This window comes from Apteryx rowi, unplaced genomic scaffold (assembly GCF_003343035.1).
Source record: "Apteryx rowi isolate R43461 unplaced genomic scaffold, aptRow1 scaffold_607, whole genome shotgun sequence".
Classification (NCBI taxonomy): domain Eukaryota; kingdom Metazoa; phylum Chordata; class Aves; order Apterygiformes; family Apterygidae; genus Apteryx; species Apteryx rowi.
Genome location: NW_020450880.1, coordinates 4,969 through 149,147, shown reverse-complemented (window position 1 = coordinate 149,147; position 144,179 = coordinate 4,969). Strand labels below are relative to the sequence as shown.

At 36.9% G+C, this 144,179-nt stretch overlaps 1 pseudogene; it reads right to left on the bottom strand.

Moving 5' to 3' along the window:
- Positions 1-114,480: 114,480 nt before the first annotated feature.
- LOC112974507 lies at positions 114,481-115,845 on the bottom strand (annotated as a pseudogene).
- Between the last annotated feature and the right edge of the window lie 28,334 nt (positions 115,846-144,179).

Genomic DNA, 144,179 nt, shown 5'->3' with positions numbered 1-144,179 from the left:
TTGAAACTTTCAGACATAGGTGATAGCTGGAACCATCTCCCCACCCCCCCCCTTTTTTTCAGTCTTCATAATTACAGCACACAACAGCATCACATTAATGATCAGCTATAACATGATTCATTATGTCTACCTACCATGTCATTTATATGTTTTCATCTCCAAATGATCAAATTATTGAAGAAGTTAACTATATCAGAACATATTATATTAGCCTCACATGAATTGCAAGATAGTATTATTATCCTTATTTTACAAATGAACTCACAGATCTTCAACAGGAGATCTGGTCCAAATGATTTGTGTAAGACCACAGGATATTTTCTGTGGAAAAATAGTTCATTTCACAGCCTAAATGATTGCTAGTCACCGGTCATCTGTTTTGGGAATGGAAAAATTGAAACAGTTATATGAAGCTGATTCAATGCTCCTTCCCTCACTTTTTGTATTTGGCATGTAGTAAATAACAGCAATAATGTGTTATAAAGCTAAAGGTACTAAATTTCCCACATGATTTTATGAAAACGTATGAAGCTCCTTTCACAGACTGTTAATGTCTTATAACACACAGGAAGCACAGGAGACACAGTTAAGAATCAAAATCTCGGGACACTTGAGTGAAACTTCTCTGTCATACATAGACACTAGGTCAGGCAATATCTTTGTTTTTCTCCCCCATGCAAGACACCATTCTCTGAAAGACACCAGCTCATCCAGGAATGCTATGACATAGCAGTTAGAGCTTGTTAACTCTGGGAAGAAGAGTATGTTACACCTGAAATATTCATCAAATCTGAGATATCTGCCACCTCTGAAGGAAGATTTCCATGGAAACCTCAATCAGTTCCTACATTTGCTATCCTGCCTGATGAGCAGAAACCCCATCCTTTTGATGGGGTGACCTGTGACATACCTGCTTGGCAGCCGACTATGGATCCCATATATCTTGCCTTGAAAACAGCCCACTATCCCTGTGTTTTCAGAGATGTGCACTCAGGGATCCCAAAGAACTCCCCAGTTAAACTGAAAAACATGTTGATTTCACGGAGCAGTAATATGGTCTGGAGAACTTATTTTACTGGGATCTAATATTTCCAAAAATATTCTTGTTCATAATTTTCATAATTGTTTTGTGTGGTAAGTTTAGAAAACTTTTATTCCCATTCACACAAAAACCATTCTAATAGATCATAAATTTGAAATAGGTTGTTCATGAATTTTCAGCTCAATGAAAGCAATCTATAGACTCCCATTCAGATCAGTAAAAATTACACACACGTATTAGTGTACAGTTGCTCATAAGCAACATTAGAAAATCATGTTTGTAGCCAAGGAATAACTTTACAAAAGATCTGACAGAGTCTAGCACAGATGTTAATTGTTTGTTGGTGCTAAATTTAAATGAGCAATTAAAACTTTATGTATATTGTTATCATATGCCCACCTAATTGGCAGAATACTGTTTATCTTCTATCTGTGTGCATTGTTTTTACATAATGCTTTATTACAGTAATAAAATAGCATTCAAATATCCTTTAGAAGGACACTATAATAAAAATTCTTGAATAGCTTACTAAAATCTTAATGCATAAATCTAAACCAATAATCTTAAATAATATGTATTACAGCTAACATCACTGTTTTGTACATTTTCTATAATGCATGCTACATACTTTGTATAACAAATGGGTTAATGTCTACATTTGTTTATGATCAGCTTCTTTGTAATCAAGTTTTCTTTGAGTGACACAGTACTGCTAACAAGAGGACTTATAATTACAGATAGGTTAGTTTCAGAGGAGCTGAATAATAACTTTCTTGAAAAACCTTGCTTTAGTCATCACAAGACTGTGAATTTGGTTAGTGTTTACCGAATAGTTTTTATCAGAAAAAAAGTTTCCCAAGACTGGAAAGGTTTTCTCCCTTTTCTTCTGATAGTTTAGTTTACAGAAGTACCCATACAGGAGACAGAAAATCTACATTCAATTCTCTCTACTTTGCAAGAGTACTTGAACACCAGTCTAGAACTCTCATGAAAGTAAAAGTCATATTGGATATCCTGGAGCAGATGCAGATGGAGTCTCTTCTCTTGACCATGTTACATTATGTTTAAATAATTAGGTATTACCTTAAGCACGTACTACATACTTGCCAGTAACCAGACTGTAGGATCATTCCTTCTCTCATCTGTTTTGCCTAAAGTATTTAATTCAGAACAGAATAGTTGCCAAAAGAAAGAATGAGAGAAAGACTTGGCAGAACTCTTTACTGCTCAGCTGTTGACTTTACTGACACCTGGGGGGAAAATATCCACAAATATAAAACTAAATTCATCCTATGAACAATTGTGCAAACCAGAAAGAAAACAAAGTCCTCTGAAGAGCCTTTGCTAAGTTTTTCTAAATTTGATTTGTTGAGCATATGGCATAGAGCTTAGTAGTTACAGATAGTTACACAATCACGAAACAACAGTGTATTTGACTTCACAGTTCTACCTTGCTGTTCACAATAATTTTTGAAGACTGAAGTTTTAGAAGCCATTCTAGAAGACATTCACTACTGACCCTTCGAACCATTTCGTGTTTTCATTCTACCTTAAAATCTGTTAAGATCTTTTTGTTATCAACAGGAAAAGAGGAACAAGATTTTTTTTTCTGATTCATTTTGAAGAAAGCAGAACGTTCAGCAGCCCAGCACCACGCCACCAGCGGTGCCTGCCCTGCACAGCTGCTGCATCCTGGGATCATCGCTGTTATCTCTGAATCCACTCTTCCATGCAGTAGGCACATGCACCAAATGTTTCTAAACTGCCTGATGAACTCCCCATAGACCCTACATAGGCTACATGGGAGAGACATGATATGAGATAGGCTGTATCTACTGATGTGAAGCACATTGGTCTCACCAGTGAAAAGAAACAAGAACTTCCAGTAAGAGGTTCATACCGTCCTAAGAATTATGAGTAAAAATCACTAATGGAAAAATTAGCAGGAAGAATGTATGAAGCTAGACTTTTTAATATTTATCTTTACATGGACAAAGGCAAGTAGTTTATGCATTTTTGATACTTATTTCCTTGAATATATATCTGTCTTATGATTCATGCTTTCCAACCTACTGCAGCACAAACTTTGTCTTTTCACACTGGTGCAGTCAAGTGTTTTTCCTTATATGTAGAGCTTTCTCTCCTTTTAGATCAGGTTTAGTTGCAACTATAATTAACATTGATCTGTGAAAGCGAGCTGTAACTGTTGCCTGGATATCACCTGACAAATAGGGCATAACGAAGAAAATGGGGAAATTACAAAAGAATTTAAGAGGGCAGAGAACTTTACTTTCAAGGTGTTCTTCAGATAGGCAGCAGTTCTTTAGCAGTGGGAATATGGGGAGAACCTTAATTACCAGGATGAGATGACCTGCTGTTATTTTATTTTATTGCTAAAAGGAAGTTTCTTCAAAAAACATCACTTTGCCCATACTAGCATGTGGCTACAGCTAGAACCCAGCAGTTTAAATGCACAGAACATTACCCACTAATAAGGAAAGCAGGCTTCTATTTAATGCTGCACCCAGCTGAGCCCACAGGAAAAATATTAGCTAGGAAGACCATCTTTTCCCAGATTAAAATTTTGGGAAAATGACTGGATTAAATTCTCCAATTATTGTGGAGTCTGTGAATGCAAAAAAAGAGGGAGATGAATAAACAAAAGTAAGATATGCATATCGGTCACCAGTTAGATCTCACCTAAAGGGAATGAACTGATGACAACAACTGCATCCCATTGTACAATATACAAATTCCTTGTCTTAACATTTTCGGAACTCCTAGCTTTTGGTTAGGTTTCCTATTTACATGATGTCCAGAATCAATCCTGTATGGTTCCTATCTGGCAGTATGATAGCAGAATAGCAGAACTGCATGCATTTTCAGTAATTCTGTTTTTAGACACTTTGTTTAAAATATTTAATATAGTATATTTATACTACACTGTACAATGAGTTACTTTAATCTTTAGGTTAAAAATCAAATTATATATTAATTAGATTATGGACAACCATAATAAACCCAATGGACTCAGAATGGCCTAACAGACTCAAACAAATTATGTGACTGATTAGATACCAGCCATAACACTGACAGTAGGTGATCATTCTGCAACATTTCCATCATTGTGTAGGATTTATGACTGCATTACCATTAAATCCTCAGAATTGTTGTTAATGCCAATAATACACACCAAATCAGGTATTATTTTGCTGTGAGCTATTGTGACAATAATTCATTCTGAAGCTAACTACATCCTCACAGTGAAGTTACTTGCACAGTGGTAATTTTCCCAGTAAGATCATGTTCTTTCTACACACCCAAGCTCTATGCAGTAAAAGCAGCTTTAATGTTTTCATGGTGTATTATTCTCACTGAAGGGGTGTGATACTTCAGACAGCATTCCACGCTCCCACAGCCTCAGCATTATTTGCAACATTAACCGAATTTCTGCACTTATGTACCTCCCTCCCCTCCATCTCTATTCCCTAACTGGGAAAAAATAGACTCAGCCACAGAAACAGTGATGCAACAGCCAGTACATTTCAAAGAGCAAAAATGAAATCCAATTGTGTCATGGGAATGAAGCTACTCTTTCTTGATTATAGCCTGCCTGTAACATCTCACCCCTGGCCTCTCCATCTTCTGGGAATAATGTTTATGTATTTATCATGTATATCTAAATTATCTGTTGAGATGGGACTCAAAGGAAAGGCAAGGAAAAATCAGCTGTCTGATAATAATGAACTTGTTTTATAACATTAGACTCCAAAAATTACTGTTTTTATACCATGCAACACTGAGGAACACTAATAAGACTGAAGACTCCTAAAGCACAAAAAAGCTTCCTGACAAGCTATGCTTACTCTGGAAGCAGTTCTAACACAGGGACTTCCCAAGTGACCATGGTCTTCTAGATTGAAAATCACCATGACAAAGCTTGGAGCAGCCTCACCATAACAAGGCTTTTGATTTCCACAGAATGGGGGGCTTTTAAGCTTAAGAACTAGAGGTGGTATCCAGGTGCGTAGCAAGGAACCCACAGACTTAAGAAGTTCCCTTCAAGGCTCTAGCTTTGAACTTCAAGGTTCTGCCTGGTTTTCTCTTCAGCAGTGCAGGCATGTAAGAAACACTACCAGGCATATCCTGTATATTAGGTTTCACTGGAGTTACAGACCCTGACAGCCTCAGCGGCCACATGAAACTAGTAGGAAAAAATGATTCTGTAGTTTCACATTATGCTTTTTTTTTCTCTCCTGCCCAGCAATGATGGTGCTCTTTCATTCATATGAGAAGTTCTTGTGAACTCTAATCTAAGGAACACAAACTGTACTGTATTTTGTAAAAAGTCACAAGGATTCACATTCACAAGGGCTTCTCAAAATGGAAATACATTTTTGTGACAGAATTATTTTTGTCTTTTTTTTAATCACACCAGGTGACTACTCGGTGTATGTTAATTCTACTTTTTTTTTTTTCCCTTTATGGATAACTACTTTGGACTGAGAATAGCTTAATTCAAAAATGCAACAACATGAAGTTTCTTATTTTAAATGGAAGCTAGAGCTAAAACTGTGAAACAAAGTCAAATACTCTTAGAAGTGAAGGTGCAGTAAAATAAACAATACTGCTAATTCCTCACTACATGCTAAACACTGTAAATCATTTAAGATATTTTTCCCCTAATGGAAACATTTAATTCAAAATAGTATTTTCAGATGACTGATAATCTTCTGTAGAATTTAATATAATTCTGTAGAACAGAGAAATTACAAAAGGGATTTAATTTTCTAATTGTAGAGGTTTATGCAATCATTTATTTGGAAAACTATTAGCTTATTCTTACCATATGCTCTAGGATTCTTTCACAGTGGATCTCTTTCTAAGTCACTTCTTTGTCTGAAATTCTTTTTAAGACCTGTTTGTGACATACATGCTTAAAGTTCACTGTGTAAAAGCAAACAATGATTTAAGGAACATGCTGGTATATCAACTGAGCTGAAGACAAACAAAGAATTCAGACATCTAACCTAAATTTCAGTGCATATATGCCTTTATATTGTACTTCTTGTATGGTTAAAGTTATATAAATTTACTCTTTATTTTAGCTTAGAAATGCATTGTTAAACCACATCAAAGCCCCACATGGACATTATGATTCAATATAAATCTAGCTCATATCAATGTGATTTAGTTTGATTTCAGTAAAATCAATATTGTAAATCTGTCTTAAATATAGCAGGGCTTTGCAAATGTTTAACAAAATTCTTTTAAAATAACTTCCCGTCAAGCTAACATGACTTCTGAATACAGTCAAGGCTAAGTAAAGATGTTTGGAACTACTAAGGGTAATTCACAGGGTTTTAATGAGAGCTGTGAGAAGAAAATCTAGTCAGATTCAAGATTTGCAGCCACAGGCAATAAAAAAGCAAAGGAGAAATAACTGATGGCATAATAGCATCAGCTCTGATACCAGTGTGTGCTTCTTTCTGTGTGCAGTGATTCAGCATATGACTTAGGGAGAGCAGGCTTAGCAAAGGAGCCTATGCAAAGGGAGAATCACCTCTAGTTATCCTTGCACTGAAATGTCAGAATCCACCTTCTGCTACTCCCTCCCCCCCACATCACAGGAGGGGAAAGAAAATCAAAAGCACACAAAAAGCTAGGCTAATACATTCACTGAGATATTGGGAAGATCTGAAAAGCTTTTATCTGTTCAGAACCATCATTGAGAAAATCCATATGGCTCCATTTGAGGAAGGGCAGGGAGAACAAACTATATGCAGTAGTTACAGTGATATTTATAAAAAAAAAGTGGTTCTACAACTGTTCAAGAGGAAAGTAATGCAGCATGTCTAAGCCATTCAGGCACAGCATATTCTACTGGAGTATCAAGAATAAACATTAGCAGCTGCTCAGCTGGGATGCCTGGTCTGGGAGTAGTGTAGTGTCCAAAGTGGTTAAGCCACAAAGTCTAGCAGTAATTGAACTGTAACATGATTGTTACTTGTGCTTAGAGCTGAGGGCAGAGTGGAAAATACAGAAACAAGTTCTGTCTCTGTGATTCTGCACCATTTAGAGCTCTTATTCAGTAGCTTCAATCATGAACCATTTTTCAGCAGAAGATTGACAGATTCCCCATTGCCAAGAAGGGTGGAGAAACAGCTGCAGCAACTCAATCCCCCTTCCACCACCATCTCTCCCAGGCCTGGAGGCACCAATGGTGAGTTTGCATTTTGTCAGGGATCTTCTCTGCCAACAGTTTGTAGTTGTATCACACCCACTTTATGACCATCTGAGTGGCACAGAGAGACCATATCGAGGTCACAGAATATGGCCCACAATCTCTAAATTTTTCCAGGTTGTCAGCTGGTTTGACTTGATAAAGCTCCACTGATACATTTTAAACTGCTACAAAAACACTGTCTTTGCTAGTTCACAGTTTCAGAATTGTTCATAAAGAACTGACTCTTTCCAAAATCTGGTTCTTCAGTTCTGCTGCACAACACTTTTAATAACTCTGGGGAGACTTCTTTGAAAGCTTGACTTTATACTGGTGTTTCTGATGCGACAACTCTTGACTTAAGTCAGGATTCCTTTTGCACCTAATATTTATTATACAATAATTCATCCACTAATACTCTGTGATTAGAGATATATGAATATCTACAACTCTTTGCCATGAGTTCCAACACAGAACTTTAAAAAGATAAATGTATAAGTTAAATTACCCAAAATTTAGCTGAACAGTCCCACTAAAAGAAAAGCTAAAGGTGTAATCATGTAAAAGATGTAAACCTGTAAATCATGCTACAAAATACAGTCTTTTAAAGAGTGATATACTGTACTATCCTAAGTTTTAGGTATTTGGAATCTTTTTTAACTTTCACAACCTTCAAAAAAGACACATTCATTCACACAAATTAATAGGTCTTATTGTTCTCTTTCTCAGACTATCCTGAATATACCTCAGTCCATAGTGCACATAATTTCCCATGAAGAGATCTCACCATAGCTCACTGTAGCTCATTTACTGTTAATCATTAGTTTCTAGAGTAACAGTATATTAATAACAAAGTACACATAAATAGTATGTTTTCCTTCCAGGAAATTAAAATTACATTCTGCATTATATAGGACATGCAAGTTTAAAATTGTAATTTCTACATGCAGTAAATTTGTTTGGGGTTTGTTTGTTTGTTTGTTTGTTTTACTGTTTTTCTAATAAGCTTCTTTCCCAGGCAGATCAAATCGATGAGGCATGTTTTTCTCAGTACGGTATAAGATTTCCTTTTCCATTTTGGAATTCAACTAACGGAGGAACTGTGACCATGTGAGATTTTTTCATCCAATAGCGTTACATTTCTTCAACAAAACACATTTAAGGTGTGACTAGAAGGAGCTGCACTTTGATAGAATGGAAGCAGTCTATGTGGAATTTTAGGTGTCTGTTGCTGGCCCAGATGTCCATCTTCTGGTAGTCACACCAAGACGTTACATATGGGAATCTTTCTTTAAACAGACCTCTCACACTGTTCTGCAAATCCTTTGTCTGAACACTTGGAGAAATGATTTTACAAAAGATACCACATGTAGTTCAGATTTAGAAAAGCTATTAGAGACTTGGAATATAAAGTCTCATAGTAAAGTGCCTACCCAGAAGGAAACATTGTTCCTATATAAAGAAAAAGATTGACTGTACCTTTACAAAAATATATGCTCACACAAAACGACAGTATAAGGAAAAGGAGATTTAAAGCCAGTTTTTTCCTGTGTTGCTGAAAGGCTGAGCAGCACCTTTTTAAATACTTCATGGTTTGGTTTGGTTTGGTTCCTTGCATGACATTTTACAAGCATTTTCATGAACCCCTAGCATGTAAGTAGTATAAAAAAATTCCTAACATATTCGGTATTTAAAATTTCCTCCGTAATTAGCCAGCAAATCATATGTTACTTGACTGGACCTTAACCTTTACATACAAGAGAATTAGTGCCCAAAACAAGCACTGGGATTAAATTATCTAAAAAAGATAATAGTGCCTCTTTGAGGTCATAACAATGATCAGCTGTAATTTACAGCCTCCCAGCTGAGCTCTAGTTAGCTTCTAGCTCAAAACAAGTCAAACAACTGAACTTAGCCTAACTTTAACTATGGCTGTAGATGTCTCAATCTAATCATTTTGGTTTCACACTAAAACAGATTAAGAGCAATCATTTCATCAGTAATAGCTGAGCACCTCTTTAGGAAATAAACATCTTTCACCAAGAGTGTTTCAGAATTAGAGTAACAGGATACAGTGTAATCAGTGGGTTTAGTGAGCTTTTGGTTTCACTGAATGACAAGTGGCTTTGACAAATGCAAATACACTACTATTTACATCAGAATAATTAAATTAGGTTGGAGCCATCCTAAGAATTTCTGACCCTGTAAACTCCTATACTGAGTATAAAGATGTGTGAGTTAGCAAAGTTATGATTATTTGATTGCTAACTAGTTTGTTGTTGAACCAGCGAAACAGAAAAGCCAAAGCAAGGATACTTAAAGTCCATGTGAAATTGCTGCAAAATCTGCTATCAAATGTTTTTAGTTGGTTTACTGTTGGTATAATTAACATTGAAGTTTTTCATATAAGGAGATCTTTTCAAGATACTGTAATGTAGTTTGGATTCTTTGTTCCTTGCAATAATTATAAAATTGCCAGGACAGAAAATAGCATTCCCCACTCAACCTCTTCTCCATGCCTCAGGACCATAAAACAAACAAAAAACCAAAACAACGTACTAGCTGAAATGCACAGTAACCAGACAGTGCTCTCCACTATATGCAAGTTCTGTGGAGGAATCCAAAGATTGTCAGGTAAGCCTAACCAGAAATTTAAATATTTTATTTCAACTGCCTTTGTCTGCAAAGATTGGCTGGAAATCTCAGAAAAGCAACTCTACACAGCAGAAAGCAATAATACCTAAAGATTTTGAGTAATTTCTCTCTGTTATGGCCCCTTACCACTAATGGAAGTAGTTAGGACAGCATGGAATAAGTACTGGCAAACAGGACCTCTGTCCCATAATTCCTAGTGGAGGCAATCTGGAGGACAGCAAGAAGAAAAGTGCTAGCAGAAAAGTGCACCAGGGGAGGCAAAATTCTTTCCGCTGCTGTTATATATTAAAGGTACAGAAAAGTGGTCAGTGAATAAGGAGAGCAACTTAATTGTGCCACCACCCGAAGTGGCAAATTTTAGCAACAATTCTCAAATGTAGCAATATCTAAACAAAAATCTCTGCATACTATGAAAATGTTAATGATGGGACACTTAGTAGAGGTAATTATATTTTTATGACAGCACCTGCCTAGTCTRGATATTAATATATGTTTGCATTACCCCAAATTTCATTTCATTAAAGAAATTTCATTTCATTTCATAAAGAAATTAGTACAAGTACAACTTTATCAATTATCTAAGTGTACCATCAACTGAATATCTTCATATTTTTCTTTTCAATACTTTCACATTAGATGTTACACTTTCTTAATAGAGTTTATGTATACTTCAGACATCAACATTCATCTCCAACTTTTCATCAAATTAAAATTGCACACCATTCTGCTTTTCGTCAGTCTTTTAATTGGCAAAGGTTGTCAGCTTTCACATAGTAATAGATTTGAGTACATGCCAAATGCATATGATACATTCACTGACTTGGCAGGAACAGCGTTGCATTTCTTGAAGCCCAGACCAGTTTTTGGAGTTGATAATTGAGTCTTGGATACCAATGCCTAAATTTTCTTTAGTGTCTGTTATTCAACAATAAATTTACAGGACTGAGCACAACAGGTTCATACTGCATGAATGTTCTCAAAATTGCTGGTTGGGAATTTGCATGGCTGGTGCATGGCAGAGTCCTTGCATGGCTGAGGCTGGCTGGAGTCAATTTCGTCCTTTGGCTCATAGATGAGTTGAAAARTTAATTCATTGATATCATCTCTTCCTTTTTTACAAGTATACAGATGACATGAACTTCAATAATCATTTAGAATAGCTCTGGCAAAAGCTCCCACCTTTTCGGAAAAGAAGTCTGTTGGTATGCAAAGAGAGTACAGTCAAGTTCTCATCTTTCTCTAACCTGAAAAAATCTCAAGTGTCACACACTAAAATCATACACAGGCTATCAGTCCTATAGGGATTGTCCTATTTTACTAAGATGATGAAACCGATCTGAATTTGTATTTCAGATATACTGGGCAAAATACCCCATTGTGAACCTGAATTCAATCACACAGCTATCAGCATCTTCAGCAAGCTTTGTGATTGTTTTGTATCTACTATTTGAGGCATGAAAAATATTCAAAAACAACATACCTTTTTCTCCTTATGAGACAATTTGACAAGCTAAATTTCCTCATAGCAGATTAGCTTACTATCTAATTACTAACTTCTGAAATTTTCAGTTCCTTCTCCTCCATTCTTTGTGCAAGAATTTTCAGGCTTGACTTCACAGATGACTTCACAGAAATGTTCTCCTTTCTTCATTTCAAAAATATAGCTGCATATTCTGTCCCACACCATTTAGCACTATCTCTTGGTAACAAGCACTACAAAAATATCTAAAATTGCCTGCACCTTTGGGTTGTATAAGACTGGAGTTAGGCAGTTGTATAAAAACTGAAGGACATGATACATTTGTTTTAGGTCTGTTTTCAATATCCACTGACAACATGATTGAAGTTAAATCCCATTGTAACTTTTGAAATCCAAGAGTCTTTAGCCCATAAGTGCAACTTTTTCCCCCCCTCATTTCTGCAGGGGTTTGGTTGCCTGGGCACAGGGCTAGATTTTGGTGTAGCTGAATGGCCTCAAGTCAGACAGCTGTGTGAAGAAGAGCTGAGTGAGGAAGAGCTGTGAAAGGTGGGACCTGGCCCCCCTCTGCTTCAGCCCCTTGGCCTGGGCCTCAGCTGTGCTACTGCAATGCCTGAGCCTTGCAGGTCCAAACTGGACCCTGAGCTGCTGGCTTGCCTCCCTGGATTGACCAGCCTCRCGACGACAGACTTGTGCGCTGACCATGGGTATGCCAGACCTGCTCCACTCGCTGTGCCCAGGTGCTGTGGGGCCCGAACTGCCCGGCGGTCACATTGCCAGCCCTGCCTGTCTCATTGTCACCCTCAGCTCCTGTCTCCTCCTCCTCTCCGGAGCAGCCCGCCGTTGCTGTGCCTGGACACTTGTTGGCTGTTTCCTCAGCCGTCAACCTACTAGGATTGAATCCATACCACTCTTAGATGAATCCTCAAGGAAGAGAGCTCCATCTTTCAGATGAGTGCGGTTTCTGCTCAAGGCAGAAAGGAATTCAGGAAAACACTGTTGAATTTATACAGTTCATCTGATTCCCTTTCTGGGAGGTACATACTTATCCCAAAAAAAAGGGCCACTAGCACAAGAAATCCAAACTGCGGTTAGGTAGTTTTAGCTATTAACTCTTCAGTAACAAGAGGTACACTACAAAAAATGCCCAACTTATTAAAAAAAGCAAAGGTCTTGGCAGACATTAACTGACACATTACTGATGCACTTCAATACCTCTCCCAAATGGGCAACATCAGCAGCATAGTTATCCTGTAACCAAATATCCTTTCTGTCTACAAAATATCTCCTATGATTTTGTTGAACCAAACTGATTAGTGGTTATGCTGAAGATTCAAACTGAGAAACCATCTTGGAAAAGCTATGCATGTGCAAAAGTTCTCACACAAGAACTATCCAAAGCAGTGCTGGTAACATTACCTACATTAAACTCCAATGCAGAGTGGGAACTGGTAACTTAAATATACCTTAGGGTCACCACTCTTCATTGCTCTACGTTTCCTGAGAGCTAATACACAGAACACAGCTTTTACTTTAGTTCCTGTAAAATGTCCATGAGCAGGGTGATTTGGATGCTCTCTTTCATTGAAGAGCTACTGAAATATGGTTTGCCAACTACAGACTGTACTATTAAAAAAAAACACTGAAAGAAGTCAGTAATTATCTGCAATATGAGGCTAAAAAAGAAAAGAGATGTATTTCTATAGAAAAATAACAGGTCACCCAGAAGTTTTTGTATTTATTAAAAGTTATTTCCAAGGTTTAATTCTTTAATGAAGTCTTAAACTCTGACAAGTGGTGAAGTAGAACTTTGCAACCATTTCAAACACAGTACCTCCTGAAATAAGTTACCTTCAAATAGAATATCTAGTAAAAAACTATGTGTTTTATTACTGCTGCTGTGGCTGGTAAGTGACTTACTGGAGAGTGGAAAATGACAGTACCCCACAGAAGTAGAATATGCATAAAATTGATGGCACTGAAACATTTCATGGGCCCATTTTCTATAATGTAGAGATTTAGATGTAAAGTCAAAATACAAATTACCTCCTCCAGTGAAGTTGCAGAGAGAAGACACTATGAGAGAATCATTGCTAAAGGAGGAAAACATGGGGTTCATTAGTGCAGAATTCAAAATATGCTTTAAAAAGTGACAGATTTTTTTTCTGCTTCTTTTTTTAATACAGACAATTCAGATGTCTTCAAATGCGAGGGACTGATTTTTCCCTCTCCACTGAGCTTACTAAACTCCACTAAACTAAACTACCTATAGGGGTAGTTTTCACTCAGTATGTGAATTCCCATTAAAGTTTACAAGAGTTACGCACATGCATCAAGGACAGAAGAGATTTCTTTGATCTTATGTCTATACATTCCCACCAGAGAGACTGCAAGACCAGGTGGGGATAAACTTTTCATCTTCTGTAGTTTTTTCTCTGAATCCTAAGTGTAGCAAATGCAAAGATACTTACATGAAGGAAAGAAGAAACCGCTGATAAATGAAAGCAAGAAAGTTCAATGTCTTGCTAGTAAGGCTGAGTTAATAATAGATTTCTTTTAGATTAATAATAGACTAACAATCTAGTTACAAAATGTTTGGTATTTTTTTCCTGAGAAATAAAGCCTTCCAAAATATTTTTGTTTCTGACATTTTTCAGCAACATTTTTCATCATGGGTTTATTTAATTGTTTTGGTCAAACTGAAACTGTATTCCTTGAAGAATAAAATGCTCAACCACAAATTCTGCACTGCTTCATTTATTGACAAAATGTATACACAAAATAAAATAAAACACAGTGCACTGAAATACAGCAAAGCTGCGTTCAAGGAACTTTGATAATTTAGAACAAAAAATAGTATAATATATGGCTGCTTTGCATTGTTTTAACTACTTTATTGTTGTTAAGAAAAAAAATGATGCTGGTGGATTACCAGCCAAAAAAATCAGAGACTATAAACCAAAAACCTCGAAGAGACAAATAACTCTGTATGTGTGTATATGTACAATCTAGCCCAAATGAGCCGAGTATCAGTTATGTTAGCTGCATATATAGCAATATGAGGAAGTGAGGGGGATTTAAGATGAAATCCAATAACAAAGAGGGTACAGAGAAACAATGTCCCCACTTTTCCCCTCGAACTGGGCAATTCTAAAACATGACTGTGCCAAGACAGTTCTGCCAGGATTATGTCTGCTACTTTCTATCATTACAGGGAATGTGATCACCTTTTCTCCAAAGACTGAAAGAGGTATCTTGCATGTATGTTTGCTTTTCTAAACCAGACTGGAGGAGACAGTCCTCTTTCAAAGGAAAAACCAAGCAAGAAAAACATGAGTCGTGAAGAACAAGGGTATWGCATCAGGTACCACCTTTATGGTAGGAGAACAATAAGAAGTGACAAAGTGAAAGACTGTCATAAAGAACGTGTGGGATTTACATTAGTGTGAGGACATGCACCATACCATGGGCTTTCATTTAGCATTACTACTTAAAGATCCAGCTCAGCCTCTCACTAATTTGAATTTAGAAATTAGAATAGGACTGTAAAGGACTTTTGGGGCAAACTGCCTCAAAACAAAGTTGTTCAGAGGTATCAATCTTGCACAAGAATTTCTGATGTCATGCTATCATCTTGAAAATCAAGATGAGTAAAAATAAGGTAAGATAAGCAATAATATCAGAGTCCAATCCTTCTAAAAAAAAAAAAGAATATATATATATATATGAACAAATGAACAAATGTTCAAAACATTGTAAACTTCATTAAAAGCTCATTTAAATTATTTTGCAAGTAGTAATACATTACCTAACACCTGAGGTACTGGACAAGCAATTTTATTATGCTGGTGTCAGGACAGAGAAGCAGAAAGGAATTTAAAAATTACCAATGCATACCAATCCGTCTGCTCTGTTTCTTGGATTTGAACTTCTGGGGGTGCTGCTATATGCTATTTTCAGCTGACATTCCAGCATTCACATTATGTACATGACAGCCAGGACTGAGGCCTTTCACCTGCCATTTCTTTAAGACATAGGTGTTACAAGTTTTTGCCAGGTAAGCAACAGAACATAAAATACATTACATGCTTAATGCATTTACATAGTTTATTACTCGAGGGTTTACTGTTTACCTTGATTGATTAAGCCACGATGAGTTAACAGTGTATTTACTTTTATAATTTTCCTGTCTGAGACTAAGCAAATGACTGTTGTGACTGCTTTGCCTCAGCAGAAGAGTCCAAGCTTTTAATTTCTGATGAGTTAAGAAGGGTCTGCTCAAACATAAAAAAAAAAAAAGAAAAAAAAATTGAAACACTAAGTTTCCCTTTATCATAGTGTTAGTTTGGCAGTTTTCTGCTTTGTTAACTGCATATGAATCTACATGTAACACCAGTTTCTCAACTGGTATTACACCAACTGGGARGAGGTATGGGTTTTTTTCCTGCATATGAGTGACAGCTCTTGCAATTCAGTCAGAAGGTGACAGAATATCCTAAATTAATGATTGTAGGATATTGTATTTAAAAAAGTAAGACTCCAGACATGCTATGCACTGCTCTCCTCTCTTCTTGAGCAACATTTTACAAAAGCCATGGAGTTGGCTGATCTTGGAAGCTGTCAAATTCAATAGTAAATGTTATCAAATCAAAGTTGATGGCTGAAGAAAGTGAGACACACAATATAGTAATGCTCAGCCTTTAGAGTGAGCTGTATGAGATGGAAAAGTTATCTGGACAGCTACATTGTGACTCTCAAATGATTAAAAGGTGATCATCTTCAGTTTTGTCAGAAACAGTAATGCATTTATGTCCTCCTCTTTAGGCTCTTCTTCCCCTACTATTCACCAGTCCCTCTTTCTACTCGAGTACAGCCTTTTTGATGCAACAAAATTGTTTTGCCTATGTGATTTGCATGAGATCCCCAAACTACTCTAGCAGATTTGGATTGTGACCAACAGTTTATTAAAGGACAAAAGTATGTAACTAACTAACACAAAATCAGAAAGTTTTGCTTCATTACGTGCATAGAGGAAATTCATAAAAACAAAATTTATTTGAAAATAAATTCTTTTGCTTTTTAAAATGTTTTTCTAAACTGCTTTTTACTGTCAACACAAGGAGCCCGATTACAATCAGCAAGAATGTTATTTACATTCTTGTAAATCAACATTAATGGAACTACTTCCGTGCACTGCTGAAAATAGGAGCTGCTAACTTGCTGGTTCTTGTAAATTCCTTCACTTATTCCTGCTATAGTTTTTTCTAAAAGTAGATTAAGGAAATGAACAATTTTTGCACAGACTTTTAAGCTCATCTATTCATTCTCATAATTACTGATCAACACAACAGAAAATGAAAATCCAGGTTACAGAGTAGCCTTTGTTGAAAGCAGGTTTCTAACTTTAGCCAAACATATTTTAATACAAAAAAAAAAAAGGAAGCAGTAGTATGTCAGTGGTGGTTTATGTAATAATCAAGATAAGTGTTGCTTTCTGTGAAGGACAACCGGCTTAAGGAAAGATTGTCAGGACTACATTACTTCTTAGCAACCTCAGTGAGAGAAGGGTTAGGTTGCAGATTTTATTCCAATTCAGGGTACTTAACCAAAACCTTCCAGAGAAGTAGCAGGTATATCAAATGGATAATCTTCTGTAGAAAACACAAACAACTTTAAAACATTATTTAGCAAGTTTTAACTACGAAGCAAACACAGAGAAAAAAGAATTGGTGTTCTTAATATTTCTGAATATGTGATATAATGGACACATAAAGAGGTCAAAGATAGAAGTTTTATGTGAAACTTGGGACGTATCTTATAAAACAACAGCAAAACTTTAGATTTGCTAGATTATTCTCTTGTCTCTGGTTCAGTATAGAGACTCTTATGTTCAGTACTCACTGAGATAAGAACATGGCATTTTCTGTCATTGTGCAGTTCCTCAAAAATATACTGCTACACTTTCTTTTACAAAAATATTAGTTATTTTTAGAAGTAGTAGCATACTGATTTGTTGAATTAAATACTGAAAAGTAATGCAATAACTTATTTTTAATCAAAAAGAATTATTTTATTTGTATTATTTTTATACTTAATAAAACATTTTAAAGATTTATTTTTGTATTGRTCTACAATAATCTACTGGTAGAGAGTTCAACTCCAGGAACTGACACTGGAAAGAAACTGCGAAAGAGAAGCTATTGCTTTCTTCCCCCCCCMAAAAAAAAACCTTACTGACTGAAACACATTCAATTCTACTTAATTTTACTAAAATAGGGAGCAAAGTTTCTTTCCAAATATCCTATTGAAACATGATCTTGTGCTTGTTATTTTATTTACTTACAAATTAGTAGGAGATGTTTACTTTGAGAGTAGCTTCCAGTCACTTAATTCTCCTCAGAATTATTTATTTGAATTATTATTATTTATTGCATTAAAATCATATTTTGGAGATTCATTCACTTAGAAGGATGAGGAATAAAGAGAAGGTCTAAGCTGAATATGATTTTGAAACTTTGAAAATATGGGTATGACTTACAATCCTCTTTTCTGTGTGTCACCCAAAGCAGGGATGATTATGTAGAAAGGCACACTAAAGTGGCTAATGTGCCTGGAATTCCAAACCACTAGGGAAAAAATTCCTACATTTGAATTATTGTTAGTTTATGGTGATTCAGATTGGGATCAGTGACAACTAAGGGTTCCCATTTAGTTATAGTTAAAATATTTGTTTAAATTAAAATACAATCACATAATGTGAAAAAAATTCTATTTCCAAAGATTCTGTAGTCATCTCTGTTTTCTCCAGCAAGGTTTTACTGTAGATAAATTAAGAGAAGAAAAGGGGAAAGACTGTCAGGCCATTTTACAACACTAGATTAATATTAAGAGGCTCAAATGGATATCGCCGTCTTCTTCAGCAAAACTCATAAGAGTCACAGAAAATCATGCATTGTGTCAAATCTTCAAACASTGGCAGAAGTAGAAGCAGGAATAGACATAAATTAATCATACCAAGAATCTCCTCTTACTGTAAAAACATTATGAAAAGGATTTGACTCTCATCTAAAATAAATTGATAATTTGTATAAAGTGTTAAAAAGCACCATCCTTCAAAAAAAATCTCTAACTGCATTTGGTATAAATACTAACAACATTTGATACAAATTACATTAACATATATGTTTCCCTTCAAGACTTGACTATACTGAAGATAATAAAGGAGATGGCAGGGAAGTGAAATTTAAATTAGAATTTTTCTACAGTTTCACAGTATAAGTATATATGTATATATACTTATATATACATATAAGTATATATAATAGTATGTATATAGTTATATGTATTTAAATATCATGTATATAATGTATATATTATGTATATAATAGTATGTGTATATACTTATATACATACATACATATACATATACATACATACACACACACATATAAGTATATAAGTATATATAATAAGTATTGCACCCACAGACTTCTGGTCCTTTCAGCAGTTTGTTACATTTCTCTTCAGTTAGCTGTAAATTTGAGATGCAGAATTCAGAAGGATAATCATGTCCAGGCAAAATATTCCAATAAYGATTTAAAAAAATCACCAGTTCATAACTTTAATCTTGTGACAAACAATAACAATTTTACTAGTTTGTTCAGGACCATGTTATGTTGCGTAGGTGGTGTGGGTGGACAGCCTGCTTCCTGCACCCTGTATCAAACAGCACCCCCCACAGAGCAGAAGACAAGAGCTACGTTCTTCCTGCCATGCTCAGTTACTCCTTAGGGGGAAAGCAGAGCATGACATGAATTAAAAAAGCAGGAAGTAAAAACTCAGGAAGGAAGAAGCTCACATATATAGCAAAGAAGCAGACAGAAAGAAAGAGGTCATTGGGACATAAGGAATTGGAGTCTGCCACAACTCAAAAGTCAGTAAGATTGAGCATATACCTGTGAGAAGGAATGGGTACAAGGACATAGCTAGGAGAKATTTACTTACAAAGTCTTTATATTGCTGTTTGGTCTCACCTTGAGTTCTCTTTCTAGAAGTACTTTAAAAGTGAACTTTTTTAGAAGTATTACTCATTCTTGCTTCTGTTCTAAGAAAACCTCGCTTTTGTGGGTAAGAGCCCTTTTGTGCTCTTTTCAGTACTAATTGGTTAAAAAAAAAAAAGGCTAAGCTATCCAATTGGCTTTTTGCAAATATCACCCCAAAACTTAACAGTATCCAGAATGTGTGTTTTATCTGGGTTTCCTTGTCCCCAAGATTCCTTTGTTTCTTCTGTTTTTTAATTATAGAGGGAAGAAATACAATCTTTAATACTAAGACAAATGTTATGTTTCTGCCAAAACTACCTTGACACATTTTACTCCAGACTCCAGAAAGCCAGAAGAGAAGGAAATATTTTATAGAAAAATAATCTCATCTCTTTTCAATCTTAAGTCAAATATCATTTGATCAACTTTTAGATATTTACATATAAAAGCAAACATGATTTTTTAATATATTCAAGCAAATGTACTATAAAGGTCAAAGTCAAGAATACTCTGGCTAAGAAGTCATTTATTTTAGTTACATAAATGTTTACCTGACTCACTTTCCATATCTATCAGACTGTAGGCAAGACAGACCTATATTGATCAGGAGAATTTCTTACGGAGAAGAATGATGGAAGTGAAGTTATCATTAATCTCCTTTGTGCTAAGGACGTAATTTACAAGTGTGTTAATTTTTCTGAGAAATTTGTGTGTGAATGTAAAAAAGACGGTGAGGATTTATGGCAGTTACGTTGGACTGCCTGAATTGCCTCTAAAGGCAGTACATTAGAAGATGTAAACAAAAGATTACTATAGCAGAGCTATTTCTTTTTTGCTGGAAGCCCAGGAGAATTAAGTTTCTTAAGAAAAGAGATAAAATTAGTAATTAAGCCTTCAATTAACTGATCTATTATTTTAATTAAATATTGGATAGTCAGTCCAGGCAGAGTTGGATGAATGATTTCTAAAGTTTTTGTAGAGTCAATGAAAGGACAAAAAAGGGTTTCCATATTATAAGATTAGAGTTGTCTGGCCTCATTAGAACTTCAGGTATTGCCAGGACTGTTTCAAACCATCTCTGGTTATGTCTACAATGACCTCATACTGCTGCATCAACACGGATGCTCTAGTATGCTCCTTGCCAGCTCCATTAAATCCATATTGTCATTTGGAGAGGCTGGCACAGAGTTATGCTGGCACAGAGTTATCTGTCCTGTGTTAACTTCAGAGAGATCATTAGTGATCATAGTGAAATAGCATTCTTGAAAACAATTGAGAAAGCAGTTTCATGCGACTCAGAACAAAGTATTGACATTCATAACCAGTAATTTTAATTCTCAGCATACAAGAGTAGTATCATAGTTTGATCAAACATCACAGCCTTCCACTAACTCAGCCAGACCCTTGGTCAGTTAGGGACTAGCTCCTAGTTCTGAGACTAAGTTTGTTCCTTGCAATTTTTTGCTTATGCATGCAGTAGGCAGAATTTAGGYAGCTATGGAGGTACAAAGATTTAAACTTTGGATCCAGTAATCCCTGAACATAAAGATACACAGGAATAAAGGAGCAGTAACCAAAAAAACAGAGCTTACTCTGTGTTCAGAAGGCACTGTATGTGTCTTGCTATGCTCTGTTATATACCACTATCTCTGTGTAGGAAAAAAAACATTCCTTGAAGGCACAGTGAACCTAAGTTAATGGTATTAATCATTCCCAAGACCAATCTTGAATTTTAAGTCATTTAAATAGAAATGGGACATTATCTTGCATCCAAGGACTTTATAAACAATATGCAGACAAGAGGTAAGATCTCCTACCCCGAAAGACTCCAGGACTAGAAGCTCTACCTCTAGCAGAAGCATCAGACTTGCAATGCTTGCCACATTTCACTATGGGAACTAGAGGTTCTCTGGCAAGAGAAAATGAGCGAAGCAACGTATTTTCAAAAGAGCCTACCACAAGACATGCAAATACATGGGAAATGAAACATCCAACAGAGCACAAGAACTTTAAAAAGTTCTTTCTTCAAACATACTTGCCACCAGGGCTGCCTGAGGAATAGGAGATCAGTGTAAACTTAGAGTCAAGGCTATGCAATTAGGAATCCATGATGGTAATATAGCACCTTTTTTTTTTAAGTATAGTTTAACAATTTCTATTTCTGGAATTCAAACACAGAGATTTCAGTCAGGAACAGCAATACATTGTAATGAGTCAGCATTTGTCTCTCTTATATCAAAGAAAAGATTCATTTAGAATATGAAGCTCTATGAAAATGTGATTAGAGGGGGGTTACCGTAACTCCTAGGTCTTCAGGAGGATGGAAAGCAAACCACAGTCTTTACTTGTATTAAGTACTTATAACCCAATAAAAGTTCTCAAGGACTCTGATTCATACTTAATTTTACAAAAGTTGCTATTCTTTTGTAATGAACTGTGGTTTAGGAGAGGATATTTCAATTACAGAATCACAGAATGGTTGAGGTTGAAAGGGACCTTTTAAAAATGATCTAGTCAAATACCTGGCTTAAGCAGCACACCTAGAGCACATTGCCCAGGATTGTGTCCAGGTGGCTTTTGAATATTGTCAAGGAAGGAGACTTCACAACCCCTCTGGGTAACCTGGTCCAGTGCTCGGTCACCCTCACAGGGAAGAAGTTTTTCCTCATATTCAGACAGAACTACCTGTGTTTCCATTTGTGCCCATTGCCTCTTGTCCTATCGCTGGGCACCATTGAAAAGAGTCTGGCCCCAGCCTCTTTACACCCTCCCTTCAGATATTTATATGCATTGAATAGATTCCCCCCAGAGACTTCTCTTCTCCRTGTTAAACAGTCCCAGCTCTCTCAGCCTCTCCACATATGACAGATGCTCCAGTCCCTTCATCATCTTAGTAGCCCTCCACTCGACTCGCTCCAGTAGCTCCATGTCTCTCTTGTACTGGGGAGCCCAGCACTGGACACAGTACTCTGGATGTGGCCTCACCAGGGCTGAGTAGAGAGGAAGGATCACCTGCTGGCAACACTTTTCCTAATGTAGCCCAGGAAACAACCGGCCTTCTTTGCCACAAGGGCATGTTGCTGCCTCAGTGTCAATGTGTTGTCCACCAGGACTCCCAGGTCCATCTCTGAACAGCTACTTTCCAGCAGGTCAGCCCTCAGCCTGTAATGGTGCTGCATGGGGTTATTCCTCCCCAGTGGCAGGACTTTGCACTTGCCTTTGTTGAACTTCAGGAGGTTCCTCTCTGCCCACCTCTCCAGCCTGTCCAGGTCCCTCTGAATGGCACCACAGCCCTCTGGGGTATCAGACACTTGTCCCAGTTTTGAATCATCAGCAGATTTGCTGAGGGTTCACTCTGTCCYTTCACCCATGTCATTGATGAATAAGTCAAACAAGACTGGACTGAGTATAGGCCTGTGGGGGACACCGCTAGCTACAGACCTCCAACTAGACTTTGTGCCACTGATCACAACCCTCTGAGCTCTGCCCTACAGCCAGTTCTCAGTCCACCTCACTGACTCATTCTGCCCATACTTCCTGAGCCTGCCTACAAGGATGTTATGGGAGACAGCGTCAAAATCCTTACTGAAGTCAAGGTAGGCAACATCCACTGCTCTTCCCTCATCTACCCAGCCAGTCATTACATCATAGAAGGCTATCAAGTTAAACATGATTTCTGCTTTGTGAATCCATGCTGACCACTCCTGATCCCCTTCGTGTTCCTCGTGTGCCTGAAAATTGCATTAAGGAGCTGCTCCATCACCTTTCCAGGGATGGAGGTGAGGCTGCCTGGCCTGTAGTTCCCTGGTTCCTCCTTCTTGCCTTTTTTGAAGGTTGGAGTGACATTTGCTTTCTTCCAGTTCCATAATGGATTTAATTTTTAAGGGACAAGTTCATAATATCCACAGGTGGGAGCCATTAAATATTTTGCCTGATTCAAAAGAGTGCTGAACAAATACTTCATGACCTCACATGCAGCTGGTGAATAAGCATCAGTCATGCTGAATGGAGAGAAGCTCTTAAACACATGGCCCTATGACATCTCTAATTTTAGGGGGTTTGCCAAGATGTATTGCTGTATGCACTGTGGATTGAGAGAGTAAAAAAAAAAAATTAATACAATTATTACCTGTAAATGTTCCTTATCCAGCTAAGTTGATATGTGTTTTGATCATGTCAGTCATGATCAGTACAGTTTGCCAAGGCAGAGTTAGARAGGGAAACAGCTTTGCGGATGTAAAAGAAGATAATACATTGTTTTTCGTAGTGGATCTAAAGAGGATGAATTGGAACTCAAATTCAACTGTAATTCATTTTATTGTCAAGAATGTTTTCACTTAATACAATGTATCCTTAACTTTTTGACAAATACATCAAAGAATTTTGAATGCACTAATCATAATGTTGTCTTGGACAAGACACAGAAGGCCAAATTCTGATCTTTTTCATTACTTAATGAATAAATCTTTCTACATATTCAAAAGTATTATGCGAATTGGGCATTTTAAATAAAAGATGATAATAGATTGTAAGATCTCATTTATATTTATCTGATCTATAATTAACTAAAAATCTGTAAGATGGTATATTTAAAGCTACACTTGTCAGCTGCATGCAAACTTCTTACTGTAATAATTTTAGCTGTCTAGATAATATCCCTCTTGTTCCACATTTAGATACAACAAGTAAGCAATGATAAGTGGAAGTACAAAAGAAGCTTGATCCAAGTGCACATATTTATCCTTACCTGTAAAAGTTCATCCTAGGTTATGCATAAAGTTACACACAGGAAAACTTAAGAGAACACTTAAGGTTGTTAAATGTACCACACAGAAAAAATATAGTCTTAAGCTCTTTCCTGTATACATAAGCATTACATTGCAGACTTTATTCCATAATTAGAATATATGGTTCAGTACACCAGACGGATAGTGCTCATTCAGTAGTGACTTTACTGCTTTTTCTCCTCATTGTTCATTTTGCAAGCCTCAGATCATATTATTCTCTATGTTACTAAATTATGCTCCAAAAAAAGAATTTGTTTCCTTCTAAGCTCTTCAACAATACTCATCACTATAATTAAGTGTTTTTGTGAGATGAGGTAAAATCTTATGTCCGTTTTGCAGATGGGACCAAAGGCACAGAAGGCACAGGCCTTTTAAAAAGAAAGAAGAAAGAACTTTTAAAAACAAGAAAATTAAGTGTTATATTTATTTCATTGTTTGCTGCCAAAATACGTTTAAGGATTTGGGCATGAGATATCAGGTCAGAATTCATTTGGAAGATCTGTATTTTAGAGCAGTGAATAGTGTATCAAAAATTAAGCACTGATTTTATTTGCACAGCTATAAGCATGCAGAATTTCCACAAATTTTATTCAAGCTAAGAAGCTGGGAACTGCAGAGAGCAGGTGATAACATACAGAAGACTTTTCCAGCATAGTATGCAGGTGTAGAATCTTATCCTTCGTGCTGGCACTCAAATAATTTTTTCCTTATCACTCTATGAGGGACCAGATCTTTTGTCCTTTCAAGCTTACTTCGTCTCAGGTAACTACATCCTGAATGTCTCTGAGTATAATGAGGGGCAGTAAATGTAGGGAAGCACTTACTCACCCAATACTATTGGACTGGAGCAYGAGTAGCATAGGTTGGAGTTTTTCCAAGTATACCTGTGAAACTCTAATCAGCATATACAACATGAAATTTCTTTCAGAGTCTTAGAACTGATCATTTTAACTGCAAGTCACTACACTGAACCTTGCTTGTTTCAAATCCTTGGTCCAAAGAGTCCCCTACAGCTTCCCAGTGAAGTGACTGGAGAATTGCAATATTTTCCTCAAATGATCAAGTTCGCAGAAGAAGCAGAAGCAYTTTTGGTGAAGCTTTCCCCAAAAACATTTAATGTAAAACCACCATCTTACATAAGATGTTTCGGCAAAATGTTTTTTTAAGCCRCTAGCGTCACAGACCTTAAGTGTATGCAAGAACACCAACTCTGTTCAGCATCATCACGGCTAGAAGGCAGACAAAACCCACATACTTTGATACTAAAGTACTAACTTCAAAAAGACTTATGCAAATATTCCTCAATAATCTAATTCAAAATCAAGAAGTTTGGAAAAGTGTTCTGAACGTGACAGTCTGGAAGAAACTGAGAAAGAAATACCCTGACTTTATACAGCGTCATTTCTTTCAGTGTGACAGCATGTGAAGATCACAGTGACAGATAATTTTATAGCCCACTGTTTAGGCACATAACGCATAATAATCCATATAAATTCCTGCCCTCCTTCACACAAATTCCGATTCAGTTCTTTGGTATTAACTTTACATCTCAGATGATTCAAGAAAATTGATATTTATTATTAAATGGCATTTACAGTTAATGCAGTTTGTCCTGTAGTCAATAAAGCAAGTTTTGGCTCAGAATTCAGGCACCTACTGCAATCGAGACACCCATCACTTAATTCTCATTTAAACAAATGAATATTGGACAAATAACTTAGAAGACATTTTCAAACTTGGAACATTGTGTTAGATATTAAAATTATTCCCACAGACCTTATCAAAAGTTTCAAGCTCACACAATCTCCGGAAGCCTTAAGTACAACTGGAGGTAGGAGGGGAATAAAAAAAGTCTTAAAAAAATAGCAGTACTTGTTGCCCAATAGATAAATTATTTAAAAAATATATTTGTAAAATGCTGTTGGCTCCAAATCAAATTTGTCAGTACCAACGCTGGCACTATTACTCCCAGATTACTATAAACAGATCACAGAATCACAGAATYACAGAATGGTTGAGGTTGGAAGGGACCTCTGGAGATCATCTAGTCCAACCCCCCTGCTCAAGCAGGGTCACCTAGAGCACATTGTACAGGATCACATCCAGGCGGGTTTTGAATATCTCCAGAGAAGGAGGCTCCACAACCTCTCTGGGCAACCTGTTCCAGTGCTCTGTCACCCTCACAGTGATGAAACTACCTTGTCTGAAGCACCCAATTTGGGAAGGTCAGTGTACACTAAAATATGCGTGTGTCTGTGTGAATGTATGTGTGAGTATAAATTTGCTGAACAGAAGGCATAAAGATCATCAAGAACTAATAATGTGATGTTCAATTTAAGTAGATCTCTCTAGGGGGTATTCTTGGTATATTCACATAAAACAAACATGACTACTCAGCTTTATTTTGATATATGATGACAAACACATTCTTTCTCTTTCCCCTTGTATGACAAATTTTTCATTCCCATGGTCATCTTAGCAAGTTTTTATTTGTCTTTTCCCCCAGCAATAGCATAATGGCAGCAGAAAGTTCTTGATTAATATACCTGTCTCTCTCTCTTTCAGCAATTAATCTCCCAGTTTACAGCAAGTTATTTTTATTATTCCCAAACAACCTGACCTAGCACCTTATACTAATAAACTTAATCCAATTTATCAAGGTCTCCCAGTCTAGATGGACAATGCTTATCAACTGCTACATTGAAGAGGAATGACACAACCTTGAACTAGGAAAAAACAGTTGGCCCTTCTGAAATATCTGGCTTAAGTTTCTCCTTTCATTCCCAAATCATTATTATTATTTCTTCTTCTTCCTCATTTTAACACAGATATATGAAAACAAGATGCACTTTTTAGGCTGCCTTATTTGGCCCACCTGATTTACTTCTTCAGACATAGTATTTTCTGGGCTTTCCTCTCTATCACAAATCCACTAAAGCTTTTGCATGAATCTGTGGTATTGTTAACCTCTCAGAAATGTCTAAGTTCTATCATTTAGTCCCTCTGTGTTGTTAAAGAATAACTATGATATTTGTTCTAAGTACATCAGAAAATGAACTAATATTTACTTTCATTTCAATTTGGGTCAGATAGGTCAGTGCATTCATAGCAAAGGACACTGCTTTGCCTATGAAACACTTCAGTTATGATAAATAGCCTGAAAAGGAGTGGGGGAGGAAAACACTTTAAAAACCATCTATTCATTTTTACTGCCACTTGATCAAAATATCTGAAGCTATAGTAAAAAGTAAGGAATGAAGTTGATAAGAGTTCTTTATAAGTCTATTTGAAAACAGAGGGAAAAAAAAGTACTTCCTTTTGTGAACACATATTAAATGGTTCAGAAAACATTTCTGTAGAAAAACTGAGCCAACAAATACAACTGCTTAGCTTTTGATAGAGCTAGAAGGGAACTACATTCTCAGCCCAAATCCCAGCTACTTTACACCTTATGTAATAGTTTCAAACTGTACAAAGAAGGCATAAAGCCATCAAATTAGATTAGTAGCCCTATAAACTTACTACAACCAATTATAAATATTTCCTTGAATCAACTCATTTCAACAGCAAACAAGTTCTATCCTCCGGTCATAGTAGATTCCTCTGCTTGTAAAAATCATGTTCCTGTCCTAACATGCTCTGTCATATTTTGGTTGTTTATAGAATAATAACACTGGAAGCAAACAGTACTGTTTCTTTTTCCTCTTTTCTTTTAAGCTCTTTCTGTGGGAATTTCCTAATGAACATTAAAAAGAATAAGTTTTAAAAGAAACAAAACCATAGCTCTACATTAGCAAGCTCAACYTTTCTATACCACAGGCTGCAGCTGCAGCACCTAGGTTATCTACATTCTATAAATAAATAAATGCAGGCACCACAACAAATAGGAATAACGGCCTTTATACCTAAATCCCTAATGCAGGAAAAATCAGTAGATTAAATTGTTCCCACATGCTATGTTAATAAGATTCGCCTGTTAAGCAAATCCAATTGATTAATACCTGCTGGTCTTGAATAAAACACAGCTTGAATGATTAGCACAACTAGATTTAATTTCTTAGAATTACCTTAAGTTAGCAATGTTGTAAGTCTTGAGGAGAGTGGGAAGCTTCTCAAAATGTGGTATGTACAGTCTATTCAATACAATTTGAATCAAAAGGGGAGGGTGAGAAACCCTTCTTATTTTTCTCTTCTTCACTGTATTTCATTACTGTGAAGAGTTTGAAAATACATTAGTTAATTCATTTGCCACACTGTTGGTTCCATCTAATTCATTTTTTTCTGTTATTTAACCATACACTAGGCATTGTAGACACAGTCCTTTGTCTCTAAGCCAGATATTTTGCTTTTCTTCAGCAGTGTTAGAAGAATTGGTTAGGAAGTTCTCCAAAAGGGAAAGCTAAGGGTACAGGTTGGCAGATGGATACAAGGCATGGAAAGACTGAAAGTACCTGCTGGATAATGTGGCCTTCCTTTTGCTCCTCAGCCTACACAGTATTCCAGCAGACTCAGGTGAAGGCACTTTGGAGTGTCAGATGGATGGATCAGTAAGAAGGGTAGGGACTGATGAGTAAGTGATAAACCTTGCTATCTGCTCAGCAGAGCAGAGGAATATGCTGCTACCACTAACAGGAAGTACCCTAATTACAGGCATATATTCTCCCAAAATGTGTATGTGCCTACATAAACATGTGTATACAGTTTCAGCATGCAATTTAGGACAATTTTTTATGATATACTATAAATATGTCAATATAACTTGAGTTTTGGATTCCCTAAAGAGAAGCTTCATTTTTTTCAAATATTATTCTGTGGAAGCACCTGTACAACATATTAGACTTGTATCAAAAGCTCTTTTATTTTGGAGGTAGTCCAAATTTACAATATTAAAAAAAACTTGAGTTACTGCAAACATTTGCCTAAAGGATACCTAAAGGAATTCAACTTATCTCTTACCTTACAGCAGCAGCTGTCTCACAGTTAACTCATACGGAAACTTAATTTAACTAATTTGTATACATTGATACACTCATTATGATGTACTTGGCTTTCTATCTATACTTTTTTTTTTCCATACATCAGGTCAGAGAGCTCCATATAGAACCACTGCCGTATGCTGACTTTTTTTTTTTTGTATCCAGAATCATCTTCTAACACAGCCTAGTGTTCCCAGCATTAAAAACAAATAAAGCAGCTTCTGTATATTCATTAGACTTCCTAAAATTTCCATCTATCATGCATTATCTGATGTTCAAGGGTCTATTACATCCACGGCAGGTACGGTTAACATGTACTGAAGGATAAGAAGAGGGAGTTTCTACGGGCTCCTGACTCAGGTTGCATTATTCTCCTATTATTTCTAGTCTCATAGTTAGATAGTAACCACTTCATGGCTGCATCGTGTTCATGGCTGAATCATGTTTTTATATTTATACAGTTAACACAAGTCATTCATTAGTCATTTGCATAAGATAAATGACTAAGTAGAAATAGTCAAAGGACCCCCTTTCCCTTTCTTATGCTGGTGGTCTGTTTTCTAATGTGTGTTCACTAATAAGTCATTTGGGGGAAAAACTGTAAAAAACACACCAGCCCCAGTTTTGGTTAATCAGGAAAACACAGATTCAAACAAATATATAGCAGATATATGCAAATATCTCATATTTATCTGTTCACAGAGAGTTCAGTTATTGACCTACATAAATAATAAGGTGTTTTGGAATGTATATTGTAAATGAAGAGAGATTTGGAGTGTTGAACAGACTGCTGAAAAGGGGCACAGAGAAGAAAAGACTTCTGCTTAGGGCACAGAGACCAAAACCTGCACCTGTTTGTAATAAAAGAAGAATTTTGATTAAGATAAGAGGACAACAGGAAAAAGTGAAGGAGGAAGCACCAGAGCATGGGGTTAAAAATAAGCTTTATTTTGAAGGTGGATAAATACTGTTCTTGTGACAAACAACTTGAAAAAAAATCCATTACAGCAATATTTCCATTAATTTCAGTACAGGAATATTTTAAGTTTTCCTATTCTACTATGTTGCATGGTCTTCCCCCTTGGCCTCTTTCACACAGTGATGGTTTAGCCTCACATTGGAGGCAGTTGTCATAAGTTGATTATAGTTTTTATGCTGTTGGTAAAAGTTGTAATTCTTCATTAATGATGACTTTTTGTTATTAGACTTAGTATTTATTGCAAATAGCTCACTGAAATAAAAGAAAATCCATGTCCACATTTAGAAAACTTTCACTGCAATTCCTGGTTAAAAGAAATCTTAAACTCTCATATGTTACTGAAGAGATATGATATGCTAATTGGCACTACATTTAGTAGACAGGGGCAATATTGGAATTTAAGGATTTTTTGTTTTTTTTTTTCCTTTGTGATCCTTTTTCCTTTGTGTGCCTGCAGAGTTCTGCTCCTTAGATGACATTGTCAGAAAATCTTTGAAATGATCTCTTGCTATAAAGTTGGACTATTGGATGATATCTCAGGGCTAYCTTACAGAGCGCTCTGAAGTGTCTGACATGGGAAAGCAAACTCATTCTTCAGATCTCACTCTTGAAGATAAACAACTGCTCTGCTTGAGGAACATAGTGGCATGTCTCAAAAGTTAATGCTTACAAGCCATTTTTATATCTATTTCTGTTCAAAGCTGCAACACATATTGCTTTACTGGCATCATTCCTTGCTCATTCGTCTCCTTAGGTGGAAATAGCCAATTTTAGAGCCCAAAGGTTTCTGAATGTCATGCAGTCATGACTAATTTATTCTTGTAGATAAGTAGACTTCTCCAGAGTAGAAATCATGACTGAAATTCTACAGGCACTTGGAAAAGTTTTCCACAATTTTAAGATTTCTAGCACAGTTTAATCAGAACAGAAAATCATTAGAAAAGCAGCTAAGTAAAATTATTGTGACAATTTAATAACTTTTGTTCACTAAATAATTACATTTAATCCTCTCATCTATCTATATATGATATATATGAATATATACACCCATCCACACATACACACACTATTTATCATATATATATACACATAGTTACATATACACACACATCTAATATATATAAAAGTATGTGTGTGTTTATATATAAACCATGCAGAAAACATTTTCTGCAGCTTTGTTTTGGGCTTGTTTTGGAGCTTACAGACTGAACAAAATATAGTTCAAGATAAGAGCTACCCGTCCTGTGTTGCTCCTCTGCCTCTTTCTTTTCCCTCCTTCTGTCAAATTCCTGATCTAAAGATAATCTAACTGGGGGGGAGAAAGCATCATCTCTCAAATTCCGGATCCTCAGATACGGGAAAGACTTTTTAGCAACAGATGATTAACTGAGTTGTTTAATACAAACAGCTAGGAATTTTTTTTTGTATGATGGTCTTATATAAAGAAGTCAGTATATCTCATTCTGAAATAGATTTCCAGATTTCCAATTTTAGAAAACCTCAGAAAAATCCCTTCAAATAACAAAAAGGATTTCAAGGACCTTAATGACTAACCACTTCCAAAGTTAGACACCATAACAAGTTATAACTAAAAATATTGATTGAAAGGAATAATCTCTACTTTATTCCAAAATGTAATAACTTATTCTACATGTCTGATGACTAGTTTTAAGCCATAAATGAAACATAAGCAAAACTTATGTTACATGGAATTAAAAATCAATTTTATGTGTTGCTGACATAAGGTCTTTAAAGGTATTGGAAAGCTGAAAGTGATTGCAGTTTTGTTTTTTGATAAATGGGAAGTGTGATTTGGGAGGTGGTTGATGAATGATAGGTAAAACATCCCATAACTGATTTCAATGGAAATATATACAGGAAACGGGCAGTCACATTCTAGAGACATAAATAAAAATTTGCTTGAAAAAACAATTTCTACAAAAATTTAAAAAAATAAAGTATTTTTTGGTTCCAGACCAGGCGCTTTTTTTCTTTCTCTTTTTTTTTTTTTTTTTTTGGGGGGGGGAAGAGATTACATTGAAGTAGCCAGGTAAATTTTTTATTAAAAACAAAACAGAAAAACACAAAACAAAATGAGAAGGGTTACATTTCAGCTCAATCAGAATATTTCACTTTGAAGATAATTTGTTCACTGCTTTACCTTTACTTCTTGAGAAAAGACTTCTCAAAAACTGAGTGTCATTGCTAGTTTCCTATTTCTGGAAAGGAAAAGATTGTACAATGCACTATTTGATCATCTCATTTTAGATCTGGTGTATATATATATGTTTAAATAATGAGTCCACCAGGGTTTTCTTCACCATGGAAAGGAAAGAGAAACAGAAACAGAAAGAAGAAAGGGAAGGGAAGTGGAAAGGGAAAAGAAGCGGAAGGAAAGGATACGTCAAAGTGAGATGGAAGGCAACAATCAATAGCAGCACTAAGAATTTTAAAAAAGAGAAAATAAAGGCATAACAAAATTACCTGTGTTTGAACTATAATCATATTTTAAATATAATACTTTTGATGAACACAGCACACTCACAAAATATGTTCCTCATATTGGTTAAGACAATTTTAGGCGTGCRTGCACACACAGTCTTCTCCAATATTCAGTACTGTTTGGGACCTGAGTGCTGACAAAACATGTTTTCTGTTTGCTCCAGAATAACTCCCAGATTTTCTTGGTAAATTTCCTCCCTAGCAGCATAATGTTCCAAGGCATCTATTGATTCAGCTTCCCAGTAACATTATTAGCCCAAACACATTGCATTTATTTTGGCTGATTATAGAAATTCACTCCTATTTCTTTAAATGAAAAAGTGCACATAGAGTTTTATGACCATATAAATATAATAAAAATGTAAGCAGCATGTAGTTTTCTGTAATTTTATTCTTAAGCTTTTTTTTCAAGTTGTTTTACAAATGAATATTTGAATTCTGCAGTGGTTAACTGTTACTGGTCAGATGGAACATATGCTTCTACTTTACTGTATGGATTTGGTAAATACTTAAAAGCTTTTGATACAAAATACCAAAACTCACTTGTTTATGCAGAAATACTATCTGCATGTTCTGGATTTTGGATAAAAGTGTCTGTGACATACTCCCTCTGATTTTCAGGGTTCAAGTTTCCTGTGATTTCCAATATCTTACAAGAGGCCAGAAAGCACTCTGGGGTGACAATAGGTGGGAGGTGATTGATGTGACAACTTAAGTATGCTGTAACAATATTAATCTGTGGAGAGAATTTCTACTGGTTGGAAATACGAACATAGTGGAAAAGAGAAAAATTAAGGAAATAACAAGTACCTATGCAGATTATGGCAGCTATCACATGTTGATTTACTTACAAAGATTGGTGGGACCTCAGGCTCCTTCTTAGAGTATGTAACACGTGCAGAAGCAATGCAGTGTATTGGTGTCACAAGGTAAGGGTAAGGCTGCAGCTCCCTTCTGCTCTGGCAACCTGGGCAGTGGAGGGGCAGGATGAAGGATTCAGGCTCCTAATTTAGCACACAAGGACCACTTCCCTCGTGTGTGTGTATTTACCTGCATAATAGCAATGCAAAATTATGGTCTTTACTCTAGTCAGCCCATGCAGAGCCAATATCCCTCTCTTGGTACACACAACCTACCAAAACAGATCAAAAGGAGCTGAACAGGTAAAATGCAAGGTATTCCACTAGAAAGTGGAGGAGGATAAATGCTCCCATCCTGCACTGAAACAAACAGCTTTTCTCTCAGGACTGATTGCCTTCTTCTTCTTTGAGAACAGTAGGATACTACACTGCACCCCAGTTGCATAATGTTCTTTTACATTTGTTCTTAGTTCTAGGCTATACACGGAATTACAGAATAATCAGTCTTGCTTCAGCAGAATAAACAGAAATGCAACGTTAAAGAACTTGCCTGCGTACAATTCAATCTCAAATCAAAAAATGAAAAGACTGGAATAGCTGCTGCCTGCACACTTCCTGCACTGTAAGACTTGTCAATATGATTGGTCTTGCTCATTTTGATTGCCATATAACATTAATACAGTCCAAGCTGTTTTTAACTCACTATTATGGATGAGTGAGCCAGGACACTGGTATCTTTGTCGTTATTTCGAGGAGAAGGAGTTCAAGGTAGGACTTTAAGGATTAGATGGGACTGGCATGAACTGGCACAATTAAAGAAAAAAAGGAAAGGTAGGGTCTGAAAAAATGTTAGAGAGGAAAGATCTGAGTGATTATTTGGCCGGAAGTGTGTCACATGATTTGAGAACCTACACATCTTGTCAGGAAATGTTTGGGGAGAAGAGCAGAGAACCAGTCACTTTAATTCCATCTTAAACCTAAATTTGCCAAGTCCTCATTCCACCCTCCTGATGTGGCACAGATGTTATAAGTACAAGAGGTTTAGAGTGCCGTGCAACTATATGGCAAATGTGCCCTTGTGGCAAAGAAGGCAAACAATATCCTGACCTGCCTTAGGAAGAGTATTGGAAGCAAGTCAAGAGAGGTGATCCTTCCCCTCTGCTCAGCCCTGGTGAGGCCACACCTGGAGTGCTGTGTCCAGTTCTGGACTCCCCAATACAACAGAGACATGGAGCTATCAAAGTGAGTCCAGCAAAGGGCTACTAAGATGATTAAGGGACAGAAGCATCTCTCACATGAGGAAAGACTGAGAGAGCTGGGACTGTTTAATATGGAGAAGAGAAGGCTCAGAGTGGATCTTATCAATGTGTATAAATATCTGAAGGGAGGATGTAAAGAGCCTGGGGCCAGACTCTTCTCAGTGGTGCCCAGGGACAGGACAAGAGGCAATGGACACAAACTGAATCACAGGAAGCTCCATCCAAACATGAGGAAAAACTTTCCTGTGAGGGTGACAGAGCCCTGAACCAGGTTATGCAGCAAGGTTGTGGAGTTTCCATCCTTGGAGATATTCAAAAGCCATCTGGACAAGGTTCRTGGCAACCTGCTCCAGGGGGTTGGACTAGATGATCTCTAAAGGTCCCTTCCAATCTCAACTGTTTTGTGATCTATGAAATGTTTCCCTGGTCAAGGAAGAGATGAAGAAGGACTGAGAGCGAAAATCTGGGTTCAGGTTTCCCTCTTACCTAACATGCCACATTGAAGAGCTGCAATATCTAAAAGATTTACAGGAGATRAGTCATCACTTCCACACCCAGAGCAAGCAAACATCATAAAAGCTATGTGTCTCCAACTTGCAAGTCCTTCCCCTGGTAGCAACACAACCATTATGCCTGTTCGCAAAACGTACAACCTGCTTTTAAGGTTTTTGGGCAAACTGGAATTTCAATGCTCTTTGAGTTAACAAAATGGATGTCTGTGTGGACTGAGAACAGCTTATGTTTTCATTAATAAGGAATTATAGCTATACTGTTACATGGGTGTTACATAGGTTACATAGGTATGGTGAAGACACCATAAGGCATCTATCTGCTGGAACAGCAATACAGGTAAGGTCTGTAAGAGAATATAAAGAACAGAGACCAAGATGATAGGAAGAATATGGCCAGAATGACTGTTCAGGGAATTTTCTGTAAGATTTACAGTCTAATATGTGACATAATTCAGAGAGTATTAAGAACAGGATAAACAGCATAACTGAAAATTCACAACAACTGGTTTTAATTACTTTTAGTTATTAGAAGACAATAAGTCATTTGTATCCGGCAATAATTTCATTCCATTGTAAAACTATTTACCTTATATCAAGTCTCCTTTTATCTATGCCACTTAGCACACTGACTAAGTACTCCTGACAGAGTATTCTGACATGGCTTAGGCCTATATATTTAATGTAAGGAACAAGCAAAGGACCAGCTAGAATGATCCTGGCACAACTGGCAACCCAATACTTATGGAAATTATGCTCACTGTACTCCAGACTAGATCATCCAAATATTGGTGGACCTGGACCTCTGATAAACAGGAGGAATCCCAAAATGTTAATGGAGTGAATCACACTTTTATATTAATTGTATACCTATAATCTTTTTCTCTGTGTGTCATCTCCAGTTATATCCTGTTTTGTTAAAATATTCTTAGCACTTGCAATTAAAAAAAAAAAAAAAAAGTCTAGCTCAAATTATAAATCTTTCTCATAGGTAGCAAGCATGAATAATATAATCTTCCTTTCAAAGAAATACTGATGACCTAAAAGATATGCATGGTTTTTAATACCTGAGGTGATTTAATTAGACTTTGCTATAAATAAAATCAGAATAGGAACAACAGAATCATAAATGTGCAAATTAATTATATGCAACTTTTGCAGCAATTAAGTCTGCAAAATAAGATCGTGTGGTTATCAAAAATGTGCATAGTGGTAATGTTTTAAAAGACAGTAAATGAGTATAAGAAACTATTATTTTAGCTTTAGTATTTATCAATATTTCTGGAATCTTTTTTGCCCATAAAACTATAATCTCACCAGTGATGAATGTTTCAAACATTCAAAAAAAGACATAAAGTTAACTTGTTAACATTACAATTAATCCTTCAGCAACATATTGCACTGGCACCTATTATATATATAGCTATAATACAGCAAATGCCTGTTAGCAGTGACTAATCCAGTAACTGCAACAAACTTTGCACTCCCATTATCCCTGCTATTAGAGAGGAAAATTAGTTTGTATGTGGAAAGCCTGTCCTTTTTGTCCCAAATAACATCTGTATGGTAATGAAATAGTATCAGAACCTTTCCATCTTTGCTCACTTTAGTGATTTTAATATACTATCATGAATATTTCAGGTAGTTTGAATAAGCAAATAATTGTACAGAACACATAGACAAACCATTTTTGGGTTTACATGGCTTATGTTATGAACATATCAAATTCCAACATCCCTCCCCTCCCCTATATTTTTTCCTTCCCAGTTGAACATTTATGTTTGCTTTTTTCTGTGTTTGTTTTTTTTCCCTACAGACATACTGAAAGCTCTTTAGCTTAGCTGGGCTCAGTTGACTTTTTAATTCATATGCCAAACCCATAAATACCCATTCTGTGGAAGTATCCTAAATGATGGTGCCTGTAATTTTGCTGTAAAATTACTTCTGGCCCACCAAAGCCTACCTTATTAGGTTAGCTCTTATCTGTTTGTTGTATTTTTCTGTGCAGTTGAGATTTTCCACAATTCAGTAATGATATATCTTTTACTGATTTCCTATGTGTTACATAATCTGAGGATGTCAAAAAAGCTTTTCCCTCCTAGGTGTATGATTCTCCAATACCGGCCACACAGAGATGGTCTCCTGTCTTTAATTCGTTATGTCAGTGATGTTCTTATTTCTTTGAAATATCCCTGCTCGTTGTACAAAGTCAACAAAAAATATTTCAAAGAATGTCTAAGTACTTCACAGCTTTGAACAGATTAAGAAAAGATTTCTGAAGAAATTCTCTTGAATAGAATAATATACTGTTGTTTTGACCAAATACTAATACATTAAAGCTTTTGCATCTCCATTTGGCAAACTGGTTCAGTATACCCTATTTTAAAGACTTTGTGAGATGGGAATAGTGATTAAGAGAAATGTGTTATAGATACTTTACAAAAAGAGCACAGGCATTTCTGCTCTACTTGTATTAGGGTAGTCATTTACCATCAGGGTTTAGTCACGATGTCCTTAAGACTCACAATCTCTGCCATTAATCTAATAGGTCTACTCTTAACATGAAAACTGCGGCTGAGTAAAATTGGAAAGCTTCTTGGCATCTTTGTCATCAATTTATGCCACTAATTATGAGTGTTTGTGTCAATATAATTGTTCTATTTCTTTTGGGAAGCACTGTACACATTTCAATGGGTCTTCAAAGTTGCCAGATAAAAGAGGTGACAGCAGCTGGAAGTTCTCCTTCAGTGAGAAGCCAAGGAAAAACTCCAATTATTTAGCCTCTTTTCCACACCAGAACAGACAAAGCATCAAGTTTGACTGTTGATGCCAAACGAGTGTGTGTTGCTTAACAGTAAGTTGAATACATTTCCAATGCTTGAAATTCTATAAAATGTAATTTGGGAGGTCAGGGGCAGAATTATCAAGTACATTCTACTACTGTTGTTGGGCTCCAAGGAGAGAAAGTGTCTAACAAAAAGACATTAATGGAAACTAAAATGGTGTTCCAGAAATAATAATCTTCCATTTAGTGCAGTTTTTCTGTAACAATCCTGAAAAAAACATTATGAAACTGTTCATGAACATTTTTAGTAATCACAMTATCATGAAAAACAACTCTTTTCCTAGCAGTAATAACTGCCAGCCTCTGGGTCGTAAAACATACATCTGAATCTCTAAATTAAATATCTGAGAAAAATATTACAAGTGGGTACTACCAGGTCTTTTTGATTGATCTATGTGAATATATAGTAATGTTAAGCTTTCCTGGTGGGAAGGATCATTGATGCAAATTGTGCTACTTTTATTGCGTTCACTTGTGGTTGCTCAACCTGAGCGAGTAGGAATGTTTTCAAGGGGTCTCGCTATCGGAGGTTTTTATGACTACTCCRTTTCATTTCAGAATCTGTCATCCATTGATGTTCCAATATCATATGCAGAAACTTCTATCAAACAACTTTTGGTGTGAAAGGATCGTCTCTGCTACCAAATATTTCACCAACACTTCCACTGAGGGTTAAGAGTAGTGTGCTCATAACTTAACAGGATGGTCCTTTTATTGTTGCTTCTTTCCCTTACAGTATTTCTGAAACCCATCATCCAGTCAAGATTTGCTATTTCATAGAGTTTTATTCACTAATAAAATAATTGGATATGTTTTAAGTCTTTTACCATTTATTTTAAGTTGCTAGGAGTAATAAAATTGCCATTCAGGTGTTGTGTGACGATGGACAGGCATCTCTACTGGGCCGGTGTTTTCTAATGCACGCAAACATTGTTAATAATATGAGTGATTTCTCCAGTGATACAGCTTCCTTGTCAATTACAGTGGGGCTACTAGGAATAACAGCTTCAGAATAATAACTGGAAATTTATATAATGAGAAATACCATGTTTTCATTACTGTACTATATATTTAAATCCAAAGTGCTTCATCAGGTACTGATTTCTCCTGAAAACACYATAAAACAAGACCAGATATACTATAAGCATGAGCAACTGCCTAACGGGTTTTCCTCCCGAAGCTCAATGAAATTTACATCTTCTGCTTTCCTGAGGTACAAGACAGTGATTGAAGATCCATGTTAAGTTTTGCCCCACTGATTTTTCTATTTAATGCAGCTGTCTACAGTGATTTAAATAAAATTTGAAAAAAGTATTATCTTCTCTTTGGTGAAAGTTATCTTGGATTGCCGCCCTTGCATTCACACCTTTTGCACAGCTCATTTTAGTTCAGAATGCCGATGCAAAAATCATTTTCCCGATCCATAACTTTGCTGACTATGCCAGTTCTTTTGTCTTCCTTCACTGATTTCTCCCTCTCTGTTACATCGGTGCTAGTCACTTAACTTCATTTGCAATGTTCTCAATGGTATGCCTCGTTTTATCCCGTATCTCTCATTCATTGTTGTGATGCTAACTCATGCTCTGTTTACCCCATGATGCCAATTTCATTGCCCAATTGTTAATTTTTTAAACAAGCTTTCTCCTGCTTTCCCCCTGTCTGCCTTTGGTTTGGGAAAAACATCAACTAAACTAGAATATTGTTATCTTTCAAAATCAGTTAAAACTTTCCCCCTTCTATGGTGCCTTCAAAAACTGGGAAGCATAAGCTAATAAAAATTGTCTCACTGCATTTAACCTTTCAATTATTTGTAAAGACTTTTTAAAGACTTTAATGTTTTCATTTAGTGTTGTTAAAATCAATACAATAGACTCCTAGATATAATCATAATTCATAAAATAAAAAACATTTATATTATTCAAGATTTTCAATATCAAGGATGAATTGAATGTAAGAACTGGACCTTTTGCATGATTACTGTTTTCTACTTTTTGCTCTTTACAACAGTAGATACTATTGAATCAACAGTTATATAAAAAGAGAAGATACTGAGAAATGAAGTGTTACTGGGGAAAGATATATTTGCTTTTAGAACTAATTTGGAAGCTATTGCTTATATTCTCAGCTCATTCTTACCAGGCATTGAAAAATGATAGCAGAAATGATATTAGCTTTGATTTATGGACCATCCTTTCTTTCTGGAAGCCTAAAATCACTAACAAATACATCCAGAAAGATGTTTAATGTTCTCAGGGTCTGAGTAACCATGAGACCTCAACACCAATTGCAGAGAGGTAAAAAACCTTGACATACTTATGCCTCACTTTATTTAAAACAAGACTACCTCTCACCAAATAATAAGTTTATGTGCAACAAAGGAAGTGGAAGGAAAACTACCACTGTGGTGTCTGTGATATCTCAAATGTTCTGCTTCTTGTTTTGTAGAATGCAGTAATTTATTATATTTTAACAAAAGCAGTTTTGCAGCTGTAACCAACCAATTAACCAAAAAACCTCCAAACTTTTAAACTTTTAAAACACTTTTGGAAACAGTCTTTGTGCTACCAAATACTAAAGAAYCTTTTCTGTGAGGTCATACTTGCTTCCAAGATTAGAGATAATCCAGTACAATGACTTTTATACTTTGTTTAAGCTAAGTACAGAATAAGGACATGTAGAAAAAAATGTATCTCTTTTGTCAGTGAAAGTGTGCTGAATGGCATTTTGCCAAAGGTATTACGAATAACACATTATTGATTTAAAAATCTTGCCATTTTTATCATAGTTATTATAAAAATTAATTAAGAATGCAATCTTAACTTGTGAAAAGAGAATGCCATGTCTACAGGAGAGAGAGATGTTATCATGACACAGATAAGTGCTGTATTTGTAAATCTAATAAGCAATGTACAGGCATTACAAGGATACTGTTTTTACTGATATGCTTTTTATATTTAGCATACATACATATATAATCAACAGCTTTTATACCTATGGTTCCTATGTGTAGGAATGTGTGTGTGTTACCAGCTCAGTAAACCTACCTCCTAATTATGAAATGATTTCATGTTTCTATGATCTATTCTGCTCTATGGGATTTCCAAATAATATAATGCAGGAAATTAATGCATAATTATAATATTTCATGGTATTTCTGTTTTGAATAAGACATCAGGTACACAGTGTCTGTGTACCTAAATACAGTGTAAAAGGCTTTAACTTTTTAAAGAAAAAGCTAACCGAATATAGTGCAGACRCAAACACTGTTAACAAGCAGGTAGAGACCTCAAAGAGGATGTGAAAATAAAAATTACAATAAGCTTTTTAAATGCTGCATAGGTTTTTCTAGGGGGGTAGGATTTTTTTTTTTAATTGGTTGGTTGGTTGGTTGGTTATAGCTGCAAAATTGCTTTCACTGAAACATAATAAATTACTGCATTCCACAAAACAAGAAGCAGAACATTTGAGATATCACAGGCACCACAACAATGATTTTCCTTCTATTTCCTTTGTTGCACATATTACAGTTAATTTGTGACTCAGGTAATAACCTAGACTACTGTCTAGTTTTTGCCAGTAACTGTTACCTGATTCACTATAAGAAATTTAGAGAAGAGTGTATCTTGGTAATTGTATAATGAAGTTGAACAAATACCTTACTGATCATGGGCAATCAGTTTATTAGCTGATGCAAGTTCAACTTTAATTGGCCATATCATTAGCTTACTGTAGCAAAGGTACTTACATATGCTATTTACGGTAGTATATTTATCACTAAAATTCAGACAGTGAGACTGAATACTGTCTGCTTGACACTGATATAAATAATTCCATGAAGCCAATAGAACAACTTCTCTATCAATGGAATATTATTACTRTTAGATGGAGATAAATGAGAAGAGATTTGAGCCTAAATTTGCCAAATACTATTGGGGTTATATCACTTAATATTGCATCCAGACTGAAAAGATATTCTATATATCTATATCGTTTGTACTATGAAACTTATAAAAGTTGTAACCCAGCTGATCAAAACTGAATTCAGGTATTGTCATGATATGGAAGAATTCACACTTCCTTCCCTTGAAACCACAGAAAAATTCAGTTAGACATAGGTCCCCCTCACAGTTGTGAGATACAGCCAAATTAGACTCATGATAGAGATGATTTTAGCATGATTCAGCAATTCATGGTAGATCCTATACTTCCTTTCAGCCATAATCATTACAGTAGAAGCAGAAATTATTTTGTTTTCACTAGGATTTAGGAACCAAAGACTGGAAGGSAACTAAGAGTTTGTATATTCTTTGTTGTTACAGGTACTCTCATTATTTAATCTACTTTACCTAATGCTATTTAACTTGAATTACCTTTTCTACTGAAAACAAGCCCCATATATAAATTTGACAGTTCTTTTAAAGCTGATGAGATTTAAAAGCCAGCATTTTTATGAATAAGTCCCTAGAAAAGGCAAGAAAAGAGAATTTCTGAAAACTTTTCTCCTCAAATAATTATCAATACTTTATCCAAAACCGTGGATATTTCTCCATTAAACATACAAATAATCTCTGATTCAAATAAATTCCAGAAAGGTGTAAGTAATAAATATAAATTAAAATTTTAGCARTGTTACTGATGAGTAAACGTTGCTCTGGTGTAATCAGGGAAATATGAACTCTGATTACTCTTCCGTGACTACACTGGAATTTTACAAAAGTGATAATGAAACTTAAATTATATTTTTTTCAAAATGACCTTTTAYATTTAGGATATAAAGTCATTTTAGGCCCTTTGGGAAACTGCCTAATATTTCCACACATACAGTGCAACAGTGTACTCTGCACAATTGAACAAGATGGCAACTAAAGGATTTGCCTGTGTTGCTGCTGCTATGAACTAGTAAGTAGCCTACAAAAGCAAAGCCATGCACTACTAAAGAAAGAAGAGTCTTTGCTGAGTCTATCATTACTTGGGGCATCATTAAGAACTTTTTCAAAAGGATGCAAACTACATTGAAGAGGAAAGAAAAGCCTGGCAATCAGCAAGACAGTACTCCTTATGTCCCCTCCACCAGCTCTTGTACAACACTCTTTCCCAGCTCCTCRCAATGATGATCAAAGAGTTAAAGGAGATTCACTCCTTTTGACAAGAAATGGCTGGGGAACACAAGGATGAAGAAATAGTGTCAGGAATAAAACACTGTGAAATCCCTTCAGACCAGGGTAAAGGAAACCAAGCAAGAGATAGTGTATCATGAAAAACATCATCTTAAGGAAAACACAAACAGATCAGACTACTCTATTTATTCTCTTCAGGGAGAAAGCAGTCAGTCTGCTATGTTAATGTTAAATTTGTTCCTCAGTGGGGGAAAAAAGTCACACTGGAGCCACTTTCTCATGGACCCAGATCTGACAAAGAGCACAACCTGTTCTCTGCCAGCTGAGAAGGTTAACAAAAATCCAGGATAAAGAAGGCTGCTGCATTATCAAAACTCCCAGGTTTCCCTCAATCGTTGTAACAGCATTTGCCATAAACAGCAAAGAAAAATAAACGGGAGACTCCAAGAAGTGAAGGGCTATAGAAGCATGTTTACCGTGCCATCTTTCCACTGCCAAGGAACGAGGGATGCTAAAGATCAGAAAGGAATCTTGTTGGAGACTTCCAATAGATAACTGGATAGCTTACAGCAAGTATGATGCTAAGCATAAGATAAAAAACCACTTAAAATATTGGAACTGAAATACTACTAGGTACCATTGCTTTGGTACAATAATTGCACGATGTTATAATGAAAAAATCAAAGGGTAGAACAGAGCGCATAGTTTCTGTTTCTCTGATACTTACATGAGAGAGACATTCTTATTCACAGAGTAAGAGTGTTCCAGTCAGTCGCTATTCAGGCAAATGATGTATATGGAGTAGTAGCAGAACAAACAAACAAACAAACAAACAAACCATGGACAATGTTCCTGCTGATCACATACTGTAGGTACAAACAAGCAACCGTTTGAAAATCAGAGAGCTGAGGTCTTGTCTCTACATCCTTGCCGATTCAGTTATGAATAACAGTTTAGGAAATTGTGAGGGATGATTGGTGAATAGCAGGTAAAYTTTCTCTTCGACATCTAAAAGCACAACTTCAAAATGAAACAAAACAGAAGCATCACAGCACTGTCAGTAAGACTTATATTCAAAGAGTTTTCTGTATTGAAACCTTGCCTTCAGAAATGCCTTTATTTCCTATTATATACTCAGAATTCACAAGCTTTTATAAAGGCCATGGTAAAGAAAGGTTTTTAATATCTAAATATTACAAAATCAACAAAAGTTAGTAAATACTGATATTTGTGGAATGATGTAGATATTACTTGGGAAAAAAATGTGGGGGATTTTTTTATGTATGTGTGTGTATGTATCTATTTAATGATGAGGCCATTGAATTAATCTTCAGGCTCATTTGTGAATAGAATTTTAATTGTCCAATCTCTAAAAGAGACAGATTGTACACACAGTAGCTGGGAAATCTCAGAAACAATGAAAGATCTAGACCTGATGGGCATCTGTTGGGGCAGCAGAGTGTAATTTATTTTATTTTTTTTACACCATTTATGGAAACACATTGGGGTTTTATTTTTAGTATAACTGAACACCTAAGAGCACAAATCCTCCAGTGTCATCATGTTATGCTGAATAACGATATTTATACATTATATGGCAGCAATTTAAAAGTAGATTTCTAGTACCTGCAAATAACAGTGCTGAATGTAAATAAAAAATGAAACATTGATTTGCAAAATCATAACAGTGGAGAGATAGGGGACTCAAACTTAGGAAACCAGAATTAGTGCTGTCATTAAAAATAGAATATATTCTGGTTAGAATATTTTCAAATAAGGAGCTTTTTGCAAATGTCTTAAGAAAGATATTAGTGATATTAATGATAAAAGATTTGGGGTATTCTTAAGAGCAAAATAATTGTATTTACTAAAAGAAATAAGGGAAACTACACAAAAAAAGGCTATATCCTTCAAAGAGTATATCTCAACACCCAGAAATGTAAAGCAAAGACTATCAGAAGTGATACTAAAATCATAAGAACACAGGAGCATATGTTTTAGTAAAATATTAAACTGGGAACAGAATTACTAGGGCAGCTACAAAAGCCCAATTACATTGCTGTGACCAGCCAATAACCCCTACAATGGGAGAAGGCTCAGAGGGCGAGGTACCCCATGAAGTTCAGCAATAGCGTAGGATGCAGCTCCTTAATCCTTGCTGTTGCACAGAGAACTGACTTTATCTCAACACAAGGGGAACTGGAGGGTGACCTTTGTTTTAGATAAGCAGCCATAGCCATTAATTGGACCAGGGGTAAATTTTTCTTCCTCAGTTTATCAGAATAATGGGAATGTCTCCCTAAATTAGCCAGACCAGCATGGGGGAAGTGTATACCTGCCTCAACCCAACATAGAGTATAAAACCTCAAGAACTAAAAATGGAATTTTGAAGAGAGCAAGCGGCTTGAGCTGGCTTCAACCCACATATTCCTTCCTGGTGACTGGAGATGCCCAGCATCATGATGGTGAGCATATCATAGACACCGGTAATGGCATTCACATTTGTATTGTGATTGAACTGTATAAGTGTACATTTGTATTCTGATTTCAGTATATTGCTGTATCACTCTGCTAAATCAAAAGTTCTGCAAAGCAGCCCTTCATGTCTAGTCCAAAACTGTGTAAACAAAAAAAGAAACATCTCATCTTCTGCTATTTGAGCATCCTTTTTCTTCTGATTACATATGAAATTCCACCATGTTAGAAAGTTCAATAACCGCACAAGTGTTTTAATTATATTCTACATTTCTGGAAGRAAATCATTTTGGAAGGAAGAGAATGACCTAAAGAAAACTTTCTTTCACTCTGTAACTTCACGGCTATTCTTTTCATACTGGATGCAAGGAAAGATGGAAATAGATGATGATTGCTCAGAATGTGAATGCACAAGGGATTCAGTTGTGTATGCAATGAAAAGCTCTGATTCTGACTTGATGGCAAACTGGAAGAATGTATTATTTTCATTTTAGAAAATGCATATCTACTTTCTTGCATATCTACTTTCTTGCTCTGGTCATTAATGTAAAGATTATATGGCCTGCCCATGCATATAATAAATGTTATAATATATAGGTGTCTGTAACTGTTATAATAAGACTTCACAGCCTCTGAGTCCTAATGGTAGACTGCCAGTGGAACCAACTCTTTCCAGGCCATGTTTATACAAGAAAAACTCTCTTTGAATAGTTCATTCTGACAGAATATATTCTTAAAATGTGAATGCAAGAGTTTGAATTTCCATCTTCAATGTGTCTCATTTTTCCAAAGCTTCTTTTTAAATTTTGCCAGCATGTGGACTACTTCATTTGTACTTTTTAGCCTTTTCTCTGCTTTCATTTCCTTCAAGTTATCTGAAGGATTTGACTTTGTTATTAGAAAGAGAAAAATCTTGTAGAAAGCCAGAGGAAACTCCAGCAAAAGCTGAAAGTAGTGCCAGTGTCTACCACTGACAACACTGGAGGTAAATTCTGTTAACCATAGAACTGTTATAGGCCAGTACCATAGCACTACAAAGCTCTTGTATTGTAATATGGTAATATCTGTGACCCTGAGGACAAACATCCARTCTTGAATAAGATTCACCCAAGAGGATAATTCTATCTATTTTGCCCCGTGTATCACTGCTGATTCTGGCAGCGCTGAAACCCATTACTTCTTTAGTGGATATTGTGTTATGAACCTTTTTGCCACTTGGGGTACAAATGACTCTACCATGTATGTATTTTTTAATACCGGGACCACATACTGCAGATGATATATCTCATAAATTGTTATAAGCTGCCCCAAAATGTACTTTTAACGCATCAAAAATGTTCAATTTTATAACATTGGCTGTGCTGTGATAGGAAGTATACATTATACAGTTTATTTGTAAATCTTGTCTTTACATTTAATTTCTTTCTTCTGCAAAATTTTTAATCTGGCTAATGTCCCTCAGCTCCTATTTATCAATAATTATTGAGATCTCTGTAGCTGTATCATATCACCTTTTTAACACTGATGTCTCTAAATTTATGTGACACATTTGTTGCTGGCACAATGTAAAAACTTGCACTGTGACAGCAACACACTTTCCTTCATGTGATGTATGAATGTTTTGCTTTATTTTTCCATCTTATAGTTCAGAAATAGGGCCATAACTAAGGAAAGAAACAAATGAAGTTACTTTAGAGTGTTGCATATCCTGTTAATAAAATGAGGTTTAAAGCAAGTATCATATAATTTTCCATCTATATTTTATCACTCTAAAATTGCAGAACAGCATTACTTTTATAAACTAAACTCATTAATTTTTCTCACACCTTCCATACATTAGAGTTCAAATGCCACTGCATCCCATTATAGTCACTTTGTCAGGAGCAGTCAGTCCTGCTCCTGGAGAGAACCAACCATTTGTGGAAGTCCTATGAAGCCTCTCAGATAAAAGGCAGCAGTTACTAGCAGCGCTCTTTTTCTTTCCTGTTCATAACACATATAAAGGACTTTGTAAAAAGAGCAAGAGACACCAGTAAATTCTGAAAGATCCTGCAGCTGTCTACAGTTTTGCTCACTGCAAAGAGTGAAGAAACATCAGTGAAGTTATGTGAGAGAGATGAACCCTTAACTCTATGTGCCAAAGACATTTTCATTTCATCTGAAGGGGTATCATCCCCCCAAACCAGAAAGATCAGAAAGTAGAATGTTCATTGAGGAGAATTTATGAAGCTTCAGCTGCAACCATGTAAGCATCAATCACTGCTGCCTTTTTTAGAGGCTGCCTTTGCCTGCTCTGAAGACTACCAGTCCATTAAGGATAAAAAAGGAAATGTCAGTCCTGAAGAAGACTGTGCTTGCTGCAGCCTTTTTATCAAGTGCATCCCTTGACACTATCAAGTCTTCTGCAAGGGCCATGACTTCAAACATATTGTAGGCCATATAGTTACCGGTACTGACATGGAAGACAGACAATTAAGCTAAGTAAACTGCTCTTGTCAACAAATTCTTGGGAGGTAGACATTTTTGAGAGATTCTGTTCAGTGATGGAAAGGTAACATCTCGCTCATATAAACACCCTACCAGCCCCTAGTTATCTTCCATCAGATATACCTGGAGATGACAGAAGTGTGTGTGGGGTTTCCCTCTTAAGTAACAGTGGAAAAAAATGAACAATTAATAACAGAAAAGATCATTTGGAGATGCAACCCAAAAGCTGACATGAGAACTACTCAAGATTTCTGTTTATAGCTCCCATATCTCTYAGTCTGGGAGAAGGAAAATGAACAATGCGGTAGTCTCCATTTAGAACCTTGGCACTATAAAAAATGACCCAACAAACTAATAGTTTAAAAATATCTCTGCTCATAAAATAGCAACATTTGTATTGGTCTGTACCTTATTAAGTTCAGGTTGAAGAAAGAAGGGGAGCTGTAGAGGAAAATGTTAGCCTCTTATGCCGTTAATTTGTAAGGAAAAGCACTCATCATAATAGATCATTCTTTTGTGGTTACAGCACAGATGGAAGGTCAGGACATGTGCACCTAGCTCTAACACAAATATACTGAGTACTGATGGGAAAGTCCCATCAGTAGAAGTAGAAGCTTCTGCTTTGTGATGTTTCAGCTCTTTATCAGAATACTTAAAAAGCTCAAAAAAGGGATTGTGAGCTAAATCAATTGACATCTGTCATCTGTCTGCTAAGATTTACAAATATAAGGCAGAACAGAATTCACAGATACTAACAATGCATGCACACTGATGCTGAATGAATGACTGATGAAAAAATAATTTAGAATAGGAATAGACTTTTTCTGTACTCACGGTTTGGCATTTCCCTATGTTTGTTTATTATTATAATTTCTGCAGATTCCATTTGAGTTTTTACAGCTTTATGATTCTGTGGATAGCTAAGAAAGCTGGTGGTTTGTAAGCCACATAGTTTTTTATATTATTTTATCTGTTCATTTCACTCTACACTGCCCTAGGTTCTGAAAATACAACTAACCGCTGCTCTGTCAAGTAACAGAAAAAAACACAGAAGGCAGGTAGACAGGGGAACATCTGGAGGACACACTCTCACACCATAATTTTATCTAGAGAATGAAGAATGTGCACTAATACAATCATATCTCAAAAAATCAGCTATACCTTGGATTGGTCAACAGACTGGCCTCCAGTGCTCAATATGGATCAAACAGCTTACATAACAGTATCACAAGGCTTAAATGTAAACAGATATTCCTAAAATATTTTGCAGCACACCACAATTTGCAATGTGTTTTACGTAATCAATGGGAGCCATTGTTATTCAGACAGTATTGTAGATACCAAAACAACCAATCCAGGAAAGTAGCCAAAAGAGACAAGAAAACGAAAAAAAAGTTGACATGTAACAAAGAATCAGATACTTGCATTTAATTGAGTTCAGTAATAATAAAAACACACTGAGGCAGTCTAAAGTCTGCACCAAGTAGGAGGAAACATGAAGTAACTGTTGGCTGTCTGTGGGAGAAGTGATAAAAAGAGATGATAAAATCCCTGATTTGATGAGTTCTGCAGAGCACCTACAAGCCTCAGGAGAGTGAATTATGGGGATAGAGAGCAGTGAAAAATTCAACTGAAAGAAAGTCCTGACCTAACAAAATTGAAGAACAGCATTTGGACACAAGAAACACCACAATAATCCAGACACCCCATTRCGAAACTTAAGGTCTGATTGAACCTCATTTAACCATATCTCTGCTTATTTGTAGTAGATGTAGAATCAATTCAACATATTCTGTATTTCTGGATAATAAAATCACACACTCATTGTGTCACTCTCCCTACACTTTAAAGCATCATGGTAAGGCAGAATTGTTATTCACACTCCCTGCAGGGGCTCTCTTGTCCACCTCCTCTAAGAACCAACCGGCGTGGACCAAAAGCAATCCCTCAATCAGCTGGTGTGCAACAAAAGATGCTAAACAGATAAGTAACATTCCTGCTTTGTGTTCCTGCCATGTGGAAGTCACAAGTTACTGTCAGCTGTTTGAGCTTATTGTCTTCCATGATCACATCATTCTGAGGAAAGTGGAAGAATTCAAGGAGGAATACTAGGACCAGAGTCAGTCTTGGCCAACACATGGTTAATCAGGCTGTTCCATGAAACATGTGTAAGGAATTCTCTGAGGATCTGTTTCATGGTACTGAAATGGCATCAGATAGTAAGTGCTTTTTGTTATRCTGGCACACAGGCTAGGGACTGCTGTATTCACTGAGTTAGTTTTGGCTTCAGTTAAGACTGGAATTTCCACAAATCATTTTCTTCTTCCCCATAATGGGTTGCAATGCCATATTGCTTATTTATGCATTCGCTGCAAAGAAATCAACCACCTATTACAGAGCAAGCTAAACTGGAGTTCCATAAATGCTTCAGAACAGAATTTTAATGCCCATTTGAAATGCAACTGTTTTTATTGTTGTGTTTACCATGCCCTGTGTGTTCTTTTCATGTGTAAAGTATCTATGTGTTAAACGTGATACATCCAATGGAAGGGGAAGGAAAACAAAGAGAAGCACTAGAGGCAACAAACATTATTACATTTAGGGGTTATTTCGAGGCATGGAAGGAATGTCCTTATCCCTCTCTCTCTACTTACTTTTTTCAGCTGGTATCATCAGTTACATTCAAATGCACAACTTTACAGCAGTCATTAACAAATAGCTCTTCTGGCTACACAGTTTTTTTTGGTTTTCCTCATGATACCTTTTAGTTTAATCAACTGTTATTTTTGCAGGCGGTACTGGTTGCTGTCAAGTTTCTTGTATGAAAGTACATAGCCATGTTTGTGCAGGAAGGTTTTATTAATGTGTCAAAAGGCCAAATCAATTTGAAGATTAAATCGTTAGTTTCCCAAGGGTCAAGATTCACAAGAACAGAAATTTCTGCTGAAAAATGGTAACTGGCGAAACAATACCACATATAAATCAAGAAAATCTATACCCTATACAGGCCAGGGAATTAAACAGGAACAGTACTCTTGAAACCTACAACGGTTCTGTCCTCCCAAGAATTCTACTTATTTTCTAACTAAATATACAAAGTATAAAAAATTAATACAGCTGGTTCTATCRTTAAGCATAACTAGGGAAGGAACACAAACATTTGCTATCAATTACTACTTAACATACTCCTGCCTAGCTAAGACATGAATGCACATACGCCATCCTTAATAACACTTACTCTCCCTTGAGCTTCTATCACTGCTGATGTAAGTTCCTTAGAAAACCTGACAAAGTCCTATGAAACACTTGCCTTTAATTTCAAAAGTGTTTTCAGGGTAAGCCAAAATCATGTGAATGCATCTATTTCATCCTCAAAGATTTTGGAGACAATTCTACTTTGTCTTCAGTCTGCAAAACATACACACTGCAATGGCACTTTCATTCACAAGATCCAAATGTTCAATGTAAAATTCCAAGATCACAGAATCACAGAATCACTGAGGTTGGAAGGGACCTCTGGAGATCATCTAGTCCAACCCCCCTGCTCAAGCAGGGTCACCTAGAGCACGTTGCACAGGATTGCGTCCAGGCGGGTTTTGAATATCTCCAGAGAAGGAGACTCCACTACCTCTCTGGGCAACCTGTTCCAGTGCTCTGTCACCCTCACAGTGAAAAAGTATTTCCTCATGTTCAGATGGAAGTGTCTGTGTTTCAGTTTGGGCCCGTTGCCTCATGTCCTGTCGCTCGGCACCACTGAAAAGAGTCTGGTCCCATCCTCTCGACACCCTCCCTTCAGATACTTGTACACATTGATAAGATCTCCTCTCAGCCTTCTCTTCTCCAAGCTAAACAGGCCCAGCTCTCTCAGTCTTTCCTCATAAGAGAGATGCTCCAGTCCCCTAATCATCTTTGTAGCCCTTCGCTGGACTTGCTCCAGTAGTGCCACATCCCTCTTGTACTGGGGAGCCCAGAACTGGACGCAGTACTCCAGATGTGGCCTCACCAGGGCTGAGTAGAGGGGAAGGATCACCTCCCTCGACCTGCTGGCAACACTCTTCCTGATGCACCCCAGGATACCATTGGCCTTCTTGGCCACAAGGGCACATTGCTGCCTCATGCTTAACTTGGTGTCCACCAAGTCCACCAAGATCTTTTTAAGTCTAAAGTCCGTATTAAAATGTTTCTTTTTTATCCGTCCCCCGTGAATATCTGGGTATAATATTTAGATATAATATTTGGGTGCAAGCTAGCCTATTTGCTACATTTAAACTTCCTTACACTGAGTATAAGATAAGATTTATGAAAAAAAAGTCCTTCCAGTTTCCACATATGACCACTGATTTTACCTCATCCACATGGCCTTTGCTTCTTTCAAGTGGCAAGTCTTCTTTAGTTCTGAGGACTTTCCAAGTAAGCTCTGTCTAAGCAAAATCCTCCCATTTCTGTGAATGACCTTTAATATGKGGCAGAAATCCTGTCTTTTCCCCTTACCTTGCAAGGAGTGCACAGAGTAACATTTTTTTTTCCCTCTCTGCAGCTCTTTTTGTTGCTCCTGGGATAAGTTACTGGGGAACTGCAGACTTCACAGGACCTGCTGAGTGTTGTATGTATGCACATCCAGAAAACGACCTGTTTTCTGGACTTCGACAGAATAGTTATGTCCAGCGCAGGTGAAACATGAAGTTCTAGTGTGAAGCCAGCACTAAGTAGTATTTAGCATAATGTCATCATCAAGCAGTGAGAAAAAAGAAAGCTTTTTCTTTTTTCATGATTTTACTTTGAGCGTGGGTATGACCTCATGTATAATTCAAAACCAATAGAAAATAATTCCAACATCAGATCTTCTACACAGTACTTACAGAGATGGGCATAACCCAGCCTCAATAATTCATACAAAAAAGAGTGATCCATAGCAATCCATTACTTCACACTGCCAATGAATTGTGTACCCATTTCCTCAACTCTGCCTGAACTCTTCATTGTATCTCACTGGAAAATAGCAGCAAAACTTTTGCAGTCTGGTAAAAAAGACAGCACTACTGTGTCATGAAACATGAGCAAGACTGCAAACAAATTRAAAGAGCAAATAAGTTGTGTTACTGCTTCATAAAATCACGAAACATGATTTTCAGTTAGATTTCATTCCTGAATGTGCTTTCAACAGATGCAAAGTTACTTTATCAGCTTCAGTTCTTCAGGATCTCCTAAATTCTCGGCATCTATTGAAAAATAAGAAATAAAACATAGCCTCCTATTAGTAAATTGTTTTTTTTCCTCAGATCCTTCTCTTGAAAAATAGAATCTAGTTAACCCTACTTTACATGAAAAAGTAATTTTGTAGCTGTGAGCTGGCTTATCTCTTGTCACAATCCTGCTCTAATACAAAAGCTTCGGTATGATGTTTCTAATGTTTTAAACACCTTGTAATTTTCCTATATCTCTACAATCAATGTATTGTCTTTCAGGTTAATGTAGTCTACCATTTAGTTCTTTGATTACAGATTGGAAGATAGTGGATGTTAATATTCCTGTCAGCAATTCAAAAAGCAGATACATTGATGTACAGCACCAGCCAAATGTCTCAATCTGTTTCTGCTTAAAATTACCAAAATTTGGGGAGTATGTGGTGAAAACTAAAGGGTTTCATTTTTCCACTATTTTCATTTTATTAGCTTTCCAGTTTTCCACCTGTTTTTTGCAAGTTCTGATCAGCAAGTAGGTTTATATTCAGTTCAGCTCTCCCTCTTTCCCCCTTTTTTTWAATGTCTTTTTTTAGTCTGATTCAATTCTAAATACATTTTTAAAGGGGGGGGGAAAAAAAACCTCCCCACAATGAAACAGTGGTTGTTTCTAATAGCAATGCACTTGACTATATTGGAAACAGCTCTGAACTGTCAGTCAGAAGCCCAGTTCCTTGTGCTAAGAATAGAAAAAAAGTTACTACTTTTGGTGCACACAACTAGAAGAGAGACAACTTCATGGGTTGTTTTCTTGCAGTCTTTTCATATGCAACTTGTTCACAAATTTATCAATTTTTGTCTTAAAATAATTTAGATCGTTTGCCCCATGCTCCTCCCATTGGAAGATCATTCTGTAACCTTATTACCTTAGTGATTAGAAACTTTCTTTCAATTTCTAGTTTAAACATATTCACATCCATTTCATGAAATGTTGTCCTTATGACAAACTCCTCCTTTTACTGAAATAATTTTGCTCTTTTCAGTGTGTTTGTCTCCATAGGTAACAGGCCAAAACCCCTCAAACTTCATTTTTGCTAGGTTAAATAAGCCACTAGTTTGCAGCCTGATTAGTTTTACCCTAAGCAAATCCTAGTTTGCTCACGAGTACAGCAGCCAAAACAGCAGCTATCATATAGATAGCAAGTTCTGCCCCTAGTGGTTAAGATTCTATATGAATGAGAGCAAAGTAAACTCAAAGTTTACTGTGTGGCACAGTATTCCTCATAATGCAACCAAGAACATAACTGTAGACTTTGTATTTAACTTTTCCAGTGGTTGGCCATACTCTGAGATGCACCAATAAAAACACCCCAAAAATGGTAATAATAATTAAAGGGCTCTTCCATGGTTACACTGAACTAATGTGGTTGTCACATCAGTTTCTCTAGTCAGCAGTACCCAAAAAGAATGTGGTGGTCAGCATCATATCTGGCCACCCCGACATCTCTCCCATCTGAGAGATTCAAGTACCTACTTACAGGTGGTTTTTTTGTGATAGAGCTGTAGGTGCAAATCCAAAGCAAAGCTTAATCAGACACTTTCATTCTGTCACTTGGTATTAACCAATAGGAATTCAAATGAAACCTATTTTAATACATCGTCTACATTACTGTCTGAACAGACTCCAAAAAGTGCAGGAAAGCTTTATTAATCATGGGAAGCTGAGCAAATTTATCAGTAACAAGAGGGTTTATTTCAGAAAAAGTTACAGATATCAAAACTAGTGATGAAAAAAGCAGTTTGGACAGGAAGGGAAAGAGAGAAGGTAATACTAAATGAGAAGTAATAATGAAAAAATGGGCCAAGCCCATAGAACATTCCAGAAACAGATCCTAGTTCTTTCCAGAGAAAGAAAAGTTTGGAATAGAAGGAATGAAGGATTCTGCATGGCAGTAAAAGCTGTGTTCCTTATCTCCTGGTCATGTAGCCCTGTTTCAGGTATAGGATACCAGCATACTCAAAGAAGGTACACAGGACTGATTTAGTTTCTCATAATCAAATTTACTGTTTCTTGGGTTTCTTTTTTCCCTTTATTGAATTTTGATTTCCTGTATTTCAGTAACACCCATAAATATAGAAAAGACATAAAATGTTTTTACTTGGCTTGTAATCTGATAAAGCACACACACTTCTCTCACCTATCTGAAAAGCCCAGTATTAAATTACTCGCCTTTCTCCTTTTCGTATAAGCTAGAACTTCTTACCAGAAGATGTTGATGTTAAAAGTGAGAAATAATAAAAACACTAAAGGGACTTAAGTCACTTCTATTCATAGTTTAGGCACATGGGGTCAATATTAGAAAATAAGGTCTTGATGTTTTGGAGGTGGGGGATAAATTCTTATATTGGTTCACTTAGCAAACTGAGATGATGGTAAAGAAAGCCTCTTTAAAGTTCTAACATTTTAAACCATAAAATGTCAATTAATATACATTGATATAAAAGAAAAAACAGTATCCCAAACCTGAAAACTAATAGTTTAGGTACCTTGAGTCTCATTCTTTTCTACAGGCTAAGCTTAGACTTCATGAACCATGATGAAATCTGGCAGCTTGACTCCCATGATGCACTCCAACAGGTCAGTAAAAGACAGTGGAATATCAGGGAAAATGTAATTTGGTGTAGTAAGAACAATGCAAAATATATAAGCATTGCTTATTTTGTTCAGTGACATTATCCAAATTCCTAGGAAAATTCTGCTTTTTCCTAAACAAGGCTAAAGAACAGTACCTTCTTCAGAAAAAAACATTTTTAGAACCTCCATGCTCTAGACTCTGGAGTGGCATTTTATCGTATTTTTTTTCCTGAAATGCTTCATACAGTCTTTTTCTAAACATTTGGAAGAGCAAATTAGTCTCAGCTTTAAGTATTGCAGTGGATTATTCTTGTATTTTAAAGAACTGATAGGTTTGTAAATTTGGCTCATTAAAAGGGTACCAAAGCCTAGTTATGGATTACTGACTGGGATCTAATGGACAACAGTTTTAGAACACGTAGCTACTGTGATTTTTCTCTTATTTTTAATTAGGAATGAAGTGAGTGCAGACTGTGAATTCTTATCAATGAACATTTTGTCTCTTTTTTTGTCTCTTCTCTRTTCAGAAAAAACAGTCAGTTTACAACAAACCCAGAATAATAAATTTATTTCTTACATGCTTAGTATGGTATAAGCCCCTTTTGTGATCTTTTTGGTGTGCATTTTATGTCCAATTACAAAATTCTATTGTAATGATATAGTAATGCTGTTACTACATAAGTAGTGAGATGCTTTATGCACCAATGTGGAATCAAATGACCTTAGTACAACTGTTTAGTAGTATAAGAAGCCATATGAGTTCAGAATGTTTATAACAATTGAAAACCATATTAGGCATCTGGCAATGCTTTAGAAAATCCTTTTGCTTAGCTCAAAAATACTGATTTCAGAGCTGAATAAATGAAAGTATGGTAGAACCTGAAGTTCTGAATAATGCAACTGAGTGCATTATTCATGGCAGGCAAAAACAAGGCAATTATACAGAACACTGAGTTAAAAAGAACAGAATATTGTTTTTCAGCTTCATGTACAGTTAAATGTTAAAGCTTAATTGGTTGGGCAGATTGCTGAGAGTTATTTGTACAAAGCCCATTTACACAAGTCATACTTTTCCACTTGCTAACAACACTGGGCTTTGCTCAGTGCTTCTTAAAAGCAAGACTTTTCTATTCCTTTTGTCATCACAAAGCAGAAAGATAAAAATGGAACTACTTTAAACAAGTCTGGATTGATCAGCAATTCAGAAAAGGCACTACCATTTTACTGTCAAAGTGCCTAGAGCAATAAAGGTCAAGCTACAGCTAAAGTTCCAAGCCACACAATTAGATAACAAATGCAGAGTGGAGTTCAACCAGGTCTTCCATACCGACATCTGGAGACATTAGATGCCATCATTACAAATCAGATGTTGCAACTGGGGTAGCACATCTGAATCCAAACTTTAGATTTCATGTTCTTCTCATCAGAAAGCCTGTTATTTTTTAAACTAAATTAAATTCTGACTATGGCCTTTCAACACACTTCCCTGCCAAATTACACATACTTCATACCAACATGTGACAATACATTGACCTCTGTTGCAACTGAATTAAGGCATTATGAGGTAAAACAGTGGTAGATCTGGCAACCATCTGGAAATATGCTGACGTATCAGTGGACGACAGCAACCTTAAAAAAAGATATAAGGATTTTGTCTTTAATTTAAAAAAAGCTCTATGTTCTAGTCTTGCTTTTGCTGACATAGGTCAAGCCCAGTACCATAAAAGGCTTATGACTGTGAAAAATCATTGCCCTAAAGTAAYCAAGCAAAGCAAGGAGGCATCATGCAGTCAGGGTTGTAGTTTTATCTGATCCCTTTTCTGTTGACCTACATAGGTGGGCAGAGAGTGGATGAAAAGTAGTCTAAGCCAGGGTCTGTACCATTCTGCTAAGTGGGAACTAAGGAGCTCTTTTTTTAGTGACATCTTCCTAATGAGATCTGTGATTAGGTCACAGTCCCATTCAGGAGTTCAAGGCGGTACAATGCAATTGCCTGTGCAGACTGTCTCATCCCTCATTCTGARCTCGAAGGCTCATATACACCTAAGATGGTACATATTGTGGTGTATCTTTCAGTGAGTACTCGGTCCAGTAAGTGTGTGGTTTTATTATGCAGTTTTCTCTCATATGCAAAATTCAACTGGGTGACAGAGTGCAGTTTTCCATAACCACAGACAAAAGGAATATCGAATGTAGGAAATATTTAAGATGTTAAGTCCTTCTTTTGCTTTTCAAAAGTCCTCTCCCCTTCTCCAACAAATGAGCCCAAGATCTCCTCTCATATTCAAGCAGAAATCTTAGTTTGCTGTGGACAAAAAAAGGAAAACTCACAGTTGTAGAGCAATAGGAAACAGTAGCCTAAAACAGATTTTTAAACTGCAGTCAAATTTTAGCTAGGGAGAGGGCCAGAACTGACCTCTACTACTTTAACTTCCCTCTGAAACATAAAGCATAGACTTTAAGTTATATTTTGAGCGTTTCCTCTTATTTTACAATAGACATTGAACAATTATTTTCCTTGTCTTTCTTGAAAGCTTGGACAACTGGCAAAGCAGCAGAAAGACTAATTCAACCCTTCAAAACTGAAGCATTTCAGCTATGGTGAAGTTCATTTCCCTGAAGTGCATATACTTGCAGTGGAGCAGAGAAAACAGAAAATTGAGGGATAATAATAATGTGACTATTTAAACTTTATCATTTTATTCATTTTTGTTTACAATGTTTAATTTCAATACTGGCTTAGTTTGGGGAAAGGGATTTACATCTTCAATATTCAGTCCCTTGCCCTGACACTTTACTGACCAAAAATCTCCTAGCCCTGTTCTTTATTTTTCTGAGAGACCTCTAGAAAATACAGAAAGGACGGTATTTGTACTTCCATAGACTTCAAGACAAAAATATCTAATACATATTTAAACCAAGTCTAACTCAAACATGTATGTCCTCTCCCCGCTAACTCTCCTCCTGACTCTATTTTGAAAAAACAAGAGAGGGAACATATTCAGATTGTTTTCTTTTACAGATCACCTTTGAACACAGCAGGTTTGTTTTTTGTTTTTTTTCGGACTACTGCTGAACTAGAACTTGTGCTTTAAACAGATCTAACAAACCCAATTTATGTTCTCACATGAAATCAATAAACTCAGTTAAAACATATACCTATACATTCTGTGCCGCTTGGCATTATTTCATTACATTCTAGGATTTTCTTGTATGAAATCACTGAAGGGAAAAAAAATCCTGAATGTGTAAGAACTAAAGACTTTCTAGATACAAGGAAAGAGATCTTCCTTTTGGATCAAGCTTAGTTATATTTTCATGGTAGATTCAGGCACTTTTTAGTACAAGTGGAAATCTGGGTGCCATGTGGCTCCATCTGTGTGTGCAAGTATGGGCCAAGAGCATGTTTGTAGTGTGAAGCAGCTGGTGCTGAGAATCGGACAACCGTATTATATGCACTTCAGAGGGTTTTACCAAGGACTAGTGCTGGACTAGTCCAAAGCTAATGGACTAACCACCCACTAAGAGCAGGACCGTAGCTTCCAGTTCAGTTTCATCCAAAAGAAATCCAGTTTGTACACTCCCACACAGCTTTATGATGCAAACCAAAGCACAAGTAGCTTTGTAATTGACTCAGGATCAGAAATTTTAGTTTGGAAGTGCATTTCCAGTGTAGACACACCTACAGTGCTGCTATAAAGGATCTATTTTATCTTTTCCGTGAGCACTGGTAAAACACTGAGCTCTTCTTCTCACTTCTTCAGCTAATACTCACAAGCAGCTTGATGAAAATTAAAGCATTTCTTGAGTTACACAGAAGCCCAGGCTGGTTTCTGAGGTGTCTGAAATTGAAACCTACAGTTGCTTCTGTTTGATTCTGAACTGTAGTTCTTGATCAAATTAGAAGCTGTGAGCTGAGGATTTGCTTCTCCTGTGCCTTAGGAACAAAACAATGGACATGTTGTGTCAGACCAGTCTGTCTAGTCCAGGATTCCATTTCCAGCTAGTAGGCAATTGTTCAGGGAGCAGTAAAAGAAACAGGGTAAGAAATTCCCCTCAATATGCATTTTCAGCTTTGAAGTATCAWCAGTCTAGGAGCTTCATGAGCCATGGGTTGTATCCATTTGATAGACATTTTTTCATGAAATTTTTAAGATGATTTTCTGTCATGCATAAATGCAAATAAATACACAAAAGCATCTGTGAAAACACTTTTTTTTTAGAATGTGTACAGTCTTACATAAGATTTCCATTGGCATAGTAGCTATCAGCACTTCCAAGGCCATGAGAAGTCTAGGCCTAGCTACATATACTTGTAAATATTACAGAATAGAAATCAAAATATTACAGGATGGAAAACAAATACCATGACATGGCTCTCCGTTCTCATGGGAGYTGCTTTTTTTTCTCTGCTGCTCATTGCCCTGGGGCTAGTTGTTTACATTTACAAGTTTCAGTGTGATAAATCAAAGCCTTTCAAACTGAGCTGCTATACAGTTTTGTCAGTAAGCATCTCTATGCACAAAAAATTTTAGATATTCTAGATGCATCCCAGCTTAAGCAGACAACCACTTCTATGTTAACATTTTCCTGTATCATTCTAAGTGTCTTAGTTCTATGTTCTCATCCTTGTGGCTAAATCAGATAAGACTTCCGCTACAAAACAACAGTCACAATATACACAGAAACATGAACTCAGACGAATTCAACCCCTACTASTTACACATACTGATATTGGCTTGCTTCAGACTTGACAGAGCAGCATGTTTAATCTGGATCTTTCAAATAAGATTTTGGCRTGTGGTTAAATTGCATAAACAGGGATAGGTTTTAAGGATACACTGCAATGCCATCCTGATTAGGAGTGTTTCTATGAAACAAGGACTGCACTGTTATGAATACTTGCTATCTTCATGCTTTTAATCTTTCAGACTGAAAATGATCATTCAACAAATTCTGTTTTATTCAGTGGTTGCTTTAGGGTCAATGGACAGTCAGATGAGACAATGGAGTAGCCTTGGAGAAGGATTTTCAGAACTGAAGGTATATATTAAAAGTAATGAAGGCTTCACAGAAAAGCAGAATTCATATCAGTGAACCAAAACTGTGCTACACTGGTCTAAAATTGCGGATCAGGAACCAGTTTCTTATTATCTACAAACATAAAGTAATTTATTTGTGAATGCATGGTAAACTTAAGAGTATGTTGTTATCTTAAACATAATTGATTCCAGTATCTTCTGCATGCAAACAGTATAGTCTGGTCAGTCTGAACACTTGGGATTGATTAGCATAGTATGCTTTATCACTTATGAAGTGAATGTTTTACAACATCTTGTCACAGGTTTCCAAAAAAAGAAAATTGTGTGGTGATAAAACCTAGGCAGTACTCAAGATTTCTGCATAACAGTAGCTTTTATATATCGCTATTATAAACATACATATAAATATAAGCATTTCCTGAAGTACTTAAGGGTGGTAATAATGCATGCAGGAATCTCACTCCTAATTTAGTTCTTATTGAAGTTAATTTAAAGTGAGTACAGCAGAATTCCTTTAAACAACCTGGCTTTAAAATAGGACAGAAATTACCTACCAGCATTTTTGTTTAGTTTAACAGAACCTGTTTTATTCAGATGATTTGATTACATATCCTTTAATGGGGTGCTGGAATGTACTTCAAATAACAAGATTATATAGATGTACTATTAGTCATCAGAAGTAGAGTATAGGAATTCTGCCTGGGTAAGAATCACAGCTTTAATCATGTGTCTCTAAAATACGGTATTGCAAAAGGGAATGAGCAGCAGAATGACAAGTAGTAAGAGTAAATAACAAAAGAAAGATATGCCACATGAGGGTGAAAGAAAAGAAACAAGTGCAAGGTGTATTTTAGTCAAATGCTTTTTAGGTATGATGAAAACTGTCTTAACTATTATGACAAATTTTCTAAGCAGGTACGTTACAGTGTTTTCAGCAGCAAATGTTGCATTTTGGTATAATTAAGCAATTTTCATGTATTTGATTCAATTTTCAGGTTTACATGTCTCTTTTTTGAGAGAAATTGGAAGATTTTTTGCTAACACCATCTTACATATTGACTTTATTACTAGATCAAATTGTTTTCCTGAAGGAAAACATGGGCACAAATATGAAGAATCATCAAAGTCTACTACAAGTTTGAACTCCTGTAACTGAATCTAACACTTTTCCTGGCCCCAATGAACTTATAATCCTCTCAGATTTCACTTGACTAATTTTCTTAAAACCACTCATTGAAAGAGTAGGAGAAATCACTTGTTAAACATACCATTATTCAGCCCAGTAAGTCAGAATTCAAGTAGGCTAGTTTGTTAGTTGGTCTAACAGATACTGTAGGATCAAGAGGAGAATATGATAGAAGTGGCCACTATCAGGAAAGTGTGAAAATGTTTATTTAAAGGAAGATGCCTCTATCCATAAGACAACTTCAGTTTGATTTTCCATTTCTGCTTCATAAATGGGAAGAGTAGAGAAAATCATGGATCTGCTTCAAGTCAACAGCAAAATTCCTATTAAATTCAGTTGCGATCTTTCAGTTCACCTTCATCCTACAACCTGTATGTTATTCCTCAGCTTGTCTGATCTAAGAATGCAAAGCAACACACACTTCATAGAAGTCCTATYTATCACATGTCAGTTATGCCCTCACCATGTGTCTTTAGTGGAGTTTTTGTCACTGGCATAAAGKGGAGTAAGTTATTAGAAACTTTTGCACCTCAGACCAATGCTCACACAAAAAACTACAAACATTCTTTTAATTCTCCAATATATATTTTTTTATTCACAGGTCATCTSCTGGAATCTAACAGATAGCTTGCTATTTAGTTTAGCATCTTTAAAAATCCACTTTTACGTATTATTTTTTCAAAAAATCTCCAACCTTAAAAACACACTCTTACACATTAAAAACCAACTAACACATTAACCTTCAGAGCCTGATGCACTGTGTTCCTTGTCCTGTGGACATTTTTTCTGAACTCATCTATTTCTACATGCTCAGAATACAGCACATTAATCTAAATGAGGTTGTGCACAGCTCTTTTATAGAATTTCTTATTACTGTGTTCAATCTCATCACTTAAATTATCAAATAGTGCTTGATTTTGTGTGCACAAACATGTATAAAGCCTTCTCCATACTATAACATATTCTAAATGCTTTTCTTAGTAACAAAATCCTAAAAATATTAATTAAAAAAATCTAACTTTGTCACATTTATTTGTTGGGGATCCCAGCAGTTGTTAATAACCACATTTAAGTAAAACAGACCAAATAAATAGTACAATGAACTGGCTTCTTGGTTTAGAAGTTAATTCCAGCACTTAGTTCAGTCACTATTTACAGGTATTTTATTTATTTGTTATTCAGTACTATTAAATGTTAAATTCCTTTAATTGTTACTCTGCATATTATGCATGCACAATTATATTGCATAAGCAATCAAAAGCGTTGATTCAAACTTTGAGCTGATATAGATTTGCCTACATAAAACTGACGTATGATGTTGTTTCTGCTTCTGGTTTGGGTCAGCAGAAAACCTTCTGCAGTATTGATGATACCCACCTTCAATCACTGATCACAGCCGGTTTGTCTTCTGAGGCTTACACTGTATTTAGAAAARTGGGTTCCTCCAGAAAGTGAGGGGTAAGACCAGGGACTAATTTTGCACCTCTGAATCTCTCTACAACTTTTTTTTTCTCTTCCTCCATCGATCATAGCTTCCTAAATGCCAAGGGCTATGTAGCATGCATACTACAGAACTTCTCCATTAAACATCAGAGGACAGAGGCTCAAGGAGAATTTACAATGAATATTCCATATTGCCTTTTACAATTCCTTCCTTCAGCATCCATCCCTGCCAGTATATTAATTTTCAGGTTTTTTTACACAAAGATAACAGGACACATAAAGACATACATAAAACTCAATTTCACCACAGAATGGTTTGTTTCTAAAGCAGTAATCATCTTACACGAGTAAGCTTAAAGCGAATTTATAATATTTTYCTTTATTAGGGAAAATTCTGAAACTTTAATGGTCTTTTTAGTCATTCCATACTCTGGTGATGTTTCCTGTTACTTTAGGGAAACTTTTATTTGGATAAGGGCTCTATAAAATAAATGAAGACATCAGGATGTGTATCATTAATTTTTAAGTCTACTCAACCTATTTATTGTTTTTGTACAGAATATCTASTTAACAATGATCTATGGAGAGAATATTTAAGAATTCCTATAAACAAAAGAAGAGTAAGTGTACTTTATGAGATGGTTCACACACCATATGTTACACTGCTTTGAATGAAATGACAATAAGAAAGAGTGCAACAGAAATGATATAACAGATGGCTTTGAGATAAAATGATGACATGGCATTTACACCTTGTTTTTGTTTTGTTGTTACTTACTACTGAAAACAGTGCAGGAGTTTAAGCCCCAAATTCTATTAGAATTATGATAAAATTATTTGGAACTATAAACTATACTGGAAAAGTCACAAAAATGCAGCTCTTATAAGCCCACCGTAATATAGCGAAAAAAAATAGTATCTTGGGTGAATAGAAATGGTTAAGAATACTGTATGTTAGTGAACATCTCCCTTTATCCTTTCTTTTGTTTGTTCTATTTATGTAAGGTTGTTTTTTTAGCTGTCCTGCCTGACAACCATACCCTTGCTGATGCAAGAATCTTTTCTTCTGTTCCTTCTCCTGTCCTCTTTCTTATGCAACTTCCTGAAATTGTCAATGAGCTTCATCTTAATCACATATTTCACCTAACTTTTGACCTAATATTTGGGAACCGAATGAATAGTAGTTAAAAATTTATCTATTTTACCCATTATTGCTTTCTTTCCTTTGGGACATGAGAAGCATCTCAGTGACCTGTCTGAAAAATTCTGTGGAACCTGAATGGTTCCAGTGTGATGCTCCCACTTTTGGTGAATTATTTTGTTCCCAGAAGCTGGATTATCAACCTTCAAGAAGTCTCTTCATAAAACTGGGCCTCACAAATCATTATGGTGTGCAGATGAAACTTGACTTGCAAAGGAAGAATAGAAAAAAAGTGATAATACTACCGCAGAGGGGCAGATTGATTGCAACATAAACACTAGTGGAATTTTTTTACATTAGAATAGAAAATTTTCTTTACTATTGCCCTTTGCAAAACCATCAGCAGAAAACTTGTGCTAGACAGTTAGGTACACTCCAGGTCTCTCTGAGCATTGCCTCCCATTACAAAACTCTTTCATCTTATTTTGTTGACAGAATGGCAATATATTTTACATGTGATTCTGCATTGTACAGCATAATTCATAGTGGAGTCTGCTTATGAAATTCAAGCTGCAGAATCAGCTACTAAACTACTTAGGAGTTCCCAAGATGAACAGTGGCAAAAAGAAAGAGATAAAACAGTACTGGGGAAAATGAGTTGTATTTATTTCCATGATGGAATCTAATCTGTGATAGAACATTGTAGGATACATTATTTAGAAAAATACACACCAAAAGAATTGATAAAAATGATCAGACTGCACTATGAAACAACCTTTTCCTTGCAAGTATTATGAGTACCTAGTCTAATGGATTTCCTTCTAGGGATAACACTTTTACTTTGGGAACAGGAGATATGAGAACTTTTATATGTATTTTTTTCTTCCTATTAAAAAAAATTAATAAGAAAGGGGATCTATGGAAAATGGGAATTGTGTGTCCTGCCATTTCAAAGAAGAAAAGATAATAAAAGAAAAATGTCATAAAGTTTGGTTTGGCATCAGTTTCTTATATATGAACATTTATAAACAGGGCTGTGGAGAAGATGTAAAAGGAAATGGAAAAAATGATGAGGGAATGAGCCTTCTTTCTTCATAAACATCTGATTAAATTGTGCAGAACAGATGTGAGGAACAAGCGAATCTGAAAATATACCACTTCATGTTTGTTTTATATCAGTGGTTTATTATCCACTTAAACTAAGCTGGAAAGACAATTTGTTAATTTTGTATTTATTTATTTACTCTATCATGCAGTTCAAGGTTAAAAACAAAAAAACTTTCAGGAATCCAACTGGCTTCAGGGATGTATTTTTTGCCTCACAGAAAATGAAGGTATGACTCCCATTCATTGATTCGGCAGACCATTCTAGGCATCAGTCACAGAATTCTGCTGCATTTGCACCTTCAGATGGCCACTAGAGTTCATTTGCAGCTATCCAGAGTCAGCTCGTGATGCATATATGTATGTTCTTAAAATAATGTAACTATTAAATTGGAAAACTCTAGGCAGCTGTGCTTTAGGAATTTGGTCTTTGCCTAACAATGGAATGTGTTATGAAACAGAAAGTTTCAGTTTTCTGAAACTGCTTATCAGTTTGGTTTCAGTTTGTTGAGTGTCCTTATGGCTGGGGATAAAAAAAAGTATATTAGCAACAGGACAATCAGCATCAAGACAAGAAACCCTAGATTTTCCCTTCACCTCAGCTGAGGAGATGTAAAAAAGGACAATGGATGTACAAGAAAAGGGCTTTTAAAAAAGGCAAACCATTGAAGAAAGATGAGATTTATCACTCTCGATGAGGATTTTCATCCTGTGTGTTTTAATTTGAAAAAAGTTTAGTTCTTAGAAGTCAAATCAAGTGCAAAATAATATTTGGAAAGGAACTGATTTAACAGGCTGTATAGAACTGTAATAATTTGTCATAATTTAAAGCCAGACTAGTATTTTTTGCCAGTGGAAAAGAAAGAGGATAGGAACCAAGCATAGGCACCTATAAGTATAGATGCTTACAGTGAAACTCTTGTCATAACTACTGGATTCACAGATTAGAGTTTTCCTCTTCTCCAAAAAGAGGAAGGGTGTTCTGCCTTGTCAGACAAGGCTAATAAGAGACACTAGAATTTTTTTGGCCTCCCATCTAAGTCATGGGAGTATGCTATAGTAAGCATATGGTCTTCAGCCCTTGCTTCAAAAGATAGGCTTATTTCTCCAAAATCAGCAGACCCAATAAACACTATACTGTCTGACTAGAGAATACTTAAAAATAAAACAAGAAAAAAGAAGTAAATTTCTTTCCTAAGAAGAAAAATTGTTAAGGACAGCAGGGAAGCCCTAAAAAACATAATATCTAAGAAAAATCTTGAGCTGAGATTTTATACTTTCTTAGTAAAGTGAAAATAATGGTCGCTAAAAGGGAAAACAGAACAATACTAAGAAGTTCAATGAGGACTCAAACAATTTGGACAAAATGTCAGTGAAAAGCCCTAGTAAAACCAAGCCAGGATTCCARGAAAAAGGCTCTTATATGACACACACCCGCTAACTGGTATTTTTATATATGATCAGAAAGCTAACTAAAAGATGCCATATAAAGGTCCACATCCTAACCTGAAAATGAAGAAAAGAAAGTCTAACATAATCAGGCAGGATAGAGCTAAGAAGATCTGTGAAGAAATTCACAGCTTTTTAAGGTCATGAGAATTATGACAACAATTTATGTTTGATTTTTCTGCATTATTCAGAGACAGAACTTCATCATGACACTTCCTGCATCAAGCTTCAAGCACAGTAATAAAAACAAAAAGCTCCTTTGCATCTTTTACAAATATATTCCATATTGATTTTAAAGACTTCAGCAACTGAAAATTTGTTGCATCCCTAGAGTTATTGAATGTGTTTTTACAATCCCTGATTTCAATGACTTTATTAAAACCCATTCAATGTTCAATCTGGAAAGGGTAATCACATGACTATTCTTTGGCAAGGATAGAGAAACTATGATAAGATACAGAAGTCCCAACAATCAAGGATGTCACATTAAGAAATGAATCACAGATTCAGGTAGACTGACAAACAGAAGAATAATGCAACATAAGACACAACTTCCTTAGAAAGTAAAACAGCCTTCCTTCTTGGAATAGTTGTCACRGGCACATGTGAGCTAATCTTCTGTACAGGAATGGCTATTAAGATCATAATATAGTGATACGACCATGAACTCAGAGCAACCCATAAACCATGAAAACGCTACCTTCAAGGATTCTACCAATCAGCATAGACAAATGAAGAGACAAGAGAGCTGCAATAAAACATGTAGAAATATAAAGGCTACAGTTCATCATTTATCTAGTTAAAGAATTTCCAAGGGATAGAAACACTAAAAGGAGGCAGATGGCTTGAAAAAGATGCACTGCTTGAGTATTCATCCAAAGAGAAGGGAGAGAAAAGAGAGAGAAAAGAGAGAGAAAGGAGAGAAAGGAGAGAAAGGAGAGAAAGGAGAGAAAGGAGAGAAAGGAGAGAAAGGAGAGAAAGGAGAGAAAGGAGAAAAGAGAGAAAAGAGAGAAAAGAGAGAAAAGAGAGAAAAGAGAGAAAAGAGAGAAAAGAGAGAAAAAAAGAAAGGAGAGAAAAGAAAAAAAGAAAGAAGTGGAAGGATACTATACAACAAGGAATTGCTATAGAAATACAGTCTCTTTACTTATGACATACAACTACTGGAACTGTCAAAATGTATATTTTTGTTTCAGACTTCACAATTCCTTCCTGAAGGAAAAAAAAAATCCTTTAATTCATCTGAGTTACTTAAGTACTTGACTGCTGCCAAGGAATCAGACACAGGTCAAAAGCAACTGTGGTGCTCTTGAGTGTATTTCATTGGAATGTTAACAGGCCAGAAAAGACAACATAAAAAGAAAAAAGGGTAGCCCCACTGTTATTTTAACATGAAGAGTTCAATAATGTCCATTTTACTGAAGTCTCTTTTCATGTTTTTTTTTTTTTCCAGATCCTGACAGTTGTGAAGGGGGGAAAAAAGTCGAAGCCTTTTACTCTTCTTTAAATGTTGATGAAACTCTTTCTTGAGGGCCTGATGAATCTAAGACTGATGTGAGACATAGAGAAGGGAGACAGTAATAAGAATGGCACAGATTCTTAGATCCTACTGTCTGTAAGGGAAGTGGCACTGCAGGGGAAAAGGAATAAAGGATTGAGACTGAAACTAAGAACAGATATAATGAGGGAGAAGTTGAGACAGAGACCTAAGGCAAATAGACACCAGGGCAGAGAAGGGAAGTAGAATTTTATAACCTTCTCTTGGTAACAGCTTTACAGAAGTCAAACACTGCTTGGCTCTTTATTTTTGTAATTATTATAATGCACAACAGATGTTAAAAAAACACAATCATCTGCCAGTAACATAAGAAAAAGGAAATTTTTATTTTCATCATGATGGTATTTAAATAGCACTTTTTCCCTGAATGTTAATTTTATTTAAACTTTAAAAATAATGAGCTACTCTGGAATAAAATGATGTGTCTCCGGCTGATGTGTGGGCCCATTTTAGTGACGTGCGTTGCTTAATAGATGGCACCATGCACAGAAGAACCTGCTGCCTTTGAAGTGTCATTGTTTTGCAGGTTCTGGATAAGCAGTACTCTGCAAGGTTCCCACTTACTAATCGAGGACAGAGAACACACTGAGAAGATGGGCCAGAAACATGTAACAATAATGACTCTTCCCTTCCTTCAGAAATTCTCCATGACAGCCTGACATGACTCCTGCAGTCAACAGATGCAGCTGAACTATCCCTTGCCTTAGAAGCAGAGGCGAAAGACCTCCATGACACTGTGCTACACAAGGCTCCATATTCCCTGTAACTGAGGYAGACAAAGTTTTCTCATTCCACGTACACATCACTGAAAGAAAATTGAAAAGAAAAAGTCACGAGAAGAAACGCACCAGAAGGCAAAATCCGGGCTCTGTGCTACCCTAGGGTGCACCCAGGTAGTACATGTCTCCTGCAACATAATCTGCTACTTTACCTAACTGCTCAAATATCACGTCTTACACTAGGTAGATATGTCAGTCACAAACTCTTTCTTTAAAAGTACCAACATCATATGCCATAAGTGTAGGCAGCAAAATCTGAAGTGCCCTTCTAACACCCTGGATCATTCAAGAATCAAGGGTCAGAGAGTGTGTTGGGATCCAGGCTATCCCCATCTATAGGCTGGCCTCATTCATTATAATACCATTATGAAAAGAAATAGAGGGAATTTTGAATTAATGGCTGCAGCTCGATAAAATGAATGTAGTTAAGAAAAATCAAATGAAACAAATGGTCATTGTCCGTGAACTTTTAACTTAAAAGTTAAACTGCCCTTTGACTAGACAGCTGAAATTCAGCAACTGAGTTTAAAATTTTTGTAGCTAAAAAGTATAAACAGAGAAAGGAGTTTGAACCACAGTCTCTACACTTGTTATGAATAAAGGTAGTAAAAGTTGGATGGTATAAAGCGAGAGCACAAGAATCTGTGACTGGTGGTCTGGAGGAAATTCTCTGAAGGAGAACTAAAACATAGCAATCCTTGATTTCATGGAGAAATACATAACAGATTGCAAAGTTCACTTAGAATTTTAGATAGTTCCAAAATTTTTATTTTTGTATGTATTTTCATACGCAAAATTCCATAATTTAGCCGTTTCTAATTAAGGAAGAGCAGATGAGAAATACTGCAACTCAGAGCTGATCTTCTTCCCAAAATGTTGAAGTTAATCTTATTGCTAGGTGTGACTTGGAAGAAAATAAATGTAAAATGAGTGCGAATGAACAAGAGCTGGGTAATTTTAAAGGGAACTATACACCTGGTCACATAATGTTTGATACCAGGATTAAAGTAGACTTTCAAAATTCTGCGTAACTTCAAATCTACTTCAAATCAACTTCAAATCACAATCCTTACTCAAAATTCCACCTAAGAATTTGCTCTTCTCACCAGCTGTCACTCAAAAACAATCTTCAAAATCTTCAATTCTATTTTCAATTAATTCTGCTAAAAATTATTWAAGAGAAACAAAACTTTGTTTAGACTTAAAGCCATTTAACCTGCAGTACCTTATTATGGGTGAATTCATATCAACAGTTTCAAGAGAAGATTTACACGTTTCTTCCTATTGCTTTGCTCTTACAGAATTTAAAACTTTTCTTGCTATGAATTACTGATGATTATGGAAATAATTTTCTTATCTGTTCCTGTACACATGCTTATATACATTATCTATTTATATGTGCACACACTCATGCCACAGATATATATATGCAGTGAAGCTTACAATCATATTTTATTGCTTAATTCTGGTTTATCTTTTCTTTAAAGAGAAGAATCTGGACTGCAACAGTATACATCTTAGAACATCTATATACCAATGAAAGTAATAAAAACTATGATTACAGTCTTTTTTATGTACTTTTATGTATCATAATAGCATTCAGGTTTTGTAGCTGTGTAATAAAGCATAAAAATATAAACAAAGGAAGTTCCCTRAAGGGCTGACAATCTCTTCTACCCTCAGTATTTTTCTGAATTCATTTGCATAAATACATAAAATTAACAAAACAGAATTCTTGTTGAAAAATTATGGCACATTTTTAGTTATTTATCAAGAATTACAACTCCTGACATAATAGAGGCGGCAGGCTTGTCCTGCATTCCTGAAACAGAGGGAAGGTGAAGGGGCTCGCATGTTTAATTGGCATTGCTTACAGTATATCATCTCCAGGACAGAAAGATCTGGAGAGGCAGTGACAGAAGCACTCTGCTTCTAAAAGCAGTGAAGAATTGGGTAGATCTGGATGGAGGCACCCTTGTATGACTTCCACAAAGGTAATGGCTTGTCTAACTTCCACCAATCTCACTTAAGATTACCAGTCATAAGAAGCAGACTCCAGAGACTGATGACACTGTCAGAAACGTCTAATAAATAGCTTCCAAATACATTCCAAGCTAGAAGAGCTAAGGACATTCAATGCAGATTTTCTTGAAAGGTGTTGTTAGTTTTAAAAAAAAGGCACCCAGGTAAATATCAAATGACACGCTGTATTCTGCACTACTACCTCTGGCGTGTTACAGAAAGACACAACACATTATCCTGCCATCACAGTAGAAAGATCCATTTATTTTGTATTATTACTATTTTATGCAGAAAATTCTGGTTCAGTAACACGGAAGGTAAGTCCAAGTTATGACAAGGGTAATTACAAAAGCTGTTCTACTTAGTAAACTAGAACTTGTTTGGGTGTCAAAAATGCTTCCTTACAGCACAAACAGGATAAACTTTGACAATGGGATATTTCAGTAATTACTAAGTAGTCACTGTTCCTAAAGATACTTAAAGTTAAATACAAGCATAAGTAATCATTACAAGTGTGAACATATAAAAAGGATAATGAACATGTGGCAAATTTCAGGAGTGAAAGATCTAGAAAGTAATTAAAGGAATTTGAAATTATACATCTCCATATGCTTAAAAATCAGATAACTCTTCCTTCAAGTCTCTAAAGTAATATTCTACCCACAAGTCTGGCTTATAATTTCTCCTCTTTTATTGCATATTTCTGAGTACACGAATATTTTATTTGCCATACACTTGTATTCCAGCAACATTAACAGCTAGTTTTATTATCTGCATAGAAAAATAGGTTCTTTGAGTCAGAGTTCCAGTTAAAAGTGCAAAGCTGTTCATAGGAACCTTACAGTATATATCCAGATATGGAATATCTTAATAAAGAACCATTATTTTCAGGTTTCTTGTTAAAGGAAATATAATATTAAGAGAAGAAACTATACTGAAGTATTGAAGTGATAATGCCACAGGTGTTTTTYGGTACCATTTATTGATTAGATCTCCTTGCCAGTTTCTCCTTGGGCTCTTCCTTGTCAGTTCCATAGAACAAATTTACTAGACAAAGCCTCAGGATTTTCCCTCTTTGCTTTTGGAATTTGCTTTTCTTAGCATTTTACAGGAGCATCCTCCTGCTATTTCATAAATCTGTTGAAATTGTCAGGATTCTGTAAAACAAGACCCAGGCACTTCTATGGATGCTACTAGGTAAGAGTCAGTGCTTCATACGCTGCACTAAATGAGCTGCAAGCCTGCAGATATTAGTTGGTAACCTTCAGAAACCCAGTGACAAGAACAACCTAATTCTGTTTGGAATTCTAATGTGTTTAAATAGAACATCAATATTGACYGCATATTTGGAAACAACCCTCTTGCTCATAAACACTATATATTTTTTCTAATTGCTGCTTTTATTTACTTAACATCCCAATCATGTTTCTTCTTAGTACTGTTGTACTTTAGGCTGCAAAGGAGCAGTCAAAAATGAATTAAAGCCAAGAGATARAAGAGTGAAGACCTCAGTGGGAGTTACATATTAGGAAATTGACATCAAAACAATGGGCTTATTAAGATACCCATGATGTTTCTACAACAATGAAAGCAAATATTAATACACAGTAAATCATTCATATTTCTGGGTCATCTGATAGCTCATTAAACCTAAAATTCTCAACTACAAGTCTGTTTTTCCCCTGACATGCATGTCTCCTCTTGATATTAATACAACTGTCTTACATAAACCTATAGACAAATAGACATTATTGCGTGGAAATGTTAAGCAACATCTTCTTTTTCTGGAAAGGATTATTCATTTACCTATTCAATCATTTTCCAATACTTGCCAGCAAGAATTTCCAATAGACTTAACAGAGAAATAGCCCAGTAAGGGCATTAAAAGCATCACAGTTTGTGATAACAAATTACTTCTTTATGCAAAAATAAGACCATTTTTCATGAACAATGGTTTAGTCAATAGAAATAAGTTTCAATGATAGACAGATAAAAGCAGGCAGAGTGCCATATCAGTCCTATTATTTCAATATGGTAATATAGGCATTCCCTTGCATAACAACTCTCATTATGCAATTTCCAGGGGCAACGTAATTTATCTGTTATAATTTGCAGATGCATTTAAAACTAAATGTAATTACTATTTATGCAGCAGTTTTTCCCTTTTTTTTTTTTATTTTCCAAAAGCAGTTTTTATTTTAACTGACCAAGATCTTCAAATGGATTTGCTTCCTTTCATCTTTCTGGTTATTATATCAAGGAGAATATATACATAACTATTAATGCTAATATCTGTCTTGCAACAATATTGTGATGTAATGCAGTATATGCCCTTCTGAAATCAAGCCTAAACTCTTTTATACTTCTTTAATAGGAGAGTAATAGTAAAGATCACAACATATATGCCGAGGGGAACAGCAAAGAAAAACAAAAATGTGTTTCAGCTTTCTAGATTTTCTCTTAAGGTCCAAAATAGCTCATGTTTTCATTTTCTTAAAGCTTTTTAATTGAATATTCAATTTGCATGCAAATTTAAATGTTTCAAAATGCAATACATTTAGATTTGCATCTTCATTTTTGTAATTTCCCTCATCTTCTTTCCTTCCATGTCTATACAAATTCTTCCTAATGAGATTATTTTAACAACTTGCATGAAGCAGTTTGTTGTAATTTGCCTCTTTTGTAAATAATTATGTAGATTCTTTTTTAAGCAGATAGCCATTCTTATGCTGTAAAGAATCCACATCCTCCTGTTGCTGCTCAGATGACAATATTAATGTCACATAGTTTTATTAATTGATATATCTGGAAGGATTTGGTTCTATCTTTTTAAAAGAATAAGCATTAGATGCAAATTCTGAGCAAGACTAAAAAGCACTTCCCTTCGTGCACAAATGAATGACCAGCCTCTTCTCAAGCAACACTTTATCTTTTTATTCTTTAAAAATATGTATTTATCAGAAACTCTCAGATCTTTCAAAGAGAAAACAAAATATATTAGAAAAATAATTAGTTTAATAATCAGAATAGTTTTCAAGCATTTTTTTTCCAATCAGAAGATGAGAACTCAATCAATTTCCATGTCCAGGGTATGATGGGTATCAGTCCACCAGTGGAAAGAGACCAATGTAGAACTGCCTTTTTTTTTCTTTTTCCTCCATTTTCAAGTAAGATCTCTCTAAGCAGGTTTCATTCATTTTAAAAAACCTTCCTTCTTTTCCTAGTGAAACAAAGATTCATAGAAAAAAACCATACAGGTTGGGAAGTAATAGAAATATTGTTTACTGGCCAGTCAGCTATACCAGCACTAGAAAGCCAGTAATTTATTAAGCATCCCAAGAAGATGATGTACATAGTACAGCAGGGAGAGCACTGGAAATTGAAATGATCAAAAATGAAACTGTATTTAGGCAAAAGGAGTTGGATTCCCCACTATTCTGTAAAGAACTCTCACGCTACTGCCCAAAGTTATAAAAATGAACAGGCTGGATACTGTGGATTGGTGGGGAACTTAAAAAAAGAAGAAAAAAAAAAGAAAAAAGAAAAGAAAAAAGAAAGGACAGTAACTTGATCATTTTTTTAAATTAACATATACTTTAAAGTATTGTTGAAGAAGAACAGTGACCTTGTTCTGTTTTCCAGTTTCTAGAAGAAGTCAAGTAACTGAGACGTTATCTTTGTAAAGGCTGATTATTATGGAGGACACTAAGTGGAATAATTGTAACAGCAGAAACGAGAACTAGGGGGAGAAAAAAAAAAAACAGTCGCCAAACTAGAGACAGTATTTGAAGCAGAACTGTAGTCCACCTATTTTTACCTTCTAAAGTTCTTTTTCCTAAAGTGCAACTTATGTATTTTTTTAATCATATAACTTGTCTTATCTCAGCAGACTATAAACCCCTCCCAGGCATCTCGCTAAACTACAGAATCAAGCTYGCACACTCTTTATAAGGCCTTAAATGAATATATAATTATCCTTAGAGAAATACAGCTTCAATCCACCTAAGAATTGAAAACAGCCCTTCTCAGAATATCTTAAAAACATATGGCAGATGCATTATGTATTCCATCAGAATGAAACAGTGCTGAATCTGGGTTTCTTACATTTTGATGAAAGATTCAATCACTGTGACACTGAGGGTCCAGACTTGAACTGCAGCTGATCATAGGTGTCCTCCAAGAACACTTACCAGAGTCAATCAGTTTACAAATGCTAGTATGAGCYACTGCCTGCTGCTAGAACCTGGGCTGTTTTGGTCATGCTTCAGAGTTAGCTTCTAAGCACCTGAATTTAGGAGCCGCCAGGGTTAACTGCAGTTGAGCAGATTTGGGAGATGTATATTTTGGATGTAAGCGCTGACACTGGCAGATGGGCAGCACTTACATGTATAAACCCTATTTCTGATTTAGTACAAGGCTCATAGCTCATCAGATAGACTAAGAGAAAGCAAGCCTCAGAAAAAAGTGTTGGGAAATTTAATACAAGACTTGCTGAAAAGCATTAACAAACAGACCTGCAGTATCAAGRCAGTGGCCTGTTTAGTTTAAATATACAAGATAGTTTACTTATATGAGCAAAGCAAGGTTTCATCAGTTTCTCTAGGCTGATTATTTCTTCCTACAATTCTGACTCACTAATCATAAGAACAAAGGTTGTTAGATTCTGCTGCAAAAAAAAAAAGAAAAGAAAAGAGGTTGAGTATATCGTCTAGAATTTTGCTAAGGAAATCCATGTTTTGATAAAGTATTTGACAGACAACACAAGAATAGTTTTAGTCTCTTTTGCACAAGCAAAGGATGATAACAGCATTTTTCAGAGTGAGTAGGAAAAGCCAACGGTGACTGAGTGGCTAATGAGGTCAGTGGCAGAGCGGGGTGGAGGCAGAAAGCAGGGAAGAGCCCCTAGGTTAGAAAATAACAGGCTGTGATTCTGTGATTCTGTGTTCTTTTTCATGCAGGATAAAAGGTGGAAGGCAACTCTTACGGATGAAAGAAACCAAAAGGGATACTGGTTGCTAGCAGATGAAAGAAAAAAAGAAATGAGCCATCGCCTCTCAAAGTAAAATGAATTTTTCAGTGAGGAATATAGCGCGTTGTGTCCCATACCAATACTCCCAGAGAAAAAGAGGTTGAGGAGATTAGGAAAGCAAAGGCCATGATAAAGGTAATCTTTTACTGATGCTTAAGGTCAGTTTTTAAAGGAGTTTAAGACACACAGATCAATGGAAATGAGGCCCTTGAGTTTTGAACATACAGCTGTTACTTCGGCGTTCCAGAGACTTAACTAAGTAACGCTGCCCTCCTCCTAATGTTCTTGCATAAGGGAGCACAAGTATCAAGAATTACAATCAATATATTTCTCCAATCTGATATAATATAAATATGAGCTTTGACTGWGGAAGAAAATCACAATTTTCTTTTCAAATATATATTTTTTCTTAAATCTCAAGATGAAATTTTATGAAAAAAATTTGATCCACCTAGATGTATTAGGTAAAATTCTTCACACTGTAACTTTATGACCAGGAAAGAAATAGAAAGAGATGGAATTATGCAAAAGGTGTATCTAATTACTTTCTCTACTATACTTATAATTACAATTTAAAAGAAATCAAGAAGATTTCTATACATTTATTTCAGYACATCCTCATTATCTAAGCAGTCTTCAGCAACTTAGTCCCTACAACTATGTGACAGTGTGCAAGTACACAGCAGTAAAATTCACAGAGATGAATTTTATCATACACTTCCACACTGCAGCTAAGTACCAAACCCCATGTTTCATTTTTACAGTACATTTTATTACTATTTGAATCAAGAAGGTGGCCCAGAGAACACCATTTAATATGGAACACACAACGATGCACAATGTCATTGTCTTACCAAGTAAGCATATGCCAACAATAAAGTTCAACGACACCACAGAAATGCACTATTTGATATGAGGTTTGAAAGCATTTGGTTATGAAATGAGGAAAGAGAAGTTCTACATCATGATATTTCATGTATGTACCACTCGGGATCCCTTTCTAACACCCGGGATTGCATTCCAGGAGGGAGCAGAAGAAAGTAAGGAGACAGCAGGACTACAGGCATTCTTTAGCAAACTTTGGTATAACAAAAAATACGATCAAGATCGAAAGATACATATGATATTTTTAAAAAGCTTAGTTAGATATGAGTGTTTTGGGAGGAAGAGGTAGGAAATCAAACATTCCAGGGAGAATTAAGACTCTGAAATAACTTGAATATTGGCATGCCAAAGAAAATTTCCAATATTTAAACTTTTTTTTTAATTCCATGGCAGTAATGAATAGAAAAGATTTAAAAAATGAATGAAACTAAAATGAGGTCTTACTTAATGCATCACAGTAATGAAATTCATGTGGTGCACTGTCGCAGTTTAGCCAGAAGGAAACAAATATGTTTTCTGATGGGTACTACCCTACCACAATATCTTCACCAAAAAGGAGATGAGGGCATCACTCACTGTCATGAAGTAGGACAAGATCTGAGATGAACAAAAACCATTATACATATATACATATGCACTTGCACAGAGCCTACTAGCTTGAAATTTTCCATTGTGGGTATACAAACTTGTAGTAGTGAAATTTTCATTACTATTATTTTTAACAATATTTCCATTTTCTTCTGAAAAAGCACATGAAATTTAAAACTCCTGGCCCAGTCTACTAGAACACATAATCTATACCAAAGTAATATCATGCAAAAAATAGCATGTGCACTCAAGAGACAAATGCCTCATATAAGATAAGTAGAAGGGGACTAATTATTTGAAATCTGATTAACAAAATACTCAAATCCAGTCTACCCAAGAAAAGAAATCCAAGAAACAGACATACCAGTACAGCAATCCTTATTTAGGTCAGGCCTGTATCAGCAAAAGAGTTTTACTGACTGTAGAGTTCATGTTAATTCTCCAAAGAAAATGTGGCGTATCAGCAAAAAAACATTCCTTGTTGAATTACATAAGCAGCACTTGGAGCTATTCTTTTTATATGGCATAAATAAGTTTTCTGTGAGTAGTGGAATTAATGAAGATAATTTCCTAAGCATGTGCGCCCTTTATCCCTAAATCCATACTCCATGCCATAAAATCTTTTTCTTCTCTTATGCCCACCCCACCACGGGCAAGAAACAGCATGTGTTACAGCTAGTCTACAGCTACATGTAAGCTGATTTGATATCTGGCTACTGCTCCAAAACACGTTTAATGGTGGAATTCTTCTTGCCTTTCCCTCAGCAAGGGGCACCAGGTGGGACTCTGTCCTCTATTAAGCTAATGATTTTCACAAAGCTTGCGGGACTGTAACACCTTTTGCATCTCCTTCAAAACAGACTGAAATTTGCTGAGTTTATACTTTTTGGGGGGCTACATATAGAGAGCACAATTGGGCAAGCTTTGTTTCCTCAGGAAGACAAGATTCAAGAGCATACTCTGAATTTTAGTAAAAGTGTCTAAGTCAAACATACTTTCAGACTCAAAGGGTAATATTCCTCTGTCCTATCTTAGACCTAACTTAGGTGAGCTGTGGTTTACCTGTGGTAAAATAGACATCTGAACAGATAATGAGTCATGATCCTGAAGTTTCCTTGCACTGCCTAAGTACAGATGTCTAAACCGAGGTGAGAGACAAACCCCTTCCTAGATTCATTTAGGTAGAGCCTATATTAATTTATGCATGTAATAATATGTAGACTAACAGTATATATACTCTAGYTCAAGGATACATAACTAAAAATCGTATCATTACTTCGTTATAAAGTTAACAAATATTTTAACACATATTCAGGAAAACTGATGAAAAAAATCTATCGAATAGGGAAAAATCATAAGAACTAAACTGTTTTTGAATAAGGAATCTTCCTTTTTAACAAACTTCAGAAAACATATTTTGGAGTATTTCAAAATTATCAATATAATTGATCCAGTCCAAAAAATTGTTTGAGGTTTTAATTCCCAAATCTTTGAAATTCTGAATTTCTCTCACTTTACACAAAAAAGTCAAAACAAACTGAAGTTATCACAAGATAAAAAAATTTCCCTTCAACTGCACTACCTAACACACAATATGATTTAAATACTTTTTCAACCGTCTGTTAAAATTCCAGAAGTAGAGTGTGAAATTTGTTTCAAGGTGAATATAATACTTTGGCCTCCTACATGAGAAGAATCTCAYTGTAGAAGAAAAGAACTTAGAAGTTCATTCATTCTGAGATGATTGGACTAATTTTAACAACAACAGCAAAAAGATCACTAGACTTCAGCTGCTTTGGATGAACATTTTAAAATTTGGGAAGAAAATTACAACATCCAAGCAGAGATACTTCTACAAAGTATCATCTTTAATATAAGAAAACGGATCACTTTTTTCTTACTTTCCTCCAGCTAAGGGACAACATTAGCTAATCATAAAAGTTCAACCATGTTAAGCGGTGACTTACAACATCCTCATGAAGTTGAGTTTTAGAGATCTGTTCCTGAACTGTAAGAGACCTTTTTTCTCGACCCCTACCAAATCTGTATGTGACAAGCGCTGAGCATTTAAATCAATTTCTAGATGTCAACAAGGTTATAAAGTCTTGAGATCTTGTTTTGACTTCATTTTGTAGGAGCTCTCAACCATTCCTTCAGAATGCAGAACAAAGTGGTGTGGATACTGGGGCCTTATTTTCTCTACAAATAATGTTTTTGCATGAAGAAAAAAGTGTGTGCTTCAACCAGACACACTTTTCTCATTTACTGATTCAGCAATGGTTCCCTCTGCAATTTTTGAGTTACAAGATATGGAATGCAAAAGTTGATTAGAATAGAAATAAATAGTACATTTAACAAGTAAGATATTCATATTTAGTATTTTAAACCTCAACACTTCTAGAAATCTGTCAAAAAGAAAGATACTTAGTTCACTATAGCCCTAGGGCAGAAGTATCTCTTGAACCATCTGGTTATTTTGATTTAGGATCCCATTTACTTGCTAGTTATATAAGGAAGTTATTATAGGTCCAATTGAAATTACTGAACTAAAAAAGAATTAAATAGATCATTTTGTGTAAGCAGATTATTCACTGGGGGGTTTTTTCTTTTCCTTTTCCTTACAATTCTGGAGCAAAGTGATGGACTGTAATCTCCGCTTTGTGGCCAGCAATACTATGTGCTCTCAAATTCTTTWTTTACGGCATTATTAATATGGCATTTCTTCATCCACCTTACCTGCAGAAAATCGTTTCTGGTGACATTTGTTTAACTCTCTTTTGAACTGGTATGTTGCTCTTTATGCAGTTTCCATCTTGCCTTTCCTACATYTAATATTTTGAAATTAATCACATCTCTACCTCTCGCCATCCTAATCACAGTATTCTCACTTTCTGTATCTGCACTGACATTTTTTATCTTCACTTTACTTTAAAGTTTGGTACTGCCATTCTTACTTGTATCATAACAGATGGAGTATATCACCTTTGCTCTTTAAATTCCTATTATTCATCCATCTTGAACGTACCATTTTGCTACTTCCAATACCTCTCCTTTTTTCCAGGACCATCCTTTACATATGGTCCTTCTCCCAAACAGTCTTCCCGTGACCARCCTCAAAACAGGAGATCCAGAAGATCCTTACACCAAATTAATTACATAAGCAACATACACTCCATTAAAAAAATATATTAACAAATTATTAAAATTTACAACCCAAATTCATTGCCATAACTAAATCTCATGTAGCCATTTCTCTCTTCAATAGGCATCATGATCCAGTCTAATGACATAATTACAAATTTTTATACAGGATTCTCATATCTTAAACACTACTTTTATTTTTCCTCTCCCCTAAAACTTATAGAAATATCATGTTCAACAAGAGATACTGTATGGAACATTTTAGCCTGATTAACCTAAATTAGTCATTAGTAATTAGAAAGAGAGCTATAATGGAAAGCATTATAATGACCATCAGATGGGATAACTCCCATTGCCATTAAATTGAATCATCTCRGCAGCATCTCTAAATTAGGTTGTAAGGATAGGAAGTGTAGTGCCAATCACACTGACAGCACTCAATCAATTAGCAGCAACTGGGAAGAGTTGAGCTGGCTGGAGGGGAAAGGGAGGGTAACATATTTCTTGTGGATTTAATAAAAAATTTGCATTAAAACTCAATGAGGGAACCATTTTAGAAGGATCACATCTGGATAAAATTAGAATTCCATATCAGAATTTATTATTTGTCTCATTTATATGCGGAAGGAGTGAAAGTGAAAGCTGACACACAGCTGTGCAAAAACTTGGAAATAGTTGACATGCAGTAAAAGAAAAAACATACTGTGATTAGACAACAATCAGTGTGAGCAGTTCCACCCTCCTTTTGGTCTGACTGTATAGAAGAAGCAGTATCCCCACTTACTGCTTTGATTATACAGTATAAGCAATAATGACTAAGGAAGCTGTTATTTTTGTCATGCTTTCGTTAACCTGATGTCAAAAAGCTCATTTAACATTACTTTGTATAGCTTTCAACAGTAAATAATTGAAGATCCAGTTTGCCAGACAGATAACACCTTCTTTAAAAACAAACAGACCCTAGATGAAGCCTAAATGTGAAGGCACATACCTATCACTTGAACACTGCATTTATTAAATTATTCCAATATCTATGGCTCAGAAAGAAAACTGATTTTGAAAAGATAGGCTTTTCTTTTCTAGCACTTTTTTCCTTTGAAAATCCAGGTTGGCTGTTCTGCCTGATTGCCCCGTTTCCCTTTACACTATTTTTCCTACTTACAAAATATCATTCAAAATAGAACTGTGAGAAAATACTGTCTTCTCTATATAGTCCACTGCCCTCAACTTTAATAGATTTGGATCAATTCTCGTGATATGAACTGAACTTGAAGGTTTTGTCCTTTCTTTGTCTTCAGTTGTATTGAAACGAAATATCATCCAGCTGGGATGAAACAGCTGGAATTTAACTATATGAATATTCATTTCTTAAATTTTTGGCTCTAGATTCTTCTCCCACTTCCAGCACTCTAACCTGAATCTGCTTTACGTGCAGCTCACTGCTGCTTTCAATCTATAAAGTCCAAGACATTTTGTTATGTGAATATTAGGGGAATCATTGTCTGTCTTAAAATTTCTTACCACAGTTATGATCATCTGAGATACCTAAGTCAGAGATCACTCAGCCTAAATGAGATGGTGTTATCGGCAGTGTTGGGATGCTTCTTTGATTTTAGAATTCACTTTCCGCAACAATCCACTAGAGCCCAAGTTTGTTATGCCTCAAAGGCGTGTCTCAAAGCTTGTGTATCTTCTCCAGGGTGACCAAATAAAATGCAACTTCCCTTTTCTAATCTGGGCTCTTAGCAAAAATTTAGAGGCAAGCTGATCTTTTTTCTGTTACCAAGGAGAAACTGATGGTGTCAGACATCTATGAAGCAGTTCTATTTATTTCAAAATAGCACACGAAGTCTTGTTTTTCCTGAACATATCAAAACCAAAAACCAGGAGGCGAGTTCCTTGCTTATAACCCCAAATCACTACTTAACCAGTATATGGCTAAACAGCTTCCTCCTTCCCCGCCCTGGCCATTTTTGTTTGTTTGTTTGTTTGTTTGTTTTTGGGGGGGGGGTGTGGCCATACTACTACCATTGCCTCTGTGGCGCATTCTTGATGTCTCCAGTATTCTGAGTTTCTTCACTGCCTCTCTCTCACACTTGGCCCCCTCAAGAAGAGTATTACCTACAGAAACTGTTTCATCCACCTGTGTCTATGTTTTACATGGTGGTGGCTATTTTTCTTTACTATCTGGATATATACAAGAACAATTTATGTTTACCCCAAAGGACTAACAGCTGCCACACTTAATTTCATTGGAATTTCACCCAGTAAATACATTTTTGAATGGGTATTTATAAAAAAAATACAAAATAATTTGAGATGCATGTTCCCTCTGGCCCAAAATGATTTGCATTTTAGAAACAGAAATAGAAAAAGAATGTGGCATTTCCCTATCACGAACCACAGAAATTTCACACACTACCACTATAACTGCATCTTCATTGAATTCACAGGTAAGAACAAACTTTCACATAATCAATATACAGCTTTGCCTCTTACAGATTTTTCCTTGTACATTTGGGGAACTGAAATAACCTCCTCAAATCTTCTAGAGATAACAGAAGCCATTTAATTTTAGTATTTCCTTAATAAGTCATCCCTCCTAGTATATTTAATGAACACCTTGGTATCCAATGACATTTGATTTGGAGATACTTCTCAGTCTCTAAATATGTGCTTCTGAGCAACATGCCTCTCCCAGCCTGTCTTGCCTGGAGTAGAAAATAATTACAGCACTATATAACTAAACTACTTTTTGCTAATGTCTAGCTATGTGCAGCAATAGCCTCCATCACTATTAGTCAGCTGATCATATATTTCAACCATTTAAACTGCAGTTATCCTCCACAGTAATGGCAGATAATAACAGGTTTGGGAACCTCAGCCAGACAATCAGAGACCTGCAGCTACTCTTGAAATGGCGTACATTAGTTATACTGTTGGAAAGACTTTGGTTGACTCATGTTACTGCATCAAGGGAGAGAAAGCAAAATCAATCACAAAAATTTGGCTTCCTCAAGTTGCAGCCAAAGCACCCTAAGAAAAAACTGAAGAAATTATGAATACAATATTTGATTAGGTATTACTTAACATGCTATAAAGATAAGACAAATATGACTTTCACTGAATCATCATTTTATCATTTGGCATATGTGAAAGAGGTTCTCTTACCTCTTACTCTAAGATATTCAGTGCTGTTCTAAATCTATAATTAGGCAAGTGGATTTTATTGCATTTTTAATCCTAAAATGTGTTTAATATTGATAAAGAATAATATATCAAGGACTGAATAAGCCAGGTAGAAAAATGAACATATTTGGTAAGTTTTCTGTGCAGAGGGCTTCTACTGATGCCTAAGGAGTTCCCAGGTAAAGCTGACCAATAGAACAGAACTCTCCCTTTTAAATAGCTCAGGCAAGTGGGGGATATGTACAGGCATGTGTTTGTGATAGATGTCAATGTTTATAGCAGTGTGCTTCTTAATATAAATGTGAGTCAGCAGTGTACCTGACCTACAAGTAGCAGCTGGGAAAACTGGATCTGCTCAGTTTAAAGAAAAGGCTCAGGGGAGATCTTTCTTCTGTCTACAACTATCTAATGGGAGAATGCAGAGAAGATGGAACCAGGTTATCCTCAGAGACACACAGTGTAAGAACAAGAGGCGACAGATACAAGCTGGAATGTGGTAAAATCCAGCTAGATGCAAGAAAAAAAAAAAAAAGAAAAATTTTTACCATGACAGTGGCCAAGCATTGGGACAGGCTGCCCAGAGAGGTCAAAGAATCTTGGAGATATTCCAGTCTTGACTGTACAAGACCCTAAACAACCTTCTCCAACTAGACCTGCTTTGAGCAGGAGGTTGAACTAGATGACCTCTGGAGGTGTCTTCCAACCAACATAATTCTGTGACTGTGTGTTGGACATAATAAATGTTAGCTTGAAGAGCAGCTGTTAGAAAATAGCGCTTCACCTGCAGTTGCATTGGGCATGGCAGCCAGTTTATATCTGGATGCACATCTACTGCTATTCTAGACTATTCTGGATAGTAAAAAGTGTGACTCATCAGGGATCAGTTTACCACTATCACCTGACCACTGCTGTCAGAGAAAGATTCAATGACTGAATGAACATGGACAAAATATTAGACTAAGTTCTGCAAAAGATTTACCCCACATTTACATGCTCTAAATCATTGTAGAGGCCAATCTATGAAAGCTTTGTCAATAGTTTTGCCACTAATGTCCATCTCCGAGCTTCCTAAAGGAAGCCATCCAATCAGCCCGTATGAGTTTTATCTGTGCATCAAAGTGAACCTTCATTGCATTTCACAGTTTAGATGCGCATACAGGCAACAGTTTGCCTTTCAGTAAGCAATCGGATGTGGGAAACTGAAAGAATAAGAAAGTATCTCTGCATTAAAAGCAGTCATAATCATTCTGTTTGCTTAACGCATCTTTATAATATTTCCACGTGCTAAACCAAACAATTTTCTACTGACCCTATCAGCATTGCATCATCAGCTGCACCACTGACTGAATGAGATGGCTTGACTAAAATAATAAGAGTCTGAACACTCCAGAATATAAGTCTCTGTAGTAACATCCATAAGTAACATTTATATTTCAAATAATCCTCTGCATTCCCAGAGATGCTAACATTTGCAGCAAAGAGAAATGAGCATGATGTGATAAATGCCAAGAGCAGGCTGCTTTTGATTTACTCCTCCCCTCAACTTCCTTTCTGACTCCTCTCTGGATAACAGCTGCAGTCCCAGAGGATGTACTGTTGGTGCTGTGCTTAACAGAACTCTCTCAAATGTGCTGGAAACACAGGAGCGCTGTCTGTGGAGATCATGGACAGATGATCCAYGGCAGAATATTCACTCTTGAGGCCACCAGCGCAAACTAGACAAATGAACTGTGTGCCCATTCAGTTTTTACTTTTCTTTATGTTTATATTTTCCTTTCTTGTTGTTTATTCGGTGTTCTGATGGTGCCACATGTAGGTGTGAGACTGCTGTGATATCCAGGGGCTCCCTTTCTGACTCTCATTACCAATCTCCCTTGCAGCTTCTGTTTTGATTCTTCCTGGCACAAATTTTCCAAGTTCCCTTCTTAGCAGATTATCAAATACTTATACACACACACACACACACACACATACATATATATATGTATGAGTAAGTCCTCACAAAATATGACAAATGATTTGTCAGAAGTATGCTAGTATAGCAGTAGTTACTCATTTTCTCTCTGAGAGCAGTCTGAACAAAATGGTTCTAAGCATTATGATTAGGCAAGATGCTTTCCAGCACAATCTACCAGGTATCCTCCAAGTACCAGAATAATGAGAGAAGGCAGAAAACAAAACTGCTTGCCTGCAGCCTGACTTTTCATTCTAAGAATGCTATAATGCAAGTCCTGCATTTTAAGCCAATTCCAGTTCTAAATCAACCCTGTTTATAATGTATATAATTGAACAAGAAAGGCTAGTCCAGCCACTTTAGAGCTTCAGTTTTCTTAAASGGCCTTTGGTGGTGCAGAAAATCAAGGCAGAAAAACAACTGAGTATTTTTCCATTCAAAGTCTATGCCTTCTATGTTGTCATAGCTTTGGAATCCTTCTCAATTAATTAGCAGTACCACATCATCTTTTCATTTAACCTCATCTTCCACTGGTTGCCTGTTTCTGTTACTAAGAGAACACACCTAGAAACAGCTTATAAAGGTAGTGGTTATCTTAGAGAATTATAAAGCTTGTTATGAATATGAGGTAGAGGTGAAAGAACATTTATTTTCTAAAGCACGTACAATCCAGCTACATAGCTTTAAATTGCCACAGAGACATAATATATTATGAAAAATGCATGCTTTCCTAAACTTTTTAAACACTTAACTTACCCTACATTTTTACCTTTTTAACATGACTCTATAAGGACTCTCGGTATTTTGCTTGTAAATAATGTTATTTTTTCACTTACACATACACTTGGAAGAATTCTCCATGGAGTCAGATTCACAGAAGTCAGTTAAGTATACTTTTGGATGCTGAGCTCAGAGAAAAAGTGCCATTTAATTTAGGAAGCTAGTTAGTAGCCACATACTTTTGTGCAGACACCTATGCATGAAACCTATATTTCTATTAGTTTCTCCAGCACTTTGGTCTGAACAAATCACACCTCTGTTTAGCTTCTGCCTAAGCTCCAATAATATCCATGAAATACCTTTTTTCCTCCCTATCTCATCTTAAGGGACATAACTGATAGATATGATGAACTAGTTTAGTTCTGTTGAATGATCAGCAAACAGTAGGCCATCAAATCTGACTTTACAACAATCACCTGGCCTGTAGGAGACTGGAGACTTTAAGACCTTCAACTATGTGAAGTGACTTAAACCACATTTGCCACCAGATATAAACTATTCTGACTCAAAGCTTTTAATTTTTCTGCTGAAATTGTTTCATTTTCATGGAATAATACAATATTCATTTGGCTACAGTAAAACAGGCTGTCATCCACTGGCTATAGCATTCATGTGAGAAAAGAAAAAGGATAAGGCAGACACCCAGACAACTACCTATCTCACCAATAGCTGAAGATATTTCATTTACTGTAAAAAACCCTCACAGGATGAGAATGAGAACTCTACTTCAAAATGTTCTATAGCCTTGTAGCTAGGATCATGTTCTTGGCAAATAAGGGTTTGATTTGCTTAGGAGAGAATTTGAGCTAAAATCTCTCACATTACAGATAAGTCCTTTAGCCTGGGTTATAATTGATGATGTCAGGAACTTTCTTCTTTTGCTTTTGAGAAGGGCAACTAACCTGACTTAGGCACAGATTTAAGAACAAAATCTAGTCCTGAATCCCAGACAGATGCAGACACCTTCTCTTGATTTATGTAGGCAACATGTTGAGTTAGTTCCTTAATAGATCTCATGCTCTGAATTTCCTTTTGAGGAGTTTCTCTAGTTTCCTTTGATTCGCATGATAAGAAACAGAAAAAAAAAAGTTTATTTGGTTAGGCTGTAGTGACTGAAGTAATGTGGTACTAATAACCCACCTTGTTCTCACATCCGTAGTCAGTATTTCCTACACCCTAGACAAACACACCTAAATTACCAACAACTATAAATCTCTCTTTAGACCTTTAAAATATGCATTATACTATGGGTTCTTGTTCCACATAAAGACTATGAATTTCCTTAAGACTTAGGCACCTGAAACAGAGCTTTAATAATGAGTCCCTTGTGAATCTCACCTACAATCCTTTCGCAGATAATTTGTAACAGACATCACCAGATGTTTAGCACAAGCAAGAAACATAAGAAGTGGAACTAGAATTCTAAAGCAAATATCAGAATGTATTTCAAGAGATATGTAATGGACCATTTTAAAATTTATGAGAAGTTCTTGATAAAAGAGGGCATTCTTTTGTTTGCAACATTAAGTTACAGTAACTTTCCAAGATGAGAAGGTATTATACACCATATTTCTACATTAGTTGGCATCAACATCTGACTTTCATTTCTAAATTGAATCTGTTTACAAGAGTGATTAGTTAAGACCATATCAGAAGTTAGGAAACAATATTACGCTATTTGTCTAACTTGTCTTACATGGAATTCTAAACTAGAAAGATGCACAAATAGCTTGAACTATTGAACAAAGCTGATGATTTTTTGCTCTCAGTATATTCCTCAGACACAGCAACTAGTATAATAAAACACTAATAGCAACTATATAACCACCTCCAACCTCCTGATAAACAGAAAATGCTCTSTTTCAGTCTCAAAAGGAATATTTTCTGCTAATAACTTATCGTTATTTAATTTAACTTATAGAGGTAAGTTGTTGCATGTCAGATACAGCCCCTAATATTCATTGAATATGCTTGATGGTGATACCACTACCACATTCAGACTCAAAATTTTAAGCACTTGCATTATATCGAATATTGTTTTGAGGAGTAGCAGCATTTTGTTTCAGCACATCAAAAGGCAGCATTCTCATTCCATCCTGTCTGAAGAGATGTTCCTGTCCCAAACACGCAGCCACTGGCAACTTTTGGGAACACAGTGCAGTACAACAATAATGTAGTTAAAAGTCCTTATCTATTGTATCCAATATTGCCCTGAAAGAGCTTCTGATGTGGCTACAGAATAAAATTTTGTTCTCACTCTTCCTATGCAACATCAGAATATCATCAAATTCAGTATTAATTTTAAAACAACATACTCATAATTTATGTCCAGGGCAGAACTGGTTAATTTGAAATTAGCAAATCAATCCACCTTACCCAAGGATAAATGTGCGATGTTATTACAGCGAGAAATTAGTCTTGACTTGCAACATCACTGTATCTCAATATTTTATTTTGTTATAAACAGACCTATCATGGAGTTAGAAAACTTTGTCTTAATAAATACTAATCAGAGTTTCTTTTTCCAGAACATTTTAAGAAAAATAATGAATCGAGCATAATTTAAGACATTAACATGACAGTTTTTAACATTCATGTAATGCTGTTGCTCTTATGATCATAACAAGCTAAAACAGTATATTTGTTTTCCACCCACCTTTCAGACTGAGTAAATTTTAATGAAGGCTATAACAACTTAACAGAGCGTAATACTCTCAGAAGCTTTTCAAGACAAGATCAAAACCATAATTTCCAGGAATCTCTCTCATCCATCCCATTTAATCTCATCTCATCTTCATTTCTGAGTTTTCCACTTGGATCTAGTTCAAGAGAAGTCAGACAAATTTTGATTCCCTAAAGACAATGAGCATTGTGAAGCAATGGAGGATTACAATTAGCAGATAAAATAACAGTACTGCTTTCGCTTCCCTCACAGTGAAATTTTGCTTAGCTCTTAGCATCCAGGTATATATTTCAGAATTAAAATCAGGGAAAGCAATAGCTTTTACTTTCTTTTTTTTGGTGTCTCACTGCACCAGCAAGCTGTTCATACTTCTGTCATCATAGATGAAACAGAAACAGCTGTCTTACAGTCTCTTACTATTACTTATTTTGCTCTTGTGTGAAAAATCTCAATTCTTAAACAGAGTACATTGTCCTTACATAATAGGCATGGGAGAACAAATTATCCTGATTGTGAAATTCAGGATGTACATGACTGAACAAGGATTGCATTCCAAAAAACCACAAGCAACTGTTCAGAGTGGTGTCTTCCAGCCCCATTACAGAATGGGTTTACTCCTGTCTGTCTTCTGACTACAAAGGTACAACAGCCAGTCAGCTTGACCTCTAGACTTCTCAGATTCAGCAATAAATTCAGGAGTCATCTCTATGATTTAGCTTTCTCATTATACAGTCTTCGCAGTCTTCAGATATATTCACTTTTTCATATACACAACCACAAAAAATTCTCCTCAACCGACTCTAAGAATCAGTTTCACGATCAGTTTTGTTCACTGTGATAATGATCCATTTGCATGTTTTCAGCTCTTTCTTTGCAGGCTTAATTAAATCGCTGTTTTACTGCAGCTAACCGTGTGCATGCTGAAGCTAACACGACTCAGTTCATGTGCTGCTAACTCAAATATCAGTCTAAGGTTTAGATGCATGTAGATGGTGAGAAACAGAATGTTAGGGTCCTCTTTTCTATTACTATTTACATAATAAGAAATTGGAGATCATATATACATCTAGAAAGACAGGGCAGTAGACTAGCAGCTAGGACTGGATAATTTTTTTAACGATTAATTAATCTACAAATATTGTATTTTGGGATGTGCTGAAGCAGTTTCACAACAAACAAATGTGTTTGGCAGGCAAAAGTGTGGAAGAAGGAATGTCCTTTCCCACACTCTAGTGTGGGAGATACATACCACCTCATCCAGATTCAATTCCTACTTTTCCTAAGGAGAATCTGAACAAACATCTCCCATCTGCCAACAGGCAACCTGAATAACAAGGGGAAATGGTTTTTTAGAGAATGGATTTTTCACAAGCTCTCCTTRCATTCACTGCAGCTGATTTAGACAGCTCCCGAACTTTAACCAGTCTGGAGGCAAGAATGCCAAACAAGAAATCCAAATGTCTCCCTCTTCCTCAGACTAAATCTGAATTGGAGGTCGGAGTTCATGTGTTTCAGGTGAGCATCCTAACCTGACATCCACTAATAATATTCTGTACAAGAGATGCTTGCTATGATTCCAGATGCAATTGTCCCATCTGCAAAAATAATAAGTGTATCCGGAAGACAAAGCAATTCTCTAGGAATGAGGCCTCCAGTGCTAGTCATTACTCCAGTGAGTTTTTGCTCATATGAGGCATAACATTGTCACAGAAGAGATCAAAATTACTTTTTTCTAGAATGCCTTGTAATCAGAGGCTGGGAAGCAGAGGGGAGAAATAGACCTGGGTCTTCCAGATGTCATAAGTGCTTTAACCCAAGAGATCTCAAGTAAAAGGATATGATGCTCTCTGTTCCATCCGTCTTGTTCTACATTTGTTCTTCGCTTTTTAGTGATACTGTCCCTCAACACACCCAAATGTTTGGAGAGGAAGGGGAAATGCAGTTTAATCCAAACAAAACTTTGATTTTTAAGATGCCCAGTCAAAAAAAATTGGAGTGGGGGAAGAGATTTGCATAGCCTTCTGAAAATATCTGAGAAAGAAAGATCATCACTTCAAACACAAAATTGAGAACAGAGAAGAGAACCAGTCACTGGAAACTCTTCCATCTAGAAAGACAATATTGGAGGTCTATACACCATTAGTTATCACTTAATATATTATAATGGTAGTCTAATCTTTGTATTCTCCTATGTTGCCATGAAAACAATGGAAAATCCTTCATACTTGGCAAAAGCACTTTTATGATGACTACCACCTTGGATTTGCCCAATGACTGAATTTAGGTGTCCCAAAAGAAACAGTGTTGAACCTTACAGTATGAATTTGAGGATGAAAATACTGTTCCACAAGGGTAAGTAGATTTCTAAGCTACCATAATGAAATAATTTAATAGATAGGTATGCTCTATGAAAAAAATGGGATAGCAGAGAGGTATAACAATCAATGGTAATTACATTGTTAGAAATCTAAATTATAGCTTCCTATACAAAAGCCAAGGAATGAGTAGGCATGCTGACAAGCTATTGGTATTAAATCTGTGTAGGCACTACCCATGTAATTTTTTGGTCAAAGGATTTCAGTTTCCATGGTTGCTAGACTACAGCCTTTCTCTGATTTGCTTTACACACAAAACAGAGAGATTAAAGTGAGGAAGGCCTTTTATTAGTCCATTCTGATGTAAGATCATGCTATTTATTTGACTAGACGCCAGGACAAAAAAATAATCCCTCTGAAACATTAAAATAACCATCTTAGAATATTGAATTTTAGAACTATTTACATCTGATTAGCTAGAGAACAGATAAKAAGTAAACATACACTGAAGAACTAACAGAATCTTCCCTCTGAAGAGTTTATCAGTAACAAGATAACTGCCATTCTGAATGGAAACCAAATTACTACAAATATAGTACAGTCAGACTGTTCAGCTATTTATTTAATATTTTCAGAAAGAGTAAATGAAGAAAGTGACCTTTACTGAGGCTGGTACAGAACAGACCCTCTAGTCATGTGATCTGTATTTATTTTGTATTTATTTTATTCTTCTTACAGTCAAAGTCACTTACTGAAATTCTTCTCTACTCTTATTCACTAATTAGCTACACTTAAGAAAAATTTACATGCCTGGGGATCTGAAATACTCCCATGCTATTGTCACACATAGGGTCACCCATCTGCATCCAGTTATATAACCATTAGATCAGTTGGGTGTGTTTCTTTTCACTAGATGAATCTGAGTTGTTTGCCATCTGCACATGAAGCATAAATTGTTACTCTTTTATTCAACTAAAGCCTTTGATTAAATCTTGCTGAGATGATCTTCTGAGCCTATTTGCCCCCTCAGGTAGAGCTAGCGCAATAATACTGTGGTTTTGCTCTAGGTTCAAACTGAAAGTTTGACTTTTAGCTCAGAAATACTGCCTCTTGGCAAATCACAATGCTGCCTTTTAGAATTAAAATTATTCATTAGGAAAACTACTTTCAGTATCAGTACCCTCAAAGGAAAATCAGAGATGAATGCAATCCCCATGTGAATTAAGGCACAAAAGAGGGAGGACTGAGAGAGGTCAATGCCGCAGCAGTAGGTCATATTCTTAGAAACCCAGACATGGCAGTAAAATGGTGATAAGCCTGCGCTGGCCTATAACAGCCATGGAAAAGTCCACTGGCCAACCCATTACTGCTTATCTCCTGCTCCCCAGTGCTGCCATTTCTCACAGTCTCAGTGCAAGGCTGCAAATTCATTTCCTTGCCGKGCTTAATGTTTTTTGAGGGGCTCACACATTGCTTTGGGAAAGTGAGGAGAATTTGTGGCACAGCAGCAAAGTAAAAGAGATGGACTGCCTGATGGAACACCCTTATTTCTTTCTCTTCCTTCTCCTCCTCACAAAACTCCATGCTTGGAGTTATTTAGAAGTGTGCTACCACTCCCAGCCTGCCTCACAGTAACATCCCCTTGTAAACAACACCAAAAAGTTTCTTGGAGGACAGGTTTTGTCGTAACTTTGTTTCAGATACAATTTTTTTTTCCCACAGACTAATATTGTTAGTATGGCTGGCATGCATTCCAGTCCTTTAAAAGAAAAACAGACTTTTGTTTTATCCAGTACTCACTGAAGTTTTCTTGAAAAGAAGCACAAACCATAACAACCTTAAATATTTTCCTCTTTTTTCTTGCTAGCAGCTCAGCAATTTTACTATATACTTCTGTTATTTGTGCTTCTGCCTATTAAAACCACAGTCTGTGCTGTGCACAGTCAAGGCATCAAATTAATAGGCCAAATAAATGCTACCCCCCACCACCACCCCTACTTCCATTCCTTCCACCCCCCACCCCCCCAAAAAAAAAAGATTTCTGAGGAAGAAATGAAAAAAGTTACGGTGAGCAGATGGAAACCAGATAAGCTTCAGGCATGAATTTTAGTTTAGAAGAACACCAAGGAAAGCTGCCAGAAACTGACTGAYAGAAAAATCAAACTCTGGTGAACAACAGCATGAAGGTTCAATCAAAAAGGTCATAAATTTCAGCTCAGCATTTAGTTGGTCAATGAACTGATCAAAGTACCTCATTCTATCTAAAAAAATGAGGCCAGATAAGGGGAAAGGAAAACCCAGAATTCCTGGGCTATAAATATGTTCTGTATAACCTACCATGGAAGAGTTATTTAAAGATCACTCAACTTCCAGTCTCCAGAGATTTCTGACTGGATATTTATTATTTTCCTACAAGAAACCTGACTTACTGTTCTGACTTACTGCTCCAGTTTTAGATTGGAAATCTCAACAGACTTGCACTGATGTAAAAAAGGCAGTGTAAAAATACAGTAATGAATCCAGCTCAATGACATTTCAAACACTGAAAGCCGCCTTTTTCAGCTCACAAACTACATTTTAAAAAGCCCTTTTTAATGTTTAAGAGAGATTACATTTCTGATATTCAAAAACACAGCATGGAAACAAATAGGCATTAAAAACATCCTAATCATGAAAAGACACCTTAAAAGCAGTGCTGACCACAATTTTTCTGAGTTTTCTGCCTTTTGACTCTGTCTTGATTGATTTGAATTAAGTTCTTCCTGAACTTCTGAATACTAAAAAATGAAAAGAAAACAATAATATCTCTGAAAAATACAAACTTTTACTATTGGTAAAAAGTGAGACAAGATATTATGAATCAAAAGGTTTTCCTCTCTCCTCTCTCACTTTGACCACAGTAACTACTGGTGTGACAATAAGAAAAGCCAGAGCAACTCTACCATGTCACTGTCTCTCCCTCCTTCCTTCAGAAAGATGATTGTCTCTAGCTCTCCAAGTTTGAAAGCTGCATTTAGACAGACTCTTGCGTATCATACATAAGGGGAAGAGAATCCTTTCCTGTTCTTCCCTACTTGCCAGTCCTAGTATAGTTCTGAAAATAAAACCAAATTTAAGATTATAGCCTATTTTACCAGATTAATTTGTAGATACATGTAAACCTTAACACAACAATGCAATAGACAGTAAACTGTTTAGACACTTTTCTGCTTTGAAAAAGACTTAAATACTTTTTAAGGGAAGAGTTTGGGACTAGCTTGGAAGAGAATAATACACTTGTGAATTGCCTGAACTCATATTAAATATTTTTCTCTTTCTGTACAAGTGAGGAGACAACATAAGTACTAAACCAAGCCAAACCTGGACAAACTCCATAAAAGTTATTGGAATTACTCTAAGAAAACTGACAGTAAGATCTGGCCATACAAGATATTTATATACGTGTAAGGCAGGTTTTGGCAGATCCCCAGCTTCTGTATCTAGAGATGCATGATTATCAGATATTCATATATTTGTCAACCTTGAAGTGAAAGGATTATCTATAGTTGTGTGAAGGTGCTGGCTACAGAACAACCAATCACTATTCTGGATTTTTTCTCCAGCTTTGCAGACAATCAGTAACAGAGGTTCCCTATCTTCTGACTGGAATAGCTTCTGATAGCTTCTCTATCTTCAAGAAACTGGAAACTAAGCAATCTTGAAGAAAAAAAACCTCAGTGTTTTCATGAGCATGATGTTACAAAATGAACAGCAGTATCAGGATGTCTAGTCTTGTAAGTATTTGATATGATACAGCATCAGTAAACTCAAAAATATCGTACTGATTTTTATCTTCATATAGGAAAGAAATGTACCCCCATAGAGAATCCACAAGAGCTATTGTAGCCTCGTATAGTAGCTAATACTAATGATGTGTTATATGTTACCCCCTGCACTCCCCACCCACCATAAATGCAGAGCTAGTTTTAGACAGAAGGAATCRGGCCCCAAGATCACACTTGGCTACATTAGGTCCTAGTTCAAACTATCCAACCAACAGTAGGAGCTGGAAGGGGCGCTGTGCATCACCATCTGCTTTTGATATCTACCACACCCTTCCAACACTCCACTCTGATGGCAGCTCAGAAAGAATAGCAAGTATAGATTTTTTAAATCATATTCAGTCTTTTCTGCAGATTCAAGGCCTATTTTATTCAAGGTTTTAAAGAGCAAATCAGGTATCAATTTCAAGTACTGTGGTTACACATGGAAGTATTTTTGAAAAAGTCCTACCTGTACTTACCCTTCCTCCCATTTCAAAAGCTTCTTCTAATACATCAGGGCTGACAAAAAATATATATATATATCRAATATCACAGCACAAAATTAAACTTACATCACAAGTGAAAAGTATGAGGAGAGATGACATCATGGCCTTCTTAGTAAGGCAAAATATTTACAAAAATTTCTGTAGCTCTTGCTAAAACAAATTTGCTGAGGAGTCTTCTGCCAAACATATTGCTTCTGCATGCCTCTCATAAGCAGTTTTTAAAACTACTACTTTCCTATCTCACTATGGTAAAGTTTTATACAGTACACTGCATTCAAATCTTTTCAAGCAGTCAGTTTTTTGTCAGAATTCCAAGAGATTAAAGTTAAAGAATTCCAAGATTAAAAATCTCCAAAACAGTGCTCTTTCTAGAGCGGTTTGTAGATTCTTTTGAAACATTTGCTCTACTAAAGTAACAGGAGAAAGATTGTATTATATCTTGAAAGTGTTTGCCACAATATGTTAATCAGACATGTGAAAAGGAAAGGTGTCAAATTTCATTACCTTCCTATTGAATAATAGGTAATATTCACAGAAAATTAGTGTTAAACTCAACCAAAAGTATTCCACTAAAAGTCTTGAGATTTCATATATACTCATTTAATAAAGAAGTAAGTATATTTGAACAGTCTGAGGTAATCGCTTACAAGTAAGTTCCAGCTATCTCACATTTGAAAGTGTTTTTTATGAACTAATATATCAAACCTCATTCATAGATGTAATTAACCTTGTCTTTCTTGACAGTTTTTAGTCCTCTTACTCCCTCAAAGATAGACAGTAATTAATATTGACTTCATATTACTGCTCTTTGCATAAGTGACTTTCATATCCTTTGTTACATATTTATAAATTAATATTTACATCAAGTCAATGTGCAGATTGATTAAACATGTATTCCTTTTCAGGTACTGTAACAGTCAAGGGATTTGCTTTGGGGTGATTTTACTTTAACACATTATATATTAAACAATACTCCTATTCTGCTTATTCTTCTAAGCAGTATATGTACATAATTCTGTGCGAGATTTCCTTTGTTATATTTGCCACTTATTTAACATGTGTAGGTACAAAATCATTTCTGATGTCCTTTCCAACTCTAATATTCATTTTCCCATTATTTAGTCCTTCAGCTTATGAAGTACTGAATACAAATCCAAAACCACATTGTATTCATAACTTCAGGAAAATATAACTGGCATAACTTGTCATTAAGAAACTGACAGTAGAGAAAGATTTTTATTGTTTTTGAAGAACAAAAGCTGTACAGAATGTACACAGAACCACAGATCTGTAGTACCAAAAAGTTTGTTAACATTTTTCCTTGGTAATAATGTAATGCTTGCTATTCATCAGGCACTTAATATTCAGGATCTTAACATTAATCATCAGGAACTTCATTTTAATAGGGAATGCTTATTTTGGCCATCTGGAAAAAATACACCTCGATATAAACATATTGCTGCAGAATAATGTAATTTTTGCAAAGAAGAATCTGCAGTAAATTACAAATTGACATCCGTTGAACTCAAACATCACAAAACATTTTGCAACCAAATGCAGGAAAACACTACAGCATCACATTAAAGGGTCACTTTTTTGCTCAGCGTTTTAGAAGGAAGGTTCAGTACTGAAATCTATTTCATAGTAGAAATTCCATTCTCTTCCTGCTTTATCCTAGACAGGAGTCAAGTCATCGAGTCCTATTTCATATTATTGCCATATGTTTCCTGCTATTCATTCATCTATCTGGGAAATAGAATGAAGGGGTTTTTTTTAAAAAAAAATACAACAACAGCACAGCACTTAACCACATGAGCTTCATCAAATTCAGTCACAGAATATATGGTACATAACAGTCACAACCACTGAACAGCTGACAGAGGAGTGGAAAAAAGTATTCACAAAAGCTGTGAATTTCACTCAGCTGCCCAGCAGAGAGAAACTTGCAACTGATTTTTAATATCACTTGCAAATGTTATCTATTTATGGATTCAACAGAAGAAACAACCCAAAGAATGCACATACTTGCGCTAAATGTTTGCTTTATCTGGAAAATTTGCTATGACGTCACTGTTTTATGTATGTGCTTAAACAGGTAACTCAAACAGATCTGCTAGAACTGTGAATTAGGAGGTTGCTGTCTTCCTACTTCCTACAAACACTTGTATGTTGTCATTTTACCTGTCTGTTCAGAAGCTTGCTATAACCATTTCATTTTTTTAAATATTCCTCAAAAGTAAAACATTTTCATAAGCATCCCAATTAAAAACAAAGTGGAAGGACACAGAGGAAAATGCAATGGAAGTGTTCACATGGTGAAAATTCTCTGCACATTAAGAATATATCACAAAAAAGCTTGAAGTCAGACTGAAAGTAGAATTTATTTATATGTATGACTTTATAGTTTCCTGTGAATATCCGCTGTTCTTCAGTAGGAACGTTCCTATGTTCTCAGTGATTAACAAAGGAAGAACACCTAATATATTTTGCAATATTCATAAATTGTGCCAAGTAGGACTGTCTGTATCTTTAACGTCTCAGTGTCTTTACAAATAAGATCCCACCTCCTTCTGAATCATACTTTTCCTTCCCATTTTTTCAACTTCAAATATCAAGCTTAGTCTCCTAACTTTTCTTGGAATAAAGATACACCTTTTAATATTCAGTTATTACTAAATTCTGCTAGCAAATGTAAAACCTGTCATGGTATTTCCTTAATCTCCTCAAAATAAGGATTGTATTTTACAAGCCAAGTGTTCATCCCAGTACACCTTTACTATACCACTCATACTGCAATTAATTAATTCCCATACGGAGCTATATAAAGCAGGTCTGGGAGAGACCTCAGCAGACTACCAAGCTCCCGAACAATGCTGCTTCCTGTCACTGACCTGCAAGGAGAAAGGAGTGGGTTCCCAGAAAAAGCCAGCAGCATGACCTTCCTTGATATTTCCCACTGTTACCTTTGTGGAGAGCAAATGAGGAAAGTTACAGGTTGGTTAACTCTGTAGGGTTGCTGACTGTACTACTGTATATCTGGCAGATATGCAGCATTTTCCCATCATCAGATTCCAAAAAGTTGTCAAGTCTGGTGAAACCTGTTTGTCTTTGGCAGAAGGAAAATCATGAGTCATCACTCATGATGGTGGGTTCCTGTTAAGTTAGATGTGCTATGGGAGTGTTATCTAGTTCTCCCTGCAGTCTTCCCCCAATTAAGCAATACTCAGAAGAGACAGAAGCAGTGATCTATCAAGCCTCAGAAACAGCAGGCCCATCCTTTCATGACTGAGAAGCTCGAGACCTGTAACAGAGTGAGTTAATAAGTCAGTAGATAGTGGCCAGCAACAGGGACTGCTCCAGAGAAAAAACACCTATTCTCTTTACAGAATTACTGGAAATGCATTAGCATCCTCAGTCCTATCACCACCTCTGAATCACAAACAAGAAATGGTACAGGTTCTGGCTATTTCTTCCAGACCCTCTCTCTCCCACTGGCTGCTACTTGTGCTCTAGAGTGCAGCTGTTACCCACTAGCCAGCCCTGGCTATCTTTAGTCTGTTTCTAATCCCATCTCCTCCAGGCACCAGACTCAGCCAGTTTTACTCAACCACAATCTCTCCTGCTTGAAACAGTACTGGAGGTAACAGGAGCGACGCTGGCATGCAATGTTTCTAACAGCCTACACAGTGAGATCACTGAATCACCTCATACCTCCCTCAATCCACTGGCAATGTTCTTCTTAATGCAGCCCAGGATACCATTGGACTTCTTTGCCACAAGGGCATGTTGCTGACTCATGGTCAACTTGGTGTCCACCAGGACCCCCAAGTCCTTCTCTGAACAGCTGCTCTCCTACCAGTTGGCCTCCAGCCTGTACTGGTGCATGGGGTTATTCTTCCCCAGGGGCAGGACTCTGCATTTCCCTTTGTTGAACTTCATGAGGTTCCTCTCCACCCATTTCTCCAGCCTGTCAAAATCCTTCTGTATGGGAGCAAAATCATCTGGTGCATCAGTCACTCCTTCCAGCTTTGTATCATCTGCAAACTTGCTGAGGGGATGCAGATGCAGATAAATGTAAAATTGTTCTGCCTGTATTCCAAGCTGGCCAGACATTTCAGAAGATGAATGGCAATGTTAGCAAACACTTTGTCCAAGTTAATATGCATCTTGGTAGTGCATAATACTCAGGCACAGTATCATGATAACAGGCCAGATGGCTTTGCAATAAGAGCTGGGTCGTACCTGGCCATGGAAAGAGGCTCTAATGACCTCACAGATACAATTCCTTCCTCTGGCTTATCTCTAGGAAATAGTATGGCCTTTAGTTTCTCTAATCTGAGCTAAATATTTGGCTTAACACAGCTTTTCTCAGAAATCAGATCCTTCTTATATGTCAGTGATATTTGAAACTCTTCTTTGCATTCCCTCCCATTTTCCAATCTTCTGGAATGAGAGTGCCAAGAACTGAATACAGCTCATCACAGGGTGCAGCTTTATGCTACCATGTAGAACAGAGCTATTACTCTCCATACCGTGATATCACACTTCTGCAGATCAAATCTGAGCAGTGTTTAGCTGTCAAACACTGGCATTTCACCCCTCTTTTGTCATCCATTAACACTCCTAAATCTCTTCCACAAGAATCTTCTCCAAGATTAAACACCAGGTACTCATATTAAATTACCTTATAGCCATCTCCAACCCATTGCAGACATTGGTTTTTATCCAATTCCTAACTCCATTAAGCAAATAAATCATTTTTTCCCCTAGTCTGCAGTCTCCACTTTTTAAAAATCAGTAATTGCAGCAAGTTTGGCTAGTCTAAAACATGGGATGATCTACTTAAACTGTAGGTAAATTAATATCCATTTTTAATAGGAGCCAGTACATACCTCCATATTAATACATCCTAAGGAATTCAGCTCCTCAGCAAAGCCAGCAGCAAATTTCTCCATTATTCCAGGCAAGACCATGTCCTGTAAAATACTGTATTCCCTACTGAGAGAAATGAACTGCCATTTGCCCATCCATCTTATCTTGAGCTTATCCATTTGCATACTCCTTTTTTCCTCCTCCAGAGGTTTTACTTAATTTCTGATACCTAGATTACAACCCCTGTTAACAATTCATTCCCCCATCCAGTATACACATCATATTTATAGCTACCACATAGACATGAGCTTCTCACCATCTTGGTTAAGCAAGACATTGAAATATTATATGCTGTCCAGAGCATAAGATTTCAGTCACAGTCAAAAGAATCTACAATATCTTGCTCTGCATGTATTTAATTGCTTGTCTTCACAAACCAAATATTTAATCTTCAGTGCTGCAGCGAATTCATATTCAATCACAGTCCTGGAAATTTAACAAGATACAAGTTTGTTCAGGTTTCAGGGCCAGTGGAAACTGGAACATTATAATTACTATTATCAAGATCGTTATCCTTCTCCTAATGTTAAAAAAGCCACCTTCTGATCTTAGGAAGAGCTCACCAAAAATAATGATTACTATAAATAGCAGATAAAAACCAGTAACGATCTTGGAATATTTCTCATCATTCAATAGACTCAAGCCTAAAATTCCCCAAAGAGAAAAAGCTTCTCATTTATAAATTGCTTATTGTGTTTTTAAGAGAGGAAGACTGAAGGTGATTGTAATACATTAAATTATGTCATGAAGATTTTACAGTAAATTGTCAAGACAGGGACTTAACAGAATAATACTGTGCAAAATTCTCCCAGGGAGTTTCATAAAGGAGTGATACACAGAGTGACACATACTGTGCAGCGCTAGCACATGCACCACTACATGATGATTACTATGTTACAATGAAGGCAAAACACAGCTGAAGAATACCCTGCAGAGTAACTCTCCTAATGACATGAGAGAAGGAACTATGCATATAGCAGCAAAACAATAAGAACTTCACAATCAGACCTCTTCACTGAATGGCTGCTTTTAAGTTGTGTGGGAGAGAAAATGGGTCAGTATACCTGTTTTCACATACTGGGAAAGACTTTATCGGTAAGACAAGGAAAACACAAGATCAGAGCAGGAAGGGCCTCCCCACCAAGAGAAAAACAATGCAAAAGACCCCAAAACAACCAAACAAAAAGAAAACAGGATGAATCTTTTTTTTTTYCCTTATAGGAAACACAGTAATGAACTCATTACTTTTTTCAGTTCAACTGCCAAGAAGGAACACAAACGCATTGTTCATGTGGCAGTTTTACTCCTAACTGATAATTTTAAAGCTAAAAGGGACTTAGATTCATTGCCTCCTGCTACACAGGACAAGTCAAATCACTGTTCAGGAGTTGCTATGATAAACGAATCTACCACTAAAACTAAGCTTCAAGACACCAAAAATATTTACTGACCAAAAGACGTAGATATGAACCAGTTTTGTCGTTTATGGTAGTCAGTGCAGAATTCTTACTAGTAACAGAAATAGAAATACTTTTGCACAGATATGCATCAAGAGGTGATAAAACATGTTTCGCTGATAGTTGTATTTTTCATCACTGGATGTACTGTGTTGTCAAGTGATTTGCAGAAATAAGAAATAATGAAAAGCTGAGGTTGAATTTCCTTCACTGCTTTAAGTAATTAGAATTTAAAGCACTGTCTCTAAGCTAGAAATTAAATAAATATAATTCTCACAGTCATTACAAGAAGAGTCACATGGCTAATATGTAGGGCAGCATAGGCTGAATAGCCATCACAAATATCCTTACATTACATACACTCATAAAAGGCAAAGTACAACATTCTATCAGGATAAACCTTGCTGGCCATTTGATCAGAATGCTAACATTATTCATTAGCAAGACAGAGGAAAAGACAAAAGATGCAACTAACAAAGCCTTTAACTTCCAATTCATATGACCAATGTAAATAAGGTACCAAGGATTTTCTTCCCTCCCATCAATTTCATTTTTGTTTATGGACTGTAAGCACTTTCTCTGTTCCTATTAACTGAGTGACACTGATTAATTACTGTAGTTTTTGAGCAGCTCAAAATACCTCACTGTGAAATTGATTACTAGTGTTAACACTTCAGCTTTAAAAGAGGCAGTCATTTAAAGCTAGATCCATTTTAGCTTATAGGAAAGTACCTATTCATTTCCTGCTTATTTATACTGCCTACCTATTAGTTTGCACAAGCTGAATTTTAGAGACAGCAACCAGTCCACATAGGCAAGACCTAATATCCACATCCCCACAGGCACTGTGAATATTGCTGGTAATGAACTGACTTGAGCTGGATCAGTTATAGCCCTCCAAAGGTATTCCAGCACATCTCACATTAAGATTATTTGCACATTCTTTGTATGCCTAAACAATGACTTGAACTTTTCTGAAAGAGATCTTTTGGGACAATCCACATGAAGAAATAACTTTAGGGTTCCGTCTGTTTCTGTACAAAAAAATTTAATGTTTTCACTCCAAGCTAATGGTCCCACTTTCTTAATTTATGTAGTCTACCAGGAAAGAACTCATATTGCCTTAGGAATACTTAAGATTATTCCTTGACTCCTTAGAAGACTCAGTCTATACTGGCCTTTTTACTGTCGTCACTTTTCCATGCTGGCATGTAATGTGCTTACAGGCTTGAACTTTTATTATCACAGAATCACAGAACAGTTGAGATTAGAAGGGACCTTTAGAGATCATCTAGCCCAACTCCCTGCTCAAGCAGGGTGCCCAGAGCAGGTTGCCCAGAACCCAGTTCAGATGGCTTCTGTGTATCTCCCAAGGAAGGAGACTCCACAGCCTCTCTGTGCAACCTGGTCCAGTGCTCGGTCACCCTCATAGGGAAGAAGTTTTTCCTCATATTCAGACAGAACTACCTGTGTTTCCATTTGTGTCCATTGCCTCTCGTCCTATCGCTGGGCACCATTGAAAAGAGTCTGGCCCCAGCCTCTTTACACCCTCCCTTCAGATATTTATATGCATTGAATAGATTCCCCCCAGAGACTTCTCTTCTCCATGTTAAACAGTCCCAGCTCTCTCAGCCTCTCCACATATGACAGATGCTCCAGTCCCTTCATCATCTTAGTAGCCCTCCACTCGACTCGCTCCAGTAGCTCCATGTCTCTCTTGAACTGGAGAGCCCAGCACTGGACACAGTACTCTGGATGTGGCCTCACCAGGGCTGAGTAGAGAGGAAGGATCACCTGCTGGCAACACTTTTCCTAATGTAGCCCAGGAAACAACCGGCCTTCTTTGCCACAAGGGCATGTTGCTGCCTCAGTGTCAATGTGTTGTCCACCAGGACTCCCAGGTCCATCTCTGAACAGCTACTTTCCAGCAGGTCAGCCCTCAGCCTGTAATGGTGCTGCATGGGGTTATTCCTCCCCAGTGGCAGGACTTTGCACTTGCCTTTGTTGAACTTCAGGAGGTTCCTCTCTGCCCACCTCTCCAGCCTGTCCAGGTCCCTCTGAATGGCACCACAGCCCTCTGGGGTATCAGACACCTGTCCCAGTTTTGAATCATCAGCAGATTTGCTGAGGGTTCACTCTGTCCYTTCAYCCATGTCATTGATGAATAAGYCAAACAAGACTGGACTGAGTATAGGCCTGTGGGGGACACCGCTAGCTACAGACCTCCAACTAGACTTTGTGCCACTGATCACAACCCTCTGAGCTCTGCCCTTCTGCCAGTTCTCAATCCACCTGACTGACCATTCATTCTGCCCATACTTCCTGAGCCTGCCTACAAGGATATTATGGGAGACAATGTCAAAATCCTTACTGAAGTCAAGGTAGGCAACATCCACTGCTCTCCCCTTGTGTACCCAGCCAGTCATTCCATCATAGAAGGCTATCAGATTGGTTAAGCATGATTTCCRCTTTGTGAATCCATGCTGACCACTCTTGATCACCGTCTTATCCTTCACATGGTTGGTAATGGTGTCCAGAATGAGCTGCTCCATGACCTTTCCAGGGATGGCAGTGAGGCTGACTGGCCTGCAGTTCCCTGGGTCTGCCACCTCCCTCAGCACTCATGGGTGTGTCCCATCAGGACCCATGGACTTGTGTATGTCTAGCTTGCTTAAGTGATCCGTAACCCAGTCTTCCTCCAACAAGGGAAAGTCTTCCTTTCTCCAGATTTTCACCCTGGTCTCCAGGGCCTGGGATTCCTGAGGGCTGCTCTTACCAGCAAAGACTGAGGCAAAGAAGGCATTCAGGATCTCTGTCTTTCCTGTATCCTTTGTCACCAGGGCCTCTGCCCCATTCAGCAGTGGGCCCACATTTCCCCTAGTCTTCYTTTTGYTGCTGATGTATTTAAAGAAGCCCTTCTTGTTGTCCTTGACATCCCTTGCCAGATTCATCTCCAGATAGACTTTGGCCTTCCTAGCCCCATCCCTGCATACTCGAACAACATCCCTGTATTCCTCCCAAGTTACCTGTCCCTGCTTCTACCTCTTATACACTTCCTTCTTCTSTTCGAGTTTTGTCAGAAGCTCCCTCTTCATCCATGCAGGTCTCCTGTCCCTGTTGCTTGACTTCTTGCTCGTTGGGATGGACCATTCTTGAGCTTGGAGGAGGTGATCCTTGAATATCAACCAGGTTTCTTGGACCCCTCTTCCTTCTAGAGACCTATCACATGGGATTCTTCCCAGCCAGYCCCTGAAGGGGCCAAAGTCTGCTCTCCTGAAGTCCAGGGTTGTGATCTAGTTCTTTGCCCTATTCCCTCCTCACAGGACCCTGAACCCCACCATCTGATGGTCACTGCAGCTAAGGTTGCCCCCAACCTTCATGTCTTCAGCCAGCCCTTCCTTGTTTGTAARTATGAGGTCCAGCAGRGCACCTCTCCTCATTGCCTCCTCTATCAACCCTTTCAGGAAGTTATCATCAGTGCTCTCCAGGAACCTCTTGATTGCTTGTGCCCTGCTGTGTTGTCCCTCCAGCAGATATCAGGGTGGTTGAAGTCGCCCATGAGGACCAAGGCCTGCAAACATGAGGCTACTTCCAGCTGTCTGTAGAAGGCCTCATCTACTACTTCTTCCTGATCAGCTGCTCTATAGCAAATACCCACAACAGTGTCACCCATGTTAGTTTGTCCCTTCATCCTTACCCATAAGCTCTCAGTCAGCCCATCRTCCTCCCTTAGGCTCCATACATTCCAGCGGCTCTCTCACATAAAGAGCGACTCCTCATCCTCACCTTCCTGGCCTGTCCTTCCTACAGCCATCTATTGCAGCATTCCATTCATGCAAGCAATCTCACCTAGTGTCCATAATTGCAATGAGATCATAGACTTGCAGCTGTACACATATCTCTATTTCCTCCTGTTTATTCTCCATGCTACATGCATTTGTGTACAGGCACTTGAGAGAGGCATGCGAGTATGACGATTTCCAAGAAGGAGTGCTAGAGGTTTACCCACAGTATTGTCAACAAACATTGTGAGGCTAGCAGAAATCCATGTTTTGCTCATTATTGCTTGCATCATCATGTCTGACCATGAACTGCAATGTTCCTAAAGGAACAAATATAATTTCCTTGTTGAAGCTGCTACATACCTTTTACCTAATTAAGCTTTTCCAAGCCATCGGCTCTTCAACTCTAACTGGCCAGATTAACTGAGAAGATACCCAGGACACATCCACAGCAGGATGGTAACAAAGGCTATATAACTGTATAGAAGAGATGAGAGCAGATCTTCAGATTCTGTGCAAAAGGAAAAATTCATTTTGGAAACCAGTAGGTTTCTGCATAGCAAGCTCAATTCCCAGGACTCAAAATCATGTACCTGAAGTGTTATCTTGAAGGCTATGAAGGAAGTAGAAATGGGGAAAACATCTGTATTTCTTAAGGGGCCTATGGAAATCACAGTTTCTTCATTTATACAGCTCCAAGGTGAGACCCAGGATAAAGGGAACATGCAATATTCAGTGCATTGACATTCTCTTGTGGGCTGATGAAACTGCATAAACACTGTGAGGCTAGCAGAAATCCATGTTTTGCTCATTCAGTCACTTAATCTCAAATACCATGCCATGGTTTAACTGAAGAGCTAAAGGGTGCATCCATCTTTTTTCTTTCTTTTTCTAAAGCCAGTCTACAAAACAAACAAACAAACCCCAGCAGAACACACCCTTCATTGAAGTCACATATATATTTTGATATTTAAAATATTTTTCTGGGATCCTGCGGTGAATCATATGAGGTGAAGGAGAAATAAAATTTTGATTTTCTACATCCTTCAAGAAGACTAAGAAGCAGTAGTTATAGAGAAAAAGGAAAAGTTACATCTTGTTAAAAGCACAATTCTTTTGCAAGACATGCAATAAGGCACTTCTTTTCCAAGTGTAGTTTCAGCATATGAAGCCTCAGTAGAGCCTCCACAGCATCCAAGAATGCAGCAAAAGCCCATCAACAGCAGATTTAAGATGCCCCAGTTCACAGCATTCCCATAGTGCTAGGCAACTTCCACTCAGCACTCTAACTTTAGGTAGTTTCTATTTCTTTATTCTTTCCTCCATTCTTTAGATTTCAAGATCCCTACAGCAGCCCTCAGGTCTCCCTACATATGGCAGTGGGAACCTGGATACTTAGGTTATACTTCCAGATTGTGTTCCAGTTAGCCATGAAGCACCTCATCTTCACTTCAAACTTCTATTTCCCTGGAAGGTATGGCCAGTAYAGAGGGAGAACAAAGTAACCTCCCCTGTGGGTACCCTTCCAACATCAAACAAACCACAAAGCAGTTCAAGGAACAGCTACGCTTTCCCCAACAGCAACTGGTACCGTTGAACAGCAGCCCTCAGCAGGCTCTTTCAAGCTCTTTCCCTTACAGCCTAACACAAGCCAAAGCCAGCCACCTGATCTAGCAAACCAACCACCTCTCTGCTCCAGGGCCTGCCATGGAGCAAGCTTTTCTCCTTCAGCCTCCTGGCTGAAACTCAGCCAGCTCTTCAAAGCACAGAGCATGAAAGCCCACAGTAGTAGTATGATTAGTGAGGAACTATCTGAAGCAAGGAAAGGGGAAAACACAGAAAGCAATTTCCCAGGACTGAGGTGGGGGCAAGAGAAGGTTAGAGAAAGGGAGAGGGAGGAAAAGACAGATCAACTACTAAAAGGATATATAGAAACCATCTTTCCACTTTCCAGCTAAATTCCATAATCAAATAAGGCTGGCTGGYTCATGTTAGGTGCCTAAATGGGGACAGACTACCCTTTTGCACTGTACAAAGGGTCTCAGAATTACTGTTCATTCTCTTAATACATCTGCTATTCAATTTCATCTCACTGCTGAGGAATTTATCCTGGAGGTTTGGAGGATTTTTTTTTCTTTTTATAAGATTTTCCCTATCACAAATAGAAGTATATTGTATACTTTACAACATATGGCAATAAGTTTTCTCTTCTCATCTTCTGTATTCCTTTCTCCAGGTATTTTTCTGACCCATCTGTTTGCTGGAGTCTCTTTTTTATTATTTTTCTGGCTGAAGCAGTGAAACTGCTGTGACCAAGAAAATATCCAAATCAGTAACAACAATTAAGAGCAGCTTTCAACTAAGTGGCTATCGGGGAGAACTGGTTCCTGAAATGACTGCCCACATGATACAGAARAAATAGTTGTACCTAGTGTAGAATGGGGAGTGGTTGTATAACATGAATGCTATTGATGTATGGGGTTTTTGGAAAATATCATGGGTATTTTGGTTCCATACTCATAAATAATGTGACCTTTAATATTATTTTATTAATAGCTRTGTAATATATATCAAGATCTTTCATTTTTTGATTTAATTTTAAATAAAGTTAAAATAAATTTAAATAAAAATGTCTCATTCTGTAGTAATCTCTAGAATGCATTCAGGCCAAGGGTCTTTGTTACAGAGGCTGGGCCACTGCATTCTTCTTTCTCCATAACCATTTCTAAAATACCCCAAAGAAAAATATAGTGACTTTGTTTAATGAGTTATTAATTTATTACCATGATATATAATATGTTAATATTGCAACTCATCCCAATATTTGTAACAGGAGAATAACAGAGATTCTTTACAAAAGAAATGTGTTTTATCTGGAAACAGCTGTGCTGAAAATCTTATCTTTGAAAGAATTCCAAAGCAACTCTGTTACAAGAGCACTCACTGGCAGTAACTAGAGGCTTAGATTTGCAATGTGTCTTCCATACACCATCCTGTTTTCCCCTTAGGAGAAGACTTAAAAGTGATTGTGGGAACAGCAAGGGAAAAAACAATTAAGATTTTGGAAGAAGTTCTGTGCTAGTATTGTAGAGCACAGTACTCTATAGTCTTGTCTCACAAGGCAGTTACAAGCTGGTACCACTGATATTCTCAGGTATAAAAGCCTCAAAAAAAAAAAAGTATCTGGCATTATGCTGGCATATTTTGCTTTTGGTTCTGCTGACATACAGTAGTACTGTAGCGTATTTCAGTTGTATGTGAATTTCATACCAATGAGATTCACTTTGTCAGCCTTAGCTATTGAAGTCCAGTATTTAGCCACAAAGCTGGTAGGGAAGCAACAGCAAGGTTGTGGTAATTCCCTACATCACTTCCTTCCATCCCTGAAGAAATGGAAACAAAATTCACTTTTCAGTTCCATCATTTCTTATCCTATCTGTTCTGAGATTGGCGAGAGGACAAGGACTGACTGCTAATGATTTGACTGAAACTATCAAGAATAGTTACAAACAAATTATAGCTGTCTCAATTACTTATTACTACTGAATGTTTAACAAAGAAGCAAAGAACTCTGCTGCCCAATAACTAACATATGGGCCATAAATATGTAGAGTCACTGCACACGCACAGAAAGCAACACATGGAAACCTAAGACATTTAATTTTGAAAATGTGGAAACAGAGCACCTGGACTGTGACATACGTTCAGCATTTTTTAAGTAATTAGGACCAGTTTGATGAAGCAGACAAGATTTTTAGAGTTTTTTGGTAAAATTAATTCACATGTTCCACAAGATGTATTTTGGCTGAAAAATATCTTCTTGCACTAATCTTATAAAAAATTGCATATAACAGTCAAATTCTTCAATATTTGCTTCACTTAAATGTCTTTATTGTTTATTTTGATATAGTTAAATAATTTAAATTTTTCTCTCCTTTGAAGTCAGCTAATACACAAAATTAACCTGAATATTAATAACAACCATTAATTTGAGACAAAGTTTATGGTAATTATTCAGTAGAAAAAAAAGAGAGGTGCTGAAAAAGGTAGTAATTATGGTATGTCATAATCCATCTGAACCTGTAAGACGAACTGGATAGCATCATCAAAGATAGTGAGAGAGAGCTGTAGAGCAAAGCACTCGGTACCAAGGACCCGATGGCATTCAGGGGGTTTATTTTGGGTCTGCCTCTAGTGTAATCCCTTGGATTAGAAGGTGGTACATCTTAGATGCATTCCTGAAGGTCACCTTCAGGCTTCACTCTAAGAAGCTGCTAAAAGTGCTAGTACACATAAACCCCCAAAATGCCTGTTTCTGTTGCAAGTGGCACACTATGGAATGACATAGCTCGAATTTGCATCCAGACTACCCTAATTTTCCAAAGCAAACAACCAGATTTACACTTAATTAGACTGTGGGCAGCCATCTTAGCCTCTGTTTCTAAAGTTGTGAAAATGTACCTTAATCATCTTGTTACTATCCTCTTAGCACATGAATATAATGAGTAATTCCATTTCTGTAGTAACTCTTCACCAAGCTTATTAATATCCTCTACAAAATACAACCATTACCATTTACCTTACAGTATTAGATGTTCTGAATTATCCCATCATATGCCACTGAGGTTGCAATCTATCTGCATGATGTCATGTAAACCATGGTACATATACTTTCGCATTGCACTCTGCAGCAAATGAATTTATAATATATGGCTTCTTCAGATCAAAAGACCCTTTAAAAGAGAATACAACATGTACATAGACAAGAGATTCCAGTCAGATGAAAAATAGTGTCTGTATGAATAGAAATAGAAACAAATGATAATGTCTGATTAATTTTAGGGTTTTTTAATTATACACTGAGAATTGTTCAGAAGAGTTCTATTAGTGTTAAGGTCTTCACAATTCTCTAAGAAAACATTTTCTTTCAAGTACCAAAATGAACTCTATGAAATAAGCTTGTACTAAAAAGAACAAGGAACCTCACCTTTTAAACTCTTTCAGCACAGAGGTAGTTTCATATAACCTCCATGATAAATGTCATGTAAATTGCTATATTCTTACTGGGACATCATCATTTAATGCCTTTTGGGTCCTGAATGACCTGAATGCCTATTACTTTATAATAACTGCATAGAAATTGAAAGCACTCAAACACTTCAAAAAGGTTTAGGCCTTTGATTATAGGCTCCCAGTGGGAATCCTTAAATTCATGTGGCTTCTTCTTGGAAGTTCTATGAAATGATCTCTGTGTTATACAAGATGAACAATTGAGATACATGCTTTCTGATTCAGTAAGGTACTTGGGGTATGCTTAGGCAAAAGTAAACRAGGATTTCCACTCTTTAGATATTTGGCTAGGCTCTTCCTCCTTGATCCTGTGCAAATATGCATATGCACATTATTCTTCTACTTCTTAGTAATTCCAAGTTTATTTTTCATTAATTTCATTAGCAAACGCACATATACCCATATATTAGCATTTAACATCTTCCGTGGTATGAAATAAAGGAAAAGAGTGCAATGTATTGCACTGCAGTAAACATATAAAAATTAGAAGTACTGTGATTTCTTTTTTTTTTTTAAAGAACCTTGCCTTTGGAAGAGTGCAGGCATGCAAGAATGTAGCTATGGAGATCAGGAACAAGGAAATCATTTGCATATTTAAAGGCATTTTTATTCAAAGTGCGCTATACTTTTCCTTTTAACTTCCTCCACAAGAACTGAGGYATTGAACACTTTGCAAGTCAGGCCATGAGACACTTAAAAGATTTGTATCAACCCTGTTGCCACCAGTATATAGGACCAAACTTAACAGGAGATATAAAATATTGCTTTGAGACRAGAATAAAACATTCTTTTGGGGTATTCTGTATAGCAGTATATACTTGAGCATCATATGCAAACCATGATCTTGAGCATTCAAACAAGGTATACAGCTAAACTACATAAAGTATTTTCCATGCACAGCTGCTGTTTGGAATGGATAACTATGGATTCTAAAATTTTGCAAAATTCATATAAGTCCACAATTTTGTTTTTTTTTTCATGAAGAATAATATATGTTGTATATATGTGTACTTAGAGGGGGGTGATATTAATTATACAGAAATGATTGCACCTGAAAAGAAAAACACTTAGGGATAGCTCCAAAACTAATAATTTTAGAAATGAAAACCATAAGTGATGGGGTTTCCAAATAGAAAAATCATTTCATGAAGAATACAACAGTCCTATGATGTTCAGAATTACTGTTCTGAGGAGTAATTCACTCATGTTACCATTTCTATGCCAAAGCATGATGCTGGAAAAAGAATTAATGCCAGCTTAAGTTTCTGAGATTCTGCTCAAAGTTCTCTTCTTAGCTTGGATCTATAAGAAAATCCAGTAGTACATATTCTCAGTTAACAATTAAGGTTGAATCTTAATGTATAGTGAAACTGTGAGAATTCTCTAATTGATTTCAGTTGGCTGTGAATAGGTTTCTAAGTGAGGACATTCTGCAAACTGAACAATATGCTCCAAAATTGCTGTGGTGGACAACAAAAGCTCTTTAACAAGACTCACTGCAAGTCAGACTTCGTAGCATCTTSCCTAAACAATTTCAATACAGAAGTATCATGGTAATCTTTTCCTTTGGAATTATTCCTTTAGGCCATGAAAAAAATACCTTGACACTAGTTAGGCCAAAGATCTACTAAAGCCCCACATTAGCATGTCAAATAATATTGTCTTGGACAACTAAACCCCTCTGCTAACACTGTTCACTAGTAGTTCCACTGTAAGATCTCCATGGGTAGTGTCTGCCTTTCTATTCTTCTTTTATCCATACCTGACAATGTACTTCATGACTGGGGCTCTAAGTCACTACAGAAATACATATAATGATCAAATAATACTAGTAGTACCAATTCCCTCCACACTAAAGAAGGAAGAGTACCAGAAGTCTGCAGAAGGAACAGTGAGAGGGCAAAGAATAACCTCACCACAGCAGCCCAGCCTCTCTCCATCCATTCAGTGCTTAAATACCTAGACCTATCTCTTCCCAGGAAAAGACAACAGCTGGACAACAGCACTGCACAGGCTGCATTCTTCTACCACTCAGGTCATCAGAATCCACAATAATAAATTATTTAGAAAGTAAACAGGTAACTGCCTACATGGACTCATACAAGTGTTATCGCTTTTCTAATTAACCAGTTTAATGGATATTCCTCTAATATCTCTCTGTATACAGGCCTATTAGTTGCTTTTTTTAGTGTGATTCTGCTTCATTATTTTGACTCCACAGTAACTGTCGGAGGACGCCGGAGTGGGAGGTGGGCCCGGAGTAACGACGGAGTCTCAATATGAGTATGATCGTTCTCCGGGTGCACTTCCGCGTTTGCCTCAGAGCTCGGACCGGTCGGCTCTGAGGAAACTTCCGCCTTCTGGGATGGAGCTGGCAAAGATGCCGGCAGCGTTTCCCCCCCATTTTTTTTTTTTCCGTGTTTCCAGACCTTTATTAACCGGCGGGGGCCGCACGTCGCCCCCCATCCACCGCCAGCTGTGCGGCGCCCCCCATCCGTCACAGCGGTTCCCTCCCGTCCACCACGCTGGTGCCTGGGGCCCCCCATCCGTGGCCGGCTGCCGCCTCCCGCCCGTGGCCCCCGTGGGGGCCGTGTGCTACCCCCAGTTGATGGGCTCGTCCTCGGGGCCCAGCTGCAGCGTCTTGGTGACGACGCCGGTGCCAATGGTGTGGGAGCCGTCGCACAGGGTGAAGCGCTGGCCCTGCTCCAGCACCATGGGCTGCCGCAGGATGAGGCTCAGCTGCGTGTCCTCGCCCGGCATCACCATCTCCTTCTCCGGCAGCAGCAGCACGCGGCAGGTGATGTCCCAGGTGTGGGAGAACATCACGGGCATGTAGTGCGCCACGAAGGGCTTGTGCCGCCCCCCCTCCTGGAGGCCGAGGATGTAAACCTGCGCCTCCACCTTCTGGTGTGCCTGCAGCGAGCCGGGCTTGCCCATGACCATGCCGCGGCGCACGTCCTCCCGCTTGAGCCCCCGCAGCAGCGCCCCCAGGTTGTCCCCGGCCTCCGCCCGCTCCAGGCTCTTGTGGAACATCTCGATGCCTGTCACCACCGTCCGCAGGTTGCGGTTGTAGCCCAGGAACTCGCACTCGTCGCCCTTGCGGCGCTCCAGTGTCCCCGTCACCACTGTGCCGCGGCCAGGGATGGAGTGGACGAACTCGACAGGCAGCAGGAAGGGCTTGTCGAGGTCGCGGACGGGCAGCGGGATGTGGGTGTCGATGGCCTCCAGCAGCTTCAGCACCGAGTTCAGCCCCAGCTCGGGCTCCCGCTGCTCCAGGGCGCAGAGGGCGGAGCCCACAATGACGGGCGTCCTCTCCCCGTCGTAGCCGAACTCGGTGAGCAGCTCCCGGACCTCGAGCTCCACCAGATCCAGCACCTCCTGGTCTGGCACCGCATCCGCCTTGTTCACGTACACCACCATGTGCTGCACCCCCACCTGCTTGGCCAGCAGCAAGTGCTCCCGGGTCTGCGGCATTTGCCCGTCGGTTGCGGCCACCACCAGGATGCAGCCGTCGAGAGGGGCCGTGCCTGTGATCATGTTCTTGACATAGTCAGCGTGGCCGGGGCAGTCGGTGTGGGCGTAGTGGTGGTTGGCGGTGGCGTACTCCACATGGGCCGCGTTGATGGTGATGCCACGGGCCCGCTCCTCCGGCGCGTTGTCGATCTCCTCGTAGCGCTTGAACTGGGCGCTGCCCGACTCCGACAGGATCTTGGTGATGGCAGCGGTCAGCGTGGTCTTGCCATGGTCCACGTGCCCGATGGTGCCCACGTTGACGTGGGGCTTGTCCCGCACGTAGGTCTTCTTAGCCTCGACCGCGAGGCCGCGCTGGGGGTGGGGGCCCGGGGGGGCCATGCCCAGGGCTCCCAGCAGGAGCCACGACAGGTGGCTCTGGAGACCGGCGGGTCCGCCCCGGGCCCCGCGCAGCAGCACTGCGGGCAGCGCCATGTTGCACCTCCTTCCCCCGCCCTCTCCGGGCCYGGAGTAACGACGGAGTCTCAATATGAGTATGATCGTTCTCCGGGCCTGCCTCCCACTCCGGTGTCCTCCGACAAGTAACCTCTACAATGGCATACCATTACTATTCTCAAAGCACATAAATCTGTCTTTAATATTTGCAATTATAGTGCTTAGAGAAAATACATACTTATAACACTAATCCAGGGTCAAAAGCTAAGAGTTTTTTTTTCTAGGTATGCTTTTCTTCAATTTGTGCATTATACTCACTGTTTACTCTGTTCATCAGTTAAGGAAGCTGGATACAATTGCATGAATTGAATTTTGTCAATAATTTACTTCTTTAGAAAATACCTTCCATTTCTTTATATAGACTAAATAGTCTAGTAAAGGAAGTTTAATGACAAGAAGTTATCTTGGAAAAAGCTATTTTTAAGCTTGTTTTACAGAAACAAGTTTTAAATATGTATTTGTGAGCACCAGCACTGGAAGTTTTGTTCTAAAAAATAAAGCTTAGTAACATGCTGCAGGCTATTTACTGTACTTCCCATTAGGTAACAAACATCCCAAGTGAGCTTCTCAAATTCTAATTATCCAATACAGCATTAATTTGAACACTATCAATCACCTGAATTAAGGCCTAAGTTCAGGCAATTTGTTGCAAACAATTCACCAACAAGCAAGACAGGCACCACAAATATAGCTTTTGCTGCACAAAGTTCACCCGAAAGTGGTTTTGTTGCTTCTGAAAGAGATCTAAAATATGAACTCCAAGGCAAAGACAAAGCTCATCAAGAGTCATAATTTGGTGAAATTCTAATCACTTAGATTTGATAAAATAAGCTATTTTTTAAACGTGCATATCAGARGTTCTCTGTCACCACCAATCCAAATTTTCAGTATTACTAACGGGAAACGAGGAGTAGAAAAGTCCTGTCAACTTCCCAGCTAAGTAATTCAAGAATCAAAGAAACACCTGCTAAGCGAAAAACGTTAAAACTTCTGGTTTCATGCTACCTTTTAAGTGCATGCTGTATACAATAAGAGTCTGAACTCTATCATCTTGGAAATCAGCAACTGAAACTTAGTGCAGTAGACACTCTTTGTAATACGGCTTGTATTTCTCATTCATCCAGCGTTGCCCATGTCTTCAGCAAAACAAGAATAGAAATCACCACCATCCCCTAGCAGTAACCTCATTACCCAGTAGTACAGTTACTTTTATTCTACACATAGATCTCTGAGTGATTTCTAATGTGGGTAACCATTACTTCAGTTGCTACAGACTGAGTAACAGAATTCAGTGACTTGTCCCATGTCAGAGGTCCAGTCAGTAGTAGGACTTCAGTCTCCTGACACCGGGCTGCATGCTGTATTTATTAGAAACTCTGTAAGCAAACAGCGACAAAAGGAACAGGTCTCAGGCTAGCTATAGCAAGAAACTGGAGGGGAAGTTCCCACCTAAGCTGCTTCTCCCTGCAGCTCTATTTTGCTTAACAAAGCTTTACATTAGCAAAATATTTTTTATACCTATGTGAAGCCGCTTATTAACAACAGATCTTTGAAGGAAACGAGTAGAAAAAAAAAAAAACAAAATTAGGAGATAACATAGAGGTTGCTTTTCAAAAGCCAAAAGAAAGATACTGAAAACAGAAGAAATTGGGATTAATCAGAAATCATCCACACACTGACTCTTGAAGTTTCTGAAGGTGTATGACATGATCAGGAAGTCAGTGAAAATTCTCTGGTTCTACTTCTAACTTACCATTTGAACTAGAAGGTGATGAAAGCTAAGGTAATAGGGATTTAAAAGGGTCACTTACAAAAATATTTCAACCTGTAATTATAAAGATGAAAAGAGCATATCTCCCCATAGAAAAGAACTATATCTAGCTGAAGGAAGAGTAAATGAAAACTCTGAAGGAAAGAAAAAAATAAAAACTGAAAGGCTATGGCCATAGATAGAAAATAAAAGTTTATCAGGAAATGTCCCATTACTAATGACTGAAGTTAAAAAAAAAAAGACAACTAAAACATGCTATTTTAAGGTTCCAAGTTTAAATAAAAATCCTTCTGCCAATAAGAAGTACAGTAGCTCAATCTCTAGTGAGTTATGGATAAGCAGTGAAGCCAACAGAGTAGATGATATCTAAACTTTAGCTGTGGACTACTCTCAGTTTAATAGAATTTGTGATTTCCATTGACACCCTAGTGCAGAGTTAATGCCAAGCCTCTATCTTGAGCTAGGTCTAACACAAAGAAAAATAATGAGATTCAGTGTGATGTCATCCAAGCAGAGGAAAATAAACTGCAAAGCATAGAATCAATCTTAAGAAATAAAGAAGTTCCAGAACAGTATGTGAGAAATGAACAAATTTCAAAGACAGTTTTATCTGGGATTCTCTATAGGATAGGGCAAGTGGGGGAGGGGGCAAAGGAAGAACAAACATGAACAAACAAGTGAAGCCAGAATTTCATATATGTTTGACCATTTAAGTTACRCTGCTTCAGCCTACAATTGTACTAACAAGTACATGTAATGGCAATTTATAGCTTAGCATAACATAAAGATYGTTAATGATATTCATAGTATTAAACATTACCCAAGTCTGAAATAAGAATGGTTATTCTAAATGTTGTATTTGTTAACTTAGAGATGGTACCTCCCACAAAAGAATACATTTTATTGACCCAAYTTAGCTTATGATATGGAGATACAGATGTGCCCAGTTACTGCATTCTTTCCCTAGTAACCACAGTACGTTTTGTTACACTCTTGTGATTGCTGTCTTCTGGGAAGTGCTGATTCTGTAGACAACATCTGAGATAGTGAAGAATATCCATTTCAAAATTTTGTTCTTCACAAAAAATGGGATTTTCCATTACAGTGCAAGTTTCCACAGATTAGGTTTTGTCATGACATTTTCAATATTCAAAGAAAAAGAGAAATTTAGAGTTCTGGAACACATTTTTTTCAAATGAAAGTTTGAAAATACTGACAAAACTGGTCAAGTATTCGTTATACTTTGACCAGAAAAGAAAAAGTCATGTCATGACCAGTGCCATATTCTGTTACTATCTCTACCAGGTCTACACAAGTTAGCTTTTAATATGTCTATATTTAGGTAAAAAATCTATACTAGGCAATACTCAGTCCTAACATTTTTGTAAAACCCATCTCAAACCAACTAAAATTCATACAATGACAATACTGTGAAATATATGCTTTCAGCTTTGTAGCCAGTATGGGTTTTGGATTGATACAGACAATGTATATGTACCACTTTGCTACTGCATAGGGCTGAAAACTAAACATGGTGCCCTTACATGCCTGTTTAAAGCTCTATTCATTTAAAAGCTAGGCCATGCCTTTCTTTATTCTGGACACCAATGTCAGGAAATAAGCTCCATTTTTCATAAGCTTTCTACTCCTTAGCTTCAATACACATTTTACCTCTTTCTTTTTCTTTTTCAATAAAAAAAAGACCTACCTCATCTGCTCTGCTTCAGAGCTTGGCTCTCTTCTCTTTTTCTAATAGGAATTACATGCTTAAAAGTTACCTAATTACTTTCAGCAGTCACTTTTCTCTGGCTGTGTCACAAACAGAAATAAGTGGTTCTCTTCTAAATGATGTCCTGGCTTCAGTGGTTTTCATAGGCCTACCTGTCACGTTGGTATAAGATACTTCTGGCACAACACCGTTTCAGGTCCATGCAATAATAGATGTGGCGCAGTTAGGTGCTTTTACAGGATTCTTAATCTGGAAAATTAAAACTGATTGCAGGTTTGATTTTACTCTTTAAGCATTAGAAGAGTTTCCCATAACTGGCAAATATATAATGACAGACTGGAAATACAGGAGTTCTATTCAATAATTCAGAATCCAATACTTACTTGGGTCATTCTAGCAGACCCCTTATTTTCCTCATCCTTTATCCTGAAAGAGAGAACAAGTTACATCCTGCTGACTGCTGTTCATGAAAATGATAGAATTAAAATCATATTCCTATACTAATACAATATTTCTTGTGTAGAAACTTCTCTAATAAAGTGCCAGAAAATATCACTAACAACATGACTTAGTTTATACTCATACAGACTGTTCCACACAGACACTCCGTTCTACCTCACTGCTCAACATCCTGGGATGAAAGTCATACAATCTTACAGATATAAAGATTGCTATATGCAGTGGAATACTCCAAATTACTCAAAACACAAAACCATTTTAGGGTACAACAACTTAATTACATAATCCAAAGATTGCTTTGGAGGGATACTTCCATTCTCTCGAGAGTAGACCTTGCTAATTGAAAGTCCAGTGCTTAAGTAAACTATAAACATATAATTAGTGTATGGAAGAGAAAAAAAAGAAAAAAACTCCAGAAAGAAAATTATCACCAGAAAGATGGAGTTCCAATCTCACAAGTAGCTTTATAGTTGGTCACCTCTACTTCACCCAAACATACGTTTTGTATCTATTGTTTACATACAAGAATAATGAGCAAGAATAATGAGTGTAGTTTGCTTCTAGCTTCTTGATTGATACCAGGTGTGACAATAATCAAACATTTAGGGACAATAATGAATTGCAAAACTCTGGATCTCAAAAAACAAAAACAAAAACAAAAAACATGTATCTAAGCCTTTCAACAGGATTCTTGGGTCTGCAGCAAGAGCTACTAAATTTAAGCTGTAATTGTGATGTAAGTGTGAAATTCAAATCTGTCCAATGATTACAGCTGTGGCGTAGCTAGGTATCAGGGCTGTGCCTGCATGCATATCCAATGTCCCTAGTCATTACTTCCCTGCGTGGTCCCAGGACTTCCTACCTAGTCTCTGCACAGATGAAACAATGAACTGGACTGGGAAAATGGATGACTTGAGACAAGGTGATTGACTGAATTTTTAGCAAGCTTCACAAAAAAGCTCCCCCAAAAAGTTGCGAAAGCTCTACAGGTGGGAATTTCAGATAGCCCTGGAGAGTCCCCCAAGCAGCCCCCAATGTGCTTAGACCTATTGATAGGTACTATCTGTACACTTAAATGCATTGATTGATATTTTGGATGAGGAATCTGGCAGTGACAGTGATTTCCCAGGCAATTCCAGCTGTAAAACTGACCAAACTTTATGCAGATAACTCTGAACAGTCAGTAGAAACTGCTCCTGCAGAAACAGTCATGCAGGACAGTCTTTTGCACACAGTTAAAATAGGAGATGTTTTGTACATAGTTTAAAATAATGAACAGAAACAGATCATGCACATGCTGGAGCATTCATGCAGGACCATGGGGCAGCTGGGTTATAAGAAATGAGCAGTACAGGGTGTCTTACCTGATCCAGCTGGAGACACTGCTACTAGGACCTTTGCAATGGAGGCTCCTGCCACCACCAGTCAGCAACCCTGACGGTCCTGTTTGAGAGGCTGGATACCCCAGAGGAGTGTTACAACATGCCAATATCCAAATATTAACAAACAAACAAACAAACAAACAAAAAAAGCCCACACATGTCCCATAAGCATCTGTACAACAGTTTCCAGTGGGTAGAAAAAGCTATGAAGAAACCTATTAACAGAAGAAAAACCCATTTCATTCACTTCCCTTTTCTTCTAGATGGTTTTGACCGCATTAAATCATATTGGGTTCTAGTAACTTATAACCTCATATAAGAGCTTGTAGCTAAAGGCACAAAATAGTTACTCAGGAGTGAGTCCTTTAACATTCACCAATCCACACATAACACACTGTAACAGTATGTTCCTACAATAAGGACAAGACTTATAAAATAGTTGATGTGCTCTCACCTCCACGTCTATCTAAAAAAAAAAAAAAAAAAAACTTTGTAAACTAAACAAAAGGCTAAACAGTTATTTAAAATACATCTGCAATGTTTTCATTGTTTGAGCTGCCTCACAGTAAGAAAAAATACAAGAAAATGACTGCAGATAATATTTGTTGGAAAAGGCTCAACCAAATGTTGAATGTGTTGAGTTTAATCATTGCTTAGGGCACTGATATAGGTTATTGTTTTAAAGACAGCAGTTACAGATCCTAGTAGATATAAACTTCCAAGATTTGCTGATACTGAAAACTCCATACATAGTGTACAATTGCAGTTCAGGGCAGCATTATGCAGTCTGTTCACGTACCACGGGATATAAGAAATGTTATAACACAGCCATGTGAGAAAGGGTTTTGCAGAAAACTAGCAAAAATAGCTCTAACATTACAATTAAATACTCATGATCAAAGACTCAGAGTCAGCGCATCATAGTCAATATTACCCCACAGGAGCTGGAAATCTGGTGGGTTGTTTTCAACAGTAATAGTTTTAGATACTGCCAATTAGATAGCGGTTATTTAGAAACCAGCCCTTACGTGGACAGAGATACTCCAACAACAACAACAACAACAACAAAGATTCTACTTCCTTATCCCAGGCTTCAGTAACTGATTTCAAGCAGAAAATTCTCGAAAATGCCTCATGTTTTCCCACTTGTTTCTTTGCTCTATTATGTTTGGTGTTCTGTTTCTGTATTTCATATGAAGTCAGAAATTACTGTAAGAAAGATGGGTTCTGCATTTCATATCCAGCTGGATAAGAAGCAGAAGCACTAAGTGTTCTTATTTGGAGGGGGGGGGGAGGGGCAGGACATGGTGGGGGACCGCAATTTTAAACACTTATTATTAGTACCAAGAATATGCTCATGCATAACTTATTCCCTTTGGTTTTCAGTAATATAGGAAAAAATAACTATACAATAAGGTTAGGTCTGTATTATTTGCTTTGAAATTCTTGAAAGCAGTTTCCTCTTTTTTTTTCAACCTGATCTATATTCTGTGCATTCTTCCAGAATATTTTTTCTCTTAAAAGATTTATCCTAACCATGTTTCACTATGCAGATCTTTGTGGTATTTTTGTGTTTTTCTATGCCTTTTGGTTGGCTAGTGTAAATAACAGCAAGGACTACAGCACTTACAGCGCTTTGTTCAGTTTTGCAGATTCACCAAGGTCCCAATGCTTAAAACTACGCTTGTTTAAGTACCAATCTATGCTCACACTTTTGTGCAGAGCTAAAAAGACAGAAATCAAGACAGCACACAAAGTGGCTGCAATGGAATTACCTGCTTTGGAGAACATAGTTAGGTTCCAAAGTCTTCTGTATACTATCAAGTATTTTTTGTTCTTGTTGGAAGAAATTACTCACAAGACTGACTGAGTTCAACACTTATCACTGCCTTAGCTAATGTATTTGATAAACTGTCAGAAACTAATAACTTTATTCAATAGGTAATCCAGGGAAAATAATCTTTTGTTTAATTACATTAAACTGCTGGGCAATCAAATCAAGTCATTCAAAATGCAATTTCTGAAATTAAAGGGGAATTTTAGAGATAATCATCCTCTTAACCATTCTGAATCCATTTAAACATCCTACCTACAGTGTATTGTTTTTGAACATCAGGGTACTTCAAGGAAAAGGCCTAAAGTTATTGCTTCTTGAGGAACTAGCATCATTAGAACCTTCCTGAGTCATTCTTGGCTGTACTCAAAGCAACAAATGATTTTGACTGTTATATGTCTCACTTATTTCCTGACTTCATTTAGGCCAGTAGATAAAAGAAACCACCAATGACAGGTCCAACAGTATCAAGTAATACAAGATCTACTGCCTTGCATAGATGTGTTTGAGAGGGACAGAAGGAGAAAGGCGGGGAGATACACAGGATGATAAAAAAGGTAGTTCTGAAACCAGATGGCAAAAAAAAGTTTGAACGCATATTTTGGAACTAGGAGTGTTATATGTTGTGCTGCATTCATTTTTAATGTGACACTTCTCAGATATGAATTCAAGTCAAGATACCAGAAATTGTCATTAATTTTCTCAGGATAGTTTGGCTCATTTTGGTAGCTTATCCAGACAAGTGACATTCCTTAAAAGCTGACTGAAGTACGCTCTAATTGGCTAAATGGTACTGCCTTTAGATATAACCTGAAGGTAACTGGATGCAATTCAGTAGGGACCTAACGCTATTCACATAGGAAGAAGCAAATAGCTGGATGTCATGAAAGACGGGAAACCACCAGAGTTAGTTCTGATGAGAGCCACAGCATGATTCTGAGGCCTGGAAAAACATGACCTTAAAAAAAAAAACTGGCCGAAAGAATTATTTAGTTTAAAAAAGAGATGATTCAGGTTGGAACATTTTTTGAGTCTATATAAAAAGCAGATGAAAAGAGGGAATAATCTATTCTCTGTATTCATGGTAGATAAGTAGTAGCAATGGATTTCATCTAATGTCTAGATGAAATATTCCTCACTTCAGGTAAACTTCAACAATAAAGAAAGATTTCCTAGGAAAATGATGGCTCCTTCATTAGAGGTATGAAAAGCCACAGAGAAAAAACATCTGTGAGAAATAGCAAAAGTGTAACTGCTCCCACTAGGGATAAGGGGATGAATGAGATAACCTCCTGAGGTCCATTCAAGCATTGTCTTGCTGGGGCTGTATGATCCTAATACTTTGATCCCACTCCTATATTTCCATAGATATATTGTCCAAGTTCTTGCTTCTCTAGTAAAAATTACATCAAGATCTGTATTTTAAAAGGCAATTTTAATAGTGTCCAGTTTGGTCCTACAGTTATTACCTCACCTTTTTGCTTTTAGTTATTACATGTACCTTTTTATTGGTTCTTTCTCATTTCACTCATATCTGTTTTAATTTAAGATATTTCAAACGTTTTTGTTAAATTCAATAGGAACTTAAAGGGTAAAAGAGTGCTTTATGAATGAAATACTAGTAGCAGCATTACAATATTCACTGAAGATGGGTCTTACATGTTCAGTGTATGTGTGGGTTGGTAGGAGGAGCGAGGGAATAGTGAAAGTATGGAACTAAAGTGCATTACTTGAACAGATAAACAGCCCTGACAAATAGCTCCTCAGGGCTAAAAGGAATAAAATTATGTGTTTTGTTTTTGGTTTTGTTTTTTTGCAGGGGGAAGGGGAGGAGAGACTCTGTGCCAGTATTGTCAGCAGACAATACTTTGAATACCTACAGGCTTTCATTCTCTTGAGTACCAAGGTACTACTTTTAAATATAGATATTCAGAATAGAAGCATATTTGAAGTCCTTGCTCAAGGTCACACTGGAAAGCTTGAACTGACGATAAATCAGATTTCCCAGTTCTGTGCTTTAATCACAAGAACATCTCTCCTCAAACGTCTCCCAGAAGTATACCTTGCAAATAGTGTAGGGACCAGTGCTGTAAGTCAGAGAAATTCATAATTACAGCATGTATTTGACAGAATACCTTGAGGATGTTTGATCATCTACAAACAAATTTAACCTAGAAGCTAATGAACTCTTTTGTTTCATCCAAATATGTACGCAGATATTCGAAATTTGTCCATGAAATGGATCTAAATCACAGAACATGATACACAAAGCATTGTAGAAAGCAATTGTGGATAAGGAAACTTGAGCACTGTGGAAAGCCCCGTGAGGCTCTATGCATTACAGGGGACAGAGACCACAGCCAGTGCTTCTAGACATAGAGCCCTGGCCTCTCCTGGTATGATTCATCTCACCTAATGTAGGCTTCTAAAACTAAACATGCAAACCTGAGCTGCAGTCCACTCCAAAAAAAACAAAGGTTACAGACGGAAAGTCCACTCCATCTGCCTTAGGCAAACCTAGTGATATGTCCAGGAAGTAATCTGACATAGAAGTACTCTGTCTCAGATGGACAGAAAGAGCGGTTCTTTGCTACCCTACCAAAATTAGAATAGACATAAACCCTAATTACTAAGACTAATTCTAATACTAATGTATGATACTAATCACTAATTCTCTGGATTCCATCTGCATGAAATAATGTTTCAGCACCTCTTCATCACTCCCTCTTTATGTACCTGGATATCACTTCCATCCATTCTAGGCACTTTCTGTACAGGCATACCAAGTTCAAGTCCATGCAGAATTAGTTTTCCATTTTCAAACTTAAGTCAGTTCAGATGCCTTTCTTTTACCGTTTAGTTTTCTTCGAGCTCCTTACTTGCAAGTGAGGAACAGGAGTAAAAATCTGAGTAGTTAGCATTTATTTTATGCTTTTGCTGTCTCATGGTCTTGCAGAACATTTAAAAGCATCAAGAAGCACAGTGATATAAGTGAAAGGCAAATAGCAAGAGCACCATTAACATACCTCCTCAGATCCAAACAATCCATCCTGCTCTAAAATGACTTGCAATTAAGTACCACCCTGTAAGTAACGGTAGGAGAGAAGGCTAATGTTTTAAGCACTATCAAGAAATATCATGCAAGTCTGCATTTAGTCATGTTAAAAAAAAAAAAAAATCATCCTCTAGAACAACCAGTTCTTTTTTCTGTTTCACAGCATAATCTAAAAGGTGTTCCAGTAAATCTCTTCAGAAATCACAAGGTCTTAGGTGGTGCTTGAGTTAGTTGTTGCTGAATGGAAATTAGTAACATAATGTTACATTACATTTTATTTCATTTTCATGCAAAACGCATATGCTAGACTGTTTCAAGAAAGAATGTTTAAAGAAGCACTGCCAGGACACTGTCTGTGGTAGCATGGATTTCTATAGCCTTCTCTATCCTTTTTTGGAAAGGCAAAAAACATCTTCTGTGTYCATTTCGCACAGACCAGTCTTCTCTGTCATTCTATAATCTTCTCCAATCTGTGTTCAAATCTCATCTGAGAATGTTCCTTTTCTATAATCAATTAACCATAATCTCTCCAATTTCAAAAAAAGGCATGTTTCTCTCTGTAATGCTTAAAAAAATGCATTTTACTAGGTTATGCTTTTGGGGACAGATTGTATGAGAGAAATGCTATAGAAAATAGASTTAGCTGAGCAAAATAAAATTACTATCATACACTAAATGTAAGGAATATACAGTATCTAAAATTAGATATGATGAACCTACCCTATACATCTAAAATTAAACATCAAAATTTGAGTTAGCCACCTGGCAGTCTCTTACAGTCAGTGAAGAGAAAACAGTCATAATTGCTTATATTCATTTTAGACTCCTAATCTGGAATGAATCAGTTAAGACTATGATTCATGTTCTTTCTATTGACTACAAAGAATGCTTTGGAGAGCTAGTGTAGTCTTACATGTTTCACTTTTAGACCTCTGGCAAGGCACTACAAAAGGTGGGTAAGCTGCTTTAATGAAGTAAGTTCTAAAGAATTTTGGAGTGTGCTCCGCAGCCATACAGTATCGCTGAACCTATAGAAGGTTTGCTGCACTCCAGTTAAAGGAGAGAGTTTCATCTGGCCTCATCACCATGATTCCATCAATTCTGGTAGAGTTACATTCACACTGGAGGCAGCAATAGTCTATATCCCTTTCCAGTGCTCCCCTGGGTTCACATCAAGTTCTCTGTGTATCAGTGCACTACAAGTATGAAGAAAAGCTAAGGAGTGGCTCCCATGTAGTTAAAGAAAGCTTTGTGCAAGAATATTGTTGCACTACAAATCCAAGCCCATGGATAAAGGCCATATCATGGGCAGAAGGAATATAAAGAATTTGTTAACATACACACCAACTACATAGTCCAGAAACAGTGTATCTGTCAGCATAATACAGGTAGAAGAAACATTCACAATATACTTTAAAAGTCAGCAATACTGCAAAATCACACTCTTAGTCATCACTATTCAAGAGCAAATGATCAGGTCTTCTGAAAAGGATGCTTAGATAGTCAGTTGTTTTTGCTCTAAGCAACCTAATGAATATAGGAAGTGAATTAGAAGAACTGAAGATTTAAAATCATTAAATTTCAATACAGATAAAGGACTTGCATAAATTGTATTTGGCATCAAATGTGCAACTCTGGATTGATGCTCGTCCCCAGTGGTCAAGTAGGCAGACAAATTCCTTTCAGAATGCGAAACTGAGCGGGATGCATATCTTGCAATGGCTAAAGAAGGCTTGAAAACAGTCTGAAATAACATTCATGAGGCTGCAGAACTGTGCACTTCAGGGTTGAGAAGTTTATGGTTGTAAAAATCTTTGCATTGCTCATCATCTTTCATTAGCAAGATAGTAAAATCCATAACAATTTAAAGGAAGACTATAACTTTACACAAACTCTCCTTTTGGGAGTAGTGGAAATACATCACTAAGTAGGTAAAAATTCAGTTACCAGCTTCTTTCATAGCTGATGCAAAATCCAGTGCATTTCACAAAAGGCTCCAGCAGTCCTTTCAAGACTTCATATAAACAAAGAGCTTGACAGAATTTCCTCCTTTCCAGTGGAGATGTTTGGAAGACTTTTGTTACAACGGCATTGAACATTATTTCTCAATCCCGTTAGCTTGATTAGGGCAGTAAATATAGTCTTCTCATGACTTCTGTCTGCCTGCAATTGAATGGCTTAAGTAAAGCTAAAAAAAGAGCTCCAGAAATGACATGAACTAGCAGAGAGATCATTACAAGGAGAAGAAGAGGGCAGAGGGTTCATAGGAAACTAGCCTTTTCCTCAGSGGGGCCACCTGCAGCTGCTTTAGAATAACCAATCCAAACACTTTGCTATCACACTGATGGGACTGATCCTCCGACTAGCCTATGAGAACACTTGAGGTCCCCACTTATCTGCTGTATGCCAGGCACACTCTAGCTTACTTTAAGGGAGACCTCTCTTCACAAAGCTGTCATTTTATGTTACCTGCATATAACCAAGTCCTTAAAACATTTCACTCTTCAAGATACCTGAGCTTTGTCTATATCAGCAAGTAGAGCACAGTAACAGGAATAGATTTATGGTGAAACAGTTGGTACCAATGGCCCAACATTCATGCTATACATATCTCTAGGGATTTTTACTGCAGATTTGTTCTAAGCCAGTCTAGGGGACTGAAAAACAATGGCTGGAGTGCTCTAGGTGCACTTCTGGACACTAAGTTCACATCTTCTGTCTTCCTTCTAAAAGGAATCCAGTCTGCGTGCTCTGAGATTGCCCTGTGATGGTGAACTGATGCGTAGAAAGTGGAAACACCTAATAGGTTCACTGCAGCTGTGACCTATGGTGTCAACTAAAACACCAATATCAAGACACTCCAAGAACAAGTTAGGTATCTATATCATTCAACCCAGAAATTATCCAGCACCATTTTAGAGAAGAGTAAACATTATTACTGTATTCTAACAAAATTCAGTCATTAAATTTGGAGGCACATAACTAGAAATAATATTTTTTAATACCTAGTACTTTTTCTCTTGTCTATGAAATCTTCTTTGTAATTCATTCAGCAGAGGGAGAAATGGAATTAGCTGACACGGTAATTTTGTAGCTCTTTCAATTACAGACTGTTTTCTCAAATTTCTGAAAGGCTGGGAGAACTGTAGAATTTCTTTCTTTTATGTATATACCTACTCCCTGAAAACACCATTAAATGCAAATGTTTCTTTGGCACCTCTTTTAAGTAATACTGACTTGTAGCTTTCTTGGTAATGACATGTTGTTTGTTACAAYGATAGTCTGAGATAGGCACAGATATCTTTGATATGTAACCCTCTGGCTGGGCAGGCTTAGACAGGAATAATACCTGGCTAGTCAATAAATGATCTCATTTATGTGATGCAACAGTCACCTCTCCTAACAAACTTGTGGTTCAAGCCTTAATATTTATGAGTGTATTACACAAGTTAAGCTCTAGTATTTAATACTCCATAATATGTAAACTGAGAATCATACACACATATTTCAGAGATGATGATGATAATAATAATTGGAATAAATATCAAAAAAGATAAAAAGAGGACAAACTTTGGAAGGTAACATGATTCATTAGGCTGTAGTTTAGGTAGACCTTGTGTAATCTGGAGGAATCCCATCACAAGAGTAACAGAAAGCTCCAGACACATTAACATTGCTTTCACCACAGTGCACAAGTTACACRCTTCCTCTCCCCAAAACCTCTCACCTTGTTCCAGCATAACTTATCGATAGACCATTCATACAAAAGCCTAAATGTAAATGCTTAGGTGCCTTTTTAGAAACTGTAGGGTATCCATTGCATACGCATGGGGCTGGCAGATTGCAGATATGAAAAAGTCTCACAGGAGGCTTCCACCAAATAGTAACACCAGTAAGAATCAAATTCATAAATCGCACATTTGGGGAAAAGGATGCTGAGCTATATGACTCTACAGAATCTACTGATTAATATCAGTGTGTATATTATGCATATAGCATCTTTAGAAGAAAATCATAAGAAATCATCTGAACTGGTTTCGATTTTTCAACATTCTAAGATGCTGGTAAATTTTATATGCTATTCCCCACGTTCACATCAGTTTTCTCTCTGCAATGATAGTGTCAATAGAAAATAAATCAACATTAATGAGTTCTAGACTGGGAATATTTGAAATATCCCTACCACTTTTTCTGTAGAGATATTATGTTGGCATTACCTTCAGGTAACTTTATTCTCCTCACAGCTGTCTGATCCTCTTGACTCCATCTCATCCTAAAAGAATCTCAGTTCTGATGCTCTTTCAGGTTGCTAGCAATAGCCTGCTCCATTTCCAATACTTTTTCTTCTCAAATATAACTTAAATTTTCTGACATTGAAAAGATGCAGGAAAAAGGGGAATTTTCAAGACAACCAATAGGAAAAATCAATAGATAAGGTTGTTTAAAGGGCTACATTTGCCATGCTTTTAATCAGTTTAATTTAATTTCTCCCCCGTGGTCAATTCACCAAGAAAAAGTAATTAAAAACTTATCTCCATTTTATAAGCAGTGGGAAAGAGCACTACTCTAAATATTCATCAGCAGTTAGTGTGGCCAATACAAAATTAAAAGGGACAAAAATATCCAATGTTCCACTGAGATTCAAAGTTCGGTTTTGCTTTGTTTTCATGRTGGAGAAAATTATGCTTATTCCCAACTGCAGAGTATTCTGAAGCATCCTGTTGGTCCCCAAAAACAAAGTGGGTTTGATCCACATTTTCAGAAAACCATTCTAAGTACTCTTTCAGAAAGCCATTCTATAAACAAAATACAAAAAAGACACTTACCTTCCACCAGTCAATACTACGTAGGTGTCCTCCAGCAACAGGTCATCCAGCCTGGCAAATTTTAAAACTACTCAGATAAATATATGTGCCTATGAGTGTTGCTTTCTTAAAAAAACAAAGTAAGACAAAAACACTAAATGAACATAAAAGCTACAACTTTGCTTCCGCCCAGGAAAATAGCCTTCCAGCCATATAAAACAATATAATATTTGAAAACTCAGCGCTTAGTTCATTGCCTCTCTCCCTGAAGACTGTCCCTTTTCCTACAGAGAAGGGAAAGCAATGAAAATGGGCAGGCTACCCTAGAAGCTGATAATCATGGGAATTTTGGAACTTCCTTCCATACCAATGGAAATTATTTTCAGTGATGGGCAAAGTGTACAGACACAGCAATGCATCTAAAAACTATCTCTCAAAACTGTATTCAGCTTTCTAGTAAAACACAGCAAACCTAGTAAATCACAGAAAAACAGTTGCAAAACTTTTCAGTTCCACAGACTTTTTTGTCCTCTCTTGTATGGTCCATCTAAACAGCTGTTGAGTACTCTCAGAGCAACTATACACTATTTCAGCAGTCCCCGTTTCTAGAATTTTTTACTATTGTTAAATATGATACATACATTTAATTTCTAAATGCCCTACTTCCAGTTTTCACCATTAGTTTTTCCATCGAGTTTTCTTCCTTGATTATTATTAGCATTCACCTACTCTTCTCTCCCCTATCATAGCTTTGCCTAATGAGGTCTTCTTCCTTTTACTTCTATCCACGCTTAACTCCCTACCTGCTTCCAAAGCATTGTTCTCCCCTCCCTTTCCTCACCCCAGCTCACACTCACACCAACAAAAGCACTCTCTTGGGTTAATATTTCAGATGCATAGGTCCAAAAATAGTTTTTGAATTTCCTGCCTTCCTTCCCCATGGCATATATGTTAAAGAAATCCCTGGAAGACACCCAAGCCTTAAAATTACTACAGCACTCAGTGCTTCATGACAAACAGATCATCATATAAGTCTCTGTTGACACTACTGCAATTATACTTTTTCTTACTTTTGTATTTCATTATTTCTCTTTCCTATATCCATCTCTTTAATCCCTTCTTCCTCTCTTGACTTAAGAAATGTTTAGTACATTTTTATCCCTGCTGTTCATTGTAATTTTCACATAGTACTGCTGTTCTGGGTAGACTGCAACACAGGGAGATATAAGATCTGAAACCAGTCCCACACTCTGCCGTTGACATGCTACACGAACTCAGCTAAGTCTCTGAGCTTTATTTCACCTCAATGTTTCTCTACACAATGAGACATGCATTACTAATATTCCACTGAAAAAATGCTGACTGAATTACTCATTTGACATTTTCATAGTCCACTTATTTTATACCCCTCTCTTCCCATAGATTGTTTCCCAATCTTATTTCATTAAAAAAAGATTTAATTTTTTCATCTATAATTACCAAAATCTGTAAAAGTTCCATAGCTGAAAGTCAACTTCAGTGCAGAAATATTAACCAAACCAAAATTCTGGCCTCTTTTTCCAGTGCTTTTTCCTAGGTGTCTAGTTATTAGCTCAAGCACAACTTGACTAAACAAAGCTCTTAATTCCTTCCCTCCCTCACCCCTGAGCCCATTCTCCTATCCACCAATGCGATATTATAAGACCGTAGATCCTATTAAATATTATATTGCCTGTCACTCAGGCATATAAATCCAGGCATCATCTCTGACCCTGACAAATTCTCAACTGCAGGATAAGTCTATATCTTGCTGAGGGTTTTTTTGTTTTGGGTTTTTTTTTTACATAAGATCGCTAAATACCTTTCCTATACCTCTACTCAGCTAAAATACATGCTTAGCTCTTTCTCCTATTATGTCCTGTTTCTTGAATCATCACTTTCTCTTGACAAAGGTAAACCTAGCTATGCCCTACCATAGCTTTTAAAATTGTGTCTATAGACTAGCCTCTYTACTTGTTGCTTTGACTACGTTGCACTGTTTCCCTTTTCACATAGCACATAACCTAGGAGTCCTTTAGTGCACTTTCTCTGCCATTTATGCCTCATATTTACCACTGAATTTTAATCTCTTGCTTCTAACAAATCCTGGATGTCCAGTTTCTGTGTTCATCTGTCAAATTACCCAATAAGTATCTTTATGCTTTCTTCTCTGCTTCCCATTATGGCCAGGAGGAGCTTGCCAAAATATTTCATTATTCTGTTTGCCTCTTTAAGATACTATTGTGGTATTACACTTGTTGCRGCATGAGCAAAACATACATAACTGTGAGGGAGTTAATATGTGCATGTGGGCAAATATGCACATGAGGGCAATACATATATGCATGCATGAAAATACGTGTGTGTGTTCATGTATGTGCATGCAAATATATGTGCATGTGCATGCAAGTGTGCATGTGGAGATACATGTGTGTAGGCACACGTGCATGTAAACATATGCATGTGTGTGTAAATGTGCATATGGGTGCATGTGTAAATACATGCACACAAACATGCTTGCATGTAAGTCTATATATACACGGTGTGTGTAAACATTTATACATATAAATATGTGGTGTGTGCAAACACATGTGTGATTTTTTACTGATGGCTTTAGCGACCTTCATTACTTCATTTACCACAATTTCTAATAGATGTACTTCAAGACACATTTTAATAACTACAACCCTGTAAGTGTGGCTGTAAATGGCATGTAAGAGCTTCCACTCAAAGAAAGTCAATTCAGAGAACCTTCACTTGGGAGTCATAAGAAATGGAAAATAAGATTCAGGATAATACAAATGTTGGATTGTTGCAATATTGGATTTTGAAGATGATTCATTTAAAAGGCTAAAAAGAAATAGATTTTGATTTCTAACTGAAAGACTTTCARAAGTTGAAGTGCATATGTTAAATCTGTAAAGCTATATGGGACTTTCCAAGTTACTATACTTAATGTAATTACTCAGTTATATTCTGAATTTGAACATTACTGATAAATCTTTAAAGGCAAATAATAATGCGACATAATCAGCATTTCCGGACACTTGTAGGATTCTTACACTAACATGCCTAAGTGGGAAGGGCCCATTCCACTTTCCTAAATAAATAAGCACTCATTTCAAATCAAATTACTGTCCACAGAAAAATTAGTCTTCTATTGTTTCTTTTGTTCTCATAAATCTCACAGGAAACTAGGCCTAATTTGAGAGAGCTTTGAAAAGCTTTTCAAAATTGCAACATTTAAAAAAAATCTTTAAGAAGACAGTACTAAAAATCTATAAAAAGAATTTTTTAGTAAAAATCATAAGAATAGAAAGATAGCTAGAAATGGCCTGTATCCTGACCCCTAAAATTCTATTGAAAGTTTTCATGTATGAAACACAGCTTTTGAAGTATGTAATATTTCCATGTTATCAGGAAGAACAACATTGTATATTGAAAAAAGTAACTCTTGAAAACACACAATGTGTTCTTTTTTTCCCCAGCAACAGCCAAAGCAAGTGAGATGTGTTATATTCAACTGTGAGAACAAGAAGCAAGTCAAAATCTCAAAAACAAGAAACCCGGGTTAGTAGGTCTGGGGTTTCATATTGTCAATACAACACTGCTAAATTTCAACCACCTCTTAGTTTTCCAAAAATGACTCCCACAGAATCTAATTCACACTCTTACAGTCACATAAGCTTCTCAAAACAAAGGTAACAATTCTGTTGACAACAAATCTTCTGTTAAAGCTCACCGTGAGATTGGGAACTTCATTTGAATTCCTATATGTACAAAACAGGAGGAATTTTCCAAATTCTTCAGGCTTGGCCTAGTGGCTTCTAACAAAATCCACATGAGTTTCATCATTTTTGATTCTGTATCCAGAATGTTTTATCTCACTTGGACTTACTCAACTTTTAACAGCAGGAAGCTAACATACAAGTACAGACTTTCATAAAGTTTACAGTTTTCTAACTCAGAAAATAACAAGATTAGAGATTTTATTCTAGGATTTCAATACTTCTGTTCCTTGATTTTTAAACTTTTTATTTTCATTTTAGAGGCCTGTGCAAGGTATTAAATAAAATATATTGTCTGTAGGAATATGATTCTTACTATATACCTAGAATAACCACTTTTATTCAGTACAATTTTTAACAATCGCTTACCTAATCTAGCAGGAAAAATGAGTTAGACTTGACTTAGTTCACATGTAATAATATGTCAACCTTAGCACAGCAAAGTAAAGCTAGTATGCAAGATGCCACCCTTATGTACAGAAAGCTCTAGTGCCTAGTAGCTAACAATGACCTTACAACAGATTTTACATTCACCTTCACAGAAGCACTGCAAATCCCTGGTTCATTAACCAGAGCATTTTCTGTAGCCTAGTTTGATACCTCCTCAAAGCAGGAGCAGGTAAAGCAATATATATTTGCTTTAGGATCATAGTCTCCAGGGGTTTTCCCCATCTAAAGAGCACTTTGTTGTGTTGTACATCTCAGCACAAGTTATACTTCAAAATTGCCGTTTCTTTGACATGAAAAACACCAGTACCAAGGAAAGGTAGACACTAATCAAGAGAGTGAAACAAGCACTGCGGATACAGCAAAAAATGATGGCTACAGCAATGCTACTTTTATCTTTTACTATTTCAGCAGTCTTCAAAAAAGTATAAAGACTTTATAAATGTCAGATTTCTGCTGTAAACCATCCTAGAAGTTAAGAAGTTGGAGCTAAATAACAATAGTCCTTATTCTTGGCTCTGGGACTCAAACTCATAATACTAAGAAGACACTCTTAGTTGTGTAGATTAACTGTTCTTTGGTCCAGACAAAATCCAATGCTATTTCTAAAGCCAGCCTGGGAGCAGTAAGAGGACAGACACCTCAGAACACTTGTAACCCACACAGTCACTACGGAAAATGAGGTTCAGTACATTTATGAGATATGAAGGAAGTGAAGAGTGGTTTGTCCTTGGAGAAAACCTCAGGGAGGACAGGAGGGGGGGCATTAACGAGAACCACAATTATGGTTCAGCTCCCAAACAGCCATTTCTATTAAATGTAATCATGTTCCTGCACATATGGCTCCAAGCATCTGTCTTGCTTCAAGCTTTCAAAACAGTACCCTGCTGTTATAATAAATGGAAGCAGGTAAAAGTATGTTGGGAGTGTCATCTTTGTTGTTTGCATTTCATCTTGCCTTGCTGATCAGTGTTGAGACACTCTTGTAATGTAAAAAGAGGTATTAAATTTGTAGCACTGGAGTCAAATAAGATAGTGTACTTTTAATGAAAGATGGAGAATTCTTAGGCTATTCTGAGCCTGGGCAAGCCTAGCATATATCTTAATGCTTCAGAAGACTCAATCTAAGTGCTCATGCAGTTAATAATAGTGTTTCCACTAACATGACAGCTAGGTACTTGTTAAATGTTACTTGATACCAGATATTATGTTTAACTAAAAGATATGCCTGTTATTTCAGGAAGTCCACAAAATAAGCTAAACAACCATCCAGGAAGACACAGTGGAAACTTATGCAGATATCACTACCACCATGGTATTTTAATCAGACAATAAATTAACAGCAAGTGGAAACCAGAAAATTATTTTAGCTAAATATCAACACGCATACACCTTGGCTTTTAAGAAATGTTAATGAGAAATAAGTGAGGCAAGCACAGCAAACTGAAAACCAACCATTTACAGCAGAGCTATAAATTTACAAGAACTATATATAATTTACACGAACTATATAGACTTCTGGTCTTCACAGCATTACATTAGGCAGCTGTCTTTTCCCAAATCCTCACCCTAATAAGAGTCATTTACTTTAACAAGCAGGTTGGTTTCATCGGGAGCACTCATATGTTTCTTTCATGAGGGACAGTCTCTCCACATTATTTGGGACAGGACAATTCTACCCATAAGGAATTTTATCACTTACTGTACTGAGAATAAACACTTTGGGAAAATTTAGTCACTTAAGAGTTATTAAAAACAGTGGGAAGTGCACTGCCATTGCAGCAAAAGGTCTGTATTCCCATACACCAGAGCAGTACCCTGAAGGTATCCATTAACCAACAGCTCAGCTGAATCCCCCCCACCTCAACTGTTAGAAGGCCAAAGTCCTTCAGGCTGTCCTGTAAGAAACTGCTCCTCACTGCTGCTGTCCTTTTCAAAGTAATGAATTTGCCTGAGGTTTGCATTAAAGCATCTGAATAAATCATCATTGTGTTTTTGTATCCCCCTATCTGCTTGTCTCTCCAGGTCAGGAAAAAGGAATGAATGCATATTATATTTAAACCAGGGATTATTATATGTAAGAAAAAAAGTATTACTGCAGTTTCAGGCTTCTCTTAAGACTAAAGTTACCTATCAGCAGAATCTGCATATTTTTTCCACAGATAAAATCTGTATAGTTCCCCCCACCCTTTATTTTATCATTCAGTTATACAGAAAATGGGTGAGATCCTAACATCTAAAAAGCCAATGAAATGATCATTGGTAATACTGTCATTATCAAGGACAAATTTTAAAGGCTCAATTGCAAAATGCAATTCATCCTCTTCTAAGAGGTTTAAGAGAAATAGTACGCACTGAAGGTTTGCAAGTAAACATACCGGTGTCTTAGAAGGTATTACTTTCCATTACATTACCATCTCAAAAAACTCTCAGAAAATTTGAGCATCGGGAATAACTTGATTAAAAGAGGTACAGGTCTAGGAAGAGTACACAGCTGGATAAAGACAACACAGACTGAGAACAGGATCCACTTTACATCTTTAGTCAAGATATTCCTTTACTAGCATTTCGAGGCAAAGCAGTAAGTCAAGTATGAAAGGCATAATGTTGGTATGCCGTATTAGCAGCCTGGGAAACATTCAGTGATACACTTAAAGCTGACCATAATTTTCCTGTGCAAATGCATATTTCCACCCTACCATTATCTGGAATTTTAATATTACTGGAAAAGACAAAAAATGGCTTGTCTGCTGCCCCCACAGAAGGCCTTTATCAACCACACTTTCTGGTTGCAGAGGAAAAGCAGAAGAGACAGCAGTCTTTTAGGCATACTTCAACAGTTGAACATGTAGCAGAATATAGCTTTCATTCCTTATTAGTCTCATCTGGCAATCAGTGAAGATGAAAAAATTAGCACTGCTTCAGTTTTAATATAGCCTCTATAGCAAACACCGAAGAAGATTTTAAGAAGAAGATTTTAATATATGACCCCTTGTCTTTTCTGAAATTCTTATACTGAAACTTCTTTGCACTTCACTTTTGAACTATTCAACTCTGATTTGTTATTAAGGTCTAATTGGCTTCTTCTCTGCTGATGAAGGCAGAGAGGAGTTAAAAAAATTTCCTAGTAGAAGGCTTATGCAARTAGTTAGCAACTGAGCTATTTCTAAAATGGAAAAGGAAAGAAAAAGAAAAGACTATAAATACTACGAAATTAACAGTACCTTTTACAGTTATCATCAATAAGAGCTGAATAAGCCATCTCTTTAAAGAGTTGAACAAATTAAACTTTCCAGTTAGTCCAGCTGTAATTGAATTAGCAGGCAGTGGGAATTATTTTTAAAATGTTTTGGAGGCTAGACTAGAATAACACTTATTTTTTAATTATTAAAGAATCATTCACATGTTCCTTGCTAGTGTTCCAGCTGACAGACACACAATAACAGTCCACTGCAGGAGAACAAGTAAACTAAATACACCTACAATCACATCTCTGGAGCCTGAAGAGTTACTTTGAAGTCTGACTCAAAGATGTGCTTTAGTTTTACTTGATTAAACTATCATGTTTGAAAATACTGGATGTGTCATGTCCAAGAGACACATTCCGAGGGAACATCTTTTGTTTTTAATAGAGATTTGGAGGGTTTTGGATTCTTTTATTTTGATTTTTTCCCTCTGAAAACAGTCTGAATAAAGCTATACAGCATTTAGTATTTCGAAAGTGGTCTGCTTTTCTGATTCCCCTCACTCTCAAAAAGAACTAGAAGAGTTATGAAGATGAGCAACAAAGATTATTAAAGGTATGAAATGCCTCCCATAAGAGTAGCAACAAAACAAACCAAGACTTTTCAGCCTACAAGAGACAGATAAAGGGGAATATAATAGAGTAGCTTTGTGTGGCATGAGGAAATTGAATAAGAAATCATTGTTTTCCATACCCCGTAACACAGTTATTAATAAACAACAGAAAAAAATTATCAAGAAGCAGATTCAAAACAAAGGAAAGTCCCTGTGCTCACAGTAGACAGTTGAACTGTATAGTAAGTTTAATGGCATAAGCACTTGTCCACAAAAGAACTGAGAAAAACAAATTAATTCTGTATCAGACCTCATACATTGCAGGTGGTAATGCATGATGTGAATGAAAACCATATCATGCAGGACAGACCTTATCTGTGCATGCTATTTTAACCACCATAACTGTGATGCAGCAGGCTGTTGTATCTATTAGAACAGTTGAAACTTTACAGAAATTAAGAAAGTTTTTAATTTGAGGAGATGATTCAGATTTAACAGAAATTACTTTCTTGACTGCATACTCAGCTAATCTGGTTTCATTGCTCAGTCACATATTCACAATTAAATCTAAAACAAATTTAAGATTCATTTTTCCACTACTTCGTTATACTTAAATATTATCATCCCCAAGCAGATTAAAGTAAAGCATTTTGTTACATGAGCTGAAATGATCTTTAAAAGCTGAATTCCTTCCAGCTTAGGGAAAAAAAAACAAACCACCTTGAAAGGGCTTTTTGTTTTGAACTTTATTCAGAAGCTAACAATGTGGCTTGATAAGCAAGAGCTTCTGGAGYGTTTTGCTTTCCCATTCAGCCCAACCCTAACTGATGATGTTCTGCTCTTCTGTTTTCTTCCTCAGCTCAAAGTCAGCCATACAGTCAAGTAAAGGTATAATGCATTCAGACATACACTTCAGCCAGAGTAGCAACAAGTAACTGAGGAGGACACAGGTAATGGCTTTATTATGTAGCATAGGTAACAACTCTGTAGCACAGACTAAATTTATCAGGAATAGGAAGTATGATAACCATTACAGCTTCAGAATTATTATAAAGCCTCTGGTAGACAGACTGATCTTGTTTAATGAAGTCCACCATCCTGCCAGGAGACCAGTATGTAGCCAAGTACTGAAAGGGATGCTCAGAAGATTTTCCTTAGCTTGCAGAGATAACTTTAGGCCACAGTCTTTAGACAGAGTTCAGCTTCTCCCCAGATAAATCTAAGCAGGATCTGAACTCTAGCTGCTCTTAGACATAAAAATGCAGCTCTTCCACTGAGACTGCAAGTTGAGGAAGATCAACCTTCCTTAATCAAAATTAGTATTTTTAACCTCTGCCTCATATTTTTCATGATGAATGAGCAATAAAACACACTTCTGCAAAGCACTGAGATTTGCTTATGCAAAAAAGAAATAATGCATCACTTAGCCTCTTTGCAGATCACGCTCTTCTACATAGCATATCCATGCACATTTCCCAACTGTAATTTTCAACATTCATCTTGGAAAAAAAAAGTAAAAAAAAAGGTAAGCTATGCCTTAATTCTTGCACATAGATCCTTCCAAAGACTGCCATATCAGAAAGTGTCCCTAGCTCCAGCATCTTTCCCAAAAGGTCTCCCACAAGGATCATGCCAGAAGGTCTAGAAGAAAACAAATTATCACCACAGAGAGACTGTCTGCTAAATGTACAGAAGGTTAAAGTGGCTTAGCCATAGCACAAATCAAAAAATAATTATATTAGCAAAGTTCAGGCACAGATATTGTCAGTGAACATAGCAATATCTGAATTACTACTTCCATGTGAAAAGCTTGCATCAATACCACTCATTTGCATTAAACTACTAAAATCCAGTAAAAATCAAGAGCCAGTAAGAGTAAATATAGTAGCTGGGAACATTACTGCAAATGTCAAAAAGCATTACTATACTACAGTTACAATGGTACAAGCAGACAACCATTTAGCCTTTAGATCCCAGATTTCATTACTAAGGATACTGGGAAGCCATATTGTGTTTGAATATTGGACTTTAAAACACTGAAAGTACTTTCCCATTCAAAAAACAAGATTGAAAATAATGTGCTTGTAAAATATTAATTCAAAAAGTAAATACTTAAAATTAAGAATTTACTGAAGTCCTACCTAGTAAACATCAAAGAAATTACTTCCAGGCTGAAATTCAGCAATAGTCTTAAATAACTTGTTAACTGGAGGATTTTCATGTCACATCAGTTTTGCAAAAGAGAGTTCAGGTAATACAACTGCAGCAAAACAATATTTTACTTTCAAAGTACTTTCCTCCTTTTCTTTGCATTCCAAAAGAGAAGCAAAATACTTTATGCAACTGGAAAACAGACTTTTCTTAAACAAACTTTTTCTTATCTACAACATTTCAATAATCCCAAGACTACATACTGGACTATTAAATGAGAGCTAGTTTGCAATTCATCGACTGTTCTGGTGGTTAGAACTTTCCAAGAAGTGTTAACATTTAGATAAYTCTGAATAACATAACTTTGAGCCCATGATGCAACTGTGATGAATTCATTTTATTAGAGTTCCCAAGAAGTATAATTACCACAGTTTAAGAACCACATCATAAAAATCTATGACAAAAGGACTGTACTCATCTGTATTCTATTACAGAAATCATACAAAATCATTTGATCCTATATGGAATAAACTTGTAAATCTTTAGGTAGCAAGTTTGAGAAATTGTTTAATCATAAAAATGTCAGGGTCCCAAAGTTAAATTAGATACAGAACAGTGATAGAGTTTTTCTTGCACAAAACAAATTTCAGTTTTGCTTTATATTCTTGCTTTAACATGAATTTAACAGATCCAGAGACTGAAAGACTTCTATTGGGAAAGGAATATTCTTACTTCCTTTATCCTCTCTATCCCTTCTTTCTGTGAGCACAAGAGTACGTGCTGCTGAGAAAGGGCTTTTAATTGCATACTACAGGGAAACCATACTGATTTTAGTTTGCTTTACAAACTTGCAAGTGATATTAGAGGTGAATACTACTTATAGAGCATGCAAAACTTGGAACTCCAAACAGCTTATGAAAACCACAGTGCCATAAGGTCTTGCTTTACATCACACTCTGTAGGCTGGAATGGCTAGGAGTATGTTCTTCATCTGAAGTTGACAGTTTTCCCTCAGCGGAATTTTACTGAGGTCCACAGAACTGTCCTGTCTCACTAGGCACCTGTACTGCCTGTGGCAGGACCCTGAAACAACTGCAGTTTCAAAGCGGGTGGACCTAGACTTCTTCCCTTCAGTGAGCTCCCTAAAAGGGTTCTTAAACTAAAAGAAAAAAGCTTAATGTTACTGAGCAAAGACAGGTCTTGTATGTAACTCTGCTCCTGATCACTGTGTCCTCAGAGATGAGTCCTTGCTTCTAGGCAACTCAGCAATTTTTTGAATTGCAGTGAAAGGCAATACCCTAGGGCTCCTGGGAGGATCTGAGTCACTGCTAAAACCTCACTCTCTTGCTCCTCTCTGAACTCTTAGCCTCAGCTAAGCTGATCTGTGGATTCACATACTCTGACTCTTTTGCCTCTCTAACCTTACTGCCTCTCACACCTTCTCCCCTCAGTACAATGCCTAAAGGAAAACTTCCAATGGGCTTTACAGGACTGGATGCTTGCAGAAAAACAATCATAAATTTAGAAAAACAAGTAAAATAGATACCAAACCCACCACAAACCTTTACAAAAATGTCTGTCTCTTAAATAATCTGGTAAACTCCTTTGCATAACCAAGTACAGACAGCAATATTTAGCTAAGCTGCAAATGCAAATTCCTGTCCAGAAGAAAGCCACATAACATGGGAGATGTTTTGATAACTACTGTTTTGGGAGGAAACTTCAAAATGACAAGACAATGTACAGAAAAGAGAATAAAGTAGTATCAGGCACTGAAATATCATCAGTATATTCCCAAAATATGAAAAACGTTATGTTTATGTAACACAGGGAAAATTATCATAATAATTCAAGGTTGGAAGGGACCACAGGAGGTCTCTAGTCCAAACTTTTCCTCAAAACAGGCTCAACACCTGTTGAGCTTTGCATTTTCTAACACCATCCTTACCTGTCCAGAGAGTGTTTCTAATTCCTTCTTCGTAGCCTGTCCCTGCTTCCACCTCCCATATACCTCCTTTTCACATTGTAGCTCTATCACAAGCTCACTGCTTAGCCAATCCAGTCTCCTGACAGGTCTGCTTGTTCTCCTGAGTATCAGGATTGCCCATTCTTGTACCCGGGCGATTCCGCACTTAAGGAGCGGCGCTGGTGGGTCCAGCTGCAGGCCGTGCTGCCCGGGACATAGTGCAGCGGGGGCAGGAGGCGGCTGCAGTCCTGCTGCACGGTGTGGTGCCCTGAGCCCTGTGCACTGAGCTTAGCAAAAGTGTGAGTATAAAACTTCATGTCACAATTACTACGGAAAGATAAAACCTACCTATTTCTTTTTTAACCCCCCTCCTTCATATAATGAGGCTTTATCGATTTTTTTTTTCTTCTGTTTCTGTTTTAAAATGGCTCCCTTTTTGTGCTTACCCAGCCCTAGCTTCAAAAGTACCTAAGCTGTTTTTTGATGTACTTCATTCTTTTTCAGCTATGCCTTATACAGATCTTCAAGAGCTAAATTTATAACCTGARTAGCTTTATTAAAGTCAGTGGCATCATTCCAACAAAGTCTTCTCATCTGTATTTTTCTTCTGTTTCTGTCTTATGGGATCTATCATTTGCATTTGTGAACAACATCTGCCTTGGGGTCTCAATAGATGTAATTTTTCTAATGTCATGCTATTTGACGCAACTATTTGTTGCATATGACTATTCCTTAATTTTCCTGATTTTACCATTTCCTGTTCCAGAGTTTGCTCCATACCAGTGCAAATGTTAAATTTAATTTGCCAAGTAAGTTATTTCTCTAAGAGTTGTATCATGGTTATGATCTAGTCTTTCATTTTTTTCTTCATACTAGACTTACTCCACTTCCTTCCATAAGGAGACATTTTAAAATAATTTTAACTAGGTACCTTCTCTTATTTGACAACAGCCACCTGTCTTTGAGATAAGAGCCATCTCTCTTAGGCAATTGATTCAAGAAGCCTTTGCATCTTATCAACCAGTTATAAAATGAGTATGTTTAAAATATCTGTGAGTTTGGTCTTTATAAAATAAAGGATTAATATTGAAGCATTAGACCATGGGTCCTGTGTCATTGAAGGCA